The sequence below is a fragment of the Dipodomys spectabilis genome, unplaced genomic scaffold (genome assembly GCF_019054845.1).
Source record: "Dipodomys spectabilis isolate Male_0828 unplaced genomic scaffold, ASM1905484v1 ptg000175l, whole genome shotgun sequence".
Lineage (NCBI taxonomy): Eukaryota > Metazoa > Chordata > Mammalia > Rodentia > Heteromyidae > Dipodomys > Dipodomys spectabilis.
In genome coordinates, this window is record NW_024870852.1 from 20,798,236 (window position 1) to 20,902,071 (window position 103,836).

Sequence of the window (103,836 nt, forward strand, 5' to 3'; positions counted from 1 at the left end):
AGAGAAGGAAGGAATGAAGGAAGGAGAGAAGAAAAGGAAAGAAAAGAAGAAAAAGAGAAAAAGATCCGGGTGCTGGTGGCTACTCAGGAGGCTGAGATCTGAGGATCGAGGTTCAAAGCCAGCCCAGGGGAGGAAAGTGTGTGAGACTCTTATCTCCAATAAACCACTAGAAAAACTGGAAGTGGCACTGTGGCTCAAGCAGTAGAGCTCTTGCCTTGAGCTAAAGAGTGCAGGGACAGCACCCAAGCCCAGAGTTCAAGTCCCACAACCAACAAAAAAAAATATACTGAAAAAGAGAAGAGGCTTGGAGACTGCTAAACAAATTTAATGTAAAGAAAATGAATAGATTAGTAACTGTGAAAACAAATTTAGATAAGATATTGAAGAGAATAACGTTTAAACACTCAAATTCATAATCCCAAGTTGATGTATGGGAGAATCTTCCTTCCATGAAATGAGAAAAGTTTGCTCTAAGAAAAGGATCACCGATATTAAATATTTTGTTGCTGATCTGGGAAAGAATCAAACCAAAACTCTGCCGAGAAGGCTTCGGGTTTGCAAGAATGAATCTCTCCATGTACAGGCCAAAGACTCAGAAAAAAACAAAATGGGAATAATGAGGTAAAGCCAAAGAACAAAGAGAACAGATTGAGGAGAGAGTCCAGTGAGACTTTCAGTATTAAGGACAAAGAGGAAGGCAGAAGGAAGTGAACACAGAGATCAAAACACCTCTGAGCATATGAGTCTTCATCTCATTAGCACAGTCAATTTATCAAGCAGACTAAAAAAAGGAACAAATAAACAGATGCTGCATGGTAAAAAATATCTCAAATCTAAGCACAATGTGGGGGTGGGGGAGGAGGGGAAGGAGATGATGATGATGGAGGAGGAGGAAGAGAGAAACAGGTTATACACAAAGGAATGAGAACCAAGGTACCACATCCCTTCTCCTAGGGCTCTCCAAGTGCTAGGAGACATGGCAGGTGGTCTTCCTCAGAATATTCTGAAGGAAATGGACTTTGAGGCAGAACCTCTCATCAGTCTCCCGTTGCCAGGACTGTGCAGAGCAATGGTGTGTCAGACCCCCAGGCTGAGCGAGCGGGCGCAGCACTCACTGTGTGCCATAGTCCACAGCCCTCCGTCCAAACTTAGCCGACTTCCAGGAAGACGATGACACGGGACAATGGGGGGCAGTAGACAGGCCAGCAAGAGCTATTTTATAAGGGGTGTCAGGCAAAGCGCTTATAGTTTCACACAGAGCCACACACGGTGGGTGCCAGCCCTGAGAGCCCCTGCCACTGGATGGCAGAGCTGGGGGAGCGGCGCCGCCTCACCTGTGGCCATCTGGATGAGGTGATAAAACCAGCCTCTGAAGCCCAGGGACACCTGCTGCTCTGGGACAGCTGGGACTGCCACCAGGGGTCAGCAGAGGGCACACCAACCTCCTTTCCAGCTAAGAAGGTGGTCAGAGTTCGTAATGACAATATGAACAAAATGAGTATCGGGAATCTGGAAAGTGATGGTAAGTGGAGGAGGGGGCAGGGGAAAATGAATGGAAAAGGGAACAGGGGGCAGGCACAGCAAGAATACTCCCTGTACATACGTGTTAAAGGAAGTGGGGACTGTTGGAGGGAGCACATGGGATTGGGGAATGGGGGTGTGATGGGTGTGGGGGGGGGATCAGGAAGCACTGACCACTTAGATGGATATGTTGCAAAGTAACCCCCCTGTAAAACCTTTTAAGTCTAGAAAATAAAAATAAATAGAGACCACAAGGCAGCCTGTTACATTTCACCTTCAGATAAAAGACAAATCACTTCAGAGTGTGGGAGGTGCCATGACTGAGGTGTCTTATCTGGCAACCATTCCTAAGACAGCTCCATTCCAAGTTCACGCGCGGGCCGGAACACACAAAGATAACCATGGGCTCTCAGAAATGGGTGGAAAACTCAGAGTGTACTTGGAAAGTCCCCATCTGACAAACGTCCAGTGAGACCCTCTTTGAACTCTTTCAGCCACTAGCTTTGGGAAATGACTTCTATCTTTGTAGCTGCTGGTAAAAAGGGTGTAATTAAAGTACCTACCCAACTCTACCCTGCCAGAATTATGTGAGAAAATCTACAGTGGCAAGCTGTGAATTGTAGAGAATATTATGGCAGAGCAATTATTATAGTTTTGTTGCTCTATCTCCAACTTAGGGCTGGAATAAATGGTCAGAAAATACTATTCAAATTGAAATTATTGTCGTTCAAGTAGCTAGAGTGATGCAATTGTTAGCAAGGATTCCAGAGTAATATTGATTGCATAAATGAAAAAAGGAGAGAAGAACAGCAGGTAGAGGATTTGCAGAAAACCCAAAGTGTGGACAGCTGTCCCTGCTTAGGCGATAACAGGCAAAAACTCGGGATGCTGAGAACAGTGTGTTATCTGTGTGTAAACACAGCATGGGTGGCCAATCACGGAACAAAAATAAAATGTAGACCTTCAAAGCTACTGGAAGAGAAAAAACACCAGCAAAAATAATCATGCAGGGGAAAAAAATGAACAAATGAAGAAAAGCAATTAACAAGAAAACATGGCTAACCAAAATCCAAACTCGTATATGTCACAGAAAACATGGAGTAACAAGAAACAGTAGGCTAGCTACTCAGGAGGCTGAGATCTGAGGATCCCAGTTCAAAGCCATCCTGGGCAGGAAAGTCAGAGAGACTTTTATTTCCAACTAACCACCAGAAAAACTGGAAGTGGAGCTGTGGTTCAAGTGGTAGAGCGCTCATCTTGAGCTGAAGAGCTCAGGGAGAGTGCCCAGGCCTAGTTCAAGAAAGAAAAGAAAATAGAAAAGAAAAGAAAGGAAGGAAGGAAGGAAGAAAGAAAGAAAGAAAGAAGGAAATGAGTGAAAGAGGAAGACTATGGTGGAAATAGAACAAGGAAATCTCTGGAAATTGTACTAGGAAGCAGAGAGTAAAGGGTAGAGTGACGTCCACTGGAATGCCTTACATATGTGTATGGGAATGTCACAGTGAATTCCCCTCTTGTATAGCAAATATGTTTAACAAAAATAAAGAAGAAAGGTAAGTGAACTGTTCACCTGAGATGTGTCCATTCTCTTCAGCTCCTGGGAGAGGTTAGAACTGCGAAGGCAGGCTGGGCCACAGGGAAGGTGCACAGAAGTCAGGACTGATTTGGTCAGTGGTCAGGCTTCAAGATCACCTGTGCCTCCTGGAACTCCACATATACTGCTGACAAATGGCTGCCTGGTGGGACACTGAGAGACACTGAGAGACTTGTGCCCTGAAAGCAATGGCAGGCAACCTTGGTGTCACCACATGGAGCTCAGAGAACAGGCTTTTCATGGCAGAAGATCAACACTGGTCCCTTATAATTTCCATGCTTCCCCCCCACCCCCACTAAGATCTGGCTAAACAAGCTGTACTACAGTGAAGGGTAAGATACCAGGACTTTAGTCCATTTGTAAACATGTTGCATACTGCAGGTTACATACTAGGGTTTACTTTAAAATTGTCATATGAAGAAAAGTAGAAAGGGAGAAAGTATACAGATATGTGGGGGGGGGGGCTCATGCGCATGTGTGACAATATAATTGTCATGCAGACAATGTAATTGTCTGTTGAAGCTATCATAAGTGCTTTAGAGTTACTATAGTATTTTCCTTACTTTTGTATGTTTTGACTATTCCCATAATAAAAGATATAGAAGTGATATAACAAAGACCTTACAAAGATCTGCTCCTTTACTTTTCTACAGATATTTTTAACTCTTGGAGATTAAAAAAAAATTAAAGGAACTATTGACAGCAGAGACAGATATGCTTCAAAGGAGTCTATTATTTTATGTTTGCCCTCCTTTGGATTTTTAAATAGTGTTTTTTTTTTTTTTTTACTATCTTGAAGTAGTTGTACAAAGGGGTTGCCAGTCAATAAATCAGTTTATAAGTATAGTGCCTCTTGATTGATGCCACCTCTGTCATCACTCTCCCCGTTTAGTTTTAATGTCCTCTAAGGGTTTTTTTTTTAATTGAAAGACTTGACTCTATTGAGACATGGTGGGCAATGGCCTTGTAGTCTGGGGCCTCAGTTCTCCTTATGGTCCGGCAGTCCCTCATTCTACCAGTATTAGAGCTAACAGGGCTGAACAGTGCTCTGTGTAACAAACATGGGTCTAGCTACTTTCCCTTAAAATCATGCTTGAAGTATATACCCTGGCTATTTCCATTCCATAAGTGGGGACAGGGAGGAATGGCGGGCCTGGCTTTGAACCTGGCAGTCTGGCTTCAGAGACAATGTTTTATAAAAATGAATTATTTACTGTTATTACAAAGGTGATAGACAAAGGGGTTGCAGGTATGTAAGTCATATAAAGACCACATTTCTTTTTAGATACTGTCAACCCTTCCCTTGTTCTCTTCCAGTTCAGAAACCAGGTGTTTAAGCACTGTGCTAATTACTCTTTCAGGCATATTTTTTGCTCTTCTAGTAAAGCAGGTTTATATAACCCCTGAAAACAGAAGTAGGTGAACAGCTAAAGTTCTGATGTAGGTACTGGTGTGGGGACTCTGTAATCTCAGCAAATCTGAGAAGAGTGACTAGAAAAGTCAGGGTATGGAGTTTTGGGAGGAATGGAGGCAGTATCTCCAAGGCCTTCTTCCTGACCCCTCCTCTCCCTTTCACGGGGCTTCCTCTTCCCATGCGGCCTGCCTCTGGACCACCACCCTCAACCCAGCTCACCTTCCTGCTTTGGACTCAGGACCACACTTGACGGGTGGTGCCTGAGAGCCACAGGGATTGCACGTTACTCAGGCAGAAGGTCCAGAGTCCCTGTCCTGTAGCCATGGTGTCCAGTTCCTTAGAAGGTTGGCTTATCCGAGCTGGGATTCCTGCTTCTGTCTTCCTCTTCTGCTTTCTCACAAGAACTATGTGATCCCAGGATGTCTGAACCTGACCGGAGGGAATAAATTCAAAATTAAGTCTGAATTTGGAATTCAAATTCAAATCTGGAATCCCTGCCTGGGTCCAACTGTGCTGGGATTCACCAGACCCACAGTGCTTCCCTCACACCAGCGGCACCAGCACCAGAGGGGACTAGAGGAAAAGGGATACTTTGCCTCCCCACCTTTACTGACTCAGGAATGCCAACTGGGCCTTAACATCTGCTGGGTTGGTTGAACAAGCCCCAGATGGGTTCTGATGCCGGCTGCTTTGAGAGCTGTCAGGAATGTGGCTTGGGAGTCTAGTTTGCTGAGGGAGAACAGATGCCCCAGGTGGAGATCAGAGGCCTCTGTTACAAAGTAAGGGCCTGGTGGAGATCTTCAGGTTCCCGCAGGGAAGGCTTGGTCCTCACCAGCTCCAGGTACGGCTGGTGGCCCTTAGGCGTGCTGAGTGCTGCGTGCTGAGGAGAAAGAACGGGATAAAACAGGCTGAAGTATGGATATAAAATGATTGGGGCTTGCCTCCCAACTCCGAGGTGTGCTCCACACACCTAGACTCTTGGTGTTCTTTCTGCTAAAATGGGGTTGGTGACAAGGGCCTGGGGGTGTGTTTGAGCGTCAGATGGTGCAAGTACTTAATGAAAACGGAGATCAGGTAACCTGTCCAGGGAGAAGCCAGGGCCCTCCACCTAGGGCTCTGCTGCTGTGCTCTTACACCCTGCTTACAACAACCCTGAGGCAGCTTTCAGGAATAATCTGGACTACAGATGGGGAAACTGAATCTTAGAGGCTCATCTTTTTTTTCCCTCCCCAACGGCGTTCTGTGGGCAGAGCTTGACACTGGGCTGGAGATCTGAAATCAGCTGCTAGTCCGACCTTCAGACCTGTCTGGGAATTCATTCCCACTCTGCTGGTTGGTTGGTCTTGGGGTTGACTTGTGGGAATTTAGGGCAGGGCAGGGCAAATCCTAGAAGCTTCAACAAACACCTCATTAACATCTGAATGCCTTTCCTCCACATTTGGGCATTATACCCAACCAGAAACCCTGCCTGGATCCCTCGTCCCCAACTTGAGAAACCTGCAGACCCCGGAATCTCCTCGCTCACTAGACCCCCACATACGGAGTCCACTCCAGATCAAGTGCTGCAGGATTTCTTTCAATCCCCGTGGGACTCGTGCAAGTTTTGTTGCTGTAGACCAAACTTACCCCAAGTCTGGCAAAGCAACCCTCTGAACTAGTTCTCTCCTGCAGTGCACACACTCCTGCCGGGCCCTGTCACTGAGCGACGACTTGTTCGCTTCAAAGCTCCAGGATGATCTGCTGGGTGAAGCGGGAGACAAGGGGAGCGGGGAACAATGAGGAAGAACTGCACATGCGCAGTAGGAGCTATGAGAGGCGAGTTCCCGGTCCTCCTGGGCAATCCATCACAATCAAGACTTTTGTCCTGGCTCCCTCCCCTAGGGGGAAGGCATTCTGTTCTATCTGGCGACTTAGTGATTTATGCTCCGAAGTCATTTCTGCTTCTGTTTGGAGCCCTAGTCCCTCACTCCCCAGCACAACATTGCAATAGGGATTTGAACTTGGCTCCACCCACAACCACTGTCCCTTCAGATGCAAAGCTACTTAGAGAAGCAGAAGGTATGGCCACTGCACACATGAAAACAAAAACACTGTTCCATGTAACCAAAGCTGAGTGACACAGCAACATATTTACTGAAAATAAAAGCAAGCCGTATAGCAAAGTATTTATAGGAAAAGAGAAACAAGCAATATGGTAAACAAAAGTTAAATAAGGTAAAAAGATTAATACAGCCAGCAAGTTTTCTGCCCAAATGCAAATGCTACCTCCACACAAAACTGGATTTGAAAGTAATTTGCTGAGATCACAGACAACATGGCAAATATACATAAATCAAAGGGGAAAAATGATGAAATGTAATGCACTCCTTCTCTCTTCTCCCAGAGATGACTGTATTTTTTAAATAGGTCCCTGAAAACTTGATGTGCCATTTTGTTCTTTTCATCAAACACGTTAGTTTCCTGATCCTTTTAAACCTTTTATTTTGACATATTTCAACCTACAGAAAAGTTGGAGCAACAGTTCCCTCTGAAGGAACACCTAGAAACTGTTCACTTAGATGCCCCAATTGTGAATACTTTGCAGACATGTATTCTCTCCCTTCCCGCTTCCCTCCCTCCCTCCCCATTTTTCTCAACCCTCATCATGTTCACCAGGTGCAGACATGAACTGTCACTCAAATTTCAGTGTACTATATATCTCTTATGAACAAGGGCATATACATACATATATACATCATACAATGGTCAAATTAAACCAGGATATGACACTATCAAGTCTTTGGACTGTATTCAAATTTCACCTTGCCTCAAGAATATCCTTTATTGGGCTGGGAATGTGGCTTGGTGGTAGAGCGCTTGCCTAGCATGCGTGAAGCTGTGGGTTGGATTCCTTAGTACCACATAAACAGAAAAGCCTGGATGTGGTGCTATGGTTCAAGTGGTAGAGCACTAGCCTTGGGCACAGAGAGGCTCAAGGACAGTGCCCAGGCCTTGAGTTCAAGCTCCAGGACCAGCACACACACACACACACACACACACACACACACACACACACACGCACACACACACACAAAGAATATCCTTTATCACATTTTTACTGATCCAGGATCTAATTCGCAATCATTTGTGATATCCAGTCCTCATATCTAAATTCCTTTAATTTCTTAGTCTTTCTCTGTATCTGGTGATAGTAGTGATTTTGAAGAAGCCTCTGCCTTGTTGTTTTTCCATTCTTTTTAAAAAATGTTAGTATATAGTTGATATACAGAGGGGTTACAGTTACACAAGTCAAGTAATGAGTACATTTCTTTTTGGACAGTTTCACCCCTTCCCTTTGTTTTTTCATGCTTAAAATTTTAAGTTTTAAGTTTTACACTCGTGACAGGACTCCCATATAAGAGGTACTTTTACACATTTCAGAAAACCCCACATGATGTCAGTTTAATCTCATCTTTGGTAGTATTAACTTTGGTGATATGTAGGTCAATATACACGTATGCGCACGTGTGTGTGTGTGTGTGTGTGTGTGTGTGTGTGTGTTGGTATTGAGGCTTGAGCTCAAGGTACTGTTCCTTACCTATTTCACTCAATGCTGGTGCACTACTACTTGAATCACAGCTCCACTTCTGGCTTTTTGGTGGTTAATTGGAGATAAGAGGCTCATGGACTTTGCTACCTGGAATGGCTTCCAGATCTCAGCCTCTTGAGTAGCTAGGTTTATAGGCCTGAGCCACTGGTGCCTGGCTTCAATATTCTTTTATGTCAAATGCTTCTCTTCTGTGATAATAAGACAATAATTTATTAGAATAAGCTCTAGTCACAGTACATTGAATATCTAGGACTAAGTCAGCAAGAGCTGAAATGGCACAGGCCACACAAGAGAAGCAGGAACTGCAGAGTATGACAAAACCCAACTGGGGATGAGTAGGGAGTGGAGAAAATGAAGTCCTCATAAGTCATATTTTAAAAACTAGCTACTCAACCTGAGATCTGAGGATCGTGGTTCAAAGCCAGGCCAGGCAGGAAAGTCAGTGAGATTTTTTGTTGTTGTTGTTGTTGGTCATGGGGCTAGAACTCTGGGCCTGGGAGCTGTCCCTGAGCTCTTCAGCTCAAGCCTAGTGCTCTACCACTTGAGCCATAGTGCCACTTCCAAGTCAGTGAGATTCTTATTTCCAATAACCACCTGAAAACTGGAAGTAGAGCTGTGACTCAAAGTGGTAGACTGCTAGTCTTGAGCACAAAGTTAAAGGACAGTGCCCAGGCCAAGTTCAAGCCCCCAAACCACCACCTCCAACAATAACAACAACAACAAAAACAAGAGGTAGAAGAGGAAGGTCATTGTACATGCTGTAACACATACATTTCACCGAATCTTAGAGATTTACCACTTTAACAACAAATCACTAAGTACCTAGAGAAAGTATCAGAGACTCTCCTTGGTTCATCTATGGATAGAGATCAAAGGCAGCAGCCACTAAAGAAATGTCTGGTGACTTGTAGCCTAGAAAAATTTAAAACCTTGTGTTCAGAGAAAAAAAATCAAGTAAAAACACATTTGGAAAATAGATTTGCTAAGTACATGAAAGAAATGCTTTACTGACTTCATTTAATTATCTCATACACATTTATAAGAAGATCACACTACCATAAAAATGATCTATAGATATAAAGGGCAAGTAATAAGAGGGAAAATGCAAATGAGGAATAAATGTATGCAGTCCATAAACTACAAAGAAAAAAATGAGAGTTCTTAAATACATTTTTTGGCTTTTACTGCAGGCAAAGATTATAAAGAAAGTTGACACCATGTAGGCCTAAGGTCTGGAGAAATGCTCATCCTCATAAATTTCTTTTTCGAATTTAACTTATGAAACAATCTCAAGGCCATTCTGTCCCAAGATTTAAATAGAACATGTACTTTATTTACTGTAGCAACTCCCGTTCCAGAATATGACCTAAAGAAGTAATTGTCTGAAGGTACAAGTAAAGGTACAGTCTCAGTTTATGTTCACATTATCACACAGTAAAACACCTAAATGTAAAAACAAAATTGCCATCGATTAGAGGCATCCACAAAGTGGGATACTGGGTAGCCACTAAAATTATAATGTAAATTACATAGAATTGTAATATCTTGACATAGGTGAAGTTTACAATGTGTTTTAATATATACTTTGTAGAAGAATATAAACATTGGCTTATATTTTGTAAGAATCACATACATCTCCTGAGAGTTTAAAAATAAATGTAAGGGGCTGGGAAGGTGGCTCAGTGGTAGAGCGCTTGCCTTGCATGCCTGAGGCCCTGGGTTCGATTCCTCAGCACTACATAAGCAAAAAGCCGGAAGTGGCGCTGTGGCTCAAGTGGTAGAGCGCTAGCCCTGAGCTGAAGAGCTGAGGGACAGTGCCCAGGCCCAGAGTTCAGGCCCCACAACCGGACCCCCCCCCCAAAAAAAAATAAAAAAATAAAAAAATATCAATACCAAGTATAGGAACGAAGCCACATGTTAAATCTGTAAACTTCACTCTGGTATGTAATAGTATAGCAAGTTATTTAGGGATTCTGTTGATAAGGGTGGGCCTTAAAGAATTCAAAAGCTGCATTATTCAATACTAATCTACTGGGGAAGGAGACTGAAGTGGAAGGGGGCATTTTCAGGAAGCATACATTTACATTCATCGTGAAAACCATGTATGCTGATCTCCTTATTTTTCGCAGCACTGGCTCTGTGTTGTATTGAATGTTCATCACTAAATTAACTGAGAATGCATTCTGGTGTTTGCTTAAGTGTCTTTGTTATGTATCACAGCATCTAATTTCCACTTCAAAGTAATTGGTCTTGATGATTTTTTTTTAGTCTCCTAAAAGCACCATCCTATAATGAATATTTGGATGAGACTAGTGTGGTAATTAAATGAGTTAAGATTTTAGAAGTGATTGTTAAAACAAGCTACAAATCACTCAGATCATTCTCAAGCATCAGTAACGATGTATTCATTCATAAGGCCTTGACTGTTCAATAGATATGTCCTGGGGTATATGCTAAAGTGATACAGACGGATGCTGAGAACATCTACAGAGTCCACAATTAATGCTCTTTGCTAGGTATAAGTTATATGGTTCTTTACAATGTCTGGAAGTTTCTCAAGGCTGGGACTGTACCTGACACAGACATTGTTACTACCATTGTTATTCTGTGCCATTGTTCCCAATTCATAAATTGGGATTCCGGTCATGCAGGTGGCACAGCACTAGCTACTTCCTCCACCTAATTTATCTGATTTCCTATGAATGGGTAGAAAGTTAGGAAGGCAGAAAAATGCATGCTGGCCTGATAACAATATTCATTTCCCTACAGAAGACTGAGGGGCAGTGGGGAAAGGGACTAATTACCACTACTTACTGTTTTATTGACAAAAATGAATTCACTTATTTGATGTGTAAACTTTTTTTTTTTTTGTCAGTCGTAGGGCTTGAACTCGGCCTAGGCGCTGTTCCTCAGCTCTTCAGCTCAAGGCAAGCGCTCTACCACTTGAGCCACAGCGCCACTTCCCGTTTTCTGGTGGTTTATTGGAGATAAAAGTTTCACGGACTTTGCTGTCCAAGCTGGCTTTGAACCGTGATTCTCAGATCTCAGCCTCCTGAGTAGCTAGGATTACAGGTGTGAGCCACCACCATCCAGCTCTTGATGTGTAAACGTATGTGCCACATCCTAGTGTTCTGGAGAGGGGAGGGCACAGACACACACCACAGTGGCTCAACAGATCTGAATGGAGCTGACACATCCTATTTCCAAGTACTTCCAGTGTGCCTTTTCCATGTTTGGATACACACACACACACACACACACACACTACAGAGCAATGGCCTCCTGTACTTAGTGCAGGAACCTGCTGTCTGGCTGTGCGCCCTCAGTGACAGCCTAGGTGGGTAGCATGTTATACCACACCAACCAGGTTTGTATACGCATGTCCCACAAAGGTAAAATCCCTTAGGGAACCCATAAAAGGGGTTCTTCTCATTGGGAAACTTATCTCTTATGTACTCTGGGACTGAGGAAATCACCACAAAAAGGGCGTGAGGTCCACAGGCAAAGCTTACCCTCTGTGGGGAGTTCAAACCAAGCTCTATCTCCTGACCTTTTCTCCACTCTGATGTGGCCCATGGCGCTATTTGAGAACTGTCAGCAGGAGCCTTTTCTCTGAGTCAATACTGAATTATCCATGTGGGTCTCAGCACTTCCCTTCCTCCAGAGCAGTCAAGCTGGCAAATGGTCACAGGTAGCCCTGAGAGGGCTCAGGTAGATAGTGGTGCTGAGCCAGTATAAGGCCTTCCTAATTCCGCTCTGGATTCAGGAAATCATACCTGCAATCTGAGTAGGGTTCTGCAAATTCCTACTGTAATCCCTTCAGCCATGGTCCTGTGCAAGTGACCCCGGAATGTTTCATTCATAAGGCTGCATCTCAGAAAGCTGCCCATCTAATTTTATTCTAGGCTTTCATGATCAACTCATCATCCCTGGCAGGCCAGATCTGATGATCATTCTGCCCTAAGGCCCACTATGCTGTGTTCAGCTGGACTCCAAAGGGTAAGGGCTAGAACCCTAGCGATACCATATTTTCCAGGATCCTACTATTTCTATTTCAGGATCTATTTCCAAAGACACTTCGAGAGGCTGAGAACAGGCAGGGTCTGTTCTATGTTGCATAGAACAGCAGAGTAAGGCTGTGCCAACCTTGACTACTCCATTTTATAAAGCAATTTTGACCTGACTACCCCATTTTGAGTAGAAGTATCAAATAAAAATGACTCCACATCTTGTCTATGCTCATGAACAACCATCATCTGCCAGCACATCACGCATCTGACAAATGTGCCAATAAGCAATCACATCCGCAAATACAGCAAATCCTATCAGAAGCAATGGACACATTAACATCATATATGAAAGCCCCTCACTTGGGCCTATAAAAGGAGCAACACCCAAAGATTGAGATGTGGCAGGCAGACACACTAATCTGTTGCCCGATCACTCATTAGCTAACCCAGGAAAATGCCAAAGTGAAGGACTTCTGGCCCTGTCTACAGGGACACATGTCCATCTGTTTCTGGCACTGCTCGCTGAGAGTACCCATTATAGCATCACGTCCATGAGCAAACAGTACATTGGAAAGGAATAAAGGAAAAAACAATGAAGACTATAAAGAAGTATAGGAAACTAAGGTAGTCTCCCATCTCTAGTCTGTAAGGTGACCCTCTCCATTGGCTCTGTATGTATTCCCAGATGTGTTTCAGTGACAATGGACCACAAGGAGCATTTCTGTGTGGACTGTGGAGGATGAGGTAGAAAAGCAGTCATTTTGTGTCTTTGTGCTTGGGTGTCTGTAGCAACAGTATTTATTCTTACCTGAAGGCTTTCCTGGTGGTGAAGGCCAGAAGCCAGGCCTCTACTGGCCCTCTGTTCAAAGGCAAGTCCAGGAGCTCCTCCTGCTCTGGGCATATGCATGGTTAGGCTACCCACATTGCCCAGTTGATGACACTGAAGAGTAACACAGGCCTGCTTCTGTGGCTTCAGCCTGCTTTGTTTTCCCCCACTGGCTCTTCTCTCCTGCTTGGCCTATGGATTCCAAGCCCCAAAACCAACCACAGAGTCAATCATGTAACCAATTCCCCACAATCGCGTAAGATCCTATCTCTTTAACAAGCCCATCCATCCAGAGATCACATGTGCTGCTCTGCTTCTGATTGATCCGGGAATGACACAGAAATGATTTTAGAGGCCTAAGGAAAACCCTAGCTATAATGAGTACTGGCTAGGGCCCCTACCCTAAGGGTCACAGATCTTTGCAGATGTAGCTCCTAGTCTACTTTGTGGAGGGGCTGGAGCATGGTTCTGGAGGAACAAATGTTAGATATCTAGACACAGCACAAGGTATGATCTTCTGCTACATCTCAAGGTTGGTCTGTGAAACGAAGTCAGTATAGTGAGTTATGACTTCCAAGCCAGGCTACAAAGGAGATGTGGATTCTGTCTTGTTCTCATGGGTCACTCACCTGGGGGATGTCATGAGGGCACCCAGGAAACTATGGAGGGGTCAAATGAGGAACTGAAGTTTCCTGCTAACAGCCATGTAAGGGTGTCATTGTAAAAGTGGCTCCTTCAGCCTAGCTAAATTCTCCCAAGTTTTAAACATTTACAATGAAATAGTAACATTGTTTTAAGCTGCTAACTTTGGGGAGTAATTTTCTGTATAGCAAGAGACAATGACTACATTTCCTAGTGTTACAGGTTGAATCACCAAGTTCCTAAACAACCTCCAGTATGTCAGAATGTTTTGTCATTTGGAGACAAGGTAAACAGTTAAGATTAAGCCATCCTTGGATCCAGCGGTTCCCTAATCCAGTAAATCCTTACAAAGTGGGGAAAGACAAAACATGTATAACCAAAATGTCATGTAAATATTAGAGGGCTAGGTGGATGGCACATCTCCTATAATCCTAGCCTCTCAGGTAGGATAGAGGCAGGGTCATGGTTTGAACCCCGCTATAATCTCAACAAACAAGGTAGTCTGGTAGTTCATACCAGAAATTCCAATTACTATGGAGCTGTCTGAGGCTCCAGGCAAAAGGATGGGCCCCAGCTAAAAACAGAGCAAAAAGGGCTGGAAGTATTACTCCACTGTAGAGTGCTTTCTAGCAGGGCAAGGCACTGATTTCGAATCCTAGGGCCACCAAGAAAAAAAAAGTTGACACAAACCAATGCACGGCCAGAGCAGCTAGAAGAAGCCTGGGGAAGACCATCTTCTAATACCTTCAGAAAGAACACAGCCTTGACCTCAGACTTCTAACCTCAGATTTCTGTGGTTGTAGATCACACGGCTTAGGTTCATTTGTTATGTCAGCCCTGGGAAAATATTTCCTATGTGTCATGTCCTTTTGGCTATTTTAAAGATTTTTCTCTTTATTAAATTGGATTTTGATTTCTATGTGCCTTAAAGTTTTATTTTGCTGGGCTTATTTTTTATACTGTCTGAAGCTTACTGAACTTCTTGGATGTAGACATTTATATTTTTCATCATATTTGAAAAAATGTCTCACCATATAGCTTTTCCATCTATATAATAGCAATCAAACCCATAGGAAAGAAAATACAGCATTAGGCAGAACTCTGGTTTTCTAACTCAAGGCAAGTGAACAAGCAGACAGTACAGCTACAGACAGCGAGTATACAGATCTCAGCAAAGCCAAGTTGAAGCTACAAAGCAGTCCACCAGCTTCATTTACAATAGAGAATAAGTTTGGCAAGACCAAGCTAAATATTTATATATCAGCAAAAAACTTGGCCAAAGTTGTGACAAAAATTGCCTTTGAAACTCCATCTACTGACAATTTTAAAGCAAAAGATAAGTTACATAAGAATGGTATACAAATACACACAACACGTATTCACATCTAAGTATATGTTCATATATATTTAACATATATACCTGTGCACACATATTATATACACTTATCTCACTGAAGGACTCAAGTAAGGACTGAATAAATGGGCAGATAAATTAAGCTTCAGGTGGAGGCACCTTTTTCCACCCCTACAATCCAAATAGAGAAGGTTCAGGCTCAAATACAGCAAACAGACCTCTGCTACTGATTGAGACTGAGCTGATAGGTGGTTAAAGTGACCACCAAGCAGGCCATTAGCTGAGGAAGCGAATGAGGCCAGTCTACCAGCATAGCCATAAGCAATGCAAGGAAAGCTCACCACAAAGAGGAAAAGACTTGAGCTAAGAAAACTGTTATTATTCTGTTTTACCAGAGATGAACCCATTTCATCTTACCTCTGCCATTCCATAACGTGGCAGAGAGGCCAGAAATGGGTTATCATTTCCCATTCACAGAAGTCAGGACTTAAGAATATTTAGGCCATAAAAGGCATCCAGTCCTAAATGCCTATATCCATACAATACTTTTTTTTTTTTTTTTTGGTCAGTCATGGGGCTTGAATTTGGGGCCTGGACGCTGTCCCCAAACTCTTTTTGCTCAAGGCTAGCGCTCTACCGTACTTTGAGCCACAGCACTACTTCTGGATTTCTGGTGGTTAACTGGAGATAAAGAGTCTCACAGACTTTTTCTGCTTAGGCTGACTTTAAGCCTCAATCCTCAGATCTCAGCCTCCTGAGTAGCTGGAATTATAGCACCTGACTCATCTAATACATTTCTAATTAGCATTATAGAGGCTCTTCCTTTTTCTGAGTCTGAATTTCAAAGAATATATCTACAAACATGCTTATTAGATAATCCCAGAGGTTTTTGAAAACATACTGATATAATCAAACCACTGACTGATGTGTGGATATTATGAGGTAAGATCAGAGAGATAAACTTGGGTTCAAACTTTTGCTGTTTAAATCTGTTTTTTCCTACTGCTGGAAGTGTGGGGATCACACTCCCGCTGTGCTGCACCCTCTTTCATTAGAAGCATCCTAGAAAGGGCTTTCATTTGCTCAGCTGTATCAAAGGCTCCAGTGTTAAACTCATCACAAGTAGAACTGAGCTGCCCCAGCCAGTCCTCTGGTTACCTTTGCAGATACAGGGACTGGGGGCTGACATTAGACAACAGAGACATGGTTAGAAAGCAAAAACCAAGCTGAGATTTCAAGACACTGTAAATTTATAAGCTGTAAATTATTCAGTCTGCATTGTTGATTAAGTGGCACTGGTTTGGAATGAAGTAAAATTAGGGTCTCACACTAGCATATACCAAGAATGGAGAACAATCAACAATTAAACCTAAATAACATGCTTCATATTCAAAGAGGAGGCACACTTGGCATGGTGTTTGAAATGGTGTCGAGCATTCTCATGGTTTACAATGACTGTTCCACCTCATTTATGAAACAGACTGTATCTCTCATCTATTGTGAGCTCTCTGACTTGACAGGAAAAATTCCCAACTCCTTACTGATACCATTTACTTTTGGCATTAGGTGAATTACTTGTTGCTTCTTGGAACTCACTCCTTGTGGGTTTTCTGATGCAACAGGAAGTTTGATTTGTGGCGGAATGTTTTCTCACATATGTCACATTCATATGGTTTCTCTCCTGTGTGTATTTTCTGATGTTCATTCAGTGTCCACAGCCGGCGGTAGGTTTTCCCACATTCATTACATTCATAGGGTTTTTCTCCTGTGTGAATTCTCTGATGTACTCTGAAGGCTGACTTGTGGCAGAAGGTTTTCCCACACTCCTTACAATCATATGGCTTCTCCCCAGTGTGAGTTCGCAGATGTTCACTAAAGGAAAACTTCTGGGAGAAGGTTTTCCCACACTCGTTACACTCATAGGGTCTCTCACCTGAGTGTGTTCTCTGATGATGTGTGAGAGCTGACTTCCTGCAGTAGGCCCTCCCACAATCACTGCATTCATAGGGCTTGTCCCAGATAGTTCTCCGACCTAGTAGGGGGGGTGGGCTCTTGCTGACTTCATGCTCAGGCTCGGGACACTCAGGGTTCTCCTCTGTGCTCACACTCTCACGCTCACTGCAGTCTGACTGCACAGAAGACATTCCATCACACTGATTGAGCGCCTCCTGCTTCTCTCCAGTGTGAGTGCTCTGATGTATAGCCAGCGTTGACTTATGGTAGAAGAGCTTCCCACACTCACTACATTCGTAAGACTTCTTTCCTCTGTGAATGGCCTGGTGTGCAGTTAGGGCAGACTTGGTACATAAGAACTTGCCACACTGACTGCATTCATAGGGCTTCTCTCCCGTGTGGCTCCTCTGATGCACATTGAGGGCTGACTGGCAAAAGAAGGTTTTCTCACACTCACTGCACTCATAAGGTTTCTCCCCAGTGTGGATTCTCTGATGTGCCGTCAGAGCCGACTGGCAGAAGAAGGTTCTCCCACATTCTTTACACTCATTTGGCTTCTCTCCCCTGTGAGTTCTCTGATGTACAATGAGGTAAGATTTCTTGCTGAAGGCTTCCCCACACTCCTCACATTCGTAAGGCTTCTCCCCTGTGTGAGACCTAAAATGCTCCGCGAGGGCTGACTTCCGAAAGAAAGTCTTTCCACATTCATCACACTCATAGGATTTCTCCCCTCCGTGAATTTTCTGATGCACGAGGAGGGCAGACTTGTCGATGAAGGTTTTCCCGCACTCACTGCACTCGTAGGGTCTCTCTCCAGTATGAATTCTCTGGTGTCGTGTGAGGCTTGTCTTCACACGGAAGGTTTTCCTACAGTCACTGCAAGCATAGGGTTTCTCCCCCGTATGGATTCTCTGATGGGCAACGAGGGTGGACCTTTTAGAAAACCTTCTCCCACAGTCCTCACATTCATTTGACTTCTGTTCAGCATGTCTCTCCTTCTGTGCAGAAAGAACTGGCAACTGGAAGGACTTCCCGTGTTTCTTATGGGCGAGAGGTAGTTTCAAAGCCTCACTGTTCAGCAGAACATCTTCATCTTGACTCCTGACTTCCCTCATCTGGTTACTTTTGTACTTTTTCTTTCCTGAATGACCTTTCTCATGATTAGCATGGAGTAGTGACTTCTCACATCCACTGTGTTCATTAGGAACTTTTGCATTTTCTTCGCTCTCTTTTACAATTATTTCTGAATTCATTTCCAAGCAGTTTCTATCTGAATCACATTTATAAAGTACTTCTCTTGAGGGAAGATTATTCATGCCCAGGGTAAATGTGTTCCCAAATACATCATTTTTTTCTGTAATCATTGTTTCACTGTTGAATACAATTTGCTTCAAATGTTTGTCTTGCATTTCTGGATCCTTCTCTAAGGCACCATCATCTTCTAGAAAGGAGCATAATGGACAATAATTTGTGAGGCTTTACACACATGCAATGCTATGAAATGAGAGTGTATATCAATACCCTGGTGTGTACACTTCAAACCCAGCCTCCCAGGATTAAAGAAAGAACACTCAAGAGCCCTTGACACTTGGCAAAGCATAGACTGGAAAAAAACAGCCACAGGGAACAATACTTGCATACACTGGAAGTGTGGCTGACTCAAGTATTGACTGCAATAGAAAAATGTATGAACTGAAGAGAAAAATAAGATGGAGTAAGACCTCAGAAAGATGGTCGGTGCTGACACAAACACAAGGAAAGGGTAAGACATTCTGCAGGGAGGAGGGAACGCTGACGTTTGAGCATGGCTACGAGTAGAGAAAGGAAATCGGACAGCCTGGGAAGTTACATCTCTAAAATGAGAGGAGGATCTTCTTAAGCTCTGTGCTAGGACACTTATTTGCTCCACCCTACGCCCAACTCTACTAAGGCTGGGAATAAAAACTATTTCTATTTCTTAAACCATAGGGAGGAAAAACAAAACAAACAAGCAAACAAAAAACCCCAACAAATTAGAAAGATCATATAAATCAAGATTTATTTTTAAAGCCAGGCACATGCCCACAATATTCCAGTTACTTTGACAGTGGGGATAGGAAGAGCTAAAGTTTGAGGCTAGCCTGGGCAAAAACTGGGGACCCTATCACAAAAACAAAATAAAAACAGAAAGAAATGCTGGGGCATAGCTCAAGTGGGAGAGCACTCACTGAGCACGTGCAAGGCTTGGGGCTCAATCTTCATTAACCGATAAACTTTAAAAAATTAACATTTATTATTTTTTTGGTGGTACTAGAGTTTGAACTTGGCAGTCTTATGCTTGCTTATCTGGCACTCTGCCACTTGAGTCACTACCCCATCCCTTCTTTTGGCTGGTTATTTTGGAGATAAAGTCTCATGGACTTTTTTGTCTAAATTACACTTCAAACCTCAATTCACTCAAGCCACTGCCACTTAGTAAAAACTTACTTGCTAATCCAGGTACTGGTGGCTTCTGCCTGTAATTCTAGCTACTCAGGAGGCTGAGATCTGAGAATCACAGTTTAAAGCCAGACTGGGCAGTAAGTTTATGAGAGTCTTAGCTCCAACTAACAACCAGAAAACTGGACAAAGCACCGTTGCTCAAAGTGGGAGAGTACTAGCCTTGAGCAAAATAGCTCAGGAATGGATAGTGCCCAAGCCCCGAGCTCAAGCCCTACAACCAATCAAAAATAAAATAAAACAAAAACCTTACATTCTAAAGACAAATATGTATATATACACATACATATGCATATATACTGATATTTATACACATATGTACTTATATATTTATATATTATTTATTTCCATTTATTAGTTTGAATATAAAGCATGCCTAGCTGCGCATCAGTGGCTCACACCTATAATCCTAGGTACTGGAGGCTGAGATCTGAGAATCTCAGTTTGAAGCCAGCAGCACATCTGTTAAATCTTCTCTCCAATTAACCAGCAAAGACCCTTAAGTAGTAGTGCAGCAGCCATGAGAGAAAAAAACCTAAGCAATACACAAGTCTCAGAGTTCAAGTCCCAGTACTGGCACAATTTAAAAAAAAAGCAGAAACCACAGTTCCATGACAGTAGTGGGGCAAGGAAGGCAAGGAGAGAATGCCATAAAAATGGTTGTGGCAAAAGAGGACCTTAGGTTCTGGGGATAGGTCACTCAGTGGCAAAAAATCTTTATAAGCTTCAATTGAAGATGTACATTTGGGGAGAGTGCTTAGGAATCTGTGGCATGACAGCTCATTGACCTCACACCACCTCCAGAGCTCTGTCATCACCAGCCACACAGGAACTCAAGTCCATGGTTTCTGCCAGCTCAGTTATCATTTACGCACCTGTGTGGTTCTGACTTGTGATTTCATCCCCTATCCATGGTTCTTCCCCTTGCTCCAACTTGAAGATCACATCTGGTTTGCTAGTATGTATCCCTGTTAATGAGAAAAGACAAAAGACACAGACAGAACTGGAACAAGCTCTTTGGATTTCAGGGACTCTAACGGGTGAAGTCAGAACATTTAGTGAAGGGTGGGAGAAAGCAGAGTATGTGTGTGCGTGAATGTGCCTGTGTATGCTCACACAAATGTTTCTGAATCATCTTTCTCCCCTGATGCTCAAGACCAGGTAATTTGATTCTAAAGACTTGGCACAGAAGGGAAGGGTACTCTGGGGAGCTGCGCAGGACAGCACACTCACCCACTGAGATGAGGTTGCTGTAGTTTTCCAGCATCACTTCCCTGTACAGGAGCCGTTGCACAGGGCCCAGCTGCAGCCACTCCTCATGGGTGAAGTCCACTGTCAAGTCCGTGAAGGAAATGGATTTCTGAAAGAGCATATTTAAGCTGATTAGAACCAAGTGACATCAAATCTATGGGAACATCAAATGTAAGACCACTGCTGTGGTTAACCGTATGCCCTAAGGTGGTATTGTTTGTGGAGGCTAGAAAATTAGAAATATCCTGTCACTTTTTTTGCAGGGGGGGGGGCAGTGCTGGGGTTTAAATTCAGGGCCTTATGCTTGCCAGGCAGTGCTCTACCACTTGAGCTGTGTCCCAGCCCATCCTATTCATTGTTTTAACATGAATTTTTAAAATGTATGGCGTTTGCACTATGTCCTAAATACTGACTCTCCTAAAAATACTGGTCCTGCTCTCAAGGGGCATCCATTCTGATGAAGCAACACAGAAACACATACCTTCAGAAAAGAGCAACGATAGTCAGACACACAGAAATGGATGACCACAAAAGGAGAAAAGTTGGGCTGGGAAGGTGGCTCAGTGGTAGAGCGCTTGCCTTGCATGCCTGAGGCCCTGGGTTCGATTCCTCAGCACCACATAAGCAAAAAAGAAAAAAAGCCAGAAGTGGCGCTGTGGCTCAAGTGGTAGAGCGCTAGCCTTGAGCTGAAGAGCTGAGGGACAGCGCTCAGGCCCAGAGTTCAGGCCCCACGACCGGACCCAAAATAAATAAATAAATAAAGGAGAAGAGTAGTTTTTCCATTTTGTCGTTAGACTTCTTTGGAAGGGGTACTTTTGGATGTGAAATAACAGTGTGCTTTGTCAAAATGTGATCAACAAAAAAATACACTAGACAAGACAGATGTAAATATTAAAACTCACAGCTATTTCTGTATAAAAGAACCTGGGAGCCTGGACAGAAGGCAGAGAACAGAGGCCATTTTCCCCTAGAATTCAATCTCAAGACTTTTTACTCAGTGCAATACATCTGTAAAACATTCTTGCATATCTACTAATACATATGTTTACCTAGAAATTATCGTGTAATTATAGTTGATTTAAGCTATGTTTTAATACCAATTAAGTATGATTATTCTCTCATTATTTTAGCCAAGATATTAACACAATACTCCCTCGAGTATTTCTTGTTCTTGACTTTGTCATTGAATAGTGGAAATATATATGTATGTATGTGTGTGTGTGTATATATATATATATATATATATGTATGTATGTATAATGGCATATATATGACATACTGGAGTACTGTGGCCAAATGTGTATTTTAGAAAAAATGCTTCAGAATATAGGGGTTGGCAAACAACAGCCGTGGACAGAAGCCATCTGCTGAGCTCTAGATCTGGCCATATCATGTTTACACATTGCTGGTGACTGTTTGCTACAACCTTATGATGAATAGATCTGACAGACACCATGTGGCTAGGAAAGCTGAAAATATTTATCATCTGGTTCTCTAAAGAAAATGTTTCTATCTCCTATTCTGAAAAATAGAGAGCAGATTAAAAGTCAAATGAAGATGTCTTGTGAGACAGGACCTCGGGCAGTTCCAGTGGGAGCAGGAAGGAGGGAGCGGATCTTGCAATGACAAGGAGCAGGATGAGCTGGCCTCTGGTTGGCTGGCGCTGCAGATGTTTTGTGCAATTACTTAGCATCATCAGATCAGTAGATATGAATGTTGTATGCTGAGGCTGGTAGAACAAACCAACAACAAAAGATCTGAGCAGAAGAAGCTAATGGAGTGGAACATTTTAGACGCTATGTTTGAAATTCTTGAAGTGTGGGCATAAATATCCATTTGACAGGTGGATATTTGGTTTTGGAAGTCAGAAGAGACAAAGAATGGTAGTCAGAAGGCAAAATGAGGTGACTGGGAGAATGAGAAAGGTCTCTATGAATGGACATGTAGTGATCTCCAGGGTATACTGCTAAGAAAAGTGAAGAATATCTACGGTGCTATCTTTATGTACAAAAGGAAGAGCTATAAGGAAGTACACACAAAAACACCATGTGTGTAATACAGAAATTCAGAGGGGTAACCAGAAATGAATGAACTTAGCCACCTCTTGGAGAGGGTGGGGAGACAGAAATGGGAAAAGGGAAGAAGAGATGAGGAACAAGTGGCCCTTCTATAAATGTCTTTCTATGCAGTTTTGACTCAGAATGACAGCAATGTCACCTACCCCCAAAACAAATAACTAAAATCAAACACGATATGGAAAGGGAATTGCAAACAAAACACAAATAGTGCCATATAAATTAACTTTCTTAAAAACAAGTAACAGCCAAGCATCAATGGCTTACATTTGTAATCCTAGCTACTAAGGAGGCTAGAGATCTAAGGACTGTGGTTCAAAGGCAGCCTGGGCAGGAAAGTCTGAGACTCTTATCCCCAATTAACTACCAAAAAGCTGTAAATGGCACTGTGGCTCAAAGTGGTAGAGTGCTAGCCTTGAGCACACAAGCTCAGGAACAGCACCAGGCCCTGAGTTCAAGCCCCAGGGGGAAGAAGCAACAGGCATAGTGGATGAGATAAAGGAAAGAACTGCCCAAAGTAACTGTGGAGAAGAGCATTCTGATTCCATTCAGTGGTAACTATAGGTGAAAAACAGCTGTATACAATTATCTACTTAAAAAGTTTTGTTGTTTTTATTTGGGGGGGGGGGATGGTACTGGTGTTTGAACTCGAGTCATAGGCTTGCTAGGCAGACACTCTATCACTTAATCCATGCCCTCAGCTCTTCTCCATAGGAAAATTGTTTTCCACATGTGTAGACCTAGCTGAGAAGACAGATAACTTGAGTGTAGATTATGAGAGTCAGCTTACTCCATCTGAGACAAAGGCATTGTAATCGGGCTGGAATGAACTGTAGGGTAATTGGCCAGTAAAGTCTTGAGGTCATGAGAGACAAAGGACTGTAAGTTCTTTCTGTATGATTTTTTCAAAGTCCAAATTTATTTAAAAATAAAACAGTAAAAAAAAAATATGGAACAGCCTTTCCATTCTGCCAACACATGTGCATTCCCTGTGCTCTGGGACGCTGCAGACAGTGTACCACACAACTTCTAGGTTACCTTAGCCTGCCTTCCTAGCCTCCACATCCTCATGTGACACAACACACCTCAGCAGTGATTTAATAACATCCCTCCTGTCATCAGGCAATGGTCCTCCATACATAAATCAGAAGTAGTCACATTACCCGAATTATGTCCCCCATTAGTTATTCCCTCCAAAAAGTTACAAGCTTCCTAACAATGAATAGTAACTTGTAGTTACAGGCACACAGTGTACATATAAGATCTTGATAATTAGAATATTACAAAATTACTGGAAGCAAAAGGCAATGAGTTGGAGAAGCAGTGAGATATCACAGATCATCAGTCCTCTGCCCACAGACAGAACAGTGCCCTTCACAGCAGGACCAGTGGCTGTATTCACTTTCTCAGAAATGGATCTGTGCTCATCATAAAGGGAAAAGAAACTCAAGTGGCCTGATTTCAGAGCAGGGTTCACAAAATGAAATGAGGAACATGAATGTGAGCTGCACTGCTTAATGGGGGCACCAAGAGAAATACATCAGGGGCCTTTCTCATGGGGAGACCCACAGGTAGTGCAGACTCTCCACTGAGGCAGAAGAGCAGCTAAGTACTCTGCACACACGCAGCCCAGAGGCAGAGGGAAAAGGAATGAGGACATGGTTCCTGGCTCAGGTCACAAACCACGTGGGGATAAAAGCTAAGGAGGACTGAAACATGGAAACTTGGTCAAAAGCAGCTGGCAGTATGTGGGGGACGGGGCTTATTTTGGGATGCCCTCTGCCATCATCACTCTGCAGTGGTTCTCAGCGTCGGTCACACCTGCCCCTTGAATCTGTGCAAGAATTTGGGGGCTGCCAAAGTTCTGTGGGATGCTGCTAGTATGTGACAGAGAGAGATGGAACAAGGGACAGTAGATGAATTACACCATACAGGTCAGCCTCAGAAATGTCCTAAGCCTGACATAACTTTTTTTTTTTGGGGGGGGGGGTCCGGTCATGGGGCCTGAACTCTGGGCCTGGGCGCTGTCCCTCAGCTCTTCAGCTCAAGGCCAGCGCTCTGCCACTTGAGCCGTAGCGCCATTTCCGGCTTTTTTTTTTCTTTTTGCTTATGTGGTGCTGGGGAATCAAACCCAGGGCCTCAGGCATGCAAGGTAAGCACTCTACCACTGAGCCACCTTCCCAGGGCCTCAGGCATGCAAGGTAAGCACTCTACCACTGAGCCACCTTCCCAGCCCGTGACATAACTTTCTAATGTCCTAAATACTCATCTATACAATTACAAATTTGTTCACAATGATCTTTTTCTTTCTGTTTATCTGCTTATTATCTATCTCTCTAACATCATAAATTTTCCTGAAATTCAATACTGGGTACATTAAAAAAGTTGGATTTGGATTGGTATCTCAGAAGTTTTCACTCTCTTGAAAAGTATCAGTAATGGCTGCGTGCCAGTGACCTACACCTGTAATTCTAGCTATTCAGGAGGCTGGGATCTGAGAATCACTGTTCAAAGCCAGGCAGGGCAGGAAAGTCTGTGAGATTTTTTTTTTTTTTTTGGGTCCGGTCGTGGGGCCTGAACTCTGGGCCTGGGCGCTGTCCCTCAGCTCTTCAGCTCAAGGATAGCACTCTACCACTTGAGCCACAGTGCCACTTCTGGCTTTTTTCTTTTTTGCTTATGTGGTGTTTAAGAATCGAACCCAGGGCCTCAGGGATGCAAGGCAAGCGCTCTACCACTGAGCCACCTTCCCAGCATCATCCTGTGAGATTCTTATCTCCAATTAACCACCAGAAGACCAGAAGTGGTGCTGTGGCTCAAGTGGTACAACACTCACCTTGAGCTGAAGAGCTAAGGGACAGTGCCCATGCCCAGAGTTCAAGCCCCATAACTGACAAAAAAAAAAAAAAAAGTATCACTGATGGCAATAACAGCATGGTATGTGAATCATGAAAACATCACACCTACACCAGAGTATGAATTTGTAATTGTCACATTCAGTGATTCAAACTTTGATATATAAATACCAGACTAAACTCTCACTTTTAGCATATTTGTAACCAAGAGATTCCATATACATATATTAGGTTTGGGTGTGGTGGTACACACCTGTAATTACAGTTATTTGGGAGGTAGAGATAGGAGGATTGTGCCTGGAGTTAGTGTGAAATCCTCTCAAAAAAAAAAAAAAAAGGAAAAACCTCAAAAGGATTGGAGATGAGGCTCAAGGAGTAAAGGCCCTAAGTATCAGCCCCATAAATAAAAATATTTTAAGTGTCATTGCTTCTATTTTTCCCACACAGATTAAAAAAATACATACAAGTAGATTATTTATGTCTACCAAGATAGAGTTGGGTTTTAGTTGGGATTACTTTAATAGAGCCCAATGAAAGCAAAAACTAAGTGCTATGATATCAGTGGGAGCTTTGGGCCAGGACAGCAGGAGAGGGAGGCAGGGAAGAGAGGAAAGAATGGAAGCAATGCAGAGTGAGAGGCGTTGTCATTACACTGCCTACTACAAAGCCTCACAGAGGCGGCAGGAGCCTCAGTGCGGGACTGCCATCAGCACGTGGGACTTCTCCAGGAGCATATGGCCAGACCATATGGTGGTACATGGAAGAGGGCAAGGAAGGGCACTTTTTCTGCCCACATTCTTCTCATTTCCCCTTTTCCTGAATTCACAGTTCACACCCAAGGTGAGTTGATGTGCACGCACTTCCGACTGCAACATTTGGTTCCAACATGTGGTCTCTCAGGAAGCCTGAAACCACACCTCAGTTTGTTCTACTGGAGAGGTGTGCAGGTGCAATGACTCAAAGAGATGAAAGAGACAGAGAGTATGAACAGATAGTCTTTGTATGAAAGGTGTTACTTATATGGACAGATAAGTCTGACCAAGTTGAAAATCAGCTCACCACAGGTATTTGTGAAATGAAATGTCTCTTTCCCTAGTCTGCAACCTCCATGGAGCCAGAGATAAGGTCTCTCTTGTCCAAGCTAAATGTCTATCTTGCAAACTATTTGGCACCTAACAGTTTGACCAGCATCTAGATATTGAAGGAAAGGCTTAGAGTGGCAGGAATTAAATAAGTAGGAAGTGGTTGTGACATGAATAGCCTTTTCTTTTTCCATTCCTGAGGCTTGAACCCAGGGCCTAGTCACTGTCCTTGAGCTTCTTTTGCTCAAGACTAGTGCTCTTACCATTTGAGCCACAGCACCACTTTGGCTTTTTCTGTTTATGTGGTACTGAGGATTGAACCTAGGGCTTCAAGCATGCTAGGCAAGCACTCTACCACAAAGCACATTCCCAGCCCAACATGAATAACTTTCTAAGTCATCTAAAGGAGCCTTGGCCTTTTGGTGGCCTATCCAGTTTGAGCAACAGTCTTAAGGCCAAAGGAGGCAGACAACTGAGAAATCTTTTGACAATCTAGGAGAAATACCAAGACAGGGAAGTAGGAAGGGGAAGGCAAAAAGAAGGAATCTCACTTTCTTTCTAGCTTGCACACTGGTAGGATGGTAGTGGCACTGACAGAGAATTAAAGAGGAAACAAGTTAAACAGATTATAAATCTTATTTCTATTTTGGACCTGGGGAACGCCGAGGGGTTATGGAACATTTTTTACAGAAGGGGTAACCGAAAATCTCAGGCTGAGGCTCTTAGAAGTAGTACAAGATTTTGAGCACAAAATATTGCAAGTTAAAACCACAAATGGTATGAAAAAAAAATCAAACCACAAATGGTATAAAATAATAGTGGGCTAATTGTGGAATAGCAATGTTTATGGTACAAAAAGAAGACCATATAATGGTGGAAATGACTAGAGAGATTAGAAAGAGAATCTTGTGAATGATATTACAATAATTATTGAAGGTGAACTTTGTGTGTGTGTGTGTGTGTGTGTGTGTGTGTGTTGCACTGGAAAACATCCACTGGGTTTGAAAATATGTAGGTCACTGCTTTTACTAGAAAGGCTCCATGGAGGCAGGTGAGATGTTGAGACACCACAGACTGAATGAAATGAGTTGAAATGAGGAAAGCAAGTGAAAAACTTTTACACAGTACATTTAAAAGTACAACTGAAATCATGTAAACCATCTACTCTCAGTTTTATCCCAAGATCATGGAAAACGGCAGAGTGCTGTCCACACATATGATAATGAGCTAGTTCCCTGTAACTCCTCTGCTTGCCTGGATATAGGAGTCTCAGGAAATCCACTGTGTTCCTTTCACAGAGGGTTTTGGTGAAAGCCTTTGCAGCTTTTATTCAAAGGTTATCGAAGAAAATGTTTATGTATAAATGACAGAAAAGTTATACTAATTACCAATGTAAGTAAGGTCTGTTTTATTTTGCCTGGATCTTTCTGAAACAACTTGAATAAGTCTAAAGTACTGTATGATTTGGTATGCTTAGATTTTTTTCCAGTACTGATCTGATATTCCTATTTTGTCAGAAGCTGAATTTTATATCCTCCTCCTATTTCATCTGAATGTGCAAACTATAAATTTCTTGAAATCCACTGAAAAATGTGGGAGGTAAATCCCTAAACAACTTACCTGGAATTCGTTCATTTTCAGGTGCTCTTGAGAAAGGGCCAAGAGAGGTGAAAGCAGAGCTGAGTAAGGAAGAATGCGGAAGGGAGTCGTGAGAGGTCTGGCTAGCGCGGCAGTTCTTACAAGTACCTAGCAAGACAGACACACACCCATGTACAGAAATGGTCCTGAGACCAATACGGTCCAGGAAACCCACAGATGGAGGAAACGTCTAGTTAAAAGTCGTGAAATGAGCCGTTTTTCTTGAGTGCACCCATGTTTTCTACTGAATTACTGTCAATTAGTATCTCCTTTGGAAAAATAAAAACATAACCTGAATCCAATACTAGAACACTGGTCCAATAAAAATTAATATACCCAAAGTTAGGAACGGTATTGCAGCATTAAAATTGAAGCTAGGATAAAAATATTTATTAACACAGGAAAACGTTGATATTATGTCACTTACCTATTTTTCTGCTAATGTGTTTAGCCAGTGAGATGAAGAGGTTCCAGTAAGAAAGGATGCAAGTGGCTTAAGGTGTTTATCTGTTTTGACTGGTGGGTGTCCCTGTTCAGCTTCACAAGAGGACCTAGTCCTAACTACGGAGCTGGCATTCGCTTCTCAGCTGTCACTAGTAGACAGCTGAGGACTTGCGAGCGTTATCTTCCACGCCCTAGCTCTAAAGTAACGGAAATCTAAACAGCTTTAAACGGCTCCTTTCACCTACACTGTGTGATCCTAGGCCGGGTGACGGCGGACACGGTCTGGACAACTCCGGATACGCAGCGTGGAGGCTGGAGCGCCGACAGGCGTTGGGGACGTGAGGGGGAAGCCACGCCCTCGGCCGTGCGCCCCGCCGCGCCCCCCGCGCCCCGCCGCGGCGCCCCGCCCCGCAGGCTCTGCCTCCGCACTCATCAGGGGCCGCAGGGCCCCAGGCCCCCGCGCGGCTCCCGCACCCAACCCCAACTCCTGGGATTCACGCACAACCCCTGCCCGCCCCTGCCCCGCACGGCGGGCCGGGGGCCGCGGCCTGCGGGCCCGGAGCCCAGCGCTGCCCGGCCTGCGGAAGGCCAGCTCCGCCCCGAGGACCCGGAGCCCGCCGCCAGCCCTTCTCTAACTTCGGGGGACGCCGACTTGGCTTCCAGTCAGCAGCAGGCCCCGCGGCCGGAGAAGGCGGAGGCTGCGGAACCCGGTCCCAGAGGAGCCAAGCGGAGCACCGGAAGCGCGTCTGGGCAGGTGCCCGGAAGTGACGTATACGCTCTCCAAGGCCCTCCACAGAGCGCGGCTGAGTTTCCGGGACCACGCTACCCAGAAGGCGCCGCGGCCACCGCCCTGAGCCAAGTTCACCCCTGGCAGACGACGGCTGCAGTCCCTTGACCGAAAAGACGCGTGACACGTGACGTCACCGGCGCTGCGGGCGAGAAGGTGTTAAGAATACATGCCCTGCAGGATTTCTCCCACGTAAGCGTCCCCACGTGACACACACATGTGTGTGAAAACAGGATAAATCGCAGCATCTGTAAAGATCTTGTTTTTAAGTCTCGCTGGATCAGTGTGGTGATGCAGGACTGTAGCACTTGGGAGGCTGAGGCTGGAGGATTGCAAGTGTGAGGCCTGTGGTGGGGGCGGAGGTGGGGTCTATTAACTGAGGTAAGCGCGAGGCGCTTGACTTTCTGACTGCTGTGCTGGAGGAGTAGCCATCATCATTTTATAGTTTTAGTAAAGCAAAAAACAGCACACTAATAGCTTTTTAACAATACCAGCCCTCTCACATACTCATACAGGCGTCTGGGAAAACGAGGTGCATGGGTAGGAAAAGTTTGGAAGTGACTCCAGCCCCAGCCACCACCAGCCTGACCTTGCAAACAGAGCCCGATTGGAGATCACTCATAAGCCAACCTCCTAAATGGTGAGAGAGGGGAGCCATAGACGCTCCCGCTTTATGCCACCAAGGTTGGAGTGGATGATCACTGTCCAACAGAGAACTGATTCAAGTTGGTTCAAATGAGTCATCAAAGATAAATGCAGGCCAGAGGCTGGCATGGGTGGTGTTTGATATTAGACTGGAATAATGGGGTGCACAGGCTGTTTGGGAGGAGAAGAGAATGAACAGAAACAGGAGAGAGAAGGGGTGGGAAGAAGAAGATAAGCTATGGTGGAAGGAGAAAGAGAATATGGCAGACAGACAAGCAAACATTAGATCCTGCAGTTTCCATAGTGGCCACTGGATGGTAGCAGTATCATGAATGAATCCTGTGTTGTAATGCTCATCAGGCAGGAGTGTTAACAGCCCAGCACATGCCTGACCGAATGTACTATTGAATGAGCCTGAGTTACTGTACCTGACATTGCCTTGATCACTGAGAGATGAGATCACCCAGCCTGGCTGAGACCAATTAGCCTGTCCTTGGAGGGTGAGGTTCAGTTCCACCCCATCAGCCTCTCTTGCTGTGATTATTCTCCAGAAGGGAAGAATGGATACAGGAGTCAAATAAGGATTCTGGAGAGAATTACAGATGCTGGGGAGGAAGCATGGGGAGAAGGAATCTACCATGGAGGCAAAGGGCAAGACTTCTGGATGAACCCTTCCTCTCAAGGCTCAGAAAAGGACCTGGGAAAAGCCAGTGTTCCCTCCTGTCATCATAACAACATAATGGAGTCACAGTCAATGGGCTGGCTGGCAGTGGGCAGGGGTGAAGGTTCAGAGATATTCCAGGAAATCTTGTATTGGATCATCCCCCTATGGTAGGCTCATGTGGGATTAACTATAGGGGTAAGCACCTGGGCTTTGCAATTGGCAAGGGGGTGGTTGTTTGGCCAAGAGAACAGTAAGTCTAGAGAAACATATACTACCTCTATGTGTCCATGTGAGAAAACTGAAGGTGGGCGAATACAATGGCCATGGCCCAGATCACAAGCGGAATAATGGCAGTGCAGTGCCTCCAGACTTCCTAGTCATCTGTTTATTGTTGGGACCTTGTGCTGTCCACGCTATCAGCTGTTCCTTCCTGTCTCTCTTGAGCTTGATCTGTCTCTTGGCACCAGGTCTGCTCCTGAAGCAGCAGTGGGGTGGGAGCTGACAATAGTCACCCAAGCAAATGCTGTCAAACTTTTTCTTTTGTCAGTCATGGGGTTTGAACTCTGGGCCTGGGCGCTGTCCTTCAGCTCTTCAGCTCAAGGCAAGCACTCTACCACTTGAGCCACAGTGCTACTTCCAGTTTTCTGAGAGGTTTATTGGAGATAAGGGTCTCACGGCCTTTCCTGCCTGGGCTGACTTTGAACCATGATCCTCAGATCTCAGCCTCCTGAGTAGTTAGGACTACACACGTGAGCCACCGGTACCCAGCTCCGTCCAACTTTTTTTTTCTCTGTGGGTCGTGGGGCTTGAACTCTGGGTTTGGGCACTGTCCCTGCGCTCTTCAGCTCAAGGCGAATGCTCTATCGCTTGAGCCACAGCACCACTTCTGGTTTTCTAGTGGTTTATTGGAGATAAGAGTCTCACGATCTTTTCTGCCCAGGCTGGCTTTGAACCGTGATCCTCAGATCTCAGCCTCCTGAGTAGTTAGGATCACAGGTGTGAGCCACCGGCGCCCAGCTCCATTCAACTTTTAACTGCCTCCATCTCTACCTCATCCATTGCCTCCATCCCGTGCCTGGGTGGTGATTCAGCACTCCACGCAGCTGGACAGCTCCCATCTTGGGGATTCTCGGCATTCGGAAATGGACAGATTCTGAGCTGCCGAAGTACTTCAAGAAAGGGATAGAGTCCCACTTGAGTTGTTTAGCTACCAGTCAGAACTTGGACAGGTGATTTTGGGAAGCAGGGCTGTTGTCCCTCTGCTGGCTGGGGGGGCACCATTTGCCCCCCTTGTTCTCTGGTCTCATCCACTCCAAGAGGCAGACAACACTAGTGCTCAAGTCAGCCACATTATAGGGTGCTGGCCAAAGCAACGGGTCACTCACTGGCTAAAGCATTCAGTCAACTGCTGGAGACCTGTTCGGACTTCCTTCCTGTACTTCCTACATCTTGGAAGTACATATTGCATGAGGCTGAAGTGAACTGGATCTTGAGGTCACAAAGGAAATACAGTACACTTGAGAGATGGCATTGGGTGAGCAAGCAATGTGGTTTTGTGTGCTAACTCAAGAAATGTTGGGGATCATTTGTTACTGCACCAAAACCTAGCCCATCCTGACTGGCAACACAGCTTTCCCCCAGAAATCAGGAGAAGACAAGGACAGATTCTGCTTTAGAGATTCTAGAGGAAGCCTGGCCTTTCTGAGCCAGCGGAGGAATTGAAGCCCAGGTACTACAGGCAGGTGATGCCCAGGCACCTTGCATGGGTGAAGACCCACATTCCAGTGGGTGCTGCCCCCACCGCATGGGCACATTGGCTGTACTAGTCGGTCTGTGATCAACAAGGTCACTAGGTAACAGTTCATGGTTATGCCCATGTGATGGCTTTGGATGCCACCAGGACCACAATCCTCAGATCTCAGCCTCTTCAATAGCTAGAAGTACAGGTGTGAGTCAACAGGGCCCGGATCCCAAAGCTTTTCTAAGTATTGTTTCACCTCCTACTCAGGGCTTAGTCATAGGGGGATGAAAACACTGCTGTTAAGGATGGACAGATTCTTCATCCTTGTCATGTTCTCTTCAACTCTCTTTCTAACTTCCTTTTCTCCCTGGGCTTCTCTCCACAGCTTAAAAGGTTCTCCACTCCCCTTCCTGTCTACCTGTGTACCATACAGTTTCCACATTCCAGACCTCAAAATTAGCCTTTTTTTTTTTTTTTTTTTTGGTCAGTCGTGGGGCCTGAACTCTGGGCCTGGGCACTGTCCCTCAGCTCTTCAACTCAAGGCGAGTGTTCTACCACTTGAGCCACAGCACCACTTCCAGCTTTTTCTGCTTATGTGGTGCTGAGGAATCGAACTCAGGGCCTCATGCATGCAAGGCAAGCGCTCTACCATTGAGCTACCTTCCCAGTCCCCGAAATTAGTCATAATGACAGGAAGCTGTCAGAAAAAAATCAGATATCTAAGAAGGAATTAGTAGATTAGGATGCATTTGAGAAACATGGATTTGCCTAACAGAATCAACACAACAATTTGGTGAAGTAGGGATAATTAGTCAGGAGGCTTTGCCTCCACCTCTGAGCACCTCTGCCCTGGGGATCAAGCCTTTTCATTTCACGAGTCTTTGAAGGGCATTTCATATAGAAACTGTAACAAGTAGCTTTTCAATTCCCCACCTTATAGGTGAAAACGTAAATCTCAGAAGTGGAGTTCAAAAATGGATTTATATGCTGGGCACCAGTAGCTTATATATGTAGTCCTAGCTACTCAGGAGGCTGAGCTCTGAGAATCATGGTTCAAAGCCAGCCAGAAAACTGGAAGTGGCGCTGTGGCTCAAGTGGTAGAGCGCTAGCCTTGAGCTGAAGAGCTCAGGGACAGTGCCCAGGCCCAGAGTTCAGGCCCCACGACCAACCAGAAAAAATGGAGTTACACAGAAAGTGGCTGAGTTGAAGGCTGGGACTTTCATCTTAACCCAGTGGACTCCCAAGAGTATTAGTTTTTCATTATGCCATGTACAAGTCAAGGAGGACCTCCTGGAGGAGGTGAATCATGAGCTTCATTATAGGCCACACCAACTGGGATGCAGGGGAATGGGCAGCCTCGGACACAGCTGTATAACAGAGCTCTGACACACACATTTCTCTACACACTGTGCTGGGAGTGACAGGGCCTCTCGCCCTTTCCCAGTTTGCTTTGGTAGAGGGGTGCATGGGGTAAAGTTTGAGGAAGGCAAATCTTATGCTGTGGTTAAACTTATTCCGTGACCATGGAAGGAGGGCCACTGCCCCGCCCCCTTCGGAGAAATTGTTTAAAGATGGAAACAGCTCATCAGCTGACTCCACTGCTTCTGGTGAGACACAAGCAGCACAAGCTGTTATTATCTGTTGTGCTCTGATTTTTAAAAGAAGGATTCCAGTATTATTTGTACAACTAAAAAAGAAAGTATGGATGAGTCATTGTCCAAATGAATGGCTCTGTGAGAGGGGGTGTCTCTTAGAGGCTGGCTGGCAGCTGTTGATGGCCTCTGAAGGAGGCAGCCCTGAGGAGGACAAGCAGCTGGAGTCCCCAGCTCCACCAGGTGCTGACTTGCAGCCCCAAAACACCTCCCAGTGGGGACAGATGGAGGAATAGGTGTGTGTGTATATGTGTGTGTGTGTGTGTGTACCAGAGATTGAACTCAGGGCCTGGGTGCTGTCCCTTAGATTTCTTTTCTTTTTGAGCAAGGCTGGTGCTCCACTACTTGAACCACAGACCCACTTCTGGCTTCTTGGTGATGAATTTGAGATAAGAGCCTCTTCAGCTAGCTTCGAATTGTGATCCTTAGCAGCTCTCAGCCTCCTGCAGAGCCATGATTAGAGTCATGAGCCATCCGCACCCTGCTTAGGCCCAGCTATGGGATGTGTGACCATCGAGGCTCAGAGAGGTCTCCCAGGGCAGCAGCAAAACCAAAGTTACTGCTCACATCAGTGCCACTCCAGACTCTAGCCCCTGCCCCACCTCCCCAAGTTCCTCTTGGAGCAATCATGTCCATCCTGAGGAGGGGATCCGGGGAGAGGAAGGAGCCCCCAGGGGCAGCGGCCGGCCTTGACGCTGACTGTACTTTTGCTGGAGCCGAGCATGCAGATGTTGGACCCGTCGGGCTTCCTGGGCAGAGAAGAAGGAGGCAGCAATGCTGTGCCGCAGGCGCCGGGCGTAGGTGCGCAGCAGCACGGTGCCACCCGCTAGGAGCTGCAGGGTGCCAGCAGCCAGGGGGCCTGCGGCGCAGGGTTGTTGGGCAGGCAGCAGTGGACAGTGGCCGGAGGTGAGGCGCAGCTCCCACTGGTAGGAGCCGTGCGCAGAGACCCAGGGGCTCTGGGGCACAGGCTGGTTGAAGAGGAAGGGGATGAAGCCCAGGGCTGTATATGCTGCCTTCAGAAAGGAGAAAGAAAGGTTGCAGTCAGCCACCCAACCGCTGCCCAGCAGTCTCCCACCAGCCAGACTGGCAGGGACTAAGGGCCCCACATCCCTACCCTCACCTGAAAAACAGGGAGAATGAACCCACCACCCAGAGTTTAAGGAGGTCCAAATGGGATTGAAGCTGAAACCAGTTCTTTTGTAAAAGTTACAAACACCATACAAATGTTGTTTATTATTATTATTATTGTTATTACTTTAGTATTATGGAGAAAACTAGTTCATGCTCTGGGCATTCATTCAGCCCTCTACTCTTCCATCCAATAGACACAGGCCTGTGAGGTTGAGGCCAGCAGAAGCCTCATTAAAAGGGGAGTAGGGGCATCCTGCCCAGTGCAGTGGCTCGTGCCTGTAATCCTAGCTACTGAAAAAGTGGAGCTCCTAGAGACTGCATTCTCAGCCCAATGGCAGGCAGGAGGAGGGTAGGGTGGAGTAATTAGGAGAGAGTAATTGGGCTAGTGTCATCCCAGCTGCCAAGCCAGTCTGGGCAAAAAGTGAGACCCTATCTCAAAAAAACAACCAGAGCAAAAGAAGATAGGGTTGTGGCTCAAACAGTAGAGCACCTTAGCTCAAAACAAAAATTCACAGTAAATTCAATGTGACCAACTCAGAGGTTCTCCCCAGCTAGGCGGGTCTTACTGTCCTGCTCTTCAAACTGGGCTGTGCCTAGGTTTGTGAGGGCACGGAAGAATGCAGTGCAGAGAGATGGAAGGTCAGAGGGGAGCCACAGGACTTCAGTACCCAGCTGTTTGCATGAGACACAGCCGGGGACCCTAGAACTGCACTTTTAGCGGCTCATGAGGATTTTTTCCTCTATTTAAAATCAGAAGTAAGGTGTTATGTGCAGCATCTCTGAGCCTCTTATCTTCCTCTGTACGTGGGGAGGATGATTGTTCTGGTCTGCGAGCTTTGTAGTGGCATTCAAAGTTGAGACTCAAGCTTGTTCACTTTTTACCGTCTTTGGAATCGGGCTCTGTCTTAAGGTCAGCAGGACGTGTCAGTGCTTCCAGCAGCCCTGCCATTGGCACTGCACGTGCAGACAGGCACTTCTCCGGGTGCTGGGCTCAGAACATCATTGCAGCCCGGTACTGCAGGACTGGGCGCAGTCTGCCTTTCCAGAGAGATTGCCATCCAGCAAATGTCTGGCCTAGAAGTGAATGGTTCTTGTGGCCAATGAAACCTAGGACAGGGCAGCTGGGCCTTGATTGTGGAGAGAGCAAAACAAGTAGTTGTGCGCCCACACACACATGCCTGAGTGTGTGTGTGCACGCGCGTGTGCATGTGCATGCACGCACACGCACACCTGTTGCTGTAGCTTAAACTCAGGGCCTGATATTGTCCTTTACCTTTTTCACTTAAGGTTGGCACTCTACCACTTGAGCCACAACCCACTTTCAGCTTTTTGGTGGTTACCTGGAGGTAAGAGTCTCACAGACTTTCCTGCCTGGGCTGGCTTGGGACTATAATCCTTAGATCTCAGCTGAGTAACTAGGATTATAGGCATGAGCTGCCAGCACCACTGCAAGCAGTCACTGTTGAGGAGTGACCGCGTGGATGGGTTACAGTCTTGCCAAACAACAACCTACACAGGGACTTCATGGAAGTGGACAGGACTGAGTCATGCTGAGTCACTGAGCCATGTGCCAAAGGCCAGCTGGCCACGCCCCAAAGGGCTCCGTGAGAGGCAGGAGGAAGTTTCACTTTGGGAAAGGAAGATCGTGGGGCATGGAGGAGTAGGTCCAACGTATGTTTTCTCAGATGATCAGGGAGGGCCAGCACCAACCCTTGCAAAGCTGATAACCCAAAGTTGGAAGAAAATGCTGGAGAGAGGAGGGAGGAGCTCCAGGCACAGGGAGGTTGGAGATGAGGCTCAGACTTGACAACTGGGCCAGAGTCATTCAGAAGCCCTGGGCTTGATCTGGAGCAAGCCAGGAAAATCAATAACGACTTCCCCGTGTTTCTTGTGTGTGTGTGCATGAGACATGACCAACTAACTCTATGTTAAATGCTAAGTGAACTATTTTCTGTGACCACAACTAAGATGGGAAGTGATAAGTATCCATTAAGGATGGACAAACAGCACTTTCCCTTAACAATATATGAAATGATAGGCTGACTTGGAATGGGGGTGTCTTACGCTTGATGAATTTGATCCAATTAGAGGCCACACACTTCTTTCTTGTGACCTATGGGAAGCTATCAGGCACATATTGTATTTGTGATTGGAGAAAACTTTCATAAGATGATTCCCTTACCATTTACAATAAACTCTAATTTTCTAGCTTACTTTCTTACATAAAATAATAGGGGCTGGGGGCTGGGAAGGTGGCTCAGTGGTAGAGCTCTTGCCTTGCATACATGAGGCCCTGGGTTCGATTCCTCAGCACCATAGAAGCAAAAAGAAAAAAGCCGTAAGTGGCGCTGTGGCTCAAGTGGTAGAGCACTAGCCTTGAGCTGAAGAGGGACAGTGCCCAAGCCCAGAGTTCAGGCTCCACGACTGGACCCCCCCAAAAAAAATAGGGGCTCAGAATGTGGCTTAGTGGTAGTGAGTTTGCCAAGCAAGCGTGAAGCCCTGGGTTCAATTCCTCAGTACCACATAAACAGAAAACGCCTGTGGCTCAAGTGGTAGAGTGCTAGCCTTGAGGGTAAAAAAAGGATGCTCAGGGATAGTGCCCAGGCCCTGAGTTCAAGCCCCAGGACTGGCAAAAAAATAATCTGGCCGTGGCCACCTAAATTTTGGTTGACTTGATTTTGTGCAGTTTAAAAGAAAACTTCCTAGATATCAAAAGTACTCTGATAAATATATCATTTGTGTTACAGCACAGGATCTATCCTAATGTTTCATACAACAAACTTCTGTGTGAGATCTCACAAAGTAAAGTGAAAAGATTTCAACAAGAGATTGAAAAACACAAATCTTGGCCTGAGAGTAAATACATCCTACTGCAAGTAGCTTGACTAACATATATATGTATATATATGTATGTATATATGTATATATATATATATTCAGATTGTAAATACTCTTGGTTGTGTAGGCAATACAGTCCCACCTGAGACTCCTCACTGTGCCTTTGTACACCAGCCCAGATAATACAAAAATAGATAGAAGGCTGTGTTCCAATAAACTTTATTTACAAAACTGGAAGACAGCTGGAATTGGCTTAAGAGTCATAGGTGGCCTACTCCTGCTCCACATCATTACTAAACCTTACATCTAGCCTGACATATTACTGTTAGTAATTATTCCACCACTAGTGAGTGGTTAGTAGAATGTGCTGTGAAGTCAAGTTGTTTTGGAGACGTTATTTATAGTTTCACAGCCTCTAGAGGCTCCCTGGAGGATTGATTTCATTTCTATAATGAGGAAAATAAGGCTAGAACATTTTGCTATTTAAGAAGACCTTGGCCTTGAACTGGGGGCAAGCAACTTGAAGGTGGAAATAGGGGATGGAAAGAGATTTCATTTCACAAACTAGTGTGTGGCGTGAGTGCCCTACAACATCTACCGATGCCGGAGGCCCCATGGCTGCTCCAAGAGCTGCCATGGGGGAAACATGCAACATTTAGCCACCAGTCAAGGGTTAACACACCCTGCTCCTTCTTCTAGGGCCTTCCTTCCCCATGTACTTACGTCATAGTTGATTGTAAGCGTGATGGGTACAGTGGGCAACTGCTGAGCCCAATCCACGGCTGCCCGAGCCAGGAGAAACACCACATGGTCTGTGGCCACTGTCATGGCCGTGGCCACCATGAGCAGCCCCAGCAGCCCCAGCCTCAACGCACAGCTCCACAGTTCCTCTTGGGACAGCTTCGGCTGGGCCATCTGCAGCAGCCAGGAGGGTGGATGGGCTAGCAGATGGGTGGCTCTGGCCTGTGCCAGCTGCTGAGCCAGCTGCTGAGTTACATAGATGTTGTCAAACTGCAGGTCCGAAAGGTAGCGATGGAGGTACCAGGCCGACTCCAGGAAGAGGCCTAGAATAAACAGGCCAGTGGCCAACCACTGGGTCCCCAGAGCTGCCGTCCGGACCAAGGACTCCAGGCCAGAAAAGTCCTCCAGGACCTGCTGAGTGACCCTGAGCATATGCAGGCGGAAGGCAGAGCCATTGCCCTGGGCCTCCAATGTCAGTCCCCGGCTGCCGGCTTGGCCTTTGGGGCCCAGCAGCCTGGAAGCCTTGTGCAGCTGCTGGGTGGTATTGAGCAGACTCTCCAGGGAGCCCTCAGTGACACATCTCAGCACCCGCCCTGCTGCGCTCACGTTGGCCAAGACGTTCGGCACCACAGCAACGGCCAGGGTGGTAGCACTGTAGGACAGGAGAAGCCGGTGGCCCTGTTCGGTGCCCAGGATAGGCACACTAAGCGCAAACAGGCATCGGACTGGGGGCATCAGGCCCAGGCTGAGGAAGAGCAGGAGGCCACAGACAGTGGTCACTGCAGCTGAGGGTCCCAGAGGGTAAAGCTGAGAGGAGACCAGCCAATGATGAATCAGACCTGTGGCAGCCATAGCCAGGGGTCCACAAAGGAGGAGCTGGGTTAGCAGCTGGCCATAGCTGGCTGGGACAGGCTGGCAGAAGGCATCCCAGGCAGCCTGCAAAGGAACAAGCACTTTGCATATTCCTGAGTTCCAGAATCTCCATCTGCATACAAGGAAATAGGGGGACCCTCTGTCAGGAGGATGAGGTGTCTTCCCACTCTCCCTACCCTGAAAAATCAGAACAGGCACACCCTCCAGGTGGGCCACTCAGGGATACCCATCCCCTATCCACATAAGTAAACCAATCAGAGGGAACCACCCCTTTCAATATGACACAGATGAACCAATCAGAGCCTTCCCTGGATTATTCTCTCAGAGGTTGTGAAGTAAGGGCCCAGGGTTATGCAGAGTTCCTTAGCATGTGAGTTTGGTTATCTGGGCTGCCACAATACATGTGCAGTCCTGTGAGAGCAACACAAAATGTCATGGAGTGAGATATTCAGATATGAGAGAGAAAGAGAGAAAGGAAAGAGGAGGAGGAGGAGGAAGAGAAAGAGGAGGAGGAGGAAGAGAAAGAGACAGAAATAGTCAAAGGCAGAGCAAAACAATTTCTCTGGAATTCATTGTGGTTCAGTGTGTCACCCTAGACTTTTCCTTTCACTCCTCTCCTATCTTTTTCTTTCTTTCCCTTCCTCCCCCTCCCTCCTTTTCTCCCTCCCTCTTTCCTTCTTCCCTCCCCCTTTTTTCTCTCTTTCTTTTTTCTCTCTTTCTTCTTTCTTTCTTGCTTGCTTGCTTGCTCGGTTGCTCGCTTGCTCGCTTTCTATCTTGCTTTCTTTCTGTTGGTCCTGGAGCCTGAACACTGGGCCTGGACACTGTTCTTCAGCTCAAGGTGAGTGCTCTACCACTTGAGTCACAGTGCCACTTCCAGCTTTTTCTGCTTATGTGGTACTGAGGAATCAAACCTAGGGTTTCATGCATGCAAGGCAAGCACTCTACCACTGAGCCACCTTCCCAGCCCTCCCTCCCTCTCTCTTTCTCCTTCCTTCCCTTCCTTCCTTCCTTCCTTCCTTCCTTCCTTCCCTCCCTCCCTCCCTCCCTCCCTCCTTCCTTCCTTCCTTCCTTCCTACCTTCCTTCCTTCCTTCCTTCCTTGGATTGAACCCAGGACCTTGCATTTGCCAGGTAAGCACTCTAGCACATGAGCCATGCCCTCAGCCCTTTTGTTTTTTTATTTTGTCTTGGAGACACAGTCTTATGCTGTGTTTTCTTGGGCTGGCCTTGAACTCTTGATCCTTCAGTCTCTACCTCCTGACTAGCTGGAATTATAGGTATGAACCACCCAGCTGCCATTTGCTTCTTTAAGGCCTCAGTGTCTCTGTAACTTACAGGCCAGGAGGGTAGATCAATTGGCCTTTAGGGAACCTCTCTACTCTACTGCCCTTACATTTATTCACTTAATATATATGTAAGCCAGGCACTTGTGGCTCATACCTATTATCCTAGCTACTCAGGAGGCTGAGATCACCATCAAAGCCAGCCCAGCAAGGAAAGACCGTGAGACTTGTATCTAGAATTAACCATCAAAAAACCAGAAATGGAGCTGCAGTGACACTGCAGAGGGACAGCCAAGAGTAGCAAGATGCTGGATCTGGGACCTTAGGCACTCTGATGGGCTGTACCACTTCCAGCACTCACCCCTGGCCCTTGAACAAATTTGGATGTGCATCCCCCTGTATAATTAATATTCAGGCCAGGTGCTGGTGCCCCCCCCTCCCTGTAATCCTAGCTACTCAGGAAGCTGAGCTCTGAGGATCATGGTTCAAAGCCAGCCCAGGCAGGAAAGTCTGTGAGACTCTTCTCCAATTAACCACCAGAAAACTGGTGTTGTGGCTCAAATGGTAGAGCTCAGGGACAGCACCCAGGCCCAGAGTTCAGGCCCCATGAACAACCAAAAAAAAATTAGTATTCAGAACAGGAGAGCTAGTAAAATAATAGCTACCAGTATAGACCATTTAAGAACTGAAAGCCAGTGCCCATCATACTAGGTGCTACGCTCTGCTGGATGTTGCAAATGATAAGGACACTAGCTGCTGTCCATCCCATGCTTCCTTTGAGTCAAGCCCTGTATATGCATTTTCTCACATCTAAAATTTTCTGGGACATTGGATTCATTCCCATTTCACAGAGGGGGAAACTGAGGCTCAGAGAGGTGAGGAGTTTCCCAAGGTCATGCAGACAGGAATGGCGCAGCTTTGCCTGTGACCCTCAGTGCCCAAGTCCCAGACCTACCCACTCCTGGCGAGGCGTTGGGTGGCTCCACACAGGCCCCTCATGTTCCCTGGAGAGGGGTCCTCTGGTGGCTGGCCTCTGGCAGCAGGGCAGGTGGAATGGAAGCGGGCAATCGCTGACCCTCTGGAAGTCCCGTGGCTTCTGCTTTCCCACTCTTTGATTGAGTGCTCCTAGCAGCCTGGCTCCGCCTGCTTGAGGCCCACCTCCCTGGAAGTGGGAAGAGCTGCCTCATGCCCTCCAGGGAGGGGTGGGAGGAGGGCAAGCCGGTCTTCAGCCTTCTGTGATCTGGACCCCTCCGGAAGGTGTTCCCAGGAGAGTGAGGCTAAGAGCTTCCCTCTGCTCACCTTTCTCTCCCTTCGGTAGTTCTGTACCCAAGGGGAGCACAAAGATCCCTGACTTCAGGCAGGGGTAGGGTAGGCCAAGAACCCATAGAAGACATTGAGACCCTTGCTGAAACCGAGGTGAGTGACTGCCTGGGCACTGCATTGTAGAGGCAAAATTCACAGCCCTGTGATTACCTCAGAATGCACTGCAAACAGTAGGTGCTCAATACATGTAAAGTTCTTGCCCTGCACATTTCCTTCCAGGCTGTTCCAGAGCCCATCCTACCTGGAATGGAGAGACGTCCCTCAACACCTCGGTCCTCCAGTGTCCTGGGGGGGGCCTCTGACCCCCAGGGGCCTCTCCTGAGCCCCCCCTATTCTCCACACACAAAGTATGGGCCTTCAGGGGTGGGGGGAACAGCCAGGGCATTCCATCTGCCCATCCCCTTGGACTGAAGAAATGCCCGTGGCTAGACCCTGAGTCCCCGCAGAAGGCCCAGGGCCTGTGCACAGCCCCAAGGACCAGGCACACAGATGCAAAGCCATTAGTGGCACAGGAATGCCCAGTGCAGGTGTAGCGGCACAGAGGAGGCCCGGCCCATGCTGGCTGTCTTCAGGGGTGTGCGGGCCCCAGTCAGGGGAGGTACCAACTTACAACCTCTGCAGATCTGGAGTGGGCCTGCTGTCTTAGTGTCTAGTGGGAGGGGGGCATCTAGCCTCAATCACAGCACCCCTCCACACACACACACTTGAACCCAAATGTTAGCTTTGCTAATCGCCATGCTGTGTGACCTTGAACAAGACACTGTCTCTCTCTGAACTCAGGCTGCCTCTGCTGTAGGCTTTGTGGGAGAGGTCAGTGAGGGACTGAAGAGTGCTCCCTCCTGCCTAGGCTGCCAGCTGTGCCCGAGTGAGCCCAGACTTTGCTGTCCTCCTCCTACCTCATCACCCAGGACACGGCTGGGCACTAAGCTGGTCAGAAGAATCAGCCCAGAAGAGGAGGCTGGCATTTGAGCAGTTCTTCTGAGCGCCAGGGAGCCAGCCAGCTGGGGTTTATGTGGGACAATCCCAGGCACAGGTGGATACCACCTCTGTCCATTCAGGCTGGCCTGACCTCAAAGCCCACACATCCGGAGGGACTGTGAAGTGCCGGAATTAGAACCAGCTTGGCGGAAGGAGGGGAATTTCAGGGTGTGAGACTCAGAGCCATGAGACAGAGAGGAAGCACACGGGCTCAGTCAGAAGTCAGGGGCCTCTGAGTACAGGAGTCACCGTGGGTGGGGAGTGTGACCTTGAAGCCCATCTGAGAAGCTGCTGGAAGCTTCCAAGCAGCCAGCGCTGCCTGAGAGACAGGATAATGAGAGCCACTGGTGGGAGCCATGTGAAGTTCATTTGCTAATCATAGCATGAAAAACCCAAATCCACTTCAAATATTTTATCCAATCGAGTGTATCGGAAACCTTAATCTTTCACCATGTGAATGATAGACAGTCATGGGTACATTCATTTTGGTTTTTTTTTCCAGCTTTGTTTTTTTTCAACTCAGGCAGATATGCCTGCCATACTCACTTCTGGCCGGCCAGGTCCCTTGTGCGCAGCAGCACACAGAGCGGGTGTCAGATGGAGAGATGGGGCCATGTTCCCCATTACAGTAAAAGCAGTCCCAGGCCACCAGAAGTAGGGACTAGGTAGAGCCAAGTGCACCATCCACCAGATCGTGTAGCATAGGTGTCACAGGTTCAAATGCCTGTGCAGGGCGGGGAGAGGGCTGAGGGAAGAGAGCCTGCTAAGCGATCAGAAGTGACCAGTGGGCTTACGCTCAGCTGCAGTCGTGGCTAAGTGTCAGAACTCTGTTATTGGATCCCTTCATGGCTTTTCCAAGAGGAGATAAATCCTATCAGGTGCATTTCCTGAATTTAAAGATTGGCAACCATTCAGATGTAAAACTCTCCGGGAGCAGGGCACACAAAATCCTGATGGGGCTGGAGTGGGGCCAGCTCCGATGTCCTCTGAACATCACCCATTGCCCCCCCCACTCCCGTGCACTGGGTTTGCCCAGCTGGCTCCTCCTTCCGGCTCCCTGGCCTCTCCCTGCCCTGGGCCAGGAGCCCTGGCTTCTGCAGTGTGACACAGATTTTAGGCATTCAGTTGGTCAACCGTGGTACACAGATTTCTGATCCAACGTTATTCTGGATGTTTGGTGGGTCTCATCCAATCAGTGGAAGGCCTGAATGGAGCAAAAGACTGACCTTGTCTGAGTCAGGGAGTTCTCCGGAAGCTCGCCTTCAGGTTCTAGCTGCAGGGCCAGTGAGAGGAGGGTCAGTTAGGAGGCTGGGCCTGTGCTGGGCGTCCACAACAGGCGAGTCCAGACTCCACCGACCCAGGCTGGGGACAGCCACCCTCACTGCGCCGCCCAGGGCTGCTCATCCCCAGTGCTGCCCAGCTCAGCAGGGCAGTGGACGCCACTGCAAGAGCCTTAACACAGGGCCCCCCGCCCCTCTCCCCGCCTCCCCCCCCCATGTCAGGAGCGCCAGCAGACCCCCTCAGATCCCAGTCCCACGCCGGCTCCTCAGAGGCGTCCTTCGGCCACCCTGGCCTCTGAGTCACTCCCTTACATTATCCAGTTTCATTTCTTCTTCCCCAGAGCTGTGACTCAGTCCTGTGATGGAGGCGTCCACCTGCCCACGGCCACCACGGCCGCTATGTGAAGTTGCATGTGGGCGAGGACAGTGGGCCGGCATTCAGTGAGTGCTAAACACTCACACGTGAAAAAGACTGGCACAGATCCCAGGTCACTGTGCCGGGGTAATTTGCCCCGCTGCTGGAGCCAAACAAAGTTTGTGCTTTTCTAAGTTTATGTGGTGGGAGAAAAACTAATAAACAAGGAAATGCGTGATTCAGTGTCCAATGTGCTAAGAAGGAAAACTGAGGGTGAAGAGTAGTGGAGGTTACATTTAAGACGAGATGGTCAGGGAAGCCTCTCCCTGGAGGTGACATCTGAGCTGGAACCTGAATAAAGTGATGGTGACAGCCAGGCATGGTATTAGGAGCAGAGTTTTAGGTACCGAGAAGAGCACGTGCAAAGGCCCTGAGGCGGTAGAGAGGTAAAGGCAGGAACTTTTACCAGGGATTTGGGACTTTGAAACTCTCTTTTGTTCAGAAAGGCAACAATTCTCCACTCTGGTGTTGATCAACATTCTTTATTTTATAACAGTTTTGATCAGAAGTGTTTGAAATCATGACCAGACATTGCCCAGTCTGTGGCTTTTCTATTTGAGGACATCACCCGTCCCCCTGCGGATATCATTGACTGTGGGATTTAATACTGACTGGTGGGATTAATGTAGGGCCTGTGGCAGAGCTTGGCCTTCAGCTCAGGGGTTCCCGCCCTCCTTCCTCTGCTACTCTTAGGGAAACACTGAATCACCTGTGCCTTCCCAAGGTGGGGAGGGGAAATGTGAGGCTCAGCCCCTGGCTGGTGCCAGCCATCCCTCTTACACCCCTCCCGCCTGCTCCCTCTGCCCTTGGCTAATTAAGCACATTTACCCCTGGGGCTCAGGTGGAAAGGTAGAGACCAGCAGAAGCTCCTAAGGCCTCATGCCAAGGGGTCCTGGCTGGAGGGGAATATGGGTCACCTGCCAGTGGCTGGAACCCAGGCGTAGCTAGATGCCAGAATTATTATTGACATGATTCTAAATTGAATCAGAGAGAAGATACTGCACCCTCTTTGACCCTGCTGTGCCTGGGAGCCCCGAGAGACATAAGGAGGCTCTGCACATCTCCTGTCTCGTGGGGACCCATGGGGGCCACGGCCAAACAGGAGAACAAAAGCCACCTAGGTGGTGAGCAGCTCAGTGTCTGGGCCACAGCTTTGCAGCAGCAGAGACTCTGCAGCTTGTCTTAGAGACAAGACGGCCTCTCTGGAGACCTAAAGGGATCAGTGGGTCAGAAAATGAGCTGGGCCTTGAGGACTGACAGCCTCCCATCCCAAATGCAGGTTTGATCAGTGTGGCTGAGCTGCGCTCCTACATCCTAACCACAGACTAGCTCGTAAAGGCAGAGCCTGTGTCTCAGGCAGCAGAGCTGGGAGATAATCTGAGCCTCAGACTGCATGAGAGAGAGAGAAGGTACACAGGTGAGGAGCCTGTGGGCCTGGGTGGACCCCTGGAGGTCAGCCTGGCCTGCTGCACATCCGATTCCAGAAAAGAATGGCTTGATCATCGTGTGTGGTCCAGGCAGCAAGGGATGGCGATGGCCCTCTGGGAGGGCCAGGCCCAAGGGGGCCCCTGGGTGCATTCAGAGTGTCCGAACGGTGTCATTGGCTAGGGTGGGGGGCGGTGCTGTGATGTTAGCCTCGTGGGTGTGGACCCAGTCCGGGAAGGTGCCCAGCTGGAAGATGCTCTGCGCCCAGGTGTTTATGGCCAGGCTGAGCAGCAGAACGCCCATCAGATTCATCAGGAGGCCTGTCCGCACCTGCAAGGAGCCAGGACTGAGGGAGGGGTCTCCTACAAAGATGGGAAACCCTGGCTGCTCAGGGAAGGAAGATGCTATTGACAGACAGCACTGCCGGGGGAGAAGGGGTGGGGCCTTCCATCATATACCACCTGAGGCTGGGCGTCGGAGAGCCACTGTGTCCCCACACACTGCGTGGTTTGGACCCCCACAACCGCAGGTGCCATCACACACTACTGAACACTCAGGAGCTTCCCCTGAGTCCCTGCTCACAAAAGAGGAAACTGAGGCCCAGGGAAGCTGGCTTACCTAGGTCCCAGCACGTGAACGTCCAATTTGATCATTCATACCCTTATCCAGTGCCTGCCACATGCACAGACATGTAACCTGCGTGCATGCGCTCATCCATCCAGACACGTGCAAATGCACACACACTCCCACATGCACAGACATGTAACCTGTGTGCATGTGCTCATCCATCCACACGTGTGCACATGCACACTCACTCCCACATGCAGACATGTAACTTGCGTACATGTGCTCATCCATCCACACGTGTGCACACACACTCCTACATGCACAGACATGTAACTTGCGTACATGTGCTCATCCATCCACACGTGTGCACATGCACACACTCCCACATGCAGACATGTAACCTGCACACATGTGCTCATCATACACACATGTGCACATGCACGCACACTCCCACACACATAGGTATGTAACCTATGTACGTGTGCTCATTCATCCACGTGTGCACATGCACACACTCCCACATGCACAGACATGTAACCTGCATGCATGTGCTCATCCATCCACACACATGCAAATGCACACACTCCCACATGCACAGGCATGTAACCTGCATGCATGTGCTCATCCATCCACACATGTGCAATGCACACTTACTCCCACATGCAGACATGTAACCTGCATGCATGTGCTCATCCACCCACACACATGCACAACACACTTCCACATGCAGACTTGTAACCTGCATACATGTGCTCATCATCCACACACATGCAAATGCACACACACTCCCACATGCACACACATGTAACCTGTGTACATGTGCTCAACCATCCACACACATGCACGTGCACAACACACTTCCACATGCTGGCATGTAACCTGCATACATGTACTAGTCATCCACACACGTGCACATGCACACACACTCCCACATGCACAGACATGTAACCTGCATGCATGTGCTCATCCACACACGTGCATGTGCTCATCCATCCACACTCATGCACACACACACTTCCACGTGCAGACATGTAACCTGCATACATGTACTCATCATCCACACATGTGCACCTGCACACACTCCCACATGCACAGACATGTAACCTGCGTGCATGTGCTCATCCATCCACACACGTGCATGTGCTCATTCATCCACATGCGTGCACGTGCTTATTCATCCACACGCGTGCACACACATACTCCCACATGCACAGGCCTAGGTAAGGCTGCATTTGTCTGTTGTGAATTTCTCTTTAACTAGCTGGAAAGCATTTGGCCATTTGCCTGTCCCACAGCCCTCGAATGGCTCAGACCACTTAGGCCTGAAAATCCTGAGTTCTGACCCCGCGCTCACTGCTCCCCACCGTGGGTGTGTGGGAAGCAAGTCCCTTTGGCCTTCCTCTGCCTTCCCCAAGGCCAACAAGTACTCAGGGGCTCAGTGTCCCTCCAGGCTCCCCCCCAGGGAGGATCCAATTCCACAATTTTCCCTACTTTGTACTTGTTTTCACACTGGAGCCAGGCTTCTGGTCTCACAGGACTTTAATTAGCAACTAAATCATAACTCCTGGGAGCAAGTCTTGCCAGGAGCCACAGACAGGCTGCTTGGGGGGCCTCATGGAAGCCCTCTGCACCTCGCAGTCCCACCACTGGGGTCTTTCCATGCCTATCTGACTCTGCTCTACAAATCTGTGCTGGTTAGCAGCTCTCCTTGCTCATCAACATCCCCTCAACAGCCTCTTGGTGTCTGTACCCCAACCTCCATGCCCCCAGAACATGCCTTACTGGAGCCAGAGACACCCTGTAAAGAGGGCGTAAAGTCTCTGTGAGGTCCCCCACTGGGTCCAAACACTGCCTCACCTCTGCATTCTGCACTGTCCCACCCCACATGCACCCCCTAGGCTCCACCCCAGCCCTGACAGCCTCCTGACCCTTCCCCACTTCTGGGTCTTTGCATGTGCTGAGCCTGCTGCTGGCACTGCCTTTCCCTCCAGTCCTTGTCAGGATTAGGACTCAGCTCAGTGATCTCCTTCTCAGAGAGGCTGCTCCTGCCCACCCCCTCACCCTGTGTATAATTTCTTTTCTTACCCTTAGCAATAATGAAATTCACATCATTTTTAAACTGTGCTGACTTGAATACTGCCTCCACTCACAACAGCACCCCCAGCGAGGGAGGCCTCTGGTCTTCTCACGGCTGCCCCCAGAGGCTGGAATGTAGAATGCAGCCTGCGAGCCCACACAAGGATGAGCCTGGATGAGCCAGAGAGGGCTCTGCTGCTGGGCCATCTCTCTGTGACTCTCTGACACTCTTGCTCTAGCTCTCTTCTTTCTCCATTATCTTACTGGGGTCTCATGCCTAGCAAAGCAGGGGAGAGGGAAGAGGCCGCAGGAGGAGGGAGGACTCAGTTTGGCAGGGAGCTGCATTTGGGGAGAGGGAACAGACTGTCAACGGCTGAGGTGTGCTAAAACCCCGCACCAGGCCCCCACTGACACAGTCCTTGGCTTCTGACTGTCCTCCTCGCCAGCGGGCCAGGCCTGGGAGCCCACTCCTAAGTCCCAGTGTATTTGCTGCCCTTCTAAAAGATTCTGGGCCAGAGGCAGGGGCCAAACAGGCAGGGGGAACAACAGTGTCCAGAGAGGGCTGGGTTCTTGTTCCTGGGGCAAGGTCTCGAACAGGTAGCATTTCCCAAGCCTGTCTAAGCCTGAAAGCCATCACAGAGTTTGGGGTCAGGTGAGGGGGGGTGTACTTGCCTGGTGCACCACCCCCCTTGCAGGTCACGGCTAGAAATGCCCACACTCACCATGTCTTTGACCAGCAAGTGTCCCGAGGCGAAGGCGATGGAGTTGGGGGGAGTGGAGACGGGCAGCATGAAGGCGTAGGAGCAACCGACTGTGCCCGGGATCATCAGGTACAGCGGGTGCACTCGCAGGCGGATGGCCTAGGCCGGGAGACATGCAGGCAGGCAGGCAGGCAGGCAGGCAGGCAGACACAGAGTGATCACAGCAAGAGGGATTGGTAGTAGAGAGTGACAAAGACTTAGAGATGAGCAGAATGATAGATGACAACAGAGACACACGGGGAGAGTTAAAGAGACAGGCACATGGCCCAAAGTTCAGATGCACAGGTGGAGAGATAAGCAGGAGAGGGAGGAGACGGAGAGGCATTTCCAAGGTCAGTGACACTGTGGTTTTATCAAGGAGCGGATGGGGAGAGTTATCTAGAACTTTTCTCTTCACATGAGCAGGGTAGAAAACCTAGACGCCCAGAGGAACTGGTCTGGCAGGTGCATGCAGGACCTGCCAGTTCCCAGGCAATGCTGTTGTTGCTCCAGCGACCCAGGCCAAGGACCAGGGTTCTAGCATGACAGCTCTGGGCCAAACCAGATGAGCAGCTTTTGTTGAGGCCTGGTGGGGTTGCAGCAATGCCAGGTGTGTAATCTGTCTGGCATTGCCCTGGTTCTACAACCGTGGGTCCAGTGCGGGCTGGCCATGGGCACTGGGCCACTCATTTGTCACCCTGCTCCGGTGACACAGTTCAGCCACGAGTCATGCTGATTACCACTCAGGCATTTTACTCCAGACAGGGCATTTGAGCTCCCAGGGAATTTTCTCTTCAAACACTGAAGCCATCTCCAGTGTCAACATTTTGATTATGATGAGAAGCACAATCTAAGAGAATGTGTCCTTCATGAGTTGCCCTTTATAGAGCTGGTGGGGCTCTGGGCTCCTCTGTCTTCTCCTTACCACCACATCACACCCTGTTTCTCTGAGCCTGGAGAGGGTCTGGTGAGAAGGGCCCTATAGCTGGAACTAGCTGGGGATGGGGTGGGGTTAAATCTAGCATCATTTGCTATCTGTTGCTCTAGCTGGAATCAGGCATGCCTAGGAAGGCAAGGGACAGGTGATGGAGCAGCCTGTGAATACCGAAAGGCCCAGGGGGCAACTCCTAACCAACCCACCCTTCGCAATGGAGATTTACGGTGAGAAAGACCTGCAGTGCATCACCTATGGATGCAGCATGACCTGGGCTGCAGATCCACACATAAACCAGCTGCCAAGGCCTGGAGCCACCCAGACTCCAACACTGCTTTAATTTAATCAGCTCTGGATCATTAGGTAGTTAAATCGAAAGGTGTGTGAGTATGAGTGTGTGTGCTGGTTCTAGGGCTTGAATTCAGGGCCTCACACTCTTGCTTGGCTTTTTCTACCCAAGGCTGGGACTCTACCGCTTAAGCCAGAGCTCTGCTTCTAGCTTCTTGTTGGTTAATTGGAGATAGGAGTCTCATGGGCATTTTTGCTGGGCTTATGGACTTTTATGCCCAAGATAGTTTTTTGTTTTGTTTTGTTTTTGTTGGTCGTGGGGCTAGAACTCTGGGCCTGGGTGCTGTCCCTCAGCTATTCAGCTCAAGGCTAGTGCTCTATCACTTGAGCCATAGCACCACTTCTGGTTTTCTGAGTGGTTTATTCAAGATAAGAGTCTCATGGACTTTGCTGCCTGGGCTGGCTTTGAATCGCGATCCTCAGATCTCAGCCTTCTGAGTAGCTAGGATGACAGGCGTGAGCCACCAGTGCCCAGCTTCCAGCATAGTTCTTAAGTCTCATAATCCTGATTCCAATATGCTCAGATCTTAGCCTCCTGAATGTATGAGCTCCCAGTGCTAGCCAGAGCCCCATAGTTGTTGTTGTTGTTTTTAATTTATGCTATAGTAACTTATTGCTCTTTGCATACAGTCCTGGATGCTTCCTCTTTCTACAGGACCGCACCTTGGTTTCCCTGTGGGGTGGATTGTAGTGATGCTGTGCTCTCCTCATCTGGTGCTGGTGCCAGGGCTTGGCTGACTTCATATGGGGAATGCTTGGCTGTCTCTGTCTTCCTGTGCTCAAGGATTTCTAGCTTCCACCTAGTAAGTGGTGGGTTTTTTGCGGGGGGCGGGGGGGCAATCTTGGATAAATCATCCTAACTCCTCAGCTCATCTATGGCTGGTGATTTGTAGAACAGAAATTAACCCGGTGTGATTCATGCCCCAGAAGGCACTTGGCAACATCTGGAGTTATTTGTGATCCCATGATTTAGAGAGAGCTACTGGCCTCGGGAGGGGGATAAGAAGCTAGAGGAGCTGCCGGGCACCCTAAGTGCACAGGACAGAGCCCCCCCCTTCCCACATGGTGCCCATATCCCCCAAGCCAGGGTCAGCCTGCCTGGCACCCCATGCTCTCGTGCAGCTATGTCGACTGAGACTTCCGCTTCACCCCAACATGGAACATCCGTTTTCTTAGAAATCTCTTGCTAGCCCTGGGTCCAGTGTCCCCAGTGAGGCAATCTGTGGTCCTTGAATAGTATTTGCTTTGTGTATGCATTTCTTGAAGGAGAAGCAAGCTAAGCTGGAAGAAACCACACCATGGTTCTGCGGCACTTATTTTAGAAAGGAGCCAGGGCAGCCGAGGCCCCAAAGGAAGCTCAGCACAGAGGGGAGATTGCGACCTCGACTCTGACTAGGGGGAAACCACCCCCTCCCCCAGCCCCAGAAGAACCCTCACCAGCTCTGCCAGGATGGGCAGGAAGATGATGATGGTAGCCGTGTTGCTGGCGAACTCGGTGAAGAAGGAGATGACGACGGTGATGAGCAGGACGGCCAGCGTGGGGGGCACGTGCTCCAGCGGGTGCAGCTGCCCTCCGATCCACGCCGACAGCCCCGACTCCTGCGGGCAGGGGGGGCCTTTACTCCCACTCAGCTGCCCTCCCCAGGTGGGGAGACCCAGCCAGCAGCCCCGTGGCCGCTTCAGCCCCACTCCATGCTCCCCACTCCAGGTGCAGACTCCCGAGCATGGATCTGGTTAGAGGTAGAAAGTCCACCTCCACTCAGTTCCATAGCCCATGAATTACAATTCAGTGGGAGAGGGGGGTCGGACCCTTCACAGGAAATCCCTTCATTCCTGTGAGGAGGACTATGAAGTAGTAGTACACCAAATAGTCAGTGGCTCACACCTGCAATCCTAGCTACTCAAGAGGCTGAGATCTAGAGGATTGTAATTTGAAGCCAGCCCAGTGAAGAAGTCTATGAGACTTCATCTCCAAAATAACCAGCAGAAAAGCTGGGCTGGAGGCAGGGATCAAGTGGTAGATCGCCAGCCAAGAGCAAGAAAGCAAAGCAAGTGCAAGGTTCTCAGTTCAAACCCCACTGCTGACAAAAATAAGACAAAAAACATGAACCCGGTATTTATCAAATGCAACACAGTCACTATAGCAGTAATAAAGGTATTTATACTTGGAAGTGACACTGTGGCCCAAGTGGTAGAGCACTAGCCTTGAACACAAAGAGGCTCAGGGACAGCACCCTTCATATTCAATCATAAGAACTCTTGTCATGATTGATAATAACATAATATCGACATGAATGGCCGTGACGGAGGTTTTGTGGGCCCAGGCATCTGCTTTCATGACCTGCTGCGACTTACTCCTGTCCCCCAAAGCAAACATAGCCCACATGTGCCTGCAAAACTCCACACTGCTCCTATTTGTTGGTCTGGAACTTCTCTTGCCCAAGAGTGATGCCCAGAGCGACCACTGTCCTCCAGGGCAGGGCACAGTGTCCAGACCCTACTCTCTCCAGTGCTGTAGAATCATGGGGGGCGCTCACCCCGCTGGCTTCTCCAGAAATCACACTACTTCACTCCCTGATTTTGCTACCAAAAGTATGCATTCAACAAGCAGAGAAAAGCCTGGACTCAGCCATACTCAATGCTGCCCCCTGGTGGCACTCAGCAATGAGGCAGCTGAGCGTGTTGCTGAACAACACTGACAGAGCTGTAGGTTTAGGAGCCAGTCCCGGCAGAGTGGAATGAGTGAAATGGTAGTAGTCTGCCTTAGTCCTTGTGTCAATCCAGTGTCCCTGATCCAATGCACATTGTCTGCCAACAAAACTTCACAGGTTTTCTTCATAGTTAGTAGAGAATTGACTGCTTATTCACAACTTGATTTCATTGTGGATTTTAGACTACACATACAGATTCTGCCTAATTCTACAGCTGGGAATGTGGCTTAGTGGTAGAGTGCTTGCCTAGCATGCACGAAGCCCTAAGTTCGATCCCTTAGCACCACATAAACAGAAAAAGCTGGAAGTGGTGCTGTGGATCAAATCAGGCCCTGAGTTCAAGCCTCAGAACTGACAATAAAGAAAGAAAAAGAAAAGAAAGAAAGAAAGAAAGAAAGAAAGAAAGAAAGAAAGAAAGAGAAAGAAAGAAAGCATTTGCCTTACAACTTGGCTTAAAAGTTACTTTCAATGGGCAAGTTAGAAATGCTTAAAACATTTCACTCTAGTTTCCTTTTATAAATTTAAGGGGCTGCAGGAATTCCCTGAGGACTTGTCACAGCCCCCTCTCCTGGCTCAGAGAGATACTGCAAGGAAAATCCCAGGGCTGTGGGCTTCTCCCACCCCATCTCAGACCACAGCGTTGGTGGTGTGGGCAATTAAGAGAGGCTGGCAAGAGAGGGCAGTGGAGACTCAGGGGGTGAGCAGCCATGAGCTGCTCCAGCTTGGTTCCCAAGTGACCAGCCTCCTGCTGATGTCCCAGTGGCTGCTCAGGGTCTTAGCTTGGCCTGCTCACTGGAGGGAACTCTTGACAATTTCAGGAGACAGGAAAACCTCCAGTTTCAGGGGCTCAGTTGGGGACACCAAAGGGGCTCCATCTGCCCCTTCTCATCCCCTTAGGAATCAGAATCTCTGTTTCCTTTACCCCTTCAGAGATCGCAGGGAGAATATCCAACAAAGAAAGGCAGGTGTAAAGGTCCTGGGGTTCAAATGAGTGTTTGGCTGCAGAGCAACGAGGGGCCAATGGACTGAAGGAACATAAGGAAGGAGGGAAAGGTCATTATCAGTGCAAGGTGGGTTGGAGGGGCTGAGCTACGTGCAGCCTTGTGCCTGGCCCAGTGCATCCTGGGTTCTTGAGTTGGAATGTGCAGGTTTGTGAGCACATGGTTTTGCAAGAGGCTACCACAGAAAGGATAGCAAGGGGCCCAAGATCTAGCAAGCACTAGGACCTGCTTCCATCCTGAAGGGAGAGCCTCACATCCCAGCCTCAGCTGGAGCGGCAAAGGCTCTGCCAGGACCCTGCTCAGGGGCCAGGAAGCAGGAGCATGGGGAGCACCCTGGTGGCTCCTAGCCTGGGCCTTGCTGCCTGGGAATGGCCGGCAGCAGCTGAGGCCGGGGCCAGAGGCAGCTACCAGACAAAGGCCCTGCCGATAGGAAACCCCAGCCCAGGGCCAGGCCAAGAGCCAGACTGGCTCCCAGCATGCACAGCGCTCCCGCAGCCCAGCCCCAGGAGCACTGCCTCCTCAACCTTCTGCCATCTGACCCCCTAGGACACAGGGTCATCTCTTCCTCCAGATGCCTGCCTCAGGGCCAGGCTGGGCTAGCCACTGTGGCAGATCACACTGCACCTGACCAGCTGCTCAGGCTGCATACCTCCCTGTCATCCTAAATTCTAACTGTTCCTCTTTCCAACACCCACTCTCCAAGCAACGGGCTATGTTCCGAATTCTACATACACACTGACTCACTGACTCATCATCACACAGCCTTATGACTCCCATTTTACAGATGAGGGAAACGAGGCACAGAGTTCACGAAGCTGATAAAGATCACACAGAGGTGGAAGACGTTTCCTCAGATTCCACTGCATGGCCTCTTCAAGGCCTGGAAAACTTGTCACTTCCTCCAGAAAGTCCTCCCCAGTGCAAGAAAAATCAGACAGATCCAAGTTCCAATCCCAGCTCTGCTACCGATAACCTGTGCTACCTACGAGAGTCACTTAATCTCTCTGGGTCTTGTAATTCCTAGCATGGAGACAAAACTAAACAAAACCCCTTGTGTTCATTTGTCCTTTTGTTTTTTGAGTTCTATACCATTGTACATGGTTTTTCTGTTTTGTTTTGTTTTTGTCAGTTGTGGCCTGAACTCTGGGCCTGGGCGCTGTCCCTCAGCTCTTCAGCTCAAGGCTAGCACTCTACCACTTGAACCACAGCACAACTTCCGGCTTTTTCTGCTTATGTGGTACTGAGGAATCAAACTCAGGGCCTCATGCATGCCAGGCAAGCACTCTACCACTGAGCTACCTTCCCAGCCCCTGTACATGGGCTTTTTAATGAAAAAGATAAAGTATATTTTACAAAGAACCTTACTGCGCCATCTGCACTCCCTTTAGTGAAGCGTTGGGGTCTCCTTGCCCGGGATCGCAATCAGTAACCTCAGACCCCAGAGCGGCCTTGGCCATGGTCATAGCTTCCCCCGGGGACAGCCTGAGTGTGCAGATGTGCCCTGGACGCTGGGATGTAAGGCCTCGCCAACTCTGATCAACTAGATAATTCTCAAAGGCCTGCTCGGCTCTCAGTGGTACTTTGTGGAGTGTGGTCTGCCTCACAGAGACCCTCCCCCTCTACACTCCTCCTCTTCCCCAGGCCATGACTCCTGCTGGCAGTCATCTGGGAGTCTGTCCTGTGGATGAGGGCGGGAGGAAGCAGGTGCCTATCACACTTGGGGATACTGAGTAAGAACTTTGATCTGAAATTAACCAATGGGAACTAGAGCCCAGAGAGGCTAAAGAGCCTGCCTAAGTGCCCCAGCAGGGAATGGCAGCGCCCAGATTCGAGTTCAGGTGTGCACCCCTAGTCTAGCTGCTGGCCAGCACACACTGAACAGTGCTGTGCATGGTCACGGTATCTAAGGCTGAAACTGAAAACAGCTCCAAGGGGAACACCGTGTGGGAGGGGCTTCCGGTTTCCTTCGCTGACTGAGGTTTCCAGCACCCTGGTGGTGCAGCCCCATGCCCCCATGCATGCTGACCTCGAGCCCCAGCTCTATCACCCACCTGCAGAGGCAAGCTCTCAGCCTTGAGTTGGTTTCCTCAGCTGTATGGTGTATGGGGGCAGCCACAGTGCCTGCCACAGCAGAGTTGGTGAGTGGAAACTGGGCCGATACCTGCTCAGTGTTTCAGGCAGGGCCTGGAGCCTGGGAAGTTCCAGGTAAAATGCAGTGGTGCATTATGTGAATGCAATGGTGCATTATGCACACGTTGGGGCTGAGGACTGGCTGTCTCTGGGAGCCAGCCACCCTCACCTGCACTGGGGCACTCATTTCTTTCACGCTGCCCCAGCCCTGGCCCCGGGGCTCACAGGGGCCTCCGGAATAACATTAATAACAGCATTAAACAATGTAATTAGGTTTATCTAACACTCACACCACTGACTCTAGAGCCAGACTTGCTGGATTTGAGTCCTGACCCCCACAGCTGTGTGGCCTTCAACAGCTGACTCTACCTCTCTGTGTCTGGCTTCTTTACCTATAGAGTGGGGATAATAATGGCGGTGTCTAACTCTCAGGTTTGGTGGGGGTTTTCCTGGAATTACAATATGGGAAGTATGGTGACGGGTGCTTGGTAAGAGGCAAGAACCAGCTACTCCTCTGGGCTTATAGGCCCTTGATCAGTGTCAGCTCTGGTGTTCATGCTGAGCCCACCTCCAGCTTCTGAGGGACTAGATCAGACTTCATTCCTCACCATCTCGCCAGCATCAGTTGCCGAGGGCAGGCCCACCAGCTAGGAATTATGACTGTCCCAGTGTGACTACCAGTGTGACTAAGCTGGCCTGAAACCCGCACCCAGCTCTTACCTCACAGCCTTTGGCCATGGCGAAGCCTCCTCCCAGCAGGAGAATGATGTTCCAGGGCACGGTCTCTTGGGCCTTCTTCCAGCTCAGTAGGGGCTCCGTCTCAGTGATGGGAGCTGGGCAGAAAGAGGGGCCACTGTCCAGGGTGCGGGCACAGCGGCCCTGCACCTGCTGGGCTGGTTGTGCTCTGCATCTGCAGGTGCCACTTCAAGGGAAGGCCTCAAGTGTCATGATGGGGTGTCTACTGTTTAGAATGAGAATATTCAGGGCTCCTATAGCTTGAGAATATTCCAGAACCAGGACTTTTCCACAGGCAGGACTTTGCTTACATCTTTCAACAGCCTTTGTGCCTTGGTCTATTTTTTCTTCATTTACAAGGGAGTCTTCTCTTTATGTCTCTGTTCTGGGGGCAGGAGGAAGGAAATTTGGAAAAGTAGAAAGGAAGGGTCCTCTGACCCATGAAATTATGCCCTCGCTTTGATTTCTGCAGTGAGGCAGTGTGCAGCCTGGATGGCAAGCACAAAGTGGTCACAAAACTCCTGCCTGGCAGGAGAGGGGGTGATCTGGGATTGCCATTTGCTGTGTATGTGTGTGTGTGTGTATGTGTGTGTGTGTGTATGTGTGTGTGTGTGCATGCATGTGTGTGTGTGTGTGTGCGCACACACACACACACACACACAGTCTTCCTATAAAGTTCGATCTACACAGGGCAGCAGCCAGATCAGACATGGGGGCTTAGGACCCCAGGGCTGGGGCAGGCACAGGCCTGGTTTCTACGTTCAACTTTCATGTCCACGGGACTGGCCATCGAGGAAAGAGAGTAACATCTGCCTGCTTTCTGTGGCCTTTGCCTGTCCTGCCTGGCCGCAGGACTGAGACAGTTGCCACCCTGCGTCTGCTGTGCATCAGTGCTAGCTCGGTGGGCATCCGTGTGGGTGGTCCCTGGACTCTAAGATCTCTCACAGCAGGGGCAGGAGGCACCTCTGTGAACCCTCCCTTGGAGAGGCCCAGAGGGTCTCCTGCAGTTGCAGGAGGTCACCTGGCAAACTGGCAACACAGCTGGGGTAGTGGTCATTTAGGTCATGTCCCTCCTCCACAGCCCCCATTGATGCACTGGACATCGAGTCCCCATAGGGGACAGAGATAGGGATGGGCACCAGGGTCCCATGGGGCCAAGACCTCCCTCTAGGGAAGATCTACTCGTGAGGACATGCTGGACCATGGGTGTCCCCTCTCAGCCATGCTGGACCACGGGTGTCCCCTCTCAGCCATGCTGGACCACGGGTGTCCCCTCTCAGCCACAGCGTGGGGGACAGAGACAATGGGGCAGCTAAAGGTGCAGGTGAGGCGGGAGTACAGAGGGAGGCACTGGGCTGGGCTGGGCTGGGCTGGGCTGGGCTGGGCTGGGCTGGGCTGGGCTGGGCTGGGCTGGGCTGGGGCAGTGAGGAGCAGGCCCGAGGAAGCTGTGCAGGAGACACTAGCAGCAAGTGCCTGCGGAAGGGATCAGATATGGCAAAGCCATGAAAACATGACAAGGAAGGAGATAGGCAAAACCAGGCACTAAAATGAAGAGATCCAGAGACAAAGCCAAGAAGCCATGGTGACTCTGGAGATGAGAAGGTGATGGGGAGGGGGAGGGCTCAGCAGGGGACATGGGGGGGGGATCATCTGGAAGTAGGACAGAGACAAGAGTTGGCCATGCCACTATAGTGGCCCCCAGCCTGCAGAGGTCTCCTGGGGTCCAGCTCCCCCTTGTGGGACCTGGATCCCCACTCCTGGTACCCTGCCTGCCCTCCTGCCCCTCACCCTGTCCTCCTCCTGGAATCCTGCGCCCCCTCCTGGCTCCCAGCTGTACTGGAGTAGCTTTAGGAACACCTGCCTCCTTCTGGGTTCTCAAGCCTCACCTGCTGAATTTTCTATAATGTTTTATTTAATCAATAGAAAGTTGATAGATTATGATCTCTGTTTCAAGCTTCTTTACCCAGAGCTCCTGGCTGTCTCAGGCAAAGGCCAGTGTAGCCTGGACCTGGGGGTGGGGCCTGCCCCACCTTCCAGGGAGCCTCTGCTTGGAGCCTGTGGGGTCCTCAGTGCAACCTGAAGGTGGCCTTCAGGTGCACAGTGACTTTCAAGAACTGCCTTTGAAGCCTGGGACCCCTGGGACCCCAGCACTTGCGCTTCCCTATAAACCCAGCACGGGGATTTGCTGCCAGGCCCCTCGGCAGTAGAACTGCAGTTCCCACACTGGGCCAGGGGGTCCCCAGGGCTTGTGTAAGGGCCACACACTGAAGTCTGTGGGGCTTTGTGGGCTAAGAGGCAAGAACAGAGGCCATTGTCTACGTACTTACATAACTGAAGACAGTTCCCACACATTCCTTGAGAAAACGCATAACTATTCATGGGTACTGAAACCTGAAGTTCACAAAACAATTATGTGTTGGGAGCTATGTGTCTTTGGATTTCTTTCCCTTTTTCCCCCCAACTATTTGAAAATGTAAAAACCATTCAGCGCTCCTGGGTTGTACAAAAACAGTTGCTGGATCTGACCTGGGAACGGTCGCTGCTCACACCTGCCTTAGATTGTCGCCTCAGGCAGCCTGAAGTCCCTGGAGGAGGTCACAACTTAGCTCAGGGGACAAGCAGGCCACGTGGTTGGCACGGCCAGGCCTCTCAAGACTGCAGACTCCCACATCCCACTTCTCTCCAAGACCCTCTGCGGCCACCATACCTTTGAAGTCAAACCACCACTTGAGCGAAGGCCTCTGGGACGGGAAGAAGAATAAGATGATGACAATGGTCACGCCGGTGACTGCGTCGGAAATGAACCTACAACAACAAAGCCCCAAACATGAGGCCCTGGCTCTCAGCAGGCCATGCACCATCTGGCAGGTCTGCCAAGGAAACTTTGTGCCAGGGAATTATGCCCACTGGGAAGGGCACAGTGGGAGGCTGGGCTGCCAGCCACTGGCCTGCACCGGGCCCACCATGGAGCTCCCTCCCGACGTGTTTTGATGCTGCTGCTGAGCCTGTGCTAGGCCAAGGACCTTGGAGGAGGCCTGGAGCAAATGGAGGAATCTGAAACCCATGGGGTATCAGAGTCCGTGAAGTCTTCCCAGCCTCCCTCACTTAGACTCCTGTTCGGTGTCCCAAATGTGCTGGTCCAGCCAATACTTGAGATGGAACTGTGGTTTTCTGGCTCTGAGTTCAATGAGGGCCAGAGTCTATTGCTCACAAAGCTCCTTTGGCTGCAGGTTTGGGAAGAAGAGTTGGAAAGGCTGCCCTGCCTCCCTCCAGCAGGAGAAATGCAAAGCAGAACACCAGTGCTGCTCCGCTCAGCTGCCAACAGGCTGTCAAAGCAGCTTTGGTGAGAGAGACAAGCGTGGCATACGGGGTCACACACTGGTACTGGGAGAATGGAGTTCCCTCAGGAGGGAAGCTGGTGCCCCAATTCAAAATTTTCCATGTGAAGACTCTGTGATTCAATTACTCTCCCAGGAACAACCCTTGGGAAAGAATCAGATTGTCCCACAGAGTGGGATTTCGTGTGTGTGTGTGTGTGTGTGTGTGTGTGTGTGTGTGTGTGTCAGTCCTGGGGCTTGAACTCAGGGCCTTGTTGCTGTCCCTGAGCTTTTTTTTGTTCAAGGCTAGGGCTCTACCACTTGAGATACACCTCCACTTCTGGCTTTTGGGTCATTTATTGGAGATTCTTATCTAATCTTACTTTTAATATGGCTATACTTATCTCATAAACTTTCTTTTGGGGGCTTCGAATCATGATCCTCAGATCTCAGCCTCCTGCATAGCTAGGATTACAGGCGTAAGCCACTGGCACCTGGCTCCTTTCACTTTTTAATATGACTGTTTAATTCTTTTAGCTGGGTGTGGTGATGTATGCCTGTGATCCCAGCTCAACCAGAGGCAGAGGTTGAAGGATTACCAATTGAGGCTTGCCCAGAACAAAACAACAACAACCTACCTACCTAAAAAACAATTATAGCAAAATGAAAGGGCTGGGGTGATGGTTCAGGAGGTAAAGCACCTGCCTAGCAATCAGGAGGCCCTAAGTTCAAATCCCAATACTGTGGCTCCTCTCAAAACAATGCCCATCCAGGAATGATTCTACATTGTGACCATGCTATGGTCAGGACTATGTATCTGTGGGAACTTACAGTACCTTTGAGATGGTGTGCTTATTGCCTGTAGTTATACTTCTATAAAACACATGACTGGGCTGGGAAGGTGGCTCAGTGGTAGGGTGCTTGCCTTGCATGCAGAGGCCCTGGGTTCGATTCCCCAGCACCACATAAGCAGAAAAAAAAAAAAGCCGGAAGTGGCACTGTGGCTTAAGTGGTAGAGTGCTAGCCTTGAGCTGAAGAGCTGAGGGACAGTGCCCAGGCCCAGAGTTCAGGCCCCAGGACCGGACCCCCCCCCAAAAAAAATGACAGGTAAAAGAAACCCTGCTGAGGTACAAGATTTCTTAACAGAAATGTGATCACACTAATTATATTATTTGTAGTCTGCTTTTTAAATTTTCTAATAGCCAAGGTTATGCACACTCACCAAAAATTCAAATGATGTTAAACTGAAAAAGTAGAAATAACTGTCTTTTCTCTGTGCTGTTGGGCTCCTGGAGATCAGGCTCAATATGCACACGCATGTTTATACACACACACGTGTGTGTGTGCATGGGACAAGAGTAGTATAATATAATCATGGACAGCCTGCTATTTCCAACCTCATTCCTTTTATTTTCCATTACTGAGGTTTGAACTTCGCTTGTTCGGATCTCTCGCTTGCTCATCTCTTGTTCATCGTTGGTGTTCTACCATTTGATCCATACTTCTAGCCCAGCTTTTTCTTGGTTATTTTGGAGACCGAGTCTCATTCATGTTTCTACCTGGGTTAGCTTTCAGCTATGAGCCGCTAGATCTTAGCTTCCTGAGTAGTTAGGATTGCACTTGACACTTTATTTCTTCTGTAAGTACTTAATAGAGACTATGCAATAAGAGCATTTCATAGTGAGGAATCAACTCATTCCCTACAGGTCTGTATTCCCTACAGGGCTGTGACTAATGCTGCAGATAAAACCTTGCCTTTAAAAAGCAAGTTGTATTTCAATGTCATTGCATAAGTATTCATACTATTTTACAGATGAGGAAACGGAGGCTTGGAGAGGTAAAGTGACTGCCGTTCCCAGGTTCCCAGGCCTCAGATAAAAGAACAAAGATCTTGTGGGAAGGCCCTTCCCTCTCCTTCCACCACCTGTCCTTCCAGCTTGCCAGGCCGCCGGACTTCCTTCTGTCCTCCAGACTTGCTCAGTCTCTTCCTGCCTCAGGCTGCAGTAGATATTCTAAGAGTAACTCCACTCACTGCCTTTACCTCTGCCTTTCCTGACTTCTGGTTCTTTCTAGAACTTTCCAATGTCAATGCCCTACCTCAATATGTTATAATGTAAATGGTTTGCTTCTTCTTCACAGCATGCAATCAAATGTTTCCACTTCTGTCTGTGTCCCTGTCACCCAATGGGACTCCACATCACAGTCCTCCCAAAGGAAGGGAGCAGGGGAGGAGGGTGAGTAGAGGAAGAGATGGAAAGAAAGAAGCGTTGTCCACAGTTGGGCAGCTGTTATGGGACAGAGCTAGAATCAGATCCAGTTCTGTCTGATTCCCAAGGCAGAGCTCCTGCCACTTCGCAAACCTTATGTGCTATGCAAACCTCAACACCTCTCAGAGGGCAATGAAGCCAGAATGACATGGTGACATGGTGACATGGTGTGAGGTAAAAGCCAACCTAGGGCTCCCAGCTGCGCCATCCCTCCAGCTCCACAGGCCCACCCTAGACCCCTTCCTGCAGAGCTCCATCCCAGAGGTCCCCAGAATCTCACCCAGGGGTGAAGAAGCTGGCCCAGCCAGGGATGAACTTCGGATCCCGGGAGAAGAGGAGGACGGCGAATGCACAGAACAGTATAAACACGGCCTGCTCTGCAAACCTATATCAAGAGCGGGTGGGTTTGGCAAACATGGTCTCAGGCAGGCAGCACTCTGAGAATAGACAGCAGGTCATTCATTCTCAAAGGAGTCCCAGGGTAAGGGACAGACAGACATGGAGAGAGGGGTAAAAAGACAGAACCCCCCCGCATCATACCCCCTTCACAGACTGGGGAGGGAGGGGGTCCCAGAGCAAGTTAGCACCCTGCCCAAAGCCAGATGGGAGGTGTTGGCAGATCGGCCATGAGAGGCTAGCTGAAGCCTAGCTATCTCACCCAGTGGGAGGTGCACATTAATCAAAGCCCTAGAAGGCAGAGACAGTGCCAGCAGGATTCTGGGAAAGGTGCCTAGGTGGGGAGGGAGCAGATTCTCACCCAGAGCTTTGTGGCCTTCCTGGTGGCCACCCCAGCACCAGGGCAGGGCCGCTGCTCTGTGCTGGGAAACTGCCACCCTCCCTCCCCAGGCGGTGGTCCTAATGCTTCCCCAGGGATGGGACACAGCCAGGACAAGGCTGAAGTAGCTCCCGGACAATCCCCCTGACAATCGAACACATCCTCTCCCCATTCCCTCCCCGCCTCCCCCACCAGACAGCCACGTACTTGGTGGGCCCCAAGTTCTGGAATTCTTCCTGAATCACAGCTCTGGCCTTGTCTTCCGCATGAGTTTGTAGCTCCGATTTCTTCTTCCTCCAGCCCCTGAAACAGAAAGACAGCATTTAGGAATGGTGACTGCGGGTGGCGAGCATGGTGACCTTCTTGCCCACTGCCTATCCCCACTAACCACACCCCAGTGGCCACTTGGACTCCCTGCCATTTGCCGTCCATTCCTACAAGTGTGGCCCCCATCTAGAGCACAGCTGACCTTTAAAAAGTGAATTGTAAGTCATTATGACACCCAGGCTTATGGATGGAACAGCCCACAAATAAGCAGACGAAACCAGTGGAACAAAATGGAAAGCCTAGAAACTCAACTGCCTCACAAATGGGGAGTTTTACTGATGAAAAAGTTGGCATCTCAGATTGGTGAAGCTAAACAGGCCATTTAGTAATGCTGTTGGACACACAGAGCATTGGAAGGGGGCTGAGTGTCCAGGGGTAACCCCATTCCTCAGTGACCCATTTGACATGAGTACCAAGATCATATAATGGGAAGGGGTCCTCTCATATGGCATTCGGCAACCTGGATATCCATGGGCAAAAAGGAGGACTTTGGACTCCTTCCTCCTCCTGTAGACAGAACTTAAAATGAATTAAAGATCTGAAGATAAGAGCTAAAAACTGTAGAGATGTTAGAAGAAAACAGAGGGGTAATTAAGATTAAGCACCAGTCTCTTAGACACCAAAAAGAATAAGCAACCAAACACAGAGAAACGGGACTTCATGAAAATTGAAGTTGCATGTTCCAGTAAATGGTGTTAGGATTACTAACAGGCAGGAAGGGTAGACACTTGTGACCAGAACAAAGTTCCACCCAAGCTTCCTACTGTACCCCAACTCCAAGAGAATCCCAGGTAGTGAAGAGATTTAAATGTAATATATATACTACAAGAAAACACAGGACTGTTTGTATAACTGTCTGGAAATCTTTTCTAAACTGTAATAGAAACTTCTGAAAAATAGAAACTTCTCAAAAATTCTAAAAAGAATTCTAAAAAGAAAAAGCACAAGAAATCCAATCAAAAGCCGAGCGCCAGTGGCTCACACCTGTAATCCTAGCTACTCAGGAGGCTGAGATCTGAGGATCACAGTTCAAAGCCAGCCTGGGCAGAAAAGTCTGTGAGACTCTTATCTCCAATAAACCACAAGAAAACCAGAAGTGGCGCTGTGGCTCAAGCGGTAGCGCACTTGCCTTGATCTGAAGAGCCCAGGGACAGTGTCCAAGCCCAGAGTTCAAGCCCTACAACTGACCAAAAAAAAAAAAAAAAAAAATCCAATCAAAAAACAAATAAGCTGGGTGCTGGTGGCTAATGCCTGTAATACTAGCTACTCAGGAGGCTGAGATCTGAAGATTGAGGGGCAGGCCCAGGCAGGCTCCAATTAACCATGATAAAACCAGAAGTGGCACTGTGGCTCAAGTGGTAGAATGCTTGCCTTGAGCTGAAGAGCTTAAGGACAGCATCCAGGCCCAGAGTTCAAGTCCCACAATCAACAATAACAAAAAAGACAAATCAGGAAAATACTGACATTGCATATTGAGGAATAAGTAATGTTTTCTAATATAAAGAATAGCAATGCTTACTCATGCTCTCCATTTACCAGGTTTCAGATTTCCTTAATATTTTCACTACCCACAGGGAGCCAAAAGCAGGTGGTGGTCCAGGGTGCTGGGAAGCTTGGGGCTGTCTCCCTGCAGCTTCCCCAAGAAGGTGACATGAAATACCTTAAGCGAATCCCCACATACAGGAAGGTGATCCAGAGCCAGCCCACTAGCAGGAACAGCACCATGAGCGGGAAGGCGAAAATGAACCAGGAGCCGAAGTTGACCACGTCACACTGAGGAAAGAAGCTGCAGAAGAACAGGGGTGAGGGGAACCTGCTGGACCCACAGCCCTACCCAAGGTCCACAGGGTCCAGAGGGGTGTGGGAGGGCCCTGGGAGGCATGGGAACAGCCTGTTCCTCTGCTCCAGACACAGGAAGCACTGCCTCTCTGGTGGAACTCTAGGTTCTGACTGGCGCTGCCTGTGTCCTGCAGGCCAGTGAAGCAGGTAGGTCCAAGTATGGTGAACCAACTGCAGGGCTCGGCTGGCACTGGCACTGTGGTAACTGTGCAAGAGGACGTTCAGCCGAGTCAGACCTGGGCTTCGTTTGGCATGACATGATGTTTACATGCTGGTCATTTGGTTAAATGTTCTTCGGGAATGTTTTTAGCCAAACAAAACACTCGGTGCGGTCCAACCTCTGCCCTCCTCTTCTGTCCTCACAGAGCCTAGGCAGAGGCTACGGCAAGCAGCGGTGTCCTCAGATCTTTCTGCTAGTGCTCATCCTCTGTTTGTTGGTAGATAGATGTCATCAAACCTGAGGGGACTGAGGGCAGACACACCCATGCCGGGGATGCCTGCTGCCTCTTTACCTCAACCATGTGTTCTGGAGAGGAAGTTGGCAAAATGCACAGATCCTTATAAATGTGTGTACCTCTTTATGCAGGAACTCTGCTGCTAAAATATATCTTTTAAAAATCTAGAAGATATGTGGCAGATTGGAAAGAAAGAAAAAAATGTTACAAGATGATATGATAAAAGTAGATAGAATTTTAAAAAGTAAAAAAAAAGCAGATAGAAACAAACTCACTCTCAGGCATTTCTAAGTGAAGAAACAAAAATATGGATTTAATGCCTAGTAATATGCAAAATACTAATAAATAATGAGGTAGAGATTTTCTAAAGTGAGTAACTATGCTTGTGTGATTAAAGAGAAATTTTAAATTGTAGTGGATATGTGGCCAGTCATACAATTCATAACAGCAAAATAGTAATAAAATGAAAACAATCATAAACTGGGCATGGTGGCATGGGCCTGTAATGCCAGCACTCACGAGGCTGGGGAGGAGGATCCAGAATTTGAGGTTAGCCTGGACTACACAGTGAGACTCTGTCATAAACAGAAAAGAAAAATGGGCTGGGAAAGTGGCTCAGTGGTAGAGTGCTTGCCTTGCATGTATGAGGCCCTGGGTTCGATTCCTCAGCACCACATTAGCAAAAAAAAAAAAATCTTGAAAAAGAAAAGAAAAATCAAAATGTCATAAGTTAATACAAAGTGTAATACTCCAAATAAGATAATTTATCCATTAAAAATGTATGTTTCCTGTAAAATTTTAATGATTAAAATCAGGCCATAAAACTGTAGCAATCGTATGTTGTCAATAATATTAAATAGGGTTAGGAATGTGGCTCAGTGGTAGAGTGCTTGCCTAGCATGCATGAAGCCCTGGGTTCCATTCCTCAGTACCACATACACAGAAAGAGCCAGAAGAGGCACTGTGGCTCAAGTGGCACTGTGGCTCAAGTGGTAGAGTACTAACCTTGAGCAAAAACAGCTCAGGGACAGTGCCCAGGCCCTGAGTTCAAGCACCAGGACTGGCAAAATAATTATAATAATATTAACTATGTATAGACATCATTAAATATATGGTGATATAAAAGACTAGAAGGAAGTCTGATATCAATTGGATTGAAGTGTTTCATAATGTGCCTGTGTCATTTTATAATCAGATGGAACGAATAAAATGGACCTCCAGGGCAGCTGTGTCCGTGCCCAGGCTCCCACAGCCCCTGGCTGGAGGTGCAGAATCATGCAGCCTAGATGGAAAGCCCCCTTTCCATCCCAAAGGCCTCAGGCTATGCCATCAAAGGTTGCAGCCAGTTTGCAACAAAAATTCTAGGCACCAGTGGCTCACATCTAGAATCCTGGCTGCTCAGGAGGCTGAAATCTGAGGATCACGGTTCGAAGCCAGCCTGAGCAGGAAAATCCATGAGATTCTTATCTCTAATTAACCATTTTAAAAAGCCAGAAGTGGAGAAGTGGAGTGTGTCTCAAGTGGCACAGTGCTAGCCTTGAGCACAAAAGGTCAGGGACAGTACCCCGGTCATCAGTTCAAGCCTCAGGATTGGGACAGCAATAAATAAAAACCAAGAACAAAAATTCTAAGCTTGTCTTTCCACAGCTCCAATGCTTTCTCCTCACTTTTTTCAAACTCAAGGCAAGTCTTGTTCCCATGTGAAAACCACCACAGCAGCTGCCCCCCACTCCAAACTCAGTTCCAGGCCCTGCACGCCACAGTCCTTGGCTTCCTGTCCAGATCAGGGGCTGGGCTCCTACAGATCCCGGCACCAATGCTCAGCCACCCTGCCAGCAGTACACTACAGGGAAGAAAGGGCTGAGCTCAGCTTCTCCCATACTAGAAGAGGACAATATTGGCTTCTGGTTGTTCAACTACCAACCAAAGCCATGAGGTTCAGCCAAGGTCTCCTTCAAAGGATAGAGATCAAAAGATGCCGAGGTTTGTTGCAAAACTCTGTGTGTTCACCCTGGCTGGCAGCGTGTGCAACTGGGTCCTGGCTCACAGCCTCAATGAGAATCTAGGCAAGGCCCAGCCCCCTTCCCCTGTAATTCTAACATGCCCTGTTCTGTTTTGTTTTGTGTTGTTTTCCACCAACTACTAAAAGGAAAGAGTTTAGAGTTCTAGAATGTAGTGGTAATTCACCAGACCAAACACAGGTAGGGCTATGAAAAAGTCCTGGAAAATAACTTTTTTTTCCTTTTGAGATAGGGTGTTACTATGTAACCTAGGTGGGCCTTGAATTCATGATGCTCCTGCCTCAACCTGCTAAGTGCTGGGATTATAGGCATGTATCACCATGCTTGGTGAGGGGAAGTAACTCATGAGTCTAGCACAGGGAACCAAGGCCACTTTCCTTCCATTGGGCTTGTAGGTTTGACTCTGCTTGAACGCCAACATTTGGAACCATACTGAATACCAGTGCTAATGTACAGCTGCTTATATTTGCACTTATGCAAATCTAATCAACATATGCTACATCTCCACTGCCATAGCTGGAGGTGGAGAGGGTAAAAGGGCATTAGAAACATGGCTTCTCAGAATCCTGGAATCTGAAGATCACAGACACAGAATCTTGGAGGACTGGATCTTTATTCTTCCTTTGATTTCTTAGAAACTAGAGGCCAGGATTGTAGAACAAGGTTGTGAGCGGAGAATTCTCTTCTATTGTCAGCCACAGCAGATCTCACAGAACGCACTACTTCTCTTGCCCCATCCAGCAGGGTTTTTTTGTTGTTGTTGTTTTGTTTTTGTTGTTCATGGGACTTAAACTCTAGGCCTGGGCGCTGTCCCTGAGCTCTTCAGCTGAAGGCCAGTGCTCTACCACTTGAGCCAGAGCACTACTTCCGGTTTTCTGAGTGGTTTATTGGAGATAAGAGTCTCATGGGCTTTCCGGTCTGGCTTTGAACTTCCATCCTCAGATCTCAGCTTCCTGAGTAGCTAGGATTACAGGCCTGAGCCACCAGCGCCCGGCCAGGCTTTGCTTTTTTACAGCGTCAGGCCCTCCTCTGCTCTGGCACACCATGCCTTCCCATCTAACCCGAAGGAAAGCTGGAGTTCTCAGACAGTGCTATGCTTTTAAACTTCCCCCTTCTCACCTCTGCTTTGCACAGGCGTGCCAGCCTCCCTTGCCTTTTCCCCTCCCTCCCTCCCTTCCTCTCTCCACTTTCTCCCTTCTTCTCTCCTTTCCTCTCTTCCTTCCTTCTTCACATTGTAGAGAGCATCTCACTATGTTGCTCAGGTTGTTCTCCAACTCGTGGGTTCAAGGACTACTCCTGTCTCGGCCTACTAAGTAGCTACCACTGCAGGCGTCCACCACTACACCCGCAGGCTGCCATATCTGTTCTCTTTTCTTGCTGATCCCCTCTGTGTGAAATGCTCTGCTGCCGGTGCTCACATAGCGCCTACTCTCATCTCCAGCCATCTGCTCCAATGTCACCTTAGCAAATAGAGGACCCATGACCCAACTGGCCTATTATGGTCCACTCTTTGTCACTGGGACCCTCTCATCTATCAGGGCTCTTTTGTTCACTGTCTCTTCCCTACTAGGGTGGCAGGAAATAGCACTCATGGGTGAGTGTTCCACATTCCCTGCATGGGGAATGAATAGGGGAAGAAGAGGAGAAGGAGGAGGAGGAGAAGGAGGAGCAGGAGCAGGAGCAAGAGGAGAAGGAGGAGGAGCAGGAGCAAGAGGAGGAGGAGGAGGAGGAGCCCAACTCTGGTTGAGGCACAAGGACACTCTAGTTTACCTCTTGAGCTGGCCAAGCAGGATGAGGTTGGGGGCTGTGCCGGTGAGGGTGGCGGTGCCCCCAATGCTGGCTGAGTAGGGGATGGAGATGAGGAAGCCTTTCCAGACATTTTTGCGGTATTCCTCTTCCTCCACAGGGTCAGCAGGTAGATCCAGCTGGGCCTCAGCCTCTTCTGCGTGACCCCTGCTTTCAATGACATCAAGGGAAGGTGTTCAGAGTCCCTGGCCTGTCATAGGCTGTTCTGCTTGCTGCTCGGGGGCTGAGGAGCCAAGGGGTCTTTCCTGAGGCAAAGCAGGTGCAGGTATGGATACCCTCCACTCAGATATCAATGCTAAGAATTTTTCCTAAAGAATGGATGAGACAAGGGTTTCCAGTGTGGGTGCAGGCTACTCACCACAGCATTAAATGTCATTTAAATGAAAAACAATAAAACATCCATCCAAACACAATCCTTGCTCTCAGTGCTGTTAGCATGGTGACCTGGATGGCTGTTTCCTACAGAAGCTCAGTGCCCAACAGGTGCAATACTACTTGGACTTTTATTTAAAAGTGTTGGTGTCTCCTTGAGCACTGGTTTATGCCTGTAATCCTAGCTACTCAAGAGGCTGAGATCTGAGGATTGTGGTTTGAAGCCAGCCTGAGCAGGAAAGTCTGTGAGACTCTTATCTCTAACTAGCAAAAAGACAGAAGTAGAGGCATGGCTCACATGGTAGAGTGCCAGCCTTGAGTGAAAACGCCAACGGAGAGTGTGAGACCTTGAGTTCAAGCTCCAATGCCAATATACAAACACGGAGAGAGGAGGGAGGAGCAAGGAGAGAGGAGAGAGAAAAGAAAAAGAAATGAACAGAAAAAGCCACGTGTCATGAATATACAAGTATTTAAAAAGACTAGAATAGGGCTGGGAAGGTGGCTCAGTGTTAGAGCACTTGCCTTGCATGCATGAGGCCCTGGGTTCGATTCCTCAGCACCACATAAGCAAAAAGAAAAAAGCCAGAAGTGGCGCTGTGGCTCAAATGGTAGAGTGCTAGCCTTGAGCTGAAGAGCTAAGGGACAGCGCCCAGGCCCAGAATTTAGGCCCCACGACCGGACCCAAAAAAAAAAAAAAAAGACTAGAATAAAACTAAACTAAATTAAACTAAGTTTATAACCGAGTTCAGCCCAGTAGGGTGGGCTCCGCACACCACAGTGAGGCTCTGCCCCCCCACCCCCCGGCCCGCCTCTCTATCCCCTTCCCGCTTTTTCTCCTGTACATCCATTAACCGCCTGCCACACTGGCCCTTTTACTCATGAATTTGTTTCTACAAGCTCCTTGAGGCCAGGGCCCACTGGAACGGGAGGCAAGGCCTCCCTGAGTGCATCTCTAGGGACTGGGATGGGCTCATTGGTAGATGCTCAGCTCTGCCTCCAGCAACCCATTGTTTCCGGCTGCTTCATCCAGTCAAGTCCAGGGAACCTGGCTTAGAAACAAGTGCTCCCATCTGTGCGCATCTGGCAGCCGGACCTCATGGGAACTCAGGCTTCAAAGGTGGGGCCCTGTGTCATGCCTCTGTCCTCCTGGCAGGGGAACTGTGGCTCTGCCAGGTTTGGAATACACACATATAATCAGAAGGCAGGTGGAGTGACTGAACCCGATGACCCTGACCTTGACCGTACCCCTGTGCTGCAGTGAGGACCCGCAGGCTGAATGTGACGTCCCTGTGCAGATGTCACGTCATGATGTCGAGGGGAAGGGCTGTTGCTGGGCTGCGAGGCAGTGTGGGCCTTTGAGCCTCATCTTTTCCCCCCACCTTGGTGACTCCCAGGCAACCTGTGCTCTCCCGCTGTCCTTGCTCCCTGCCTTCAAGGGAAGAGCACCAGGACCCTTGGCCCCTGGAGACCCTCAGAGAGGAACGTGCAACTGTCCTTCCCATCACGGCCAATTTCTATCCTATTCCATCCCATCCTTACTTCTCTCCACCTACCCTACCCTAGCCTATCCAGCTTACATCATCCTAGCCTGTTCGGCTTTTTAAGTGCCAGACTAACCTGGCCTGGCACTCTATCCTCCTACCTTTGCCTCTCAAGACTGCAGGTGTGTGCTACCACATCTGGCTAACAGCTGCCTTTTTTTTTTTTTTTTTTTTTCTGCTGGTCCCGGGGCCTGAACTCTGGCCTGGGCGTTGTCCCTCAGCTCTTCAGCTCAAGGCTAGCGCTCTACCACTTGAGCCACAGCGCCACTTCCAGCTTTTTCTGTTTATGTGGTGTTGAGGAATCAAACCCAGGGCCTCATGCATGCAAGGCAAGCACTCTACCACTGAGCCACCTTCCCAGCCCAACAGCTGCCTTTTTAATAGAGGTCACTGATGGCTATGCCTAAGCTACAGGGGTCCCCAGTGGGAACATGGACATTGGGTCACCTGGGCAGGGCTGGCTGTAGTGTCCGGTTCTTGCCCAAAGTTCCCTTGGATCAGGCCCTGGCTCCCTTCCGAATGTCTGGGGACACTTACCCTTCTGTGCTGGCGAGAAACTGCATCTCCATGGGCACCATGTGGAGCCCGTTTCTTCGCACAGCAGCTAGGAGGAGAGAGGATGACTTTAGTGCAATGGAGCAAGGCGATGGAAGAGTTCCAGTTCTCCTGCAGCCAGGCACTGGCCAAGGATGTCATACCATTCATTTAATAGGGGAATAGAAGAAAATAGAGTGGGGAGGGGGCAAGGAAACAGGAAGGGGGTGAGAAGGACAGGGAACAGTGAGCATCTGTAAAAAGCACATGGTAGGCCACAAGGTCTATGTTGTAACTATTCAACTCAGCCATTGTAACTCAAAGTGCCTCAGTTTGGACACTGGAATTTGAAATTTTTGTTGCTGTTGATTGTAGGGCTTGAACTCAGGGTGCCTGTTCCTGAGCTTTTGTGCTCAAGGCTAGTGCTCTATGACTTTGAACCACGGCACCACTTCTGGTTTTCTGGTGGTTCACTGGAGATAAGAGTCTCATGGCCTTTCTTGCCTGGGCTGACTCTGAACCATGATCCTCAGATCTCAGCCTCCTGAGTAGTTAGGATTACAAGCGTGAGCCACCAGTGCCCAGCCTGGAATCTGAATTCCATAGGCTCTTCACATGCCACAAAGTATTTTCATTCTTTGGATTTATTTCAACTATTAAAAAAATACATTAAAAACTACAGTTAGCCAACAGGCTTCACAGAAGGCAGACGGGATTCATTGTGTCATGGTTTGCCAAACCTTGATATAATGAATTTACCAAGACTGGGTGAGGTAGCTCACACCAGTTATCTCAGCTACCCTGTGACCAGAAGGATTAAAGTTTGAGGAAAAACAAAAACAGCAAACCAAAAACAACAGACAAAAGAAATCCTCATGAGACCTCAGCTTAACAGGAAGAGTTGAGTGTGGTACATGCCTGTTAGCCCAACTTCAGTGGGAAGTATAAATAGGAGAACCATGATCCAGACTAGCCCAGTGAAAAAGCAAGGTCCTATCTCTAAGAAAGGCTGGAGGCATGGCTGCCTAGTAAGTGCAAAGCCCTGAGCACAAAGCCAATTATGCCATAGAAAGAAAGGGGAGGGGAGGGGAGGAGGGTGAGAGGAAAGGGGGAGGAAGCAAGGAAAGAATTCACAGGGAAGCCCAAAATTCAGTGAATTCAGTATTCAGTGAGTGTGGTCACTGTGGGCAAGAAAGACAAGGTCTTGCCCAACACTGGGAACTGTTCCAACCCTTCCTGCCAGGCCATGTCCTCTTGCTGTACCTAAGGTTGGTTCTGCTGACCATGGGAAGAGTGTGAAGGTAAAAGTCAAGAACACACATGTTGGGTCTGGGCCAGGCAAAGGACTTTGGGGCTCAGGAGTGGAAACACGTGTTCACCAGCAGCCCACGAGGCCCCAGCCCAGGGCATGGAGGCAGGAAGCTGTTAATAGCACACCAATGGTGGGAGCAAAGTCACTCCCCAGGGGATGGCCTGACAGGAAGGACTCTGACCCAGTGACCCCTCATCTCTTGCTCACTCTGGACCTTCACGCTGGGCTGGGACCACAGTGGTTGAGGAGCTCACTTGCTCTTCAGGCACAAGCCACAGGTGAACTCTTCAGTGGGTACATACACAAGAGCTGTCTGGGGGTCCTGGGTTCACTCCAGAGGTGTGTTAGTAGCTGTAGAGTGGGCCTTAGTCAGTTTTGAACAGTTCTATAGGTGATGGATTTGTGCTGTCTGGAGCAAGAGCAACTCCTCTGAAGCACAGATAGGGAGATGAGGCCTCCAGTGGCTGCCCAGGCGCTGGGTGGTTTGGTTGTTCCCCAGTTTGTCCCATGCACAGAACCTAGCTGCTCACCACCTGCCCATAGCAACTACACGTGCCCCCAACAGTCATGCATGCAGGATAGATGGGAACTAATTTTGGTGTGGAAGATGGGTTCCCTGTTTCTTTAGGCAGAGAAGTATAAATGTAGAAATAGTTTATACCAGCATTAGGTTTCTGATGATAATAGCAAAAATAAAGCCAACAATGAGATGAAATTGAAAAAGAAAAAGGAAACTCTCTTAAGCCAAATGCTCTTAACCCCCTACCCTGGGTCTCCTCTGAGGTTCCCAGGCCGCTGTGGCTTGGGAAAGCCCATGGCAACAAACGACAGAACAGAGATGCTAGTCAGCCTTCCTGGTTCACAGAAGTTGGGCTGGACTGAGCTCTGAGCTGAGACAATGGCTTGGTCATAGGGTCTCAACCTTTGGGTTTACCTCAGACGAGGTGACTGAGAAATTTCATAAGTGTCATCTTACAGCAGCCTCGCAGAACTAGCAGGGCCTATTACCTTCCCCCATCTACTTGGAGAAACTGAGACCAGAGAGGGGTCTAGAGGAAATACGGCACCAGGCGCCAGTGGCTCACACCTGTAATCCCAGCTACTCAAGAGGCTGAGACCTGAGGGTTGAGGTTTGAAACCAAGATCAGGCAGACATATCCCCAAGACTCTGATCTCCAGTGAACCAGCAAAACCCTGAAGGTGTGGGCATGGCTCAAGTTGTAGAGCATCAGTCTAGAGCAGAAAAAGCCAAATAAGAGCTCAAGGCCTCCCCCACCAAAACAAGAGGAAGCAGTGGGCTAGTGGAAGAGCCAGACTGGTACCCGGGACTGTTAATCCTTCGACTCATGACTTTCCCATCTCCAAGGCACCCATGTGACGTTCAGCAAATCTGCCGATAAGAGTCCAACCTCTCAGTATGATTGAGAAGCTCTATGACACACACAAGGCCCTCCTAGAAGAGTTCTGGGTCAAACTAGGCAGACAACCCAAGGAGGAGGTCAAAGGTACCTGTGTGAGGGTTCATGTGTATTCATTCATTTGCAGCCTGGGAGGTAAGAATGATCACCCCAGAGGGACATGGGAGGAAACTGAGGTTTGTTCACTCTCTCTTCTAACACTGTGTCTGCTGACTACCCAGCCTGTGCTGAGTGTTACAGGTGGATAGGACTGTGGCCATTATTTGTGGAGATGGGAAGGATTCGTGGAGCCTTCACAGGGCAGATCACAAACAAGGGAACACACACACCCTGCTCAGCTCCAAAAAGCCTGACAGTAATTCTCATCCATTGCCGTGTACAGTCACTTCCCCACACTGGCTCTGGATTCCATGTGTCACTCAATCAGCACAACACAGGAGGTTTTGTCCTCACGCTGTGGGTAAGAAATCGCAGGAGGTGCTTTGGCACGATGCAGGAAAAGTGGAAGAGGAAGTCAATGCCTCATCCAGTCAAAGATTGCTTTGCAAATGGTGACATCTTGGGCATTCCTAGACAACAGCTTTGCTGGCATGCACAGTGACTTTCTTTGGTCAGAAGAGGCAAATTCCATAGTATCGGAAGTCAGGTGGGTCCCTCAGTGGTTGAAAGATATGGGGCCCATCTCTGCTTTTAGTATCTTTATCCCAGGGGCTCTGACAGCTGTGGTGAGAACAGTACCCTCTGTAGGTGGAACACGTAATGAATGCTTACAGGGAAAATGGAAGAAGTGCCACAGAGCTGGGGAAGGGAATGGGAAATGTGTATGACTTCCCACCAACACTGAAGAGCGCTGGGGTCTTGTCCAGTGAGGTCCACCCTGCCTGGGGTCTGCTCCCTTCTGATCCAGGCCCCGTGGCTCATCACTCGTAAGTGCAGGTTGTGAATTCAGACAAAACTCTGTCCTCACTCCATGTAACTCTGGGCAAATGATTCTGCCTCTCTGAGCTTGTCCCTTCATCTGTAAAAGGAGACTGTCTACCTTCTGGTACCATTAGGAAGATTAAACAAGCTAATGGGTATGAGCACGGGGTCATATTTCATACACAGTAGGTCTTTAGAAAATGACCTTCATATTAGCATTGTTGTGTGGCTGCTACAGGTGAACTTAAAGTCCCAGGGAGACTCCTTGTCCTTCTCCTGTTCCACCAACACCAACTTCCACATCCCATAGCTTGTCTCATTTCCAGCCACTGGCATGACCAAAGCACAGAAACTGGGTGAAAAGGACATCTCTCTGCCCCAGAGTTAGTCTTGTCCTGGGCCTCAGAGGCTGATCATTAACCAGCCCTCACTCTCCGATCTTGTGGCCTGGAAGTCAAGTGTCCACCCCAGCTTCCAGGCTCTCCTGCCTTCTCACACTCTACAGCACAGGGCAAATGACTCAGGACTTTGCATTACAACCACACTGTGTGTTACCTTGGGCAGGAGACAGTGCTAAGTAGCTGCCCCAGAAACAGCCAGAGCTGTTTACTATCTGCTTATTTACAGGAAAATCATCCAACTACTGTTATCTCTTCCCTTCTACGTGGAACAAGACTGCCCTTGTGGAAGTCCTAGCTCTGCTTAGGTAATGACAGCAGAATTCAGCGCGAATCATGTGATCACTTTGCATCTCACCTGTAAAGGGCTTAAGGTACTCTGAGCTTTCAGGGCTGTAGTGAAAATAAAATGAGAACTGTTTTGTGCATGATGGGGCAAGGCATACACTGCTGAAGCATGACAATCACTTTGTGGAGCAATGTTTTACTTTTAACAGGTACCTGTTCATTTTAACACACACTGCAAAGAACATAACTATATGTGATAGTGATAGAACCCAAGTCTACTGGGCTGATTTCCCATCTCTTGGGTGATGTGGCTTCTATCTTTGAATCCCAGGTGGTCTCTGTTACTCTGCCATTACATTTACATCCAGCCAGCAGGAAGCAGACTGCAAGAAGTACCCAGCAGGAAGCAGACAGTAGGAAGTACACAGCAGGAGGGCAGAAGCCAGCAGTTAGACTTATCATTTCTACTTATAGCCCATTGGCTACACTTAATCATCTGACCACATCTAACCAAAAGGGAAGCTAGGAAATTCAGTCTTTGCTCTGCACAGTCATTTGCCCTGTGGGGATTCTATTACTAAAAGAACAAAAGAAGAATTGATACGGGGATAGACTAACAATTTCTGCCTACATATGTATCTATTTAAAGCTAGCTTTAAAAATATGTTTAGGTAGTTAGGTGGAGTCTGATATCTGAGGATCGTGGTTCAAAGCCAGCTCAGGCAGGAAAGTCTGGGAGACTGTTATCTCCAGTTAACTACCAGAAAACTGGAAGTGGCTCGAAGTGGTAGAGCACTAGCCTTGAGCCCAAGAGCTCAGGGATATCGCAGAGGCCCCAAGTTCACTCCCCAGAACAACAACAACAATATAAACACACACACATATAACTATATATATAGTTTTCATATGTATACATATATATGTCAATAAAAGTGAGACTTTTTTTTTTTTTTTTTTGGGTCCAGTCGTGGGGCCTGAACTCTGGGCCTGTGTGCTATCCCTCAGCTCTTCAGCTCAAGGCTAGCGCTCTACCACTTAAGCTACAGCGCCACTTCCGGCTTTTTTCATTTTGCTTATGTGGTGCTGAGGAATCGAACCCAGGGCCTCATGCATGCAAGGCAAGCGCTCTACCACTGAGCCACCTTCCCAGCCCCATAAAAGTGAGACTTCTTATGGTGGCTGTGATATGGCTGTACTTTGTGGCCATGAGAGACCAGAGTTACCAGCAAGAACTCCTGATGTGTTTCTGGATGGATCCCAGAACTGCCTTTCTCTAACTTCATGATATCCGAAGAAAACACCCCCTATTATTAACCCAAAGACAGACATTCTTTTACTTTGGCCAAAATAATTCTCAGTGGTATAGCTGGTTTCATGGATAAGAGAGTAGGCTCTGGAGCCAAATTACCTGGGTCCAATGTTGGGCTCAGCCATTTGCTGTGTGATCTGAGAAAGTCAACTTCCCTTCTCTGGGCTAGCTCCCTTCTAACCTGGGCTCTCTCTGACATCCTTCCCACAGGAGCAACTAGGTTCTGTGTGCTTAGCTTTCCATTTTTCATGTAACAAGCCGAGTTGTTGCTCATACATAATTGGCACCATGACCACTGTGAGCAACATGATGGTTTGTTCTATGACCACAATTGCTTCAGGAGATCTGTTTAGACACTTTGGTTTGCTAATTATGGTGTCTCATAAAAGCAGCATGGCATCCTACGTGAGCAATGCCACCCTTTATTAGCTATGGAACTCACACCCCCTCAAATTCCCACCTCCAGATGAATGCAGCTAGCATCGAGTATGGCCATGTTGCCTCTGCGGGCCTGATGGCTGGCCTGGGCCATGCCCTCCCCAGTAGTGCTGGGGAGTTCCCATGCCTGCCTCTCCTCCTTCACCCCTCCCCTCCCCCCCTGCCACTGGCTACCCTCACTGTCCAATCTGCTGCCCCAGCTGCCTTGGTGGTGCCAGTCTTGTTGACTGAGATCTCATCGTTTCCATGGGCATTTCTGTTGTGAGTAGGGACACAGCATCTGTTCAAATGATTGCAAGCAAGTATAATTATTGTGCCTCTTTCAAAGGGCCACTTTGAAGGGCAAGAACCTACATATGTAGCTCACTTGGCTCACTGCTCAGCTCACAGTATGCTCAATTAATGCAAAACCTTCCAAATCAAGGAGCCATGGTTTGACTTTCTAAGTCTCAGTTACAACTACTGGGCATGGACTAGGTGCCCAATAATGGTGTATGCTCGTGGCCTTCCCCAGCACCCTTTCGATATCACTCCCCACCCCTTCACAAGGGTAGAGCAGGCCCCAATGCCTTTCCAAGCCTCACCTGCATTCTCCTCATGTTCCTGGCTGAGGTCTTTCGGAGGCTCCTTCTGGCCAAAGAGACTCTTGAGGATGGCACTAGCGATGGGCAGCATCATGGCAGTGGAGGCGGTGTTGCTCAGCCACATGGACAGGAACGAGGTGGTGACCATCATCCCCAGGATGAGCCTGAGGACCAGAGGAAGTTCAAAGTGAAGTGCAAGATGGACCCAGACCACGAGGTCTTGGAGTTCCTCTGCTCCTAGCTTCTGATTCCCATGCTTGAGGAAGCCAAACCCCTGCCCATTTGGCAGACTGAAAGTCAAGGTCCAGAGAAGGCCAGCCAGGGACCAGTAATCAGATTTATTTTAGGTCTAAGGAATCCTTGGCTCAATTTGTCTCAGTGAAACGGCCACAGGTACCTGTGGGAAGATAGTTCTGAAGGCTTTCCAAGGCTGCAGTGGTCGCTCCTGTGTCTCCAAACCCTCAATGGCACCTACTTCAGAATCAAGTGGCTGGACATCAAGATTTGTCAGCTAGCCTAATGGCCTCGCCAGCCTTCCTCCTGTTCTCCCCCCCACCCCACTCCACCTTGGCTCAAACTTCTGGACTTCCCACCAGCAACCAACATGCCTGGACTCTTCCTCCCAGCCTTTGTTTGGTCCTTTCCCACCAACAGAATCTAGGTTTCATGGTTGTTGTTTTTCTTCTTTCTTCTTCGTATTGATTTTCTAATGTGCTGCCCTACCACATATAAAGAGCTGCAGAAGTTGGGCTGACTCTGACATCCAAACCTGCCATGGGTCTTCCCAGACCTACCTGCTGTATCAGGGGTGCACAGATATGTATTATAAAGAAAGCTGTTTGCATAACTTTATTCTGCTATAGTATTTTAAATCCTGAGCTGGGTCTAAATGCAGTGAAAGAACACCTGATCCTCTGAGAATAAAAGTCCAAGTCTAGAGGACAGCCAGGGCCCACTGCTCTAAGGCCATGGGACAGCAGTCCCTACACATGGGCCAGGGCCTCAGCATGTGAACCCTCTCCCCAGGGGCTCTTACGGAGGACAATGGTACCCCAAGGGCCTGTCATTGTGTATGGTGCATAGGCATTCACTAACCTGGCAGGCTGGACCCCCACAAACATGAGGACCTTAAGGGCGATTCTCCGGTGCAGGTTCCACTCCTCGATGGCGCTGGCCATGATCAGACCACTGAGGAAGAGGAAGTTGGTGTCGAGGAAGTACTGGGAGCAGACCTTGTTGGAGGGTAGGATGCCCAGGAAGGGGAACAGGATGATGGGGAGTAGCGCGGTCACGGCCAGTGGCAGGGCCTCTGTGCACCAGTACACTGCCATGAGCAGAACCACGAACAGACAGCGGCCCTCCTGCAGGGGAGCATGCAGAGAAGCAGTGGGTGTGGAAGTGTCCCAGGCCTTGACCTTGTATGGGTGCTGTGACCTTTCTGGGTCTTATTTTGCTCAGCTATAAGATGAACAAGCTATTTCTGGCCCCTTCTGAAGACTGTTGCAGAATTAAATAAAATACTCCCATTGGCTTACATGTGTCCCCTGCCACACAGATGAGAATATAAAGAATATACTTGATCAGGGATCCCAGAAACTTCTGGAAGGGCAGTGAGGAGGTGAGGGAGAACAAAGTCAACACAAAATGTGCTTAGGCCATCCCTGGCTCATTGGCTTCCACTACTCCGGGAGACAACATGGCTCCCAGAGAGACAAGTGCTAAGCAGAGTGTGGGCCAGGAAACTGAGTGCGTAGTTGGAAAGGCAGATATGTCAGCATCTCCTTGTTGTGGACTGAATGTGTTTCCCTTTCCTCCATTCATGTATTTAGACCTAGTCACTGTGGCAGTAACAAGAGGTGGGACTTCAGGCTAAGAGGGTTTGGTTATCATCAATGAGATCAGTGCCCTTATCAAAGAGACCCAGGGCTTCCCTTCTGCCAAGTGAGGTGCAGCAGCAGCAGGGTACCCTTGAGTCAGAGCCAGCCCTCACTAGGCACTAACTCCCCCAGTGCCTCCATTTTGGATATCTGTCGAGCAATGGAGTTTTGGAGGTTCGTGGCCTGCTGTTTGACAATTACCCATTCTGTGGCATTTTGGTATCGCAGCTCTCATGGACTGAGACAGTCCAGCTCCCTTTGTCCCCCACTATCTGGTTCACACCTGGGATTTCTTTGGCTTCGTCTGGCATTAGACACAAGCTTGACCAAGGAAACACTCCAGGGAACTCACACTCTGAGAACCAGTTCCCAACCATGAGGTTTGTCTGTTTTTCTACTAGGAGAACTGAGGCCTGTTGAATGCCATTTTCCCAAGGTCCCTACACGTGTAAGATTCTGTTAACACTCATCTCATTCACACACCTGTATCACAGTTGCTCACTCTCCCTGCCCCCCTGGCCCCCAGACCTCCCCTGAAGTCCTTCAGGAGAACCTATCAAAGACAGAAGCTCCTCAGAGATGCCAGCATCTCTCCAAGCTGACACTGGAGAAGTGTTTGGCACCAGGCATGAGATGCCTATGCCAGAAGGTTCTTTTGTATGGGAGTCGTGTCTTCCAGCTGAATCTGGGCTTATCTGGGCCAAACACAGAGAACAAGGGTGAGCTTGGTTTACAGGACACCCACCAGATGGAAATGTGTGTTTCTGGAAGAGACATACTAAGAGTGGTTCTGGAATGAAAGGTGTAGTGACACCATACCCAGAAGAGTGTGTGCATGCTCCACACGGTTCTGTGTACTGACGGGAGAGATCTGCAAGGAGCTGAGCAGAGGCCTTCTGAAAGTTCTGTATCAGACAGCTACGTAACCTCCACAGATTTGGGTATTCAACATGACATGCTTACTCTCTGTTTCCCTGACTTCCATACAAATCCCTTGAGGACAGGGTCCTTGATTCGTGTATCTCATTCTCTTTGTATCCTTTGGGCCTAGCACAGTGGCTGGTATTGTAAAGACTTGGTATCAGCCAGTAGAGAATGGATGAATGAATTGATGGGTGAATAGATGGATGGATGGATGGGTGTATGAAGGAAGGATATATTATGACCCTTAGCTTTTCCTCAGCTGCCAGCTTCAGCTTCTGGATATAAAGAGAGTAGATGTCATCTACCCTCAGGAGCTCATTTTTTGGGTAGGGCAGGGCTGCAGACACACCTGCCCACAAGAGCAGGCATATGCAGTAGCTGATGTGGCTCTAGGTCGCTCAGGATTAAGTAATTTAGTTTAGAGGCCAAAGGGAGACAACTGCAATGAGAAGGCTGGGGAGAACCTACTTGAACCACACCTCAGAGAATGAAAGCTTGTGCAGACTCCTAAGTCAGGCTCTGTAGTATCCTGCAGAACGAAGTTGGGGGCAGTAGAGGAACTTTGCAAACATTATCCCTTAACTGGACAGGAATTGGGGTGTGGAAGACACACAGAGTGGCTGAGACACTCATGAATAACAACCAAATTAAAATTTTTAGGAGATAATATACTTCCCACTAGCAACATTCTAAGGCCAGATCTTAAGTAGAGAGCCAAGTAAGATAATGCCTGTAACCCCAGCACTTGAGAAGCTGGGTAGGGGGACTGAGAGTTGCAGGCTAACTTGGTGACATAGCAGGATCTATCTCAAGAAAATAAAGAACGAAGAAAGGGCCTGACTACAACTTGCGGCCTCAAAGGGAAAATCAAGAGAGCCTAAACAGCTTTATACTTATAATCAACAACTTTAGAGGAAGCAGAGTACCTTCTTGAAAAAAATATAAAATACTCAGGTATCAGGAAAAGATACAGCTGTATGTTTCAGAGTCTATTAAAGAAAGATAGTCAATCATTCAAAATCTGTCCACAAAGAAAGGATGAAGAAATGAATGATGCCATCTTCCCAGAGGATGGAGGAGGAAGAGGTGACACCATAAGAGAATACCAGTTTCTCCCCACTGCCCATCTCCAACTTCTGGCCCAGGTAGAAAAGTGGAGGATCTTGGTCTCATTTCTGAACTGAGACCTCATTAAGGTATAGAAGCAACTGCAGATTTTTTTTCAAGTGTCTGGGGAAGCCACAGGTATACAGGGGGACTGAGAATAGGAAAAGAACTCCCCCCACTGGAAACATTTCATGGCAAAAGCTGGGGAGAAAAATGAACAGCTCTGTTTATAAAATTAGCCTTGCTGAGCTACAATTTACTAGTGATACAATAGCTCCATTGTAACAGCCCAGTTCAAGGAGTTTGGACAGACTCACTGCCTCTAACCCAACCTAGACAGATGGATGGACATTCCCCTCATCTCAAGTATCTCCTATCTCCTTCAGTCCAGTCCCACTCCCTACAAGGCATCCCCTACACACACACACACACACACACACACACACACACACACACACACGCACTGTGACTTCAATCACTGTCTTTGGACTCTGCGTCAATGGAACACACAGGACAGACTTTCATGCCGGTGGTTTTCCTCAGGGGTTTGTGGCATGCATTCCCTTCTCTTTTATTGCTGAGTATGTCCCAGTCTGTGGATATGTAATTAGACACTGATATGATTATAGTTTGGAACTATGATGGGTGGAAGGGCCACAGCTCAGGTGGGCTGTGTGGTATGCTAGGGTAGTGGCAGGAATGGAATGTGGACCCTTGGCCCACACCAGGCTTTGGCAGCTAGTGGGTTAAGAGTGCTTTATTACCTTGCTGGTCAGGGGTTGGATCAGCGCCGGGTGACCCCAAATAGCCCCTGCCCCAGCCGAGCTTCCTGTGGGCAAATGGATTCAGATTTGCCAGCTGGATGCCAGACATCTGGGGGGGGGGGCGGAATTAATGAGCATGGTGGCCCCTCACCTGCTCCCTGTCCTGCTGGGCCTGGAAGATGGGGCTGGGTTCCAGAGAACAGAGGTTCTCCTGGGGCAGAGGGCGTAAGGGGGGTGGCAGAGCTGAGTGCTGGGTCCACAGTGCTGTGCCAGGTGTCCACTTGCTGAACGAGTAAGAGATTCAGATCAGGCACTGTATTCAGGTTCCATCACTGCTGTGAAGGAAGTCCACCAACTCTCCCATGTCTGCCTTAACCTTCCCCAGTGCTGGGGTGCACAGAGGCATTCTCTCACACACAGAAATGCCTAAACTTCACCATCATTTACAGTGGCACTGGGCATTAGTGTCCTGGGTCCAGCAGGGAGGGCTGGAGAAGCAGCAAAGTGAGGGCACCTCTCCCTCAGGGCCGCTGAGCGTATGAGCCTCACTCTGCCAGATCTCATCATTTAATGATTGTCTCATGAAAAGGACAAGTAAAAACAACCACATTTGCAAGTGGCATCCATCCCATAGTCACTAGCTGTGACCTCTCTGTGACATATTTTTAGTTGACAGGTGATGGTTATCTTTGGCAATTAAGGCCTGCTTTCTGTTCCTGCATGTTGACAGAGTACAAGGGGTCACAGCACCCTGGGTTAAAAGGCTTTGCTCCATTAAAAAGTTCCCAGTTTGTAGGTGTTAAGACTGAGGTCTGGATAGGCGGAGAGATACCTTCAGGACCATGGAGAGCGCAGGGGAGGCCCCAGCTCCAGGTCCAGGTCCTGGCAAGATGGGGGGGGAACAGGGAGGATGGAGGGTGGGGGGCACAGAGGAATCTACGTTTTTACTCCACCCCACAGCAGATCCCTGCCACCTCTGCCCCCGGGCCTCTTGCTTGGTGACCTCTCATGAGGTGCAGGCTTCGAGTTTCCAGAACCAGGGTAAGGTACGTGGTTGTCACGTGATTTCCAGCACTGTTCCTTTGAATTTTAACTTCTGGAGTTCAGAGGTTGAAGGAGGCATCTGACTTTACAGATGGGCTTCCTGGGTCCCTCAGGGTAAGCAGTTTGCCTCTGGCCTTTGTTCTGTCCCCGGGGCTCTGCTCTGTCTCACAGAGGGGCCCAGGGATCCAGGAGAATCTTTCCCCATTTTCCTAGAAGATTCCCTCTGTCAACTAAAGTCAGATGATTCAGCCCAATCCTCCAGAGATGCAATAGCCCGAGACTAGGCTCAAAGAGAGCTCGGCCTAAGAAACCAGATACTACATGCAAGAATTCTGCCTCGGATGACCACAGTGACCCAGGAGGCGCTTGGTGTGGATGGGTAGTGGATAGCAGTCGGTTGCCTTAGAAGGAAAAGAATGGCCAGGCACAGGTGGCTCACGCCTGTAATCCTAACTACTCAGGAGGCTGAGATTTGAGGATCACAGTTCAATGCCAGCCTGGGCAGGAAACTCCATGAGACTCTTATCTCCAATAAACCACTAGAAAAGAAGAAGTGGAGCTGTGGTTCAAGCGGTAGAGTGCCCTCTTTGAGCTGAAGAGCGCAGGGAAAGTGCCCAGGCCCAGAGTTCAAGCCCTATGACCGACCAAAAAAAAAAAAAAAAAAAAAAAGGAAAAGAATGACCAGGAAATCTCTAGAGCCAGACTCTCCAAATACAGTAGCCCAGGCCACATATGGCTATTTCCACTTAAATTAATTAGAATCAACTGAAATTAACCATTCCTGCTTCTCAGTCCTACTGGCCACAGGACTGGTTTCTGCCATTTTGGGCGGATCAGATATAGAACATTTCCATTACCACAGAAAGTTCTGCTGGGCTGGAAGCCCTGGGTACAACACATTGTTACTGAATTCCTGAGACAAGATACTGAGCCCCTGGCCTGAGTTTATTCCTCTACAAATGGGGGGGGGGTCATTACCTTGGGGTGTCTACATCCCAGAGGGCCCCGTGGACTGATACTTGTGAAATTTTTGAATGCATGTTCTTGGTGGGGAGAATGATCTTAGGGTTGTGAATATTTTCAGATTTATTCACTGTTTCTAAACTTCTATAACAAACATCAATATTTGTAGAAAGAATAATTCTCTGCACACCAAGTTAGGAACACTGGTAAAATTCTTACATTAGAATTTTTAAAGAGTTGGTTATTTCATTATTATACTATGGAAATGGAGGCCAACTGGAATTCCCTAGGGTGTTCTTGAAGTTTCTTTTGCCTGGATGTCTGAGATGTTTAATGTAACCTTCAAGGCCCATTAATGTGGCCCTGACACATCTCAGTATTGAGGCCTCCATAAGTTTTCTTCCTAAGAGACAATCTGCTCTTTCAGTGTGTGTGTGTGTGTGTGCGTGTGCACGTGTGTGTGCACCCCAGGACGTAGGTGCTTTTCTACTTTAGGCTGGTGCTCTACCAAATGAGTCTCATCTCTGTATCAGATTTTTGCTGGTTGATTCAAGATAAGTCTCATGGACTTTCCTGCTGGCTTTGAACCATAATCCTTACAGTGATTTTCTTCCATTAAAGATTCTAGTATTGTTTTCTGTCTTGTTTCATTTTCTTCTGTAAGAGTACCAAGTATGCAGATGTTGGATTTCTGCTGTCTTCCATGTTTGTTTCCTTCTTCCTTCCTTCCTCTTCTTCTCCACTCGGTTTTGTTGAAGCACCTGTAGCTTGTACACCAGGTTATGGTTTGGCCAGGTCCCCATTTCACTGCTTCTAACACGGCTTTCATAACAGGACAGCTTTGTTTGTTTCCTTCCTAAGCTTTGTCTGCTTTTATCTCCCTCTGCTTCTTAATGTCTAGTCTTTGAACTCTTTTGTTTCTTATTTAGAGATCTGTGTTAGGAGGGCCATCATTTCCCTTTTTCTATATTTTGCAGACAAGTATCTACTTAACAATTTCTCCCACGTTTCTCCCACGTTAGAACACAGCTCTCCCAGTGTGTGCTCTTTTTTGACTTTCCCCTTTCTTCCTGTTCCTCACCCTTCCTCCTTTTGTAGGTCACACACTGGCTGCTCTCTGCAGTATTGAGGCCATTCCTTGAAGACCAGTTCCTTGCTGGAGGGAAGTGTGGGGCCAGGACCATCGGCACGGAGGTGAGATTCCTGCTGCCATCGCTCTCAGGGACTTTCACACTACCATGGCCCCATCACTCTCCGTGAAACAGGCTGGAGTCTAACCCAGTGAGAAGACCCAAGAAGGGCTTCAATGTATCTTTTACTATTCATGTCTCCTTGGTCAAAAATGGATGCTAGATGCTGGGAGTGGTGGCACATGCCTGTAATCCCAGTGTTCAGACAGCTGAGACAGAAGGATCATAGTTCACAGGCAGCTCTGGCTCTGGCTCTGTTATGAAACCCTCTCTCAAGAAAAAAAAACAAAAAACAGAAAAAGCAAACAAACAAAAAAACCTAAAACCATTCCAACCACATTCCTGATCACTGCCAATCACTTCTCTCCCACCGGCCTCTCCAACACCCTGCTCCTGCCAGGGGCTTTGAGCCTGCTCAGACTAGACCCCGTGCTGTCCCGTCCCCCTCAGGGACTTGCCAGCTCCTCTTCCCTTCCATCACCAGAAATGGCCTTTTGTTCTCTATCCTCAACTTCTCAGAAAGGTAATGAACTACACTGCATACGCCTTACCCCACCCTGGGAAGGCAGCAATTTCCTCATCAGAGTCATTTCCTTTCTTCGGTCTGTGTCCTGGTGTAAAGTGTGGGTGCTGGGTTCAGGCAGGCATGAGACCCAGCTCCTTCATGGTCCGGCCCTTGATCCTGGGCCGTTAGCTATCCACCTTCTGCCCTATCTCTTCCATGCTCATAATAGCAAGTAGAGAGAGAGTTATTTAACATAGGATAAGCAGGAATCAGAGAGAGCGACATGGGGAGCTCTTAATAAAGGAGGACTTGTGAAGACTGCATTGATTATTAAGAATCATGTGTCAAGCCAGGTGCTGGTGGCTCACACCTGTAATCCTAGCTACTCAGGAGGCTGAGATCTGAGGATCACGGTTCAAAGCCAGCATGGGCAGGAAAGTCCACCAGAAAACCAGAAGTGGCGCTGTAGCTCAAGCGGTAGAGTGCTCGCCTTGAGCTAAAGAGCTGAGGGACTGTGCCCAGGCCCAGAGTTCAAGCCCCACAACTGGAAAGAAAAAAAAAAAGAATCATGTGTCAGTGAGACCTATTATCTATATGGCATGTTTACTTTCTGAAATCTAGAATTTAACAATGTTGTCCTTGGGTCTTAGAACGTAAAGGCCTGAGACCCTTTGATCTTAGGTTCCCAGCAGGGGAGGACTTTGTCCCAGGGGACATAGCCAGTCGTGTCAATGACAATAGTGCGGACATTGGGACATGCTGGTATAGTGAACAGTGAAGGACAGAGTTGCCGAGAGAAGGAAAGTGGCTTGCCTGAAGTTACACAGCAAGTTGGAAGGGACTGCAAAGCTAAGGGCCCATGCTGTCTTATTTCACTGAGAGACTAGGGTCCCTGGAGCTACTGGTATTGCTATTGGTAGCTAGGTTGGGAGCAGGCTGGCACCAGGGCAAGACACAGCCTGCCCCTGGCTGGTGGCTCAACCTCCATCTGCTCTGTGGTGCCACCCTGGCTTTCCTTCATCCGGGCCTTGGTTGGGAGTAAGGCCAGGGTGGTCGTGGGGATTGGGCACAGCCCCTGACCCAGTTGAACTCATGCCAACCTGCTTCAGACACCCTCTCCAGGGCCTGCTACAGGAAGCGTCTAATCCTCCCTGAAGAAACCCAGCACCTCGAGCTCAGCCAGTACATCACCTCGGGGATTAAAGTCTGCAGACGGAACACACTGGAAAATGTGGTGTCAGGTGGTTAATTTTTGAGCTGGAGAGTGAGTTCCAGGCAACCCCAGGCAGCTTTCTCCTGCCCCAAACCGGCTGCTCTGCCAGAGAAAAGAAAAGAAGGGAGAGAGAAGCTGCCCCTTCACCAGGCCCAAGCTCAGGAGCTCTTGGGACGCTGTGGCCTCGTCCCCGGTCAGCTCCCCAGGCTGCAGTAGGCTTTGTCAGGGTACTGGCCACTGACCAGGCTCTTGGCAGAGGCTAGAAGCCCCGTGCCAGGCAGAGAGCTGGCAGCCATCCCTTCAGTGAGAAGGATGGGACCAGCTGTCCACTGTGACTCCTCAGGAGGAAGCCTGCTCCCCAGGAGGGCTTGGCCCCACAGCCCCCATGAGGTCCTAAGCTGGGCATCCAGCTGGGCAGCCTGAACCTCACTGTGTCTTCTCCCAGCACAGCCCAGGCCTGGGCCCTTCAGGCCTTCATCCACTGGAGGATGAGCAGGGCTGAGTTTAGCCCCCTGTTCGCTGGAGGGAGAGGCTGAGGGGCAAGGGCAGACTCTGGGCACCCAAGGGAACTGGTCAAGGCAGCCCACAGCCTGGTTTCCATTTGCCCCATGTCCCATGCCAGCAGCTAGGGGCCCCCCTGTCCATTTGGACTAGTGGAGGGGGAGGGGAAGTGGCTCCAGGAGACCTCTGAGCTCAGCCACTCTCACCACCCCCCCATCCCCAATGCAGAGTTAGACCCTTGGACTCATTAGCAGATGTCCTGACAAGTTTAAACGCTTGGACCCTTTCAGTAATAGGGCTCCTGGGCCTGGGTAATCATTCAGGAGTGGGTAGGCAGATGCGGTGGGGTGGGAGAGCCTGGTCCTGGACCCCCTGCGGCTCCTCACTCGGGCGTAGGAGATAGGACATGCTCCGGATAAGCATCTGATTCACTATGTGACATGGCAGCTCCTTTCCTGCTCTTCACCTTCACCCCCGTCTCTCTAGCAGTCCCCTCAGATCCCAACATGGAGCCCGGAGCACTTTCAAGCTCCCATGCCTGGAGATCTGGCCAAGCAGGGGTTTTCTCAGGCTGGAGGGGAGCCTGCCCAAAGGTACTAGGTGAACAGTGCTTCCAGGCTCTTTGGTTGCATGATTAGGGGCTCAGGGGGTCATTCTCCTGGGAAGCAAGGTTCCCTGTTTCCTAACTACCCACGATGTTCCCACCTCAGGACCTTTGCACTTGCAAACCCTCTGCCTGGAGTGCTCTCCCTGTATAGATGCTCTGGCTTCATTCCTTCACCTTCTTCAGACCTTTGTTCAACTGTCACCTCCTTCAGGCCTCTCCTGTCCAAGGAGAACATCTGGGCCTCAAATGTCCAGGCTCCATACCAGCTTGCCATCTCTTCTCTGCTTGGTTCTCCACAGCGCTTGGCATGGTGTAGCACACTGCAGGTCATACCTGGCCATCCACCTGCTTCTGCTCTTGTGTGTGCCTCAGTTCCCTCCTGTGTATGTGTGGACAAGACACCTGCCCCAGAGCCCTGATGGGTGGGGATGGGTCAGTGTGTGTACCTGAGTGCTTACAAGCACCTACTGTTAGGCAGGCTTGGGGGGGGGGCACTAGCTTGGTTTCGTGGCCTCCTGGGTGCAGCTCAGGTTCCCACAGCCTCCCCGTGGCCAGCACTGTCCTGTGGGGGAGTTGTCATGGCTGACAACAAGTCTCTCAGGCCAACAAGCAGATGCGTCAGGTCCCTACGGGAGAGCAGAGAAAAGGGACAGGGAAGGGACCCTGTCAGGCGGGCAGCAGGGCATGCTAGCCCATGGCTTTACCCAGTGGGGACCAGTGTTCCTTGTCCAGTGAATTTCAGGCAAGTGGAGTGGGCAGGGCGCCTGGCTCCATCTTGCTGTGTACATACCAGCCACGTTCTGGCTTTCCCACAGTGCGTGTTGCTGTGCCCACCTTTCGGATGAGGAAGGTGAGTCATGGCAAGGAAGACAGCCAGGAGGAGGCAGGGCCTGTGCATCTCTGCCCCAGGCCCCTGATACCTCATGGCTGCAGTGTCTTGGTGCCCACCCCTGTACAGCTCGCTTTGGGCCCAGCTAGAGTGCTGGCGTTGAGTCTTTGGGTCTGGGGTGTCAGATGCTGCAACCCAGTGCAAAGGGCAGAGTCCTGCAGAGCTGGGTCAGGAAACACGATCTCCCTCCCGCTGGCCGCTGGCTGTTTACACACCTGGCTGGAGTCTGGGAAGCGGAAAGTTGGCTTGGCCTCAGAGGACCCCATCTGAGGCTGGGGGTCTGCGTGCCCACCTGGCACAGAGCTCCTGAGGACCCCAGGCTAGGAAGGTCCCTAACCAAGGCCTCAGTCCTCCCCAGTGGTGACGATGCAGTCTGGGGTTTTAGCCACACATGTGTTCTGAAATCAAAACCTCCCTCAAATCCAAGTTCATTCATTTGCTCGTATCCACTCTGGCTGTGGCAAACACTGTGAAGATCGTAAGATGGGAAGCTGCCTTAGAAAGCACTTTGCAGATGAAGAGAGCAAGTCTTGCAATGGAGTCATCAATCCAATGGGACAACTAGGAGGAGGCGCCATTGGAGACTTCAATGACCAGAGGATCCAACTGTGACAGGTTAAGGGATTAGCAAGTGCAAAGGCCCTGAAGCAGAAGCAATCTGGGCAGGTCTGAAGAAGCAAAAGGACTGTGAGGTTGGAGTGTACTGAGAAGAGTGGAGCCACTGCACTGATTCTGCTTCGTAGTTTCTGTTTTTGACGCTCTGTACCCTGAAGGGGCCGTGTCCCCCAGGGCTAGCCAGTTCCTACAGGTAATCACCCACAGGCTAGGAAACAATGCTTTTATAAGCAAACCAACCAAACAACGGTCTACACCTCAACCACCTGCTACACTAGGCTCCCCACTGCAGGCCACTATCCACCAGCCCCAATCACACCAAGATGGGAACCAGCCACGGCAGCCTCATGCCTCTGAGCCTGCTGAAATTCTTTAAACTGGCCAGGCCTGCTTGCCCTGCTCCATCTACAGGGAGACAGGCAAGAAGAAAGCAAAGGCAGAGAAGAGAATGGAAGCTGAAGGCTTTTTTTGTTTGTTTGTTTTCCTCTTAGATGGGCCTAAAGGTGGGTAAGGGAGGCCTTTGAGGTTCAACCTGACATGAGTGAAGCAAGGCTTCCGACAAACAGAGGAGCACAGTGCAGAGGAGCTGAGGTGAGAGCCAGCTTGAAGGAAACGTCGGGAAGCCAGAGTGGTGGGAACAGAGGGGGTGCTGGGGAAAGAGGCTAGAGATGGGATCAGCCCGCAGAGCCCAGAGCTTCCCGTCCCTTGCTGAGGACCTGCAGTGCTCTGAATAGAAGTTCGTGAACATGGAGGTGGAACTGTGGCTCAAGTGTAGAGTGCTAGCTTTGAGCTTAAATGAGTCAAGCAAGAGTGTGAGGACCCAAGTTTAAGCACTAGTACCAAAACAAAGATGAAAGAAGTGAGTGAACTTGACCTCTGCCCCTCAGCTCTCATGTAGAAATCTGGCATCCGAGTTGAAATGAAACGTTACAAGAATAAGTCATCATGGGGTGTTCACTGAGCAAGGTGGGGAGTGGGGGACTGGCATTCATGCCTGCTCGGCCCACACCACAAGATTCAGACAACTCTGCTCCTCCCAAATCCCAGTTTCCTCCTTCTTGTGGGTCAGCCAGAAGGGTGGCCACACTCTTTTGTGGGACGTGGCCCCCATGGTGACAGCACTGGTGGCCACGGAGAGCCCCAAGCCAGGACTTCGCCAGGCGCCCCCCAGCGTGAAGCCCATCTCATGCCCGGCTCATCCCCAACGCCAAAGGCCATGCTGGGATGGAGCCCAGTCTCCAGATGAGAAAATGAAGGCCCAGAATCAATCATCTCAACTCAACCCTTCCCGTGGGGCGACTAGCCATTTCTGCTTCCCAAATCAGCTCCAAACATTCCTCCCTGAAAAACGTCAGCAGAGTTAGGCTGCCAAATAAACCTCTCTCTCTCTCTCTCTCTCTTTCTCTCTCTCCCTCCCTTCCTACCCCCCCCCCAATAGTTCCAGGGTTTGAACTCAGGAGCTAAGTTTAATAAATTGGTGCTCTACCATTGAGCCACAATTCCAGCCCTGTTTTTTGCTGCTTACTTGTCTCCATCCCTCTCCATGGACTGTGATCTGCCTACTCCATGCTTCTTGCCATTGCCAGGATCACAGACACACATCACTGCATTCAGGTTCCCCCCAGGAAAGACAGAGTTCCTCAAACTTTTCTTCCTCCCAATCTCTGCTTTCCATGTGGGTTGGAACTTCTCTCTCCATGCTGGCCTCAGACTACAGTCCTCTGGATATCAGACTCCCAAATAGTTAGGACTACAGGCATGTGCCACTGCAGCTGGTTAGAAAACTTTCGTCCTTTGTACATAGAAACTTATATATTCACCACAAAATCCTGCCAGAAAAGGTTATGTATAGTTTCCATTTTTCATTCATCCTTCATGAATCACACAGCGTAGCGGGGCCCATGTCAGAGATGAACTAGTATCTGAAGGAGAGCATAGCCAGGAACTATGCTAGGAAGCCAGGCTCTCTCCAGATTCCAGGGCTGGCATCCCAGGCCCATGAAGGCCATTGCTGAACGATGAGGGACTGGTACCTCGGAATTCAGGGTTGGACAAGGCACATGACTGAGTCCCTCCGGGAAACCGATGTGGACTCTGCCACGTGTTCATTTCCCACTGCGGCGGTGATGAGCAGAATTGCTTAAAACCACACAGGCGCATTCACAGCGCAGAGGAGGGGGGAGGCAGAGGTCAGAAATTCTTTTCTTTATTTGGTTTTACTGAGTCAGTCTTGTTATATAGCCCTGGCTGGCCTTGAACTCTTGCTCTCCCTGCCTGTCTTCCCACGTGCCGACTACAGGCACATACTGTCATGCCTTGCCTGAAATCCTTTCCACCGGGCTGCAGTCAGGGTGCTGGCTGTGCTGGATCTTCCCCAGGGGCTCTAGAAAGGCCCCATGGCTGGTCTGCACCAGCCTCCAGGCTCGGGGCCTGGCCGTGGGTCTGGCGGCCATCACTCGGGGACTGCCTGCACTTACCAGCCACCACTTGTCATCCGGCCCCCACGGCCGCCAAGCAACTTCGCACATGCCCCATGCCCGGCCAAGACTCGGGCCGGGCTGAAGTGCTGGCCTTTCCAAATTACTTTGGAGAGCTCACATCTCCATCCAGGACAAGTCCAAGTCCTGCTCCCTCCTGCCTTCCCCTGAACCAAGGTTTTGAATGGCTCGAGCTCGTCCTTGCTGTCTTCCTTATCTGTGGTGAGTTTTCTTCTATCACTGGTTCTTCTATCTTCTGGTTCTTCATATACAACACTCACCCCCCCCCAAAAAAAAACAATGCTTTTAAAATCTGTGCATTTAAGTTTTTAAAAAAGAACAGTAGCAAAATATGAATGTATAACATCTTGAATAACAGTAAATAATACGGAGCTGGGGACTCTAGCCTGCTTGATGTGGGTGACATTTGAATGATCAGATCAGATCTAATCTACATTTTAGGGTGCAGGGACAGACTTCCTACCCGAGTTCTCTGAGGTTCTGTGAGACGGTACCAAGAGACCACATAGGCAAGGGCTGGCCAGAGTCCAAGCAGGACAACCCAGGAAGCGAGACTCCGAGTGCTGAGAAACCCCAGGTTGCCTCGCATATTGTCTCCCACAACCCAGGGCCAGAAGAGGAAAAGCGAGTGAAGTTGGGTTTCCTAGCTGTGCAGGCCCAACTGCTACTTGGCCACTCTCTCTCTCTCTCCCACCTGTGAAAACCAGGTAAGGACAAGCGCTTCTACTTCTCAAGGCTGGTGTGAAAGTAAGTGAACAAAAGGCAGAATTGATCACTCCTATCTATCACCATTGTTATTAACTTCCATATCCACATGGCTTCTGTGCCGTCTCAGAATTCCTCTAGCAGCCCTTCCAGGGGGTGAGACCTCCCCATATCACAAGCAGGGTAAAAGAGGTTCAGGGGTTTCAGAGCTGAGTTCCATGCCCAAGTCTTAGGCCCATGTTCTTCCCATCGTTCATCTCCTAGCCTGTTTCCTCAGCTGCAAAAGCTCTAATTCCCAAGAAGAGGAATTCAGGGCCTCCCAGCAGCAGTCTCTGGCACTGTGGAGTCAGAGTGGGGAGCCCCTAACTCTGTTGTCAGCCCCCCTGCTGACAGCGTTCCCAGAACTGGGCCAGAGGACATGACCCTGTGCCATCACCCTGAAGCTGACCAACTCCCCTTCCACCAGCAGCACCCAGACCATCAGAGCTGTGCAGTCTGCAGGCCTTGATCAGAGATGACATCCCTCGTTCCAGACAACTCCGCACACAGCAGGTGCCAAGCTTCTTCTCTGATCTGAGCTCTGTGATGCCTAGGAATCCCCAGGGACAACAGCACCTGCCTGGGGGCGTAGGGGCTTCCAAGGGGCTGTGTGGGAGATGGAGGCCAATGCTGCCAACCTTATATTAGAGCCAGGTTTGCACAGCAAGAACTTTATAAATTAGACCTTCAGGCTTTGAGGAGCCACCACTGGGAGCAGTGGGAGCAGGTGGAATGTTCTGTGGGCTACATGTATCCGTTGTACACTAGGCTGAGAGACTCTTCATTCTAAATATCCAGGCACACAGGAATGTGAGGTGCTCTAGACGGCCAGACTTCGCCTGCACATATGGGGGTCTGGAGGAGGCTGAGGCCCCCACTTCAGAGCAGACCCTCCTTTCTCAGACACTTAAAGAGGAAATGACATATAGGCCACAGAAAGGTCCCTATCAGGGAGCTGCAGGGAGCATGGAGTGGTTCCTGCCAAATAGCAACCCAGCACAGTGAGTAATGCACAGAGGTGCAGGCTGCGGGTTCTGGTCAGGGACCTGCTGTGTGGCCTTGGGCAAGTCACCTGGCCCCACTGAGTTCCCATCTCCTCACGTGTTGAGCAAGGACACAAAGAGCAGCCACTTGGTTGCTGTGAACATCATAATGGAGCAGAGCCAGAGAAACCTGCTTCCAGCCTGGTGCCAAGCATTGAGGAAGACCCTGCGAGGAGACCCACTACCAGGTGGCACACTCCCTGCTGCCTCTGCGCTGTGCTCCTCGGGGCTCCTATGTTGCTAATGAAGCTTTAGCTTTACACCCTTCCATGGCCCTTGAGATTTTTGTCTTTGTAAACTTGAATTGTCCCCCTTCAAGATCCACAGGGAAAGGGCTGCTGCCTGCCCCAGGATATATGAATCTCATCAGAAGGTGGAGCAGAGAGCAGTGATAGAGGCTGCTGGGGGTAGAGCGACCCCGTGTCCTCTCTCCTACCCCAGAGCTCTGCCTACCCCAGGACCATAGTCCCTTCTGTTCCCTACCAGGTAGCCTGTACCAGCCTTCACCATCCCTCGAGCAGTCCCTCCCGCTTATCCCTCTGACACAGGGAGACTTAGAGAAGAGAGGAGGTTAACTTCAGACCCCTGGGTCTGGAAGTCATCTAGGACAGGCTAAGGTGACCTGCTCCATATTCTATCATTTATTCCTTCCTGTTCATGACAGGAGTCTAATGGCTTGCATAAACCAACACTAATGAAGCAACTCCTTAAAGGGAGGAGAGGGGAGGGGAGGGGAGGAGAAGAGGGAGGGGAGGGGAGGGGAAGAGGGAAAGGAGGGGAGAGGAGGGGAGGGGAGGGGAAGGGAGAGGAGAGGAGAGGAGAGGAGAGGAGAGGAGAGGAGAGGAGAGGAGAGGAGAGGAGAGGAGGAAATAACCAACCCTTGGGGTTGGAGGCATGACTCAGAGTACTGGCCAATGAGTAAAAACATCAGATACCAAGTTTGTGTCCTGGTCTTGAACAAACAAACAAATAAAAACAAAAAAAGGAAAAAGGACGGTGGTGCTCCTGTTTAGCCTGGGCCTCCCCAGCCACCCCGCACCACCTCCTTACTCCCCATCCCAAGGAGGTCTTCCTCCACACAGCACCCTTCATCTCAGCTGCAAAACACACCATTAAATGACACCTTCTCTCTACTTCCATGGACATCTAATACTTCACTTAATTCCAAGAGCAGTGAAGTAACTTCCTGGAATAGGAGACACGATGGGCTGGGATAGGCTGGCACAGGTGAGAGACCCCCTCGGGCTCAGGGCCGTGATCATCAGCCAGCTGCCCCTGGGGTGCTAGAGGGTAGTTCTGTGGGAGTCTGCAGACAGCCCCAAGCCAGGAGTCCCCACCCCACTCAGTCACTTTTGGAGCACATCAAGCCCTCTGAGCCTTGCCTTTCACCTCTGAAAAGTGGGGTACATGCTTCCTCCTCTCCGAAGGCCACAGAAAGGATTGAAAAAGGTGACGTACACAGGTAAAGCCTTCCTAGAAGGGGGGGTGGGCCTCACCAAATCCTAGCTGCCCATTACTTCTGCGAGGTCCCAGACCTAGGCACTACTGTGAGCCTGGCCTGGCTCTAAAGGATTTATTTACCTGTTCTACCTCATTTAAAGTTGACACCTACTTTTAGACAAGTTGCAAACCCACGTTCATGGAAGTCAGACACAACGTGCACCGTGCCCACGATTGGCATTTCTTTTGTGGACAAAATGTGCAACCAGGCACCCAGCACTTACACCATGAAACTCCAAATCCTTGCTGTGGGAGGGAGGGAGAGCGGGAGGGAGGAGGCAATGGCCCCACGGTCTGGGGTAGGTAAAGCGGAGAGGGTGGTGGGGACAGCGCGCTGTTACCTTGGGTGGCAGGACGAAGACCAGGGGCAGCAGCGCCAGCGGCATCAGCAGCAACACCAGCAGCCGCCGTGCGCTCCAGGCCTTGTGGGCCAGCGCCGCCAGCGCCGCCATCCGCGCGATCCCCGGCGCACGGGCGGCCGGACTGCCCCTCCGGGGACCGGCGGGAGCTTAAAGACCGGGGGAGGGGCGGGGAGGGAGGGAGGGACTGCGCCTGGGCCGGCCCCGTCTCCCTCCCCGCTCCCTCCCTCTGCACCGGGTGCAGAGAACAACCGGGAAAACTGGACCCAGAGCCGGAGTGAGCCCCAGGCGAGAGGGGCGCTCAGCCCCACCCGGCCACATTGAACTGTGCGGACCCGGGCCGGAAGAGCCTCCCATCGCGACCCCTGTTCTGCCACGCGCTGTCTTGGGGATGCGGACAACGACCCCCAAGGACTCGTCCTGAGAAAGGGGGTTACCGGCCCTAGGTTGATTGGGAAGTTAAGTTGGAAAGACTGGGCGCAAAGCACACACGGAGCTCAGGAAGGGGAGCGCTGTTCCTGGGAGGGAGGAAGAGCGCGGGGTGGGGGTGTATCACGGGGTGGGGGTGCATTGTGGAATGAGGGTGCATTGCGGGATGGGGGTGAATCGCGGGGTGGTGGTGCATCATGGGTTGGGGGTGCATCGCGGGATGAGGGTGCATCGTGGGGTGGTGCTGCATCGCGGGATGGGGGTACATCGTGGGGTGGGGGCGTGCATCGCGGGGTGGGGGTACATCGCCGGGTGGGGGTGCATCGCCGGGGGGGGGTGCATCGAGGGATGGGCGTACATCGTGGGGTGGGGGTGTGCATCGTGGGGTGGGGGTGTGCATCGCGGGGTGGAGGTGCATCACCGGGTGGGGGTGCATCGTGGGGGTGCATCGTGGGTGGGGTGTGCATTGCGGGGTGGGGGCGTGCATCATGGGGTGGGGGTGTGCATCACGGGATAGGGGTGCATCATGGAGTTGGGTTGCATCGCGGGATGGGGGTGCATCGTGGGGTGGGGGTGCATCGAGGGATAGGCATGCATCGTGGGGTGGGGGTGCATCGTGGGGTGGGGGCGTGCATCACGGGGTGGGGGTGCATTGTGGGATGGGGGTGCATCGCGGGGTGGGGTTGCATCGCGGGATGGGGGTACATCGTGGGGTGAGGGCGTGCATCGCGGGGTGGGGGTACATCGCAGGGTGGGGGTACATCGTGGGATGGGGGTACATCGTGGGGTGGGGTTGCATCGCGGGATGGGGGTACATCGTGGGGTGGGGGCGTGCATCGCGGGATGGGGGTACATCGTGGGGTGGGGGCGTGCATCGCGGGGTGGGGGTACATCGCAGGGTGGGGGTACATCGCCAGGTGGGGGTGCATCGAGGGATGGGCGTGCATGTGGGGTGGGGGCGTGCATCGTGGGGTGGGGGTGTGCATCGCGGGATGCGGGTGCATCGTGGGGTGGGGGCGTGCATCGCAGGGTGGGGGTACATCACCAGGTGGGGGTGCATCGAGGGATGGGCGTGCATGTGGGGTGGGGCCGTGCATCGTGGGGTGGGGGTGTGCATCATGGGGTGGGGGTGTGCATCGCGGGGTGGAGGTGCATCGCGGGGTGGGGGTGAATCACGGGGTGGGGGGTGCATCAGAGGGTGGAGGTGCATCGTGGGGGTGCATCATGGGTGGGGTGTACATTGCGGGGTGGGGGTACATCGTGGGGTTGGGGATGCATTGCGGAGTGGGGGTGCATCGTGGGGTGGGAGCGTGCATCATGGGGTTGGGGGTGCATTGTGGGGCAGGGGGTGCATCGTGGGGCCTGGTGGGGATCACACTCTCTGAGGGGGATCGCAAGGCCTTGGGGGGGAGGATCACGGGGTCTGGGGGCAGGGAGCACAGGGCATGGAGTAGGGGAGCTTGCAGCAGATGATTTGTCCACCTGCAGCCTGGTGCCCTGCCTGCCCGGCCCAGCAAAGGCTGCCCTGCTCCTGAATACAAGTGCAGGAATGCACACCAGGCTGCAGGTTGCACGGTGGGGCTGCCTCATCCCGCCTCCCGCTGGGGGTAGAAGTGGGCCCAGGGCTTACCAGACAGGCATCTGGTCACTTGAACCAGCCTTCTCCCCACCGCCCCCACTCAGACATTTTTGTTATTTTTGCACTAGATCTCAGATTTAGGCCCAGTGGGCTTGAACCTAGATCCTATTCATGCTGCCAGTATAGCTGGAGTAACAGGCACATACCACTACAGTCAGCTACTTGTTGTGACAGTGTCTCAGAACTTGGCCTGGGTCTGGGTCTACCTGGGCATTCTGATCTGAGCCTCCCCACCTGACTAGCTGGGATTACAGGCAGGAGCCATGCTTCTGAAGAAACTGTCCAACAGCTCCCAGAGTAGCTGTGCCGGTTTACATTTCTGCAATGTTTACGTCATCCAGGCGGCCATGAGTATAGTCACTGGTTTGTATTTTAACCATGGTGGCTCTCATTTCTATTTTCCTAATGACTAATGATGTTTGGCATGTTTTCAGGCGTGAACTTGCTGTCCATGTATCCTCTTTGGTCAACTCTCCCATCCTTTGCCTATTTTCTTATTGTCAGATTTGGTTTTTTGTTGAGTCTGGCGAGTTCTTTGTATATGCTAGGCCTCAGTCCAGCATATACCTCAGCTGCAGTTGCTTCTCCCAGTTGGTGGCTTATCTTTCCCATCTTCCTAAGTAAAGTCCGCACAGAGCTGACCTGATCCATTGTGACTGACTCACCGTCTTCTTGGAGCACTCTTGGTGTGAAGCTGGATCCTGATAAATTCTTCACTGTGAAACTTGTTCCCATTAAATAATCCCAGATTGGGAATGTGGCTTAATGGTAGAGTGCTTGTCCAGCATGCATGAGGTCTTGGGTTCTATTCCTTGGTAACACATAACCAAAAATAAAGTTAATAAAATTAAAAGAAAAAAACTATTTTTAAAAACCCTTACTTCCCTCTCCTAGCCTCTGGCAGCCCTCTTCTACTATCTGTCTCGCCACTTTAAATAATAGAGGTGTCCCATGTAAGCGGTGTCACTGTCTATTAGTATTTTTTTTTCTTGTGGTACTAGAGACAGAACTCAGAACCCACTGCTGCTCTACCACTTCAGTCAGTATCTCCTGGGAGCAATGCTTCTTGGAACATGGGTGTGCAAACACCCGACTCCCTGCTTTGCAGAGGCGGAACTGCCAAGTCGAATGAAAGTTCTAGGCTCATTATGTTGAGGAACAGCTACACCCTTTTCCTCAGCACCCCATCATCTTTCATTCACACCAGGAGTGTACAAAGGATCCAATTCCACCACATCCTCAGCCACACTTGTGTTCCAGGTGTCCCCCAACAGTCATTCTCATGGGTGTGAAGGGCACCTCATGATATTATTTTCAGTGCTGGGAATCGGTCCCAGGGCCTTGCCCACTCTAGGCAAGAGCTGTGCCACTGACGTCGGTCCTCAGCCCTCATCGTGATTTGAGGTGCAGTTTTCTAATGGCCACTGACACCAAGCATCTTCTCGGGTGCTCATTAGCCCTCTGTGGAGCTTCTTTGGAGCAAAGTCCTTCGCTCTCAAGTTGTTTAGTTTTTGTTGTCTTCTGGCTTTTTCAGAGCTTGGCCTATACACAGTTACCAGAGGTGAATTATACACCTGCCTCCCCTTTTTGTCTTTTACTTGCCCTGTTTGTAAATGACTGCTTTCAATATTTCTTCTCTACACATCAGACTCTGTTACACTTTTGGCTTCAAGTATCAAACATGATTTAGAAAACTCAAGATACTAACATGTCTGTTATTAATAAACTCTTTTTTCAGTATCTTAATTTTTTCCTTTATTTTTAATGCTCTCTTCACTGAATGTAGACGTGTAAATTGAGAGCTTTTTCTTTTAGCACTTCAAAAATGTCATTTCACTGTCTAAATTTACCTTGCTTCTGGTGAGAAAGTAGGCACATTTGTACCGCTGTAGCCCTGGAGGTGATTCATGTTTCCCAGGGCTGTATGATCTCTGACTCCAGCTTTTCAGCCGTTTGGATGTACCCAGTTCAGGTGCATTTCCTTTGTACCTTTCCTTGTTTGCTGAGGTTCTGGGATCTCTGCGTTGGTGTTGTCCATCAATTTGGGAGCATTCCCAGTAATTCCCTCTTGAGATATTTCCTTTACCCAATTTCTCTCTCCTTTCCTATAATTTCAATTCCTCTGCTGTTAAAAGTATTTGGTATCATCTCACAAATTTCAGGTTCTTCCTTCCATATGTTCCCTTCTTTCCTCTATGTGTTTCAGTGTGGGCATTTTTCACTTCCTGACTTAGGCTTTGCTGGTCTTTTGTCTTGCTGTGCCTACATCTGCACTGGCACTTGTAGTACTGTCTTTCCAATACTAGCATTTTCATTCAGTTTTTTTTTCTGTAGTTTCCAAGTCTTAGCTGAAATTCTCCATTTATTTATGTGGGTTCTCCTTTAGGTAATCCCATTTTTATTTTTAGGTTGTTTTTTAAGTTTCTGCATGGGAATTACAATATGTGAACCCACTCCAGTTCTTGTATTGATCCTTTTGCCTCTTGACTGGCACATTTTCTTGCTTTCTGTGTGTTCCCTTATCCTTGAATTCAGACTTTCTGTGGGAAGGGAGAGCGTAGATGATGGCAGAACATGGACTTCATCATTCTTCTCTGTAGGTGAGCTGAGTCAGCTTCAGCTACATTCGGAGGGCTAGAGCAGAACATTTCCTCCAGCAGGACTGGGGACTGGATCATGGTGAGGTTAGATGTATGTGTCAGTTTGTCTCTGTTTTTTTCTTCTGTAGGGGCAGTTAGCATGCTTTTTGGTCATTAGGATGTTATCTTTCTTTATAAATCTTGTTCTGTTTCCTGCAGCTGGGAAAAATTTTCCAGCCCTAGCCTTAGGAGGGTTGTGGCCCTGCACACTTTGAAGGCCTGCAGTGCCTTCCACATTCCTCTAGTCTTTGGTAGCCAAAAGTCTGGAGCACCTTGGGAGGAGAGCATCTCTCGTTCCCTGACATTACTCCCAATACCTTATGGTGGAAAAATTCCCTGTGTTAATTTTTCTCCCTGCTCATCTGTCCTGCTTCCCACCCCCATTTATTTTATTTTTAATTTATCTAAGTTTTGCCTGATAACAGGGTTCGAACGCAGAGACGTCACTTGTTTGACTTGCTCATCAAATACTCTACCACTTGATGACTTCTTGCTGGCTCTTTTGGAGATGGAGTCTTGTAGTCTTTTCCATTCAGGCTGGCCTTGAATATCCTCCAGCTCTCGGCCTTCACCCCATACCCACTTTTTTTTTTTGCCAGTCCTGGGGCTTGAACTCAGGGCCTGGGCACTGTCCCTGAGCTTCTTTTTGCTCAAGACTAGCACTCTACCACTTGAGCCAGAGTGCCCCTTCCAGCGTTTTCTGTTTATGTGGTGCTGAGGAATCAAACCCAGGGCTTCATGCATGCTAGGCAAGCACTCTACAACTAAGCAGGAGGGGTTCTGCTCGCTTTCCACTCAGAACACATCTTTTCCATATGTCATCTCTGCCCGTGATAAACCCCACAGCACGAGGCAGCCAGAGGACACAGTTCTGGGCCCTTCTCTACTCCCATTCACACAGAGAGTGGCTAAGCTAGGGACAGTGGGAATGCCTTTCCTCACCTGCTGGAGCTGATCCTCTTCCTCAGACAAGTACACTAGGACTTGAAGCCTCAGACGCCTTTACCAAAATCATCTTGGCACTTCTTCTTACAATGTACTTCAGTTCCATTTCTTCGTGTCCTTGGCTCTCTGTAAATAATCATCAACATCATCATCATCATCATCTTCATCCTGATTTATAGTTTA

At 49.0% G+C, this 103,836-nt stretch overlaps 3 protein-coding genes across 8 annotated transcripts; all 3 read right to left on the reverse strand.

Annotated features, from left to right (window-relative positions):
• Positions 1 to 16,190: 16,190 nt before the first annotated feature.
• Znf334 (zinc finger protein 334) lies at positions 16,191 to 29,377 on the reverse strand. 4 transcript variants are annotated; one of them, XM_042694589.1, is made up of 5 exons: positions 29,373 to 29,377; positions 28,259 to 28,384; positions 20,612 to 20,738; positions 20,254 to 20,346; positions 16,191 to 18,341 (listed from the first exon to the last, which is right to left on the reverse strand). In XM_042694589.1, exons 2-5 carry the CDS (start codon positions 28,271 to 28,273, stop codon positions 16,540 to 16,542), a joined length of 2,037 nt encoding a protein of 678 aa, XP_042550523.1. In that variant the 5' UTR covers positions 28,274 to 28,384; positions 29,373 to 29,377; the 3' UTR covers positions 16,191 to 16,539. The 4 variants fall into 4 exon arrangements, with proteins under 4 accessions (XP_042550523.1, XP_042550521.1, XP_042550522.1 ...); XM_042694587.1 differs by lacking the exon at positions 29,373 to 29,377 and adding an exon at positions 28,704 to 29,071 and having other exon boundaries at positions 28,259 to 28,317; XM_042694588.1 differs by lacking the exon at positions 29,373 to 29,377 and adding an exon at positions 28,704 to 29,071.
• A 5,357-nt stretch (positions 29,378 to 34,734) lies between these two features.
• On the reverse strand, positions 34,735 to 45,092 carry LOC122120427 (osteoclast stimulatory transmembrane protein). The gene is made up of 4 exons (XM_042694666.1): positions 44,967 to 45,092; positions 44,601 to 44,647; positions 38,902 to 39,904; positions 34,735 to 35,222 (listed from the first exon to the last, which is right to left on the reverse strand). The coding sequence occupies exons 1-4, from the start codon at positions 45,090 to 45,092 to the stop codon at positions 34,836 to 34,838; spliced, it is 1,563 nt and encodes a 520-aa protein (XP_042550600.1). The 3' UTR covers positions 34,735 to 34,835.
• Positions 45,093 to 45,532: 440 nt separating this feature from the next.
• On the reverse strand, positions 45,533 to 98,138 carry Slc13a3 (solute carrier family 13 member 3). 3 transcript variants are annotated; one of them, XM_042694592.1, is made up of 13 exons: positions 97,984 to 98,137; positions 80,754 to 81,019; positions 79,659 to 79,822; positions 72,994 to 73,060; positions 70,508 to 70,690; positions 66,083 to 66,208; positions 64,303 to 64,398; positions 63,601 to 63,705; positions 60,444 to 60,541; positions 57,722 to 57,834; positions 52,597 to 52,758; positions 49,860 to 49,997; positions 45,533 to 46,824 (listed from the first exon to the last, which is right to left on the reverse strand). In XM_042694592.1, the coding sequence occupies exons 1-13, from the start codon at positions 98,092 to 98,094 to the stop codon at positions 46,648 to 46,650; spliced, it is 1,806 nt and encodes a 601-aa protein (XP_042550526.1). In that variant the 5' UTR covers positions 98,095 to 98,137; the 3' UTR covers positions 45,533 to 46,647. The 3 variants fall into 3 exon arrangements, with proteins under 3 accessions (XP_042550526.1, XP_042550527.1, XP_042550528.1); XM_042694593.1 differs by lacking the exon at positions 66,083 to 66,208 and having other exon boundaries at positions 97,984 to 98,138; XM_042694594.1 differs by lacking the exon at positions 57,722 to 57,834.
• Between the last annotated feature and the right edge of the window lie 5,698 nt (positions 98,139 to 103,836).

Excerpts from the sequence above, each read along its gene's own strand:
- Znf334 (XM_042694589.1), bottom strand. Across the intron at positions 20,347-20,611 it reads CAGCAACCTCATCTCAGTGG|GGATACATACTAGCAAACCA; the intron begins GTGAGTGTGCTG and ends TCTCATTAACAG. Across the intron at positions 18,342-20,253 it reads CACAAGTCAGAACCACACAG|AAGATGATGGTGCCTTAGAG; the intron begins GTGCGTAAATGA and ends GCTCCTTTCTAG.
- LOC122120427 (XM_042694666.1), bottom strand. The coding sequence starts at position 45,092 with ATGCCGGCCCACTGTCCTCGCCCACATGCAACTTCACATAGCGGCCGT. Across the intron at positions 39,905-44,600 it reads AACTCCCTGACTCAGACAAG|ATGGAGATTCTGGAACTCAG; the intron begins GTCAGTCTTTTG and ends CCTTGTATGCAG. Across the intron at positions 35,223-38,901 it reads CGCTTACAATCAACTATGAC|GCAGCATATACAGCCCTGGG; the intron begins GTAAGTACATGG and ends TCCTTTCTGAAG.
- Slc13a3 (XM_042694592.1), bottom strand. The coding sequence starts at position 98,094 with ATGGCGGCGCTGGCGGCGCTGGCCCACAAGGCCTGGAGCGCACGGCGG. Across the intron at positions 66,209-70,507 it reads CTGCTTGGCCAGCTCAAGAG|CTTCTTTCCTCAGTGTGACG; the intron begins GTAAACTAGAGT and ends GTTCTTCTGCAG. Across the intron at positions 49,998-52,596 it reads TGCCCATCCTGGCAGAGCTG|GCCATCCGCCTGCGAGTGCA; the intron begins GTGAGGGTTCTT and ends CTCCCGGCCTAG.